The sequence below is a fragment of the Phasianus colchicus genome, chromosome 14 (genome assembly GCF_987193195.1).
Source record: "Phasianus colchicus chromosome 14, bPhaCol1.hap1.1, whole genome shotgun sequence".
Classification (NCBI taxonomy): Eukaryota; Metazoa; Chordata; class Aves; order Galliformes; family Phasianidae; genus Phasianus; species Phasianus colchicus.
In genome coordinates this window covers 5,797,009-5,915,668 of record NC_143449.1, presented here as the reverse complement: position 1 = coordinate 5,915,668, position 118,660 = coordinate 5,797,009, and the positions used below count along the sequence as shown (strand labels likewise).

Genomic DNA, 118,660 nt, shown 5'->3' with positions numbered 1-118,660 from the left:
CAACTGAAGTGTGTGCCAAATTAGATCAAGATGAGAGCTTTCAGAACCCTGCAGAGTCCCAGAGCCATACTGCTGTGGAAAAAGATGTGATGGTGGATGTTTAGATGAGCTGGATTCAAACCCCAGGTTTCCTTCAGTAACTTCTCAAATTCTAGAGTGTGTCTGGTGGCTGAAGGGCACCCCTTTGAGCAGAGAGAGGTCATCTATTTGAACATCTGAGCATAACATGAAAGCATCTGATCTTGTTCTATCAAACAGAGAAAAGCAAACAAACAAACCAGCTCTTCCTGAAAACTGAATGCTGGCGGTCCTTTAGTGAGCCTGAGAGAACACAGACCTGATTGCTTTCCCATGAAGCTCTGACTTTTTCGTCATGTTTCGGATGTTTGTCTATTGCCTTTGCATTTAGATTCCAAGCCAAAATGTTCTTTCCATACCAGCCCACTTTAGGTGATAAGCAAGCAGAGTGAGGAGCTGAGACTGTCTCTGCATTTTCAGAGCACATCAGCGCAGAGTTATTTAGCACAGGAGATTGTCTGATTTTGATTCACTGAGAGAGCTCGTGAAGTCCACAAGCTCTGATTCCACCAGTGCGGTGCCCTGGCACATTTCTAATAGTCAGAACTATAATAAAACAACACGCATGCAGGCACAGTGACTAATTCAGGCTTTGTCATAGTGATATTCCGTTTCCTTATTCATCCAGGTGCCTTTCATTTGCTTCTAAATTCCTTTTCATTGTGATTTGGGAATGGATTAAACAACATTGGCATTAAAGGTGCTGGTGGAAATTACATACTTCTGCAGAAGCTGTGGAAAGGCTGGCTAGAAGATACAACTTAATACAGCCCTGCAGCCACAGAGGAACAAAAGATAGAATTCGATCTTTCAGCCTGAGGTGATCAAATACCCCCCACCATCTGGCCAGCTGCAAAGCCAACAAACTGCACAACGCAGGTGAAAACGCTATAGAGAATAGATTGCAATTTCTATAGTGTGTGCAAACATCCTATGAAGTTTTGGGATAAATGTGATCTGTATGATTTGGTGCCATTTCTTTTTGCTGTCTTTCTTTTAAACCAAAGTCAATCTGCAGGGTGGTGGATAAGGGGAGAAGCTGTTGCCTTGTGGCCTGAGCACTGCCACACAGGAATAGTATTCCTATAAAAAGAATGAGTGGATCTGAGGAGGATGGAGTTGACCCCCTTTGCGCAGGCTGATGAGGATGGCCCTTCTCCAGCAGGAGTCCTTCGGTATGGCAGCTCACCTTCTGTCCATTACCAATTAGTAAAGAGTGAATCTTTCTGAAAAATGCTGCAATTCTGCTTCTTGAAATTTGGTCATTTTATCAGAACAAAAACAGAAACGGGATCTGGTTCTGTAGCTGATGTTTCGTGCAGTTTCCCATACTGACCTGTGAACCTACTTAGTAAATCAGTGTTTGCAGCAACATGGGATTTATTTTTTTTACAGGGAGTGTGGTGCATACAGGGCTCAGTGCCTGTTAGTAGGAAAAAATGAGATGTCTATGAAGCAAGAACTTGAAATGTGGATATTTTGCTATTTTCAGAAAAGATACCTGTCCTCAAACCAGTATGACCTTAGTGGTAACTGTACTTCCTGACCAGTTTTTCTAAATTCACACAGTCTGGGCAGCTCAGAGAAGCATTAAAATGTCCATCTCTTCATTTCAATCAGATTTTGTTAGAAGAACTTGTCTTTATTTAGGTATTTGTGGTTTCCATTCTGATCGCTAGCTTGATGACTTCCTGTGTACCTTAAGGTAAAAGGGCATCCCTTACAGGAACTGCATGTATTGGGCACATACATGAGGAATTACGTGTGAACACAGCAGAGTGGGCTGACGTGTTTTATGCAGGCAGTTGCAATCTAGAGATCTGCAGTTCCCTGAAGAAACAAAACGTGCTGTTCTGCATGGCTTTCACGGCTCTCCAGGTTCAGCTGCGAGATATGCAGCCATTATCTTTTCCTCACAATCCATCCCTGAAAAAAGGGCTAGGAACAGGTACTTGAGTTCATTCTTTTTCTGCCAATATAGGGAAACTCTTACTAGTTTTCCTCCCAGTGAAGGTGTGTGCATCAGCTTTGCATGCAAACAGCAATTACTGGCAGGATAAAGGACTTTAGCGTAGTATTGATTTTAAGTCAGGGAATTTTCTCTGGCTGAGTACTTGTAGGATTTTCTGAATACAATAATATATAAGGAGTGGCATCAACTCCTGACATCTGATGCTGTCAGAATTCCATTTCAGCCCCTTTTCATTAAATGTGATCCCTCTAACAGGGTTTTTCTTCTACTAAGAAAGCAAAGACCTAGTTTGCAAAGAGCAGGAGGCAGCAAAAAAAGATAGGCTTGTGCTTTCTTGGAACCATATCATCTGCTTGTGATATTGAAGTAGTCTGACTTTTCTGTGTTCTGAACCATGAAAATAATACTCAAAATACTCCTGAAAAATAGTCTGTAAATATTTTCTTATGTTTGTTTGCTTTTAGGTCTTTTTAAAACACAGTTTTATGTTAGTCCTTCGGGATTCCTTATTTGGTTGAGCTTGTCAAAATGTCTCCTGCAGGTTTTCCAATTTTTGTCCCCATTTCTATTAGCACTTTTGGATGAGTGTCACCTGAACTTGGTGCCTTGTCAATTGGAAGGTTCTCTGACCTTTTAATAACCATTTTGAACTCTTGTCTGCACGGGAGATATGCTGAACAGGAGAGTCAGTTGATACCCACTTTGCATCTGCCTGCCACTTTTATTTAGGGAAGCAGGTATTGATACAGCCCCTGGGAAATTCAGGGAAAGGAAATACTTCTGATGAAGTTAACAGACAACTTGATGTCAGTACTGATGTATACAGATGTAGCTGAAAGAGAAGATGTGTGGATTAATTAATTAGAAAACAGTCGCTACTTGTGACTTCCCAAGGGGATCCCTATGTGCTCAGCATATAGAAATGTCAGTTCAGAGAAGCTATGTTTCCCTATTAGTAAACCAATACTTTTGGCACTAAATTTTTTTCACTGGAAAAATCTGTCTGAAGAGATCAGCAAGTTGAATGACATGATACAGCATCTCTCCTGAGATTGAACAGCGGGGACAGATAAGCAATTTATTCTCATCTCAGCACCTGCAGGCTGATGGGTTCCTGTCCAATTCCTGAAGCCACTGCTGTTAAAAAGCCAACTCTTGCCAACAATTATTATATAATGCCCTCTAAACTGTTTCATGTCTTTCTCTTTCCACGTGTCAACTCACATAGAAGCCTTCCTCTCCTACTGATGTTCTGCCTCAAGGTAAAGTACAACCTCATCTGGTTGTTTTTTTTTTAAGTGTTGATGAAGTATACCAGGTGGTGATTACTATTTTTAAGATCCATCCATGGTAACACGGAGAGTGGTTTTAAAATTCTCAGTAAATGCTGACATGAAAAACTCTTTGCCTGCATAGATCATTTCAGTTCTTGATCCGCCTGACACCTGGCATTCCACAATTGTTGGCTAGTGAGGATAGACCACAGAATTTTAATGCTGACATGGAAGGCCTGCTGATATGTTTTTATAAAAAAGAAAAATAAAAAAGTAAAAATTCCCCTTTGATTGTGTTTTGAGATATTTAGCTTAAGTTAGCTGACCTGTGTTGCCACGCTTGCCTAACACAGATGCATCAGGGAAAGCTAAAAAGCTGATAAATTATATGTAATCATTCAGCAATGCAGATTACCCATCAGGTTAGAATTTTTCAATTGCATTCCTCCTGTGAAGAAGAATCAGGTGGAGGTCTTCAGTCAAGTCTACCTTAGGCAGCTCCTTTAGACTTTGGCAGCTCTTCCAGCTGCTGTTTTTCTGCTGTGAAATCTCAGTGAAACTAATGAGCACCATAAAGGTAACAAGATGGGCTGGGTTAATCTTCATGTTCTTTTCACTATAAATGACTTTATGCATTTACGTGAGCTTTGTGATAATCTGAAATATGGCTGCTTGTTAGGTTCTCTTTTTGTTAACGTGTACAGAAGCTTATCCTTTGTGTTTTCCTTTGTCTCTCCTTTCCCATGAGAGTATTCAGCTTTTGTATTTTAGCCTTACCTGGAGCCATTTCCCACTGAGGTTTCCTTAGTCTTTTTGGTCTCCTTTGTTAAGGAAGAAGATGTGCTACAACACAAGCTTGATAAGAGCTATTACCACTTATAATACCTCAAGATGCACTAAAAGGTTTTAGAAAACAGGGCTTTCTTCAGGCTAGGGGAGGCACTAGGCAGTCACCTAGGAGAAGGGCTGTTTACCTGTACAACCTGTCTGAATCACATCACATTAAGAAGTATTTTGGGCTCTTGGTGCAAAGAACACTTCTGTATAGCCCCTGTGCAGATTTCTTGTTCGATTTTTCACTCAAAAAGGGGTTGGAGGGAAGCACATGAGAACAGTATACACTAGCAAAAATCTTTTTTTTCTTTTTTTTTTTTTTTGCTAGAGGCTGTTTTAAAATATATCGTCAAACTTCTGTATTTTTAAGAAGACCTAACAGATGTAAATATGGCTTGCAGTTTATGTAGGAGGTGGATCTGTCATCCACAGCCCAGGGCTTGCTACATCTGGTCTGGGTGCTTGCCAGCTCTCCAGCTAGTGAGTACCTGGTGCAGTAAAGCTCTGGATTCCCTTCAGACAAGCATGTTGTTAATGATGGGAACTGTGAGCAACTGGGAAAGTGTTCAGGAAATTTTTGTGCTCCTCTGCAGTGGGTTGGCATCCTTGCCTTTGCAAAATCTCTTTAGAAAGGCTGTACTAACAATACCTGTGAAAGGACAGAAATTAAGGCAACTTTTGGCCTTCAGAAGAACAGTGGGTTCAGGAGTTTGTGAGAAATTGCAGATCAGACATTTACTTTTTTTTTTTTTCCTTGTTGCACTTGAACTGGGTTTACTCGGCATGGCTCCCTTTGACATCAGATGAGTTATTCCTGGTTGATGGCGAAGTAGACAAGCAAAGAATTTGATTTTCATTACGTATGTAATGCTGGACAGGTGGGCAGTCACTTGGTAGAACAGTTATTTATAACTGAGATTTGACATTCATGTCAGGTTGGTTATGTTTGTATTTTACAAAGCTAATAGACAACTACAGAGCATGCTGTCCTATGGCAGCTCCACATATTATTGAGCAGATGAACAATGGGAGCTTTTATCACTGAATTAAGTTCAGAACAGTAATTGAGATTTTCAAGCCACACAGGAGGTTTACCTTTCATTCATTTTGATGGAACATGTGTATTTAAATCCCATGGAGTTGCTCAGCCTCATTTCTGCAGCCTGTGTGCTCCCACAGCTCCCATTGACTTGAAAGAAAGATCATCTGTGCATGAATATTGGGTTGACTCTGGGTTAGTCTCAAAGAAACTGGGAAACTATACCACAGAGCACAGAAAATATTTTAAATTACAGTAAATAATAGATGATTTTTATGATGGATGGCCATCTAGTAGCCGTAGACAAAAGAAAGCTTAGTGTATTATTTTTTTTAACAAAATGAAACTTGCTTCTGCTTTTTTCTCCCTCTACCCTGCTCTGCTTCTCCCACCCCCCCCTCCCATTTTACAGTGACCAGAAACACATAACATCTTGCTTGTATTGTCCTAAACTGGTCATTTATTCCGAGTCTTCAACAGGATTCAATGCTGCTCATGTATTTTAATGAGATTTTACAGTACCTTTATTCAGGAAATAAATAGATGTTAATTATTGTCTCAGGAACTATGTTTTGATGTATAATGTCTACTGATTATAGGTGTTGGAAACACTGTCTGAAAAGAATTTTGCACTATTTGGCCTCAACACTCTCATATGTTAAAGAACTAGTTGTAAAATTCATATCTGAATACAAACATCAACTATATTAAAACCTCCAGCTAGACCAGCTGAAGCATGTGTCTAATTAAGCACCAAAGTGAGTTTTCATGTATCTGTAGCCGAGCTGTTTCTTAAAAAGACTCACAGTCCAAATTTGTCTTTATTAAGGCCTTGTCCAAATGATAAATATATACTACCTGCTTGGTATCTGCCACTTGGAAATAAATCATGTTAGGATTGACTTGCTAACAGTTTTCTGCTCTCTGTGTGTTCTGCTGCCCACATCATGTAGGACATGCTGGAGTTCCTTGCAAAAGCACTCAAATAAGTTGAGCTGCGAGGAGAAAACTAACAACTGTGTGACAGAACACCACCCATTTATTTGCTAGCATGGATGTCATCGTGATTGTTGTTGTTTAAAAAGTTGTGAAAGTGCATAACTTACTATTATTTGCATGGGGTTTGCTGGCAATCCCATTTCAAGATTGTTCTGCATAGGCATGGAACTTGAACGTGGATCTGTATAGCTCAGCTTCCTGCCTTCCCCAGGTGTTAAAATTGCCTGCACATAGGAGTGCAGTTTTACAATCCTGTATGTGATGAACCATTGTGCTGTAAAACAGGCAACTGTGGAATCTGGATTGCTTTCTAATTTTTGGGTAGCTTAAACTAAAGTTCTTATGCTATGAATCTATTTGAGGCAGAGACTGCTTTTTTGAAGGAATGAAGTAAATTCTAAAATATTAATGCTTCCAAACATTAGGAGCAAACAGTATTGCTCGTAAACTCAGATTCATTTTTATTGCTGTGGTTCATCTCTCTCTATATGCAGAAAGGCAGACATGAAGATGCAGCTGCAGCACGTATAACTTGGTAAGGGAAGTGGGTAGTACAGCAGTGCCAGGGTGGCAGTGACACAAATCTGCCTTCAGTGGCACGTGTGGGATCTAAAGCTGCCTCGGCAGGGCTCAGGGTCCCTTCCAGCTAACAGCCATGTGTATTTTCATCTTCTGTCAATGGACAAAGGCAGACTATTGCAATGTTAGTAAAAACAGAGTCCAAGTGCTTTGAAGCTGAAGAAATCTCCTTGCCAAGGACTTACAGCCACAGCTCTTACTAGCATTGGCACAAGAGAGCCTTCAGTATGTGCTTAAAATTAACATGTGCTGAAGTGCTTTCAGAACTGGGGCGGTGCAAGTCATATGTTTAAACTTGGGTACTTGAGAAAGGTTTTGACTAACACTGGACCTAAAAAGGATTTTAGAGAAGTGATTCTGAAAGCAGATGGAATTCAAAAGAGACTGAGATAGCTTTGAAATTCTTGAAACTTGCAGTGCTAGTTAGAAGAAAAATATTCTTGCTCTAAATCATCGGTTTTAAAAAGCCCATTATGTTTTATAAAATTCCTTAGAGGTTTTCCATAATTGTATTTAAGTTGATGTCTATGGCAGCACTTGGTGGGCCTGTGCTACTCCCTACTTCCATGTTAGTACAGCCCTGCTTTACTGACACTGCATTTTGGAGAAGCAAGAATTACACTGAGATGCAGCAATTTTCTATTATATACAAACAGAATTTCAGAAATAATCTATTTAACCTGAAAAGCCCCAAGAGTTTGATCTTGGAGTAAATAAAAGAGAATGCTTTTGCATTCTCAGAATGTTCAGTACACAGAACTGAACTGAAAAAAAAAGCTCTCTTTTCGTAGGGCAGCTGTGTCGTTTAACTGTGTAATAACTGAAGATGAACATTTTGGTTCATGTAAGTGTGTAACATGCTTTGAGTGAGATGGAGCCATTGTGGAAGAGACCAGGTTGTACACGATGGCTTCCTTCTGAGTTAGTTGTGGCAGGTGACTTTTCAGGCACACTTTTACAAATGAGGAAAACCATCTAAGACATGTATGATAAAACCATTATAAGGCCTGTGTAATAAACTCTGGGATTTACTGGGATCTCTTTTACTTAAAAATACAAACCAATTCTAGCCAAAGCAGGCTGATTGATAGAACTGTTATTTTAAAACTGAGAAACCTTTGACCTTTAAATGCTTTGTTGAATTAACTGTTTATGAGCAAGGGTGTGACAGGTGAACAAGAAGACTGAGATAATTTTCTGTATGTAACATGGTACCTATATCTTCTCTGCTAGGATATTGACTACTGCATATTAGTTTCTTCTTGTTGGAAGCAGGTTTCCACCCAGTGCTGCCAGTGAAAACATACCTATTTGACTAGAAAGAGAATTAGAAGAATTTACTTTATACTTTCTCTCTCTCTCTGTTTTTTTTTTCCTCCTTAACTACATGTTTGCTTAAGGGGGATGTCAATATTGAAATGTTTTTTCCAGATAGTGGTTGAATCTTGAGAGTTATAACAAATGAACAGAGATGGGCAATTGTCTACAGATGCTTATGGGAAAGCATGTGTGTTTCTTTGTAATTTTGCCAAGAACTGGTTCCTGTAATAGATTCATCCCTTAAAGACAGCAGTGAAATCAATAATAATGATTGCTACGATGGATTGTGGATGTGTATCTTTTCCTAACTTTTCCCCACATTCAGTTTTCTTTTGCTTATTTGCTCGTATCAGAGGCTTCCCTGCAGCCTCCACAGCCACTGGGGGAGACTGGCAGTTCTCAGCTTGCCAGGGCTTTATGTCAGTTTGTCCCTCCTGTCTTAATTGCTGCTCAGGAGCTGTGTGCCATCTCTATAGCTGTCTGCTTGGCGCTGCTGTTCTCTGCAAGGCTGTTTACACCAAGCAGCGGATGTTTCTGGAAGCTGTTCTGCCAAGTGGCTCTTTTACCTAAGAATCCGATAGCTTTTTCCTGACTAATTATCTTCTAACTACTCCTAATGATACAGAAGGTGCTGAGGAGAAAGGAGGAGTGGAAATGTTGGTTTGAAAAGGCTGCCCACACCACGCAAGGGGCTCTGCTCTGTGTGCTGCCACACCACAGGGCGAGAGGCCTGGGCACCGCAACATGGCTGCTGTGAGGGCAAGGCGCTCAGTGTCCCTGCTGTGCTGACTGGCAGGACTGGCGGCTAAGGGAGGAGAATTCTTTTACAAACTCGCTTCCCAAGAGAGAAGAAGCTGTCACTTTTGCATGCTGCAAAAGCATTGCTGATAGCTGTGTTACTGGTGTGTAAAACTAAGAGGGAGCTGAATGCTGAAAGGTCACAGATACCCTGCAGAGCTCAGCATCCCAGGGCAAGGGTGCTGGGGCATGGATGAGGCTGTTGCTTTTCAGGGCCTCGCATCCTGACCTGGCTGTGGCACACGAGGCAGCATGGCTCTGAAGGAGAAAGGCCTTCCGGCTACTTCTCTGGCATCTCAGAACCTTGTGGTGAACCGAGGTGCAGTTCCATGGGCTTACTTTCCACTGCCAGGCTTTTCCAAACCTGATCACTTTTTAGCTGAAACAGTAAACTAAATAAACAGTGTATGACATAGAAGAGGAGGTGGGACGTGCATGCAGGGATAGATGGAAAAAAAACAGCGGCTGTTCCTTCTGGCTGCAGCAGCCTTAGCTTGAGAGATCACAGCCCAGAAACCTCAAAGCAGCATCTGTTGGCTTGGGGCTGCTCTGCTCACTCCTTGGCCAATCCCAACATACTCTTATATTGAGGCAATTTTCTGGCTTCTTTGTTCTGCCTGAATTGATGATAATAAGGTATCAGCATACATATTGTGCCATACAGCAATGCTTGGGTAATTTCCGTATGGACTTAATTAATTAAGCTAAGTGCAAAAGTGTAAATTCTGTATTTGTAAAAGTAAAGTGCTGGATTCCATTTTCAGAAGGATTTTATTCTTTGGAAACTGTTAATATATTTCTACTGCTATCACACTTTAAATGAACTCATGAGTTAAGAACAGTGACAGAGAATAAATTATCATACAGCTGGTAGGAGAAAGATAAATAAAAGGATATACATAAAAATTAATGGATTCTGTCCCTGTATGTGCGGAAGAACCAGTCCTTGATGATGAAAGGCTATTAACTAGCTTAGTGTAATTAACTGTTTTGCTTCAGGAAGAGGGGTTTGCAGTTCTTTGTTTAAAGCAAAGTGTCACAAGCATGTGCAGAGTGCAATAACCACTCTTCTGCATTGAGAAAATGCTTTAGGAAATGTATAGAGGAAGGTAGGGAGATTTGGAACAGGATGGTCACACAGGAAAAAATGGAGTCAGCTGAGAGACTCTGCCAGTGAAACAGTGCATTTGAAACTGAATTTGAGACTCTGAGCATCACCTTACTACAGTCTCCAGGCCAAAGGGAAGGTCCCCCAACTTGTCCCATTCTAGGACCAGTCATTAAGTGCCCATTATAAGGAGTACATTTCATTCTGAGTTGTAGGCAGAAGAAATGACAAGGGCAGCTCACAATTCTTAGCTGTGTAATTCATGGTATATATTGAGTTTGGGAAATGTACCTACTGAAGTTAAGGAAGGAATGTTAGAAGGTCTGAGTTGACACCATGATATGTCATGCAACTCCTTTCCTTTCTCCCTGCTGGATACAAGTGAGGCCTGTGGGAGGGACAGATGTGATGGAAGGTGCTGTGGCAGCAGTACACCATGCAGTCACCTTGACCAGACAGAGTCCCTTTTTGCTTTTTTGGGAGTGCAAATCAGCTGACAGAGGTGAAGGCATGGCCCATCTTGGTTTGGTGTCTTGACGTATTGACACCTAGTGAAAGCAAGCTTTGCAGTTTGAGAAAATAGCTGCTTTTACTGATGAATCAGCAAAATTTTTTTTCACTTGAGAAAATGAAGCATATGGCATGATAGCGCTTGCTGTCATGCCTGCTTCTTATCTGTGACAGAGAAACTGTCTAACGTACAGCCTGTATGAAGTGGTTGTGACACGGATAGCGTTTCAGAGGGGTGTATGGTCCTGAAAACTCCTTGAGCAAACTAAGCAAACAGAAGAACGGAGGAGAAAGATTGCAACTCAGCCCACTCAACAGTGGGGCAGCTCTTCCCAGCAGCTTTGCAGGTTTATTCAGTTTCCTGTGAAACTCTTCCTAAACAGCGGGGCAGTTCTGTAAAGTCCTGAGCCCCTTCTCTCAGAGCAGGACAAGCACTTCTTCCTTCTGCTCCTTCCTCACCTTGCTATGCCCCTTTCTGCTCTGAACCAAGTGCAGCACAGCACCAGGAACTGCTGTGCTGCTGTGGGTGAAGTGCTGCAGCAAGTGGGCAAAGGAACCTGGTACCGCTTTGAGTTTCCTCTGCTGACTGACTTAAGGGATATAGCTGTGCCCTGGCCAGCTCCAATTATTTGCACTTCATTTCTTTTTACAAACCTGCATCGCCACAGAAATTATCTGGGCTGCTTAGAGGTGTCTGGGTGAGGTGGCTGGAGGAAAGAGTGGGGCCAAATCTGCTTCACCTGGGTAATGGAGGAATAAAACCATGATGTTAAAATTAGGGTGCAATGCAGATGTATCAAAGACTCAGATTGCAGAAAAAGGGATAATAGGAAATCTGAATAGTCCTGTAAGAAAGACATGAAATTAGTCATTTTGTCATTCTCTCCCCAAAAAGGAATGTAACCACATATCTTTATGTAGTTTTTTGTTTCTTTAAATATAAAAGATGTGCATGCCCCTATCATTTCATTAGTGAAGTTTAATAAATGGATATCTTAAAGTATTTCCAGATTCTATACTGAAAGTCGCTGCAGAAATGAGAAGTATTTCTCTATTATTCAGTGTCATTCTTGGGTGTGGGCTGGCAGGCTGGTGTTGTGCTGAGATTTTTCTACCAAATAAAGCTGTGATAGTCTTTTTCCTTTTATTACCTATTCTGCACTGGAAATTACTCTGTATGGAAAGGACGGACTCGAGATTTAATGGATTGATAGAAATTTAAATGTGGTTTGAATGTTATTTCATATACCCAAACAGTTTTCTTGTGGCCAATTTCTAGGTTAAAATGTTTCCCTGAATGCGTTTCTTGAATCACTTGAATTTCTTTTTATTTTTTGTCTCGAATTCCTTAAAGCCAAATGATTTATTTCACTGATGTTTACTTCTGTGATGTCCCAACACTCTCAAAAAAAGATTGTGCAGAAGGGTACAAAATCCGTACGTAGAGAAGTGCTGGAGTTTGCCTGTGAGGTGATGCTGTTGTCCATGAACATGAATAACCCTTTTTTCTTTTCTGTAGAGGTCTGTTCTTTCTTCTCCCATCTAAGGTAGAACTGTCTGTCTGTCCTTTAAATGCACACTGAAGTGTCACTTCACATCTTTCAAATCTTTGTCCAGTGGTAGGGTAATGTGTTGTTCACTGAAAGGATAAGAAGGCTTGGCAAGCTTCAGATCATCAGAATGGTAACGTTCATCGCTTTCTGAATCTAATTTGAGTTTCCTTCTAGTTCAGTTTCCAGGGAAGAGGACATGAGGGACTGAATATGTAGAGATTGAGTTGTTGAGAGGCTTTATTACAGAGGAATAGTAAGAGAGAGCTGTCTTCTGAAAGAGCTGAAAAATTTTCCATCACTTTCTCTTGTTTGTTATTAGAAAATCAGCTAACAACAAAACAGCCTTGGAACTCAAGAAAAATGGCTAAAATAATCTGTGGATTTTATGTTTTCTGTTGCCCTTTGGAGAACCATGGAGTTGTTCATCAGTTTTCTTTTATACTAGCAAGTTAGTATGCCTACTACACTTAATATGCTTGATTTTTTTTTTCCTAATACATAGATCAAACAGCTTTTTTCATTTTCACCCTGAAAATTTGTTATGATCAATCTTATTGACCTTCTTACACTTTGACAAAAACTTTAATTAAGTCTCCTACACAAAATCTCATGTAAAAGGAGAAAAGTTCAATACCACAGGTATTTTTGTTTATAGCACACTGGGCCAAGGACACCCAAGTGTTGCCAAGTCCTTACTGATCATTTCTGAAACACTTGTTCAAAGAGCCTATCTACTGCAGATTTTGGATTTTTTTTTTTTTCCTGGGGCCTTGCAAAGAATGAAGGTTTCCATTTTCTGTTTATGTTCAGACATCTTCTGACAACGGTAGTCATGGAACTCTCTGCTTCTTACTAAAGATGTAACAGAGTTGAGAAAGCCAGCGGGATTCTGCTCATGATGCTTTCTAGAGGTAATGGGCTGAATCTTTCATACATTGGCAAAGGTTTATTAGCTTCAGTGTTTACCCTATGCCTCATTTAGGGATATATTTTAAAAACTTACAAGCAAACTCTTAAAAAAATACAAAAAAAAACAAAAAACTTACTAGTCATTGCATTTGAAAAGCAGTTTCATCTGGCATCCATGCAGTACAGGTGTAAAGCCCATAATGATGAGTGTATTACTGCAGAATAATTTCCATCCAATAAACTTAGGCCACACACAGGGATGTTTGTTCACTAATTCTACTACTTCCAGAGGAAAATGCAAAACTTGACTCATCCCTAGTTGTTCCTTAAAGTATGTGGGGGCTTGTGAGCAAAGTACTGTCTATAAATTAAGCAGTAATACTAATTCATGTGGAGCGTGGCAGTTGGGCTGTGATTGAGGGATGCTGTCTGACATGCTCTCAGCACATCCACCTTTGGTCCTTGCTGATCAGATTAGGAGCAGCATTTAAAATGGTCACGTAACAGAGTTGCCACAAAGGTTTATCATAATGATTAGGGAGCACATAATTAAAGCCACTCCCAAAGTCAAAAAGCATTCTCAGCAGACTTCAAAACTCCTAAAATGCTTGTTTATTCAATAATTATGGAGCATAATTATGGTAATGAGGTTAGCTCAGATTTACATATTAGCAATGCATTTTAATGATCTGATTATGCAAAAGTGAGATACAATAGATTAAATTTTATATGGAAAATTTGTTGCCAGACTGGAATCATAGGAAAAGAAAAAAACTACAAACAAAACAACAAATAGATTTATAAGAGCTTGGGGAATTACCATGTAATAAATCCTATGGTTGTAATGAAATAACTAGAGCAGAAACAAATTCAAATCATTCTATGAACAGAAATCCCCAGCTGCAGAACTGCTGCTGAGTGACATTAAAAAATATAGTTTTTTCTTCAAATCATATATATGTATATTTTTAAATCATCAAATGGGCTACAGAGTCCTTAGAGACAATTTTGGGAAGAACAGTCACTGCTTTTGTTTCTGAAGAGTGAAGTTAGCAAGTCTAGATGAAGGAAATGACCCTCCTGTTTTCTCCCCCAGCTCTCATCTTTTCTTTCATCTGTCTCTTCTTTTCTTCCTTTCATCTGGTTTTTGCTTCTCTTGCTTTCATTCAGTGGTGTTCTCTCAAAAAGCCCTGCTATGTTTTCTACCAATAACATCAGTATTTCTATGGTTGCAGTAATTGTATTTTCTTTATGTATGGCTTTTTTTTTTTTTTCTTTTTCTTTTTCTTTTTTTCTTTTTGGGCTCTGTAAAGCTTTCAAATTTTATTTTGAAGGAACAATTCAGTTCCTCTAATCTTTGCTTTGGTAATACAGTATTGTATTTGACTCATTAAATATCCTCCTTTTGTTGTTTTAAGAGGTTAGTGATTTATTTTGTGCAGCATTGCAGCAAATTGGATGATCCTTACGTCAGGGAAATCAAAGCAAGGCTGCAAGTGATGCACTAACTTGCAAAGGGGGAAGGGGTAACATGCTGAAATATTCTGTTTGTATTTGATGGGCTTGATCTTTAGTGGTTTTTTTTTGTTGTTGTTGCTTTAAAAAAAGTAATTACAAGATCAGGAGGAATAGCGCAAATAATAGTGAAATGAAAATGTGAGAATTAAACAAACTTGAGGATGCTGAGACTGAGATAGTGATGTTGTCTCCACATGACAGCGATGCATGGTGCTTTTGTTGGCAGGATTCAGTCTGTGCACCAGTTTAGCTCTGCTGGAAATCCCCTCTGCTCCAGCTCGTTGCTCTGGGTTCAAGGACTGCCTAACCACAGGGGCTCCTGCAGTGAATGGGAACTGCTCAGCAGGCAGGGACACAGAGATATGCGTAAGAAGTAACAACTTTGGAAACAGTAATGCCGCTTTGCTATCATCCTGGGAAGCTCAGCTCTGCCCAGAGTTTGTAGCAGCAGCCATTAGAAACTCCCCTTTGCTTTGGAAGTGCCATTCTGGAGCATCACTTCCAAAAAAAATTTGCTCTGAAGTTGAGTCCCAAGTTTGAAAAGTAGAATCCATACGTAAAGTAAATTCTTGTACCTTACTTAAGAAGAAGAGCATCCTTACGCTTTCTGGGGTGCCTGCAGTTGTACTGGTCTGGCTCCTGAGGTGAGGAGGATGAACTGGAAAACACACTGGAAGCAGGAGAAGAGGAATTTTGCTGTGGTTCAGGTAAATCTTGTTTTTAAGCATCCATATTGTCAGTTCTTATTCTTTTCAGCAGTAAATGGGTACTGCTGAAGTGGTTTTTACTGGTACTGTAATGCCACACAATACTACGTACTAAATGTGGAATGCCACACAATCCTATGTACATAATGTGGAATGCCACACAATACTATGTACATAATCTAAACATCTGTTTTTATGCACATCTTCAAAATTTCATGAAAAAGCAGATTCCCCTGAGGTTGTACTTCCAAGCTGGTCCTTAGCTGAGCCATTATGATGTTATTTTTTAGATTTTTTTTTTTTTAAGTTGCATTGATAACATTATTTGTTCTTCTAGACATCAGCTTTTGAAAATCTATTATTTGAAGTCTATAGGCTAGAAAACATAGGTTGTCATTTTAAAAGTAAGATTTTTGTGTTCTCTTTTGCATGTTTATGTTTTCCTGCAGCGGAGGTCATTTCAACCTTGTTTATCAGTGCTCTAGGGAAGGATTTGTCCAGATCCTGTGATCTCTTTTTCTCAGAGAGGGAAACATACAGGAGTTCTGGTGCAAAGCTAATTGTGCTGCTTGCTGAGACTTTTTGCCCTGGATTTAGGGTTTGCTTGCTGTTTGCCATGTGCCATGGAAGAAGACTGAATTGTGCTGCTTACACTGTTCTCTGCTTGTGCTGGACAAAGGTTCGTTTCAAACACAAAGCATGAGGCATTGATTGGCATATTGTTGTATGGGTCTCTATTAAATGAGGAAGTCTCTGTTTTAACTCTTTGTAGTGGAACTTGTAAGAACTAAACTAGCTCTGTTCCAAAGGCCCCTTCTCTTCCATGGATTATAATATTTTATTCATGTGACAATAGTCCCAGAAGGTTCCATATGAACATCCCTTCCTTTCCTCAGTATTATTAATTTTAAAGAATTTACTAGTTTTGGATTTAGCATTGGATAGTGCCCTTGTTAGAACTCCATGAGAAGTATTATTTACGTTAAAGGTTTCTGTTTCCTACTGAAATCAGTAGGAGATGAGTCACAAAAGTGCAAAGATGGCAAAAAGCCAGTGTTTGTGAAGATTGAGCTCTTTATCTTCCTTCTCCAGAGCTCCTTGCAGGAACAGCTCCAGCAGCTGTCCTGGAAGCGGCTTCATTGTCACACATTCAATACAACCTTCCCTTTTAACAGAAGACATGCGTTCTTTTATCTCTCTAATTAAAGCTTAGACTTCAAAACATCGTGCATTGTCTGTGGCTCCAGCCATCTTCTAAAAGAAGAAGAATAACCCTTTCTTTTTTGGGGGGGAAAAAAATCTCAGTGCCATCTATACTTCATGGATTTTGAAGTCAGCGCATGAACATTGTGAATTGCATAAATCCAGTGGATGTTTCATGCTTCAGCACAAAAACTTGTCACCCAGGACATTATTGCCTGAGGCTTGGAACAGAGAGGCTGCAAGTTCCTGCCAGATGCACTGCAGACATACTGATGTATCTCTGCAATGTATTTTTACTGTCCAAATACTAGCTTGATAAGTTCATGTAAAAGTCAAGCAATAAAAATATCTCCACACCAGGCTAAGGGTATTCATATCATTTCTCTTCAAAGTCAAATACAAATGATTGTGCTCATTTAAAAACCTCCCTGCTGTGGTGCCCCAGCCTATTTCTCTTATCTTATGATTCTAACCATGCTCATTGTCCTGCACTTGCTATTTTGAGGATGCTAGAGGTGGAGAGCATTCTGCTTTTTCATCTGTGTCCTGCTCCTGGATATGCTGTATGACATTTTTTTTCTAAGCCAACTCGGCTAACAGCTTTTATTTTAAGGCATGTTTGCTGAGCTATTCAGCTTTCAGATACTTCTTCCTGAGAAGGCTTTGGTTAGTGGGAAGATGGTGAGACTTCAGGCCATGCAAAAGTAATTGAACTTTAAGATCTTTCATCTGTCCATGAACTGAGTTTGTGTGAGTCCAACATATTAGCTCTGCTACCTTTGAGCTGCCTTTGAGTGAGGCTGGTTGATGCCAGCTGGTTAGCTGTAATTGGTAGTGAAACATTTTTGTAATCTTTTTGGTATGAAAGATGTTAGACAAGCAATAAATTACTCCATGTTTGGCTTTATGAAACACATGAAAAATGTAGTGAAAATAGAATGACTCTATAAATCCAGATCCTCCAAATCCAAAACGTGATTTTTTGCAAGGTGACTGTTAAGATGACTGTGTCTCTCAGCATTTTTATTAGGGGGAATAGTCTCACAGTAAGTCAAATACATGACAAATGTATACATTCACATTTGTGTGTGTATATATATGTACACTAATATATTACTTCTCTGTACTTCCAAAAAAACCTGTTACCTTTTTCTCCTCTCGGAGATTTTAGGTGCAGCTCCAAGAGTGTGCCAGAGAAGGGGTGAATTTCTCCAGGTGACAATGGGCTGGTAGGGCCAATTCCTGCAGAAGCAGGAAGCAAATAGCCTGGCTGCTTCTGAGCCTGACTGCTGTGCCCTAGGGAAGCAGTGCCTGCCCTGACAGACTCCCAGGTGGGCATTGGCCCTGCATGAGCTGCTGCAGTGGTGCTGCTCTCAGCCTCCTCAATGGGTTCTCCTGTCAGCCCAAACTGATTGTATTTCTTCCACTCTGCATAATCAACCCTGAGTTACTCAAAATAATAATAAATCTGATCTGCGATGATGGCTTCCTTACAGCTTAGGGGGCTGCAGTGAATGGGAACAGTTCTTGAATGCGTTTTTGTGATAACTTTGCTTTTAGTTTCACACTTTGCAAGCTATAAACTTGGCACCAAGTGCATGGTGAAGCTTTAGTGACTTCAGCTTCTTATTGCCATCACTGATGAGGACTGGTTCCAGTAGGATGTCCTTACCAGGTAGAAGAGAGACTGGAAATTTCCTCGCTGAGAATGAGCAAAATTGCAAATTGATGATCTGTTGCCCTTCTTGTCCTGAGATCTCAGACAGCTGATATTTCACATGGATCAATAGTAGGATATAACACTGCATCTGAGTATCTCAGGTTTCTGCAGCGGATAGCTGAGGTGCAGGAGAGAAACAAGATACTGAAAGTCTCACGTCAGTCTCGCACTTGGTTTGTGAAGAGAATCTGGGTCCTCCTGTGCCTCATTTCTATTGTAGCATTTAAGCCATTCTGCAGTCAAATTCTGCTTTTGTCTCACTTGCTGCAGGAAAGATACAGAGTGGTAAACAACTGCTGGGAATAAACGAGCTTGTCATGCTAAGTGTAATCCTAGAGGGGTGCTGTGCTACCTCTTTTTTCTTTATAAAAAACAGCTGGCCCACAGTAGCTGTAGGATCTAATGCTATGATGAAAGCAGAATTCAGGTCCACCAGTCCAAACAGAGCATCTCAAGCTGCTTTGTTGTCTGCTGTCAGTTGAGAGCACCTGAGGCTCTGTTGCAATCAGCGTGCAAGTGAACTCGTTCGTTAATAGCTTTTACTATGTAGGTTGCTCCAAAAGTAATGCCTCCTATTTATTTCCATGGAAATTACAACAGGTACAAAGAATACAATAAAAAGCTATTTGATAGAGCAAATTTTCGGCTACAAAACACTATTTTTAAACATAGTCACCATGTAGGGGAACTGTTAGGTCATGGCTTGAACTGGTGATTGAGCACATGTTGAAGGGGTGTGACTGGCCCAGGGAGAATAGGCGAACTGTTTGCACCTGGCTTGCTTCTTGAATACCATTGCTGTAATAGTGAGTAATTGGAGCAACAGTAGTTGTAGTGCATCTTGAAGCAAACAGTCATTAATTGGTCTTAAAATTCACATACTTCTATGTAGAGAGATTTTAACATATTATTAAACAGAACTAATTTTAACGTGTTCTCTGCATAAGCCAACATAATTTGTTGTATGCTAATATTCAGTTTGCAAGATTCCAGGTTTTCATAGGTATTCATGGCTGATGATGTTTTATTATCTTAGTGCTTTGTCTATAATTACTACAGCTGTCTGTAAAACAGGTAAATTCATCTTATTTCATAGATGAAGAACCAAGACGCATCCAAAATGCTGATTCTGAAGTTCTGCTTAGCTGTCACTCAGCCTCAAAGACGGTCATGTCTCATCATTGACTCATGTCTTTGTTTTAATTTTGTTTTCCACCTTTAAGAGTTCTACCTCAGTCCAGAGAGATTCTGTCTTCATGGAACTGAGACAGGGAGATTCCTGCTTCTTTATTAGTTAACTAAGGATTCATAAGGTAGGCATCCTTCTGTTTGTGACTTCTGATGGACTTTTGACATATGCCCAACACACACTAAGTGAAGATTTTCTCTTTCAAAATTCATGCATGACTTGTCTTGCTCCTTGTCTATTGCATAGGCAGTATGGGGGGAAAAAATGGCATTCAGACTCTTGTACCAAGACCTGATGGCGTGAGGTTCCAAAACTTGCTTTTAGCTACAAATGCATTTCTGTTTCTGCTTGTAGGGAACTGCTTGGAGTCAAAAGAGAGTTTTTGAAATTGTAATGTACTTCTTAGGAGAAATGTTCAGTCGCAGATACATATGTGCACCTTTGATTTGTTATAGGCATTCAACTGCTGAGATTGGCAGGGGAAAAATTGTTTATTGATTAATTGAGATGGTTGGAAACGTGAGTGGTGAGGTGACTTTATGGGTTATGGACATATGTGCAATTCATAGTGTACTTCTGAACTTTTAGCACACTGTTAAGATCTTTACCTGAAAGGTTTATACTTGCTGTTGGTTACCAATATGACACTTTACATCATGTTGTTTATTCTCTGTTGCAGTAAGATCTATAATGGCATGAAACTATTTCCTGACTCAGTTTTTTTTTTTTTTAAGTTCTTCCTGTGTGTATGTAAGCTTTTTTTTTTTTTTTAAGCCTTACTCCTTTGGGGCTGGAATTGTTTCCTCCATTTGTGTGTGTGCATATACATATTTATTTATTTATTTATTTTGTGTGTGTGTGTTTTTTCCCTGATCTGAAAATGCAGAAGCAGCAGCGAAGGAGATTTGCTGCAAAAGCTGTGCAAATATTAAAATAAATCAGGCAGCTTCCTTAGCAAATACACTCTTGGTATTATGCATCCCTTTTAACATTTCACACACAAACTTTTTTTTTTTTTTTTCCCCCCTAAAACTCCTTTCTGTGACATTCTAGAAGGTTTTTCAGAGAACAAGCCTACTGCTGTTGAAATGTGGTCGGTACTTATTTGAGAACACACTCTTAAGAAAGGGCATATCCAGGCATTGCAATGTGTTTGAGATAAGAATGAAGCTCCACGTCTTTGGCAAACAGAACCCAAGCTTAGTTTGAATAAATGCCATGTGCTGCTTCTTTAAGGAACCACTAATTATACACCATTAGAAAATAGGGATGGGATGGGTAATCAGCTGCTGCTCCATCTTCTGCAGCGTGTGTTGTGTTTGCAGCTCTTGGAATCACTCTTCCAGCTATTTTCAGTACTTTACATTAATGGGATTATTTACTCTTCCAGTTTATTTACTTGAAAAAAATAGTTCTGACTTGTATTTTATTTCATGAAGTTCCTGAGAAAAGAGTTTATTTTACAGCGATTTAAATAGTTGCAATTAAATAGGGGCTTATATTTGGCTGCATTTTCACTATCCATAGGGACTGGAGTGCCTCTTCTCCAGGGCAGAGCTTGGCTTGAGAGTCGTGAGCAGAGCCATAAAGGGAAATGGGCTCAATGAACAGTTTTTCCTTTTTTACCTTCACAGATAGAATTAGACCTGCAAAGCTAAATCCCCCTGTGGAATTAAGCAGTTTGGGAGACAAAGACCTGAGAGAATGGCACAGTACCCTTGGTTACAGACTATTTAACAGCAGGGACAGTTTATTTTCTAGTTTGTAAAAGATGTCTGTTTTTCTTACTTTATGTCCTCCTCTTATAAATACTTATTTTCTTCTCAGTACTTAGTGATCTGGTCTCAGGAGCAGCATGATGTGAAGAATAAAGTGCAGGTGCACAGGACTGAGACAACAGGCTGCTGGCTGCTGCCTAGACCTGTGCAGGTCACAAAGAAGTCTTCTGCTTCCCAGTCACTAAGTTAGAGAGAATTGTTTTCCATCTTTCTCTTTTGGAATTTACAGACAGAAAAGATTTTGTTCACGTGGTGTCTTTCACAGTTAACGTTTCGCTTCTGTCATTGATTACGTGGCCCTGTCTTTATGAATGACAAACATGTTTTTGGAAGAGGTATTTCACTGAGCATGCAAGTATCACAACAAAATTGCTGCAGCTTTCTCAGTACTTCTTCATTTGTCATCCAAGCTTCACGTAGTTGATGACTGTGAACAAAACTAGGTATTTCTGCTGTTTTGCTCTTCATTACTGATTATTAATACATTCATACATACATATAATCTATTATGGAGAATTCATGCTTTTTACAGAAATCCTGGTGACCAGTGGTTGCCAACAGAGGTGTTCTGTGGTTTCTATAGCTTTTGAATTGGTTCATGAATATTAGACCAGGGAGTAGGGTTGCTGATCTTTATGGGTCCTTTTCAACTTGGGATATTTTGGGGATTTGCTGAATATTTGTGAAGTTTGGAACATGTAAGGGTGGGAGAGATGGGAGGGTTGCAGCATTACCCCAAATAAGTGAGTTTATTCATCGTCAGCACCCATGTTGTCAGAACTTGAATAAATGTCAGCAGGTGCCTGTAGGGGAGCTGTTAGGGCTTGAACTGGTGATTGAGCACCTGGTGAAGGGCTGTGGCTGCCCAGGGAGCATAGACAAATTGTTTGCACCTGTGCTTCCCAGTGACCAGAAGGGGGGGACCGAGGGTGCAACCAGTCTGGGCTCATGTAAGGGCCAGCCATGGACGGGAGAGCGGCTGTTGGAGCTAGGCTGCTCCGTGAGGAGGAGCGCTGTTTAGCCAGAGATTTCCTTCACCAGCTGGGTGAGTTTAGCTCTTCTTTCTGTATATTACTATTGGCCTATTTGCAAAAACTTTGCCTGGTGTCACCAAGAGAAGCAATTTTTCTTCTTTGTGAGCAGAACAGAGCCTTAACATGTTTATTGACTTGCATCGTTTTTAGCATGTTGAGCTTTTTGTTGTGCACATTGTTCTTCTCAGATGTGACTCTGAGTATGAGTATCTTATTGGAAATATGGAAGGGAGTTAGAGAAAGGGTCCAGCTGGTAGCTATTCATTGTAAATGCAATAGAGAATTGCACTGACAGTTAACATCTCACTTTTTGACTCTATCTGTAGCCCCGTTCAACAAGAGAGTGAATTTAGCTGTGCAGCTCTCCTTTCCCCTGCCGCAGGTTGGTGGAAGGGTTGCTGATACAGTACCAAGCCTTACTGCTCCCTTTGCCCCTCTCTCCCTGCTCCTGCCTCACGCTCTCGATTCTCAGACAGTGTGGAAGACACTGATAATGGACTCACCAATTTGTCTGCCTGATGTGATTTTCATACAGCGCTCCCCCTGCAGCTTGTCTGACCACTCTGAGAATTAGCTGACCTGAGCAGGAAGTAAAGGGCAGCTAATTCCCTCTTTCTGACTTGTTAGAGAGCACAATTACACCAGCTATCTATGCCCATTTTGAGGGGCAGAGTGGCAAACAGTAGTGCATAGATTGTTATGCAGGAGTATAAGGTGGCAGAAGGCCAGGCAAGCTTGCCACAATTAATCTCTTTAGGGAAGATGCCATCCTGAATGTTCATGTACTCTCCTCCATTTGCTGATTCATGGCTGGAATAACTATCAGCCTTTTTTTGCCTTTTTTTTTTTTTCTGGCTGGAGGTAATAATGAGAGAGAAACTGGCATTACTGAGGAAGGAAATGGAGCCAGATTGAATCAACAATATAAGACTCAAACCCTAATGTTTGCAAGGGAAAGTATTTGGCTCTGATTTCCAGTTATTCTTTGTCCTACTTGGAATGTGTAAATAAAGATTATCACTGATTTATTTTTGGTGATTCCATCCCTGCGTGTTATTATCTAAAGCTGTGTGCTTGAGATGAGCAATTGGGTATCTGTTACGTGCTGGAGTGGGGCACCACAAAAAATCTGTGCTGTCCTGCTCCCTCCTTCTGATTCTGCACCTCTGGTGACACAGCAGTGGCAGAGTGTGAGGAAGCTGTTTCTGAAATTGTTAAACATGATGCTGCCTGAAGGTACTTCACATCTGCTCAGGTGCCCACTTGACTTTATGAGCATGTAATGAACTATTATTTAACCAAAGAAAAAGAAGTCTCATTTGATTTATGTTCTTAAGGATTCAGAAGAGTGTTCAGCACTATTATTACTAGTACAGTGCCATTCAGTTCTGAGGGAGTTGGGTAAAACCATCTGCATTGGTTTCAGTCAATGTAGTAGATTAAAGTGATAAATCCAGCAAGGCCTGCCTAGCAAAGCTAGCACTGAAGTAACATATTCTTTTCTCTCCCTTAAGAATTGTTTCCATTGATGGATAATCTCTGCAGAACAGGAAGCTCTTAAATCTTCAGACAGTGGATAATAGATGCAAATTTGTGACCGTCATGTGAAGTGAACTAATAAGCTTGGCTGATCAGGGAACACGACAAGTGTGACACTTTATCAGGCAGTAAAAGCTGATTAGTTTGTGCATGTTTAGCTGTCCATATGCCTCGTTATTGGAAAGGCTTTAGATAGTAGTAATAATTGAAATGGATGTTGCTTCATTTCCTTCGACGTAGAAAAGGGAAGAAAGAAAAAGAGAAAGTGAATGCGAAGCATTGATTTTTTTTTTTTTACCCTTGGAGTGAAACAGATTGAGGAGACTAATCCTAGAGGAGTCACACTGACTGGATCTTTGGTTGCAACTGTACATTGAGTGACAACAGCCATTTCAGCATGTTGTGCTTTGTGGTGGATCTGTGAGAAAAAGCTGGAGGTGGTGGCCCTATTGCAGAAGTCCCCACGTGGGTTGGCTGTGGTAGGTGAATGGGTCAAGTGAGTATGATGGCAGTGTCAGCCCTCAGGAGGGGAAAAAAGCATAGTATCACTGATATTATTTGCAGATACAGAGCCAGAAATAAGTTATTTAATAGCAAACACCTCTACCAGTTCATGCTGCTTGTCATTAAGCCTGGAGTCTTTTCTATGCCATGAAGCATCACTCAGGTACAATCAAGGCTGTGCTGTCCTTGTCCATCATGGGCTGACTGAAGTTGTTGCTACTTGTATGTTTGTCATCCAGTTTTTTTGTCTGTGGTGCTATGCTTAAGTATAAGGCAGTGAATAAAATGATCTCAAGCCACTGAGCAATGAGTATGATCTCACAGGGTTTTAGCCATAAAAAAGACTCACAAAGTTCTAAAAGTCTGTGTTAGGCAATGGAGAAGGAAGTGTAGATGTGGCAGGACTGGGGCACCCAGAGGGACAGGGAATAGCTCTGGAGAATGTCCTAGCATCAGCTATGACTATGAGGAGAATGAAAAGCAGCTCTGTTTATATAGCAATTTGGGTTAGGAAATCTCAGGGGAAGCTCAGTCAGAGGTCACAGATGTCTGCCTGTGTTAATTTCATTATTATTATTACTTTTTTTAGGCTTTTACAGATCAGTATGAGCCTTGCAAGTGGTATAGGCTAAAGATAAACGCGAACCATAAACCTTCATGTAGGTTTCAGCCAAGAGCCTTTGTTGGAGGATGTGACTCTCCTTGAACTGATCCAATAATGCCAGTGTGAGAAGCAGAAAAATAGGGGCTTGGTGTGATTAAGGCAGCAACTCTTACATTTAATTTTTGGACAATTTTTAATTTTGTTCCCTCTTCTGACTGTCCTGAGGTATGGACTACTGAATTCAACTGTGTTGTTCAATGGAAAACAGCCTAGTTCAGAGGTAGAAGCTTGTTTTGTTGCGTGGGCTTGCAGGAACCTACAGAAAGGTGCAGGAATAATCTGGATTCCAAAGTGAGTATCTCTACTTGTTGAATGGAGCAGAAAGCCATTTCAACCTTGGTGATTTTGCCATCCGTGTGAAAGTTTTCTTACTGCACAGGTAGGATCCTGGTCAGCTCTGTGAAAATTCATTCAGTACTTGTTCGGGCCGTGTACCAAATTAAAGTGATGATGCTTTAAAACCTGTTCTATAATCATGGAGTATTCTTAGAAATGCTGCTTTTTCTGAAATCAGCTTTGGCTGATTCTGCATATTCTTCCTCTGAGCCCCGGTGACACTAAAGTCAATAATGCATTCACCCCGAAGTGCGTTTCTGCACCTGCCACCTATGTGCAATTTAGGCATCTTTCACTTGTAATAATAGATATGATTTTAATGTGAGAACAGCCTTTCTTCTTCTCAGGCAGGCTGAGAAATGTTGCATCGCAGATGAGGCTGGCTCATCAGTGTTACACAGTACAAGTTCACCACTGCCCCAAGGCCCTGTAGTGAATGGAGACAAATTGGTTATCCAGCACTGCTTTTTCTTTTGTTCAAAACAGTGCATTATCCAAGGAGCTGCGCTGAGGACCTGGGGCTATGCCCTGATCACCCATTTTGTCCCCTGTATGTGTTCTTGATTCTGTTGGATCTTCCTCCTGCAGCTTTGACTGTGGCTGCCGTAGTGCAGAAATGCTTGCCAGCATCTTAGATGGAGTAATGAATTCATGGACCTGTTGTGTTTCTCAGAAAACATTTATTTTTTAAATCCAGTGTTTGAAATGTCATGAGTTCACAGCTCTGGCTAGTTCATGTTCCCTTTTTATCCAACAGAAAGGGAGGAGTGGCAGCTCTTAGTATTGAAGTGCATCTTTAGTCGTTCTGTCTCTCATTGCGAGTCTCCACTGCTTCTCAGTAATTCTCAGAAATACTGTCAGCAAGGACATCAGAAAGCCACTTAGTTTGCTTGAGGGGCTCTGTTTTTCTGGATTTGATTACTAGTTCAATATGTACTTCACTAAATCAGATCACTTGATTGTACAGATATCGGATGAAAAAAAAACCTTGTATACTTCAGCAGCGAAGACGCAATTGGACTAGAATTTCAAATGTGTTCAGCACTTATCTAAGGACGTGTTCTTTCTGTTTGTCAATATTAGTACACTTTTTCTATCAAAGTTTTATTCCTTTGGAAAGTAGCGTTCTGGTGATTTCCTTTTTAACTCATTAATGTTAAGATCTTTTGTTGAAACAAATGAAACTTTTAGTTTGGCTTTTTGACAGAAATACTGAGATCCTAAAGAGGAATTTATCAGATTGTTAAAAATGTTTAGGGGAGATTTAAGAGTTCTGCTGCTTAAGGCTAGTATGGGTCTCTTTGTTTTTTTCCTTACGTTATTTACTCAATAGTTCTTGCTGAGACCTTTGTTGATTTGAAGTGGTCACATCACGTATTTGAGGAAGATGGGTGGATGTAAAGATGTGGTGGCAATATTCTCAGGGCAAGTACTGAAATATGGAAAGAAAACTCTCTAACTGGAGTTAGAGATGTGGTCTCAGAAGGCGGCATTCCTTTATTCCTCACCATATGTACTGGGTGACTTGATTAATCAAGCATGTGCTCTCAGAGTTTGAGTTCTACATTTAAATGGTTACGACATACATATGCAATACATTGGCATACATATTCATTCTTTTCCAAGAACTCATTAATATATGGTAATGTTCTTCTGGGCATGTGCGGTAGTGGCCTATAGTGGTCTCAGATCGCTTAATTCCTCCACGTTTTTCCATTATCAGCTTCATCGTGGTGACTTTAGCTGTTTTTCCCCAATCTGGCAAATTTCCATCGCTTGTTATAGCATAACATGCAACTTTCTATCTTAATGCACTATAACCCAAAACAGTATATGTGAAATTTGAGGAAAAAATCCTTGTGCCTGGTAGATGCAAAGATGAAAGTAGTCTGTTGTGACTCCAGTGCTCCTGTGAAGCAGGATAGTTGAGAAGAACAAGGCTGTTCACACACCAAGTGAAACTAAACTGGGAAGTTTTAGGACCTGCACTCATCAGTTCTTTTTGCTAAACTAATACGTTGGTCCTTTAATTTACTGATCCCGATTGTTAAACCAGCCTATATCAGTACACAGACCAGTGTTACGTAGGGTGACCCAAAAGTACTGATAGTATCTCACTCGTTATTTACCAAAGGCCACCACATTTCCTTTGGAAGTCTATTTTATTTGTGCTGCTAATCTCTAAGTCATTGATATTCCGCTTGACAGAATATTGAAATACGCTATTATAATTAAACAGTTTAAAACACATCTGATCAAATAGAATTTCAGGAAAAAAATGATAAATATGTGAAACAATTGCAGGGGTCTGAACAACAAGAAAGTATTATGTATGCATGGGTCTGGTGCCAGCTCATATGTAGGATGGTACTGGGCCTCTGGGAAATACTCTGAGCCATACACTTCACAGTCCTTCTTTAATTGCTTGTTTGGTTTTTACTTTTGTTTAGCTGCAGATTTTCTGCGCACCTGTTGTTGCCATCACTCAGTTTGTTGGGTTTTGTATACCTCCAATTCAGGTATGCAAATCTGAACCTTTATGCACATAACCTCTTTCTGTTGCACAGGTACTCAGGTTTTCAAAAATCCTTTAATTGTTTAAAGTATGGATTTCTTTGCAACTTTACCTTGAAATTAGCAGGTAGATTTTCCTCTTATGTTTTGCACAAAAGCTGTTTCCTTGTTTCTGGGCGTAACCTCAGTTTTACATTGCAAACTGTGTTATCACAGCTTTTTGTCTTACATCAGACCTGAGGTATCTGTGTCACCCTGCAGAGAAGGAATTAGTGCCTTCTGCATTACTGCCCCATTTGTGAATCTAGTGATGTGAGCTCGAATTCTTCTCCGGGGGGTATGGGTAAGGCTTACATGGGAGGGCTGGCCTAGGACTAAAGAGACAAATGCTTCTGCAGGCAGAACAGGAGAAATGGTGCATGGTAAACATGATATTTTCTGGCATCATTTTCCTTAAGGCTTCTTCTGGAGGTTCATTTTGGCTTCCTGTTCCTAATGCTGATGGAATAACAATACAAAACTGCACACCCTGCTGAGAGAGTGTTTCCCAGTATGTTTATTTGTTCATGAAGTTTTTGGCACAATGCAGGGTTCTCTGAAGAGGAAAGCAAAACGAGAAGTTGCATTTGGAGTAAGAAAAAACGCTGGTAGGTGTGAATGCGTGAAGTTAATTATGGAAAAGAACTGGTTGGAGTGTGATATATGCTAAAAAGCAAGGACTGAAAATAGAAAGGACTTAAATTTAGAAAGGAGTCATAAAATGAACTATTTATAAAGAACCAAGGTGGCTCAAAGTAGCAGTAACTTAGGACACAGTTTTCTTCCCTAGATGATTGAGGTAAATTTGACTCATGCATGAAAGGCGACTGGAAATGCTTTGAATGAAATGAAAATGGCAGCTTGAATGAATAACACTAGAGATTTTCTGATCTTGTTCATAGTGGTTTATTTTGCTGCATTGTGTTGAAGATCTTTGGGGTAATTAAAAGAATAAAAATGAAGAATGAATAATCAATTGGGTGTGAACGTTGCACTGATTTTGGACGTGGTTCACCTAAACTCCCTAGGGGTGGGTTTGAAAGGGTAAGTTGGGAGAGCTTTTAATTCTGCCTTATGTTTTAGTTTTCTCTGAAAAATGAAATAATGCTTTGGGTTATTGCATCTCAATCCTCCTTACAAACTGCTGCTCAGCTCTCCAAGGATCTAAAACATACAGTGGGTGTGGAAGTCTCTGGCCGTGGTGCATTTGGGGGGGAATCCTTCTGAAGTCCCCTGACAATGCTTCACCCCCAAGAAAGTACATGAGTGAGGTGCTAACCTAAAGCTGTTGTTAAAAATGGATATTTTTGTTGCTAAAAGTTCCTTCAGTTTAGGGCAGTACTGGGGACCGGAGGATTTTAGTCAGTCTCCCTATAGAGTCTCCAAAATCCATTAGCTGCAGAAAATGTCATGATTTTGGAGGTTTCAACTACAAGTGTAAAAATGTCCTTTGACAAAATAAAGTGAGTCCCATGGCCCATAAGGGCTTACAGACTGCAATGAGTGCCAAGTGATAGCTTTCATGTGTATACTTCTCATTTGAACCTGATTTTCCAAAATGTCCCTTGTTTCAGCTGAAAAATTTCTTTAGTCTCTAAATTGTCCTTGACTCAATAGTGACATTTTTGAATCAGATAAAATTCAAATCTAGAGGAGGACACTTAGAGTTTTCTAAATATTTAACCTCCCCTTTCAGATTTCATGTTCTCAGTTTAGGCCATTTGTCGCTGATCATTTATTTTATCCTCATTTCTGTATCATAAAGTTCAAGGCATGCACGGGGAAAAAAGGGAGTCCCAGAATGGCACTGAATGGTGCGTTTATTACATACCATCACTGCAGTTGTTTAAGTCATTGTATTTTAGGGAGCAATGATCAGGCACTTTTATCACCCTCTTTCCTTATACAGAAATGTACCCTGCAGGGATGCTGTCTGTCATGTGCTATTGGATTGTGCATAAAGATTCCCTCTGACCGCCTTACCCAGGGAGATGCACTGCTTGCCCTTGGGTCTCTCAGTGGGGATAAGATGCAGTGAAAAGGCTGGCACTTCTCTGCCCACCTTGGGTTAGTGGAGGGTGCTTGAGCCAATTGTCACAAAAGGATGAAGCTGAGCCAGGACATCTTTGTGATTTGGGAATGGGCTCCCTCCTCTGGTCCCAGGGTTCCAGATTCAGTATGGATGTGAGGTGTGTTTTCTGAATAGTAATGGATGAAGAAGGGAAGTCTGTAAGGGACTGGTGCAGACCACCTTGAGAGGTTATTTCGGGGATGCTGAATAATGTCGTGTTACTTCAAACTAGCCGGTGTTTTAGAGCAGCAGCATATCATAGCAGAGCATATCATAGCAGACAATAGCCCCCTGGCTGCAGGCCATGGGGTAAGCGTTGGGAAAACTGCTCACACTTAAAATCTCCCTGGCATTGAAAGGTGTGGAAGCGAGCAGTGTAGCAACAGCAAGAAGTCATCTTGCAGATCACTCAAGAATAGGGCCATTTGCCACTCACAAAAGGAGCAAACAGCACAGTGAGGTGGGTGGAAGCAGAGGCTGCAGCAGCTGCCTGGGGATCCTGGGCATGTGTGGGGCAATGGCACAGGGATGGTGATGTGGTGCCACACTCCTGCCTTGTGCCACTGTTGCTGCAGGCTGATGTTGTCCCGGGTAGGTCGGTAAGATGGGATCTGAGGGGAGAAAAAGAAAGAATAGAGAATGTCAGCACTTGGCACCCTGATTATTGCTGTAGGGTACGTAGGGAAGTCAAAATCTGTAAAGAACAGGAAAATGCTCTGCAGGGTTACTGGCTAGCCTCTGTCTCAGTCTGAGAGCTGGAGAGGAAAGTTTGCTGCTGTCCTCTGAGAATCTTATATGCGTAACAAGAATGAGTGCTGCAAATGTGTCCCGCTCTTCTCCTGGGGGGAAGGCGAGCCCTGTGAGCATTGCAGTTGCTTGCTCAAGGTCAATGTGAAGTAAAACTGAAATCTCAGTTCCTTAATTGTTGTTGCATCTCTGGGAATTTGCTATATGCACTAAGAGCTTGCTTTTATGAGTCGGTCATGATAATGGAATAGATGCTCAATGTGAAGAAAATAATTAACATCTAAAGCAAATGATGTCACTCTGATTTATACATGAGAATCTGACTGCAAAAATGTGCTTAAAAAAAAAAAATCCCTAACCTTTTATCAAATGACACAGTGTGATTTATAATTAGATAATAGCCGTTGTCTCCTGGGGGTACTGACAACCTGAGATGATTTTCACCAGATTATTGTGGAATCAATATTAGCTGAATAATTAAAATTCAATACCACTATGTCTCTATCAATAACGCTGTAGGAATGATGTATGACAGATTTAATTGAATCTGTCAGGCAGCGTGGCTACATGCATAGATCACGGGGATATTTCTAGTGTTTTGTGTTTCATTTTGTGCTTATACTTACCTTGTGCCTTTAACGTTCATGGTTACTTCTAAGCAGTAAGGCTGTGTGCTCAGGGGGCACTGGGAAACTGCAAACAGTGACCCTGAGTTTATGCTGAACTTTTACTCTAAATGTTAAGAGTCGTAATGCAGACTTGTAATTAATTGAGAGTACCTGTTAAAATACAAAAGGGTGACACAGTGGAGGAAACAATTTTTTTTTTCTTTCTTTTTCATAGTGGCTGGTTTGTTAACTCCTTTATTACTCACCCAGCAGTAGCCAGGCAGATTGTATCTCATTCAGCTACTCTCAGCTACTGAGGTTGGCACACTGCTCAGTGTGACACTGGTTAACATTTATGTAAAGAATCAGTTATCTCCCCCTATGAAAAAGTAAGTTCAGGTGTACCTAAGTATGAATAATTCTCCCACTGATTGTCATCAGTTACAGTATTAGATTTTGTTGTTGGTCTTGCTAATATTTATGCAGTTAATTTCTGTTCATCTGTTCTACCTGGTTTCATGCATCTGGATGAGATTTGCCACTTGCTCCCTCCCACCAGCAGTGATGTGGGCTCACACTCTGAGCCCTGGGCTGATGCAGTTACCCATGCCAAGCTCCTGTGCTTCTGCTTTCCATCCTCAAGCTCCCATTTCCCTCTCTTTATAAAATGTTTTCTTTTTTTTTTAAGATTTGCTTTCTTCATTGAGACCATTGTACTTACAGTAAATCTTTCTCCTGCCAACTTGAGAACTGGAGATTTAGGTTATAAATTAAAGCTGATGTTTTCATTAGGCACTAAATGTTGAGACTTCAGGGAAAGCCTCTGCCTGAAGCATTCAAGAGCTGAAGCCTCTCAGAGGTGACAGCCAATGGTTCTGAGGCTGCCCTCAAGACGGTGGGCTGAAGATGTGAGTCAGGTTATGACTCTACAGCTATCGCAGACAAGATTTTACTTTCCCAAAATATTAATCTGGAATCAAAAACTGCCAAGAAAGATGGAGGAGGAAAACTGTGATAATTCAATTTATTGATGAACCTCCTGATGTTGTACATATGACAATGGCATTATGTCCTGGGCTGGAGACTTAGCTTCAGCATGTGTGTTCTTTTGCCATATTCTTCTTTTGCTACTTTTTTTTTCCTGCACAACTTCTTTGTTTTTGAGTTCTCTTCCAAAAGTAGTCAGCATTCATTTTCCCCTGAGCTTTCATCCTTACAAATGTATTACTTTTATCTTTGCTGATATGTTTTTTTTTTTTCTTGCAAATACTCCACACCAAATAGCATAATCTCATCTGTCTATATAACATATGGCTTTACACAGAACACTTTTCCTTGACATAAACGCTGGGTTGTCTGCTAAGGATCTGCTTGATCACTGTGTCCAGGTCTAATCCGTTATCACCATATAATTTCTTAAGATGATCAAGCCCCAGTTTTAAAGGGAAGGGAAAAAAAGTATTCACACCCTTACTGCCTCTTTCTCTGATCATTCAGAACTTTTTCATAACTTCAACTTTTTTTCACTCATCCATTCATTAGTATGCGTGGTTTCGCTTCTGTTCTGATGGCTGTCGCAGTGTTATACTGATGAGGAAGTTTTGAACTCTTACATAAACAAGTGAAACAAATTATTTAATTTTGCTTTTACAATCAGCCTTTTCTGTTAACGCTTCTTTCCTTGTTAAACATAGGCACCCCAAAGTGCAGACAAGTCTCTTCAAAGACTTTGACTTCCAGTCTCAGAGCTGGAAATAGCATTTCTGATTTTTGTTGTGGTGATGTTTTATGGTCAGGTCTTTTTGCCTTTTTACTTGTTTCCAGTTGATGAGTGTGTTGCTTCGGGTGATGTCAGTCAAAATGGGACCCTTTTTGTTCTAATGAAGCAATTAGGAAGTAAATGAGAGAATAGTGAGGCCAGGTTAGATCAGAAAGCGGAAAGAGTAATTTTGAATACATGTAAGGCCATTTATAAGAAGCAAATGGATGCTAGTTATTCTGTAACCTGGAGGAAGAACAAGTTTTAGAATGCAGCAGCAAATATGGGGTGAGAGAGAAAATGTTAATATATGTGACACAATGATATGAAATGTGCAATTTTAAGAGGAGAAGCACCTCAAGTGACATTCACTGGCAGAAGGAAAAAAATGAACCTGAAAGCAACATTCTAATCATGGTACAGCTATTTGACCTGGGGTCGGTACCTGCTATAGGATCACTGTGGGAAGCAAAAGGTTCTGCAGAGCTCTGAGATGAAAGGAATCACCAGCGGGAGTGGAGCTTTATAAAATATATATATTTTTTTCAAATTATTATTATTACATGAGCAATCGCACAGAAAATGTTATTAATTTGGTTTATTGGAGTTGTATGCTATCTATCAGAAGGGAGAACTTGAATAACATTATTTTCTCTCTGGGTTGGAGTTCCTTAAGGTTTCAGTGGCTCACAGGCTTTGCTGTAAAATAACTAAAACGAGACTTGTTGGAAATTAGGAAAAAAAGAATAATCAAGGTTATCTCAAAATAACATTCAGAGATAAAAAATCAGGAGGAATCAGTATGACATCTGCAGCTGTATCCCAAAGCGTTTCATATCTGCGGCTTCAGTTCTTATCTGAAAGCTATTCTCAGGCACGCTGAGATTAGTGCTCAGTTAAAGGTTCCCTGTTTTGTTAGCTTTGCTCGGGGTCAGACATTTCACATCTAAATATTTAAATAAAACAAATGGAGGCAGGGAAGTTGAGACGTGTATCAGAATGATCTCTGCTGGCATTCACAGGTTCTTCACCTATCCTTGGGGCAATGCTGGATCTATCAAAGCTGTTGCCTGGTGCAGCAGTTTCTGTGCATGCTGCATCAGTGAACTCATCTGATACAGCCAAAAGATTTGTCATTCATGTATCTGATCACACGTTTTTCTGGGTCACCTCATCTGGCAGCTGGCCTTCAGAGGGCATCTCTTGCATGATTATACATGTTTTTTTCATGGAAGTTTATGTATCTATCTTTATGCAGAATGTAGATTAACAATGGCTAATGAGATTGCACTTAAGTTGCACATCTCATTTTCAGCTAAAAACAAGTTATGTGGCCAACTCATCTTTTTTATTGCCTACCAGAACTCATTCCTGTGTGACACAGGCCTACCAATAGCCATGCTGTCCTTTGTCACGAATAGCTATGTTGGTCCCATCCTTGTTTTTAAAACAAACGAACCAAAAACCTCAGCAGAGCAGCCTGGGGCATAATCAGGACTGATTTCTACTGGCTTTGTGATTTCAGTAAGGTCACTTAGCTCAGTGCACTGGTAAACACGCAGTATTTGCACTACTATAGTGGGAACAACAACAAAAACAGTCACCTGTTCTTTCTTTTTGGGTGAGGGTTAACCAACATAAAGAATATTCAAGTGCCCACTTCTGAGGTTTCTATCAGTTAAATAAATCTGAAGCTTAATGTACTGCGTTAAGTCACTAGACACTTGGCATTGTGTGAAATGTAAGTGAAAATATTGCTGTGACACGTGCAAACAAAGCTGCTATCACGAAGCATGTTGGATGCCAAAGTTCACTCTTAAGTTTTCTAAAAATCAAAAAGGAGTAAAGCAACTTGGGGCCAATAAGTTATCTGAGATGGTAACTGACTCAAAAACCTGAGGTCAAGCATCAGCCTTGAAGGCATTCATATATGGACTTCTCACAACTGCTTTTGTTTATGGCAATTCTTGAAATATAAAATATGGCAACAGTAGCATGTTCCTTTTGGACATGTAGGGATAAAGCTGATAATCAGAATTAAATAGGAATGGAAGGATTAAAAAGATGGAAAAATGGTTGATTTGTATTTCCAGCGCTTATAAATGCAGATTTTGATGGACCATATGGTCTCTTGTGTCTTTGATACTGCACTTAGTGTTTCTGCCATGCTGATATCCCTAATCTTTATTTTAATTGTTTTTAAATGTTCTTGTTTATAGAAGAGAGGAAATAGTCAGTACACACAGGACTGGAAAAGCCTGTCTGCCATGCAGAACGCTCTGTGTGCAGATGGGAGCTTTATGGTGGGAGCCTGGCTAGCCCATAGGGTGGCCTGTGTGCCAGAACTTCTTGTGTAGACAGTGCTGAACCCCTTTCCTTTTACCACACATGCAGTTGATACTTTCTATAATGAAATTCAGTACATCTTAATTTTCTTCTTCCTCACATCATATCTTGGGCTGTGTGCTGCAGTATGAACTAGATTTCCAATTTGGTGACTAATTTACTCTTTGTAGTATTATTACTGGAGACTGACATTTAAATGCAGTCTCGATTCATAACAGGTACAATATAGGAGGGGAATGATCTAAAAAATCTGCTATGAGTCCTTGAGGATGCAAGGTTGAGTACTGCTTGCAAAAGTCAATAGGGTTGTTGTATGCAGGCTTTGTGTGTGTGAGCACAGGAGGCTGAAACAAATCAATTTCCATTGACTTGTCTAGCAAAGGAGCCATTATTTAGAGCTGAATAGCCATTGCTCCTGTAATATAATGTGAAAACTTATTGTAGTTCTACTGAGAAGTATGTTATGATGAAATTATTTGTTTAAAAGCAAAGTGAAGATGCCTTCTGAATATAAACTTTAGAGGTATTGATAAAAACTGGTTGATGAATAAATTGCATTTATTTTTTTTAAGCTGTTCAAAAACAGTATCAGTCTGTTATTGACAACAGAGTTTATTGGTAAAAACAATTTGCTACTTTTATTTGAATAACTGTCAGCAATTACTGTCCTAGGGAAATGCAGCGCTTCAAGGAAATGCAGCGCTGAAGTGTGGAGCAGCAGCTCCTCCACCTTTAAAAGGCAGCTGGACTCATAAATCCAGTTCAGCAGCCCATCCCTTGTAAGAGTGCTTGCCCTGGGCTCTGCACTTTCCATTAGCTCAGTATGTTACCAGTAAATCGTTGAAAATTCCCTGTAGTACTAACATTTAAGGCCCGAATTGCTAAAGTTTTTATGCTTCCTTTTGTGCATGGTTTACATTAACAGGAGAAGATGTTGGAGTTCTGAGAAAGATTTATGCAGTAAAGTGGGCTGATGACATTTTTCTGTATTCTCCTTGCCTCTTCGTGCATTTTTTCCCAACCTGTGATGCAGCTCAGGGTATAAACAGTAACTCAAGAGAGTTTCAGGGAATTACTATAAAAGGAATAACTAGCAGCAAACCAGCAAAATCACAGCAGATCATACTAACAGAAAAAAAGGATTTTAACAAAAAGTTAAATGAAAAGTGTAAAAATTAGCCCTTGCAATAGGAAAACTTGGCCGAAAGGAATAATCTTCATTTCAAGAAGCATAATGTAAATATGATGTAAATGAGCAGTGGCCTGCCCATGCGCTACGTTTCTGGTCATTATTCATCTTTTGGTGGCGGTGGGGGGGAAAAGCCCTAAAACAAAAAAAAACCACCAAAACATTATTTTTGCAGTGAAGTTATGCATCTAAATGGAGTCTGCTGTTAGATGGCTCAGAACATGCCCAGCTTCAGCAGAGCGAGATTTCCCCATAGTGTCAGTATAAAAATGCCATTCCATCCATTTTCATTTGTGTCCAGAATGAATGAGCAGCAAAGGGAGTTGTGTTGGATCTTGGATTTACATAGAACTGCTTCACTTTTGAGTGATAGAAAATGTATTCAAGTTGGAAACCAAAATCCCCAGTTTCAACTACCTTAGGTCAAAGGAGCTGTCCTGAATTAAGCCAGATAAGAATCTAGAACATAAAATGAGCATAGTATTTTAATTCCTGTCACTATCTATCAAAGCAGCAGAGGAGAGGGATAAGGGATGTCACTGATGATGGGCCAGCATTCAGCCATGTGAAATGTATTTTCTAAATCAAGTGCTTTGTCTTCTGATTTTGGGGTTCGTTCTTTGAGAGGGGCTGAAAGTTGGACAAAGTGAAGGCCAGGTGATGTACCTGTGGCTGGGTTTTGTTGTGTGCCGTGTAATGTGCTGCAGCTGAGTGCCTAAGGGGGGAGGGAAGCAAGAGCAGCAAGGGCTGGATATTCTGAAGGCTGCTCTGAACATCATCTGGCAAGAGCTGTGTGCAGTTGTAGTTCATGGCCCTTTCTTCCTCACTCACTTAGCATGGGAGTACAGTCTGGATGTCCTGGTTCTGGCAATGTCCTAGACTAAAGCAAAATTAAATGGTTACAGTGCTTTCTGATCTATCAGCATGGAATCCCAAAGAAGATGAGAAGTGCTGAGTTTTGAAGAGGAAATGTCTATACTTTTTTGGATCTATACTCTATATGGTTACAGCATAACTCTGTTGTTGGCACCTCCCAGCTTCACACCATCACAGCAAAGAGCTGATCGAGCTGACTGCCCACTCCTGTACTTGATTAACATATTCTTTTGACATTCTGTGTATGCAGCATGTGTTTTAAATTTTAATAAAACACAGACCTTATGCTGCTTGTTTGTCAGCATTCTCCTTAAGAATTCTCTATACAGAAGAAAAATTGAGTGAAGCTTATTGCAAGTCAAACAATGCCATTTGTAAGCCTCTGCTTTCAGATGTTAATTATTGTTTGTACACCAGAGCCTCTGTAGCAGCCTCAAAAGTTACGAGGAAAATGAGTGAGCTTCACGGTGGTGGGAGACTGCAGAACCATGTGCTGTAAGGAACATTGGTGCAAAGGGCTGTAGATATTCTGTCTCTCGGGTTGTCATTAGTGCACTGAATCCATGCTTGAAAGATCTGTGCTGGGTCTGATTTTGTTCTGATTTAAGGGTTCAGGCTTCTGAGAGAAGCTCTGCAGGATGAGGCAGCTGCACTGAGGAGAGGGCAGGATGGGCACGTGGCTGAGGACTGAATAGGAGCAATGATGGGGCAGAATTGATTCTTCCTGTTGCAGCTGGCTAATGCTCTGGTCTAACCAAAGGCACAAAGTCCCCTTTTAAAGAACTAAAGAGTTTGGATTTATAGCAGCTCTCTAGGCCAGTTAACGTAGGGCTTCAACCTCTCTTGTTGCTTTATGCACACAAATCTGATTGTGATGGAGTATTTACTTATGTAATACATAAATACCATTCCTCAGTTCACACATAAAAAGGAGCACAAGAACTGCCCAGGTGAAATTTACTGCAGTTGTGCAAGTCAGACCTGAAAATGATTTAGGGATTAGATATTCCAGCACAGTGCACACTTTAATGTAGAGAATCTACAGAACAGGGAGGACAGGAAGTTTACTGCGTGCTTTAAATTAATAAGGACACAATTTTGACTGTGCCAGTGTCAAATAATAATACGTTAGGTAATGTTCAGTGTTCTCACTGATTCAGAGTTTGAAAGCACTGCTTTGGCAGGCTGCTCACAGCTGTGGACTTGGACTTGGCTCACATTCTTCTGAGCTGTGATGTACTGTCTGACCAGGGCACAGTTCCGCTTGGCAAGGAAGGTGTTCCCTCCATCCCCATCTTTGCTATTTTACTCTCTCTCTTGTTTGGTGCAAGTGCAGGATGCAGCCCAAGGCTTATCCTGGGTTTTGTGGCTCACGTCTCCCGTATTTCTTTGCTCATACCTTGTAACAGGGTAACATGAGACAGAAGAATGCACATAAAAACCTGAGTAACAGAACTGGACAATCCTGTTTTTACTTAAGTCAGAGGTGAGCATGACAGCTTAACCAGAGTCCCAATGAACTGAAGAGACACGTGATATTACTGCTCCTTGCGATGTCTTCCATATACTAGCTTATGAACTTTTTCCATAGTCAAGTCAGATTTTTGTTTTAATGTGTCAGATGTCAACCTAAGTATGAGGGAAGGAAATAAAATGGTTATTGGCATACTTAAGGATGCCAGTAAGTTCCTGGGGTGCAGTGGGAATTCAGTGGCCATTGGGGAGCTAATAAATGGCTCTCCATGATCGCAGTCAATGGAAGCACATAGATGCTGTCCTGACGTTAGGATGAAATTCATATGCATCTGTGCAGCTTAAGGGAAACGTTAACAAAAAGTGGTTTATGCTGGTTTGTAGTGTTGCCATGTTACCTGCCACGTAGATTCACTGAAATTACTGTCTTGGTGGTAGTAAGCAGACAGGAGTACAAAGTACACAACAGCAAAGGAGACCACACAGCCATGGCCCAGAGGAGGCATAAAAGCTTTTTTTCCTTGGTCATGTAATCAGGTCTGTGTCAGTTGATCACTGAAGCTGTATCACAGTGAGACTTTCTTTGGTTATTTAATACAAAACCCAGGACACCACAGTGTGTGCAGAACCCATTAAAAGAAGCATTTGGAAAAATGAGTGTGGTACTGTACAGCCTTTGAAATTGCTTTCCATAAGTTATCTCTTACTAATCAAATAGAATCTGGAAGGGAAGAGAAGAAACCAAGTGGGATGTGACAGGTACTTAGCTTAAAAAGAAAATAGGCATATCTGTGTTATTGTTTTCTGCTACAGCAATAATCAGAAAAATACCTTTGCAAGTGATTTTCTGCACTCTGCATTCAAGTGGGAATCTGTAATTACCACTTTTATGACATTACGCTCTGCCCCCCACCTCTAAAACATCCAAAGTAGTTCACCTCAGGCGCCGCTGCCTCCTCGTCTCTTAGTTCCCGGCTCTTGCACTGCAAAGTGTGTTTGTGGGTTGGGATGACACACAGCTTTATGCTGTGCCGTGAGATGTGTGTAAGGCTGCGCTGTGGCTCTGCACCAGAAATATCCAGGGTTATGTGCAAAGGTGTTGGCAGCTTTTGTGACAGTTTCTGGGGGTGCAGAAGCAGCATTCAGCCAGCATGCCCAGCACTCTTCTGCAGTTGTCGTTATAGGAAGGAATGTCCTGGCAGTGGAAGGCATTGCCCAGCCTCCAGGTGCACAAGATAGAGTAGGCAAGCAAGTGGCTGTGTCTGTGGGAAGGCATGCAGATACTGGGTTTGACTTGCCCAGAGAGGATCATGTAGCCTTTCTGGCTTAGCAGTCAGAACAGAAATCCAGTTAGGGATCACATGGCCAGTGCTTCTCTGCCTGGAAGCTGTTGTATCTTAAGCTCGGGCAGAGTGATGCTGGAAGCACCCTGGTATGACTGCGATGAAAAGCTCTTCAACGGAAAGCAGCCTTAGACTCCTATACTATATATACACATATCTATCTCTCTCTATATAGATATATATGCCATATATATGTGTCTAAACAAAACTTTATGGATGACATATTGGCAAAACACTGCCAGAATACATTTTTATGTGGGTATAAAAATATGCTCAGTGGGTGTAAATTTTATATGCGTTTCAAAGTCTAAACTTGACAAACTGATGGGTTTGCAGGGCATATCTATATTCTTTTTTTCTTTTTTAAGGTGATAAAACATTCAAGAGGTGTAGGCTCAGATAAAAATAAATGTGATCACATAATGTATTTGATTTAATTTATGAAGCACTACCTGTCCTCCTCCCTTAACAGGCTACTCAAGACATGTTAAAATGCTCTAATGCTGTGAGTGTGTGAGCTTATCGCCTGGGAATGTTAATGCATTCGTTAACATTAAGTGCTGTCCTTGGTTATAAGTGTAGATGGCACTTTTGCACCACTGTTTACCTATGCTTGCTGTTATTCACTGTTCTTTTGCTTCTTTCTCAGCTTTGATGCTGTCCCGTTAGGGTTTCTTTCCCTTGACAGTTCCTATTAGCAGCTTCTATTGTACAACTGTGGTGGGATTGTAAGGAAAAAGCCTTTTCATGTCCATTCTGTGATCTTTCTCTTCCTTTCTGCATTGCAGTTTGCTTTCTTTCTTGATTCTGCAAGAAACATGTTAGAGTACTACAATATCTTCATTACCATCTGCTGATCTTTCTGCACATTTCCACTCTGCTTTTCTGACAGAGGCAAAGCCTGTCTCCTGACTTTGTATGTTGCACTGTCCTAGGGCATGTTCTGCACAAGTTCCTGAAGAAAAACTCTGTTGACCCTTTATCTCTTGGTCTTCTTAAGTTTGTAAACTTTCTAGTTTTAGATATCAAAAAATGCACAAAATCTGCATTCACCTTTCATTGGCCCTGGGAGCAGCTATATTGGCAGGGTAGGACCACCCTAATGTCTTCCATTACACATCAGTTCTGCTGCAGGAGTAGAGCTGGGGTTTTTTTTGTTGTTATTTTTTCTTGCCACCAGATGAAGCACTGCTACTGGGTTAGATAACAGTCAGTTAGCAAAACTTCCCTGAATCCCAGTTAGGTCTTGTGACCTATGTCAGCATCTCTGGGATGGACTATGCAATGCCCAGATTGTTGCTGCCAAGTGCTTGCTGCTAGCTGTAAATGCCTCTTTTCTTATCTGTCACTGAAAGGAGGAAACTACTGATGGAACATGTATTTCACCACCTGAGCTGCAGATATAGTATGAAGTGGGCACCTGATTTTTGTAGCATTTCATGGTGATTAATGTTGTCTTTCTTACACAGTTGTCCGCTGAGTTCGTGCTGCTTCATTGCTCTAAGCCTTCTGCACCATCAAAGTTGGTGATCAGGTTGCCTGTAATAGCGTATCTGTGCCAGGAAATAATTCTGGTTGTTTTGATGGGAGCTGACTGATGGATGAGCAAACTTCAGGCTGGTAGCTGCACACCTGCAGCCTGGCATGGCTTTACTTTGACCTGGGGAGACGGAAATGTTGAGCTGTGCATCCAGTGGTTGAGGAGAGGGAGGCTGGCAAATTCACTTGTGTTTGCAGAAAGCACCCAGAGTATGCAGCCTGCGTGGCTGCAAGACAGCCTGACTGCTGTAAAGGCTGGCAGTGAGAAATGGAGAACAGTGTGAATACATCGCTTATACCCTCCAGCTAGTACATATCTTGAGACAGATGTTTGATGGAAAGCATTTGCTGGAGAGAAGCTGAAATAAACAAACATTATTCATTGAAAAGACAATGATGAGAATTATGAAGCTGGTGGTGGGAGTGAGGGTCAGTAAAAGTTAATTTGGAAAATGTATCTTTGCCAAAATGAAACAATTAGTGTATCTAGAGAAAGCATGGCTCTGCTGGAACCTGGAAATATTCTTGGCAGACTCATGGTCATATTCTGCATGATTCTATTTATGAGCCAAATGTGGAGCCTTGATTTTTGCCTAGTGTGATGTTCAATTCTTCGACACTTTAAGTAAACTTGCTTCTAAGCAAGATTTACATTTTAATTTAAAAAGTGATTGGGTAAATTTTAATTTTGCATAGTATGTATTGCGCAGTTTCGTTTTTTACATCTAAGGTGTGACTTTTTTAAAAACATATTTGTACCATGATCCTGTTCTCAACCTATCGATATCAGCCTGAACTGCAGAACTGATGTAAGGCTTTTAGATCGGGTGTTGTGCATTTCTCTTCAAGACATATTGGTAGATTTTGTTTATAAATTACTTTGCACTTGGGTAACCTGAACACTGCAAACTCGATATAGTTTTGGGAGAGGGAGGTGAATTCTGCTTCTTGTACAAATGAAACCATGTGTTAAGTACTAATTCTTTGTTATTGATTACTCAATACTCTTTGCCAGTGATTTCTGTGAAATAGGAAGACATATCACTTCATTTTCAGTTCCCAGGTTACAGTTACAGTTGATAGTCAAAGCAAAATAGAAACTACTGCAACAAAACAGAGTTGGAAACAGAACACCTTTTATATAGGAGTTAAAAAGGGGATTTTCCAGTATTAGCTCATGAAATATACCAGTATTTAGTAAAAGGATGAGTTTTTTGCTGATCTGGAGTACCAAGATTTGGTATAAGAATGTAATGTTGTAATCATACTGGTTTCTGAAATGAAATGAAATACCTAATGCTTTGCTCTATGCCAACATGATCTCTCAAGAAACTCTTGCAGTTGGTGCCTGTTATTTTCTCTGCAGTGTTTTAACCGCCTTACTGGAATACTTGACTTAGTTTTGCAATATCATTTGCAGTTGTGCTACATATATTAACTTCTTGTTATTTTTTCATTAGTTTCTGTGTGTTTTATGGACAGTGAACTGATGCAGATAATGCCTTGGATGTGAAAATCTTAGAACAATAGCAAAGATTATTATGGATGCAAAGACATTGAGATGAGATTCCGCCTTTTCCTTCGTGTTTGGCCAAGGTTCACTTTTTTTTTTTTTAGAGAAATGAAGAAGAAAACGTAGAAATGATTAGGATAAAATATCAAGGTTAATAAATTTCTGTTTTGTCTGTTTCTATAATAGATAACAAGTGTTGCAAGCCTTAGAATAACCCTGCTTATATGCATCTGCTGAGAGGAGCAGGGGATGTTTGAATACTGGAGTATTTAATGAGAAACTTACTCTGCAGATGCTAGAATGAGGTAGAGCCCCATTAGCATGCTGGATTTGGAGAGCTGGGACGGAGGCATGGAGAATATGGATGACATGACCAATCTGTTCCTTAGATATATGATATACTGCAGGCTGTTAAAAAAGGAGGAGGAGACAGGTTCCAGGAGTGGAGGAAATGCGTACTGCTTTCAAGACTTTACAATAAGTTATTTTTGGCTTCAGGCTGCAGAAAGCGAATTTTCCTGTAAAGTACAACTTTGAGTTTGGCTGGGAAGACTGATCAAATGACACGGACACACCTTTAAAGTGGGACATGGAAATTATCAGTCAGAAGGGCAAGAATGTTTTCCCTCCTTTTGACCCTGTGCTGCAGAAGAAAGGCCCCAGTAACGTGCAGAGGTGGCTTGTCTGCCTTACCTCCAAGAGAGAGGTATTTCAAAAGACTGCTTGCTTGGGCTTAAAGTGCATTTTTCTTTGTGCATTGAGTTCAAAGCAAGCCTAAAATTGCAAGCAGAACTGAAAGCCATTGTGGTTTCACCTCATTTTTACACGGAGCCCATTGAGGTTTGAGTGATTTAATCCTAAAGCTGTAAATCTGGGTAGGTTCACACAGAACTTAGTAGAAGGTTATTTGAAAGAATTGCAAACTCCAAAAGATGTCAAAGAACTTTGGCTAAGCTCGTTACTTGCAAGTAACGGAACAGGAGGTCAGGGAACTTTTCTGGGAATTTCAGAATTGCTGGGAAGTTTTTTCATAGCTCTGTTTCTATTAATAGCAGTGAGCAACTGCATCACAGGTTCACACGCTCGGTCAGAATACCTGTGCTGAATGTGGAGTAGGGGGCATTCGTGAATCTCGTTATCTACAAGAGCCCTTCATTTCAAAGAGGAGAATAAAAACAAGGCAAAATTGCTAAGCCTGAGTTGTTCTTTCAGTGGTGGTTTGAAACTAAAAATCAGAGAAGAGAAGGAAGGGAATGGAGCGAGTGTTTTATGCAAAGGCGTGGAGCAAGGGCTGTTTGGGAATCAGCACACCAGGCTTCTGTCACTACTTCACTGCATTTCCTTCAGCTCTTTAGCTGCTGCCACTGCCCATACAGTGGCAGCAGCTCATTTCCCAGTGTGTATCTGTGTGTTCTGTGAGATGCTCTTAACTGGCTGTGCTGCAGTGCTTGTGCTTAGCTTGCATGTTAAGTGAAGCTTTCTCTTGTGTGCCACGGTAGACTTGACAATTGTGTTAGCTGCTAGTAAAAAATAAAATAAAATAAAAAAGAAATTACTGGATAATAACATTCTTCATAAGGGTCAACCTCTAGCAAGCTTCCTTTCTCTCTTGCTGACTTCTTTTCAGTCTTCAGATCAGTAGCACACTCTGAACTGCTGTTGGGTTCCAGACCTCGCTGACCCACGTATCCCACCTCTATGAGCATCACAGCCCAGGTGACTGTGGGCAGGGGTGTTCTCTCCCTTACTGATTTATACGTCTGTAGTGTATTTTAGAGGTGGAATGGATCATCCCTTACTGATTAGGTGCATGGAGGTCCTAGGTCTGCATATGGAAGTGCTTGTGTTTGCACAGATAACTTTGGTCAATGGCAGAATTTTCTTTCCTCCTTGTCTTCAAAATATTTTCTCTTTAGAACAACAGTGTTAAATGCAGGTTTAATATTCTGTCTTAAGATGGAAGTCATTTACACAGCTTACTCAATTTTAACAAGCATTTTTACGTCTTATTTCAGTAACACCATTGTGGTTTTAAGTCATCCATGTAAAATACTTCTAGAACAGGAATGTCTGGTGGAAAAACCATGAGGAAATAGGTATGGAGCTGAGATGTCAGAACTGCTTATGGTTTCCAAAAGTCTTGGTCAAGCTTGTCCCTGAGTATAGAGGAGGAACTGAAGCACGAAGTATACATTTCTTGGGAAAATTATTTGCTTTAATGACTAAAATAGTTTTTTTCTGAAACTGTCATATATTTTGGGTCATTATCTTTTAATCAAGCTTGTATGCTACTCCTCAGGAAAATACCATCTGTAAAATGGAGCTGCAGAAATATCTTGGATGTTGTACTGAGTTCTGTCAACCCTTTAAAAGGAAAAAGTACAGCTGAGATTTTGCTCTTGGTCCCACTGGCATCGATCTCAGATGACAGTACTGGTCAATGCACTTACATCAGCTCAATGCTGGTGGCAGTGATGTAAACATCTGGCTTAATATCCGAGACTTTCTTTCTCAAAAGCCAAGTAGATTGTTACCATGTCTGTGGTAACTCTGCTGAATCCTACTAACCAGATAAATCTTCCACTACCTCTGAAAATCTATGGGACATTGTTACAGTAATGACAGGAGCCTTTCCTTTACGCTCATAATCAGTATTGATTATAATATGAGATGAAGAGTCCTCTGGTAGAATAACATTACTGTCTGATTTAATAAGATAATTGCTATCTTTATTCATAAGTATTGTTTTATTGCTTTCTGTTAGTGTGGCACTTGTGGGATTCATAATTTATTTCAATTACACCAGTCATCAGAGAAGCTAGTGAAATGTGATATTAGCAATTCTGCTTTTACTGTACCAGCATAGATTTTCTGGAAATGGACAGAGATTCATGTTCTTCAGGACAAGAGCTGTCTTCTCCCTTTTAAATGCACCAGGTGTGTGTGCTGCTCAGGTCTAAATAGTAAGGGAGAATTAATCTCTCTCACTTAGGGCACGTTCTGGGAATGTGAGATAAAAGGAAGATGAGAGGGATAAAAGGGGAAGAAAGAAATGGGGAACTGAAAGAGTAGGCAGGAGAGAAGGGGATGAGAAAGGTGAGATGAGTCAGAGTTGAAGACAGCTAAGGAAGGGTAAAGGTGTGAAGTGCTACAAAAGCATTACTGTATGCACCAAAAACACAGCTAGACAAAAGGGCTGGTAGGCAGTAATGAAAGGATGAGAAGTAAATGCTCCTTTCTTCCAATTTGTACATTTGTGGGCTCACTGAAAAGTTCCCATAATTTTCACTCCTTAAGAAATGCAACACTCCCCAGCTTTATGCAGCTGCACTTCACGCCTTCGTGTTGCAGCCCATAGTCCCTGAGTCATACCCTCCCTCTCGCTAGCCCTCAGGTGAAGCTCGATTAGTAATGGATGTGCTCATGCCTTTCAGGTTTTATTTTGGGTTCCTCTGGTTTCTGTGTTGTTGCTGGGACACAGAGATAGCTCCTTCCATGAGCTTGCAGCAGGGTCTAAGTGGCAGCTAGGCAGCTTGGCAGGAAGAGGTCAGCTAAGGAGCACCCAGAGTTCACAGGAGACCTCGTTAGGGGCTGCTCTTGAAAGAAGAGTGGAAGGAAATCAGGCAGAAAAGAGGGATTTTGTTAGAAGTGACATTTCTAACAGGTGCTTAGGGGGTGTTGCAGAGAACCAGCCTTGCAGCGCTGCTCTCTCCTCCCTCTCTTTGTCCGAAGAGCAAAGCCTCTCAGACTCTGTCTGGGTTTTAGTGAGGTATCTGATGAGTCTCCTCCTTCCATTTTTAGGCCCATTTGGCTCAGTAAGTTTTCTTCCCTCAGTGTGCAGTTTTTCAGTGGAAATCAGAGCAGTAATAGTTGTTTGCATAATTTCAGGAATAGGTTAATATGTTTCTGTCCATGCTTTAAAGTCATTTATTTTACAGTCTTGGAAGTCTGCAAAGGACCAACCAACTTTACAGAGCTCCTCAGAATGCCAGTGGGGCAGAACTTGCAGAAACTTTTCTTGAAGCTATAGCAGATTAGACTGATAAAAAAAAAAACATGTTTCTCAGGTGGAATGTGATGCACTTTTGGCATTATACAGCTTTCAAGCAGCCTAATGTAATGCCCCCTGTCTTTTATTATTTATACAAGAGATTTGTGTTTTTGCCATGCTGGAAAAGACCACTCTGTTACTCTGAAGTTCAGGCGGGTCAGGAGAGAATATGGGAAACTGAACTTTTCAACCTGGTGGCCCCTGCTGGCATGGCAGGCAGCGGTCTGACAGGAACACAAGTTCAGCAGTACAGAGTAATAATGAAAAATGTAGCACTGCAACTTTTCGCTGTCAATAACAAAGCTCATCTTTTTGTGCCAGCAAGACATTGCATGCAGCACACATTTCAAATTCAGTTAATCTCAAAATAATTCAAAAATCAAAGAGCTTATTCAACCATCAAGACATACCAGATTGACTCGCTGTGTATTCATGGAGGGGATAGCAGAGAAAAAAAGAATTCAATATCAGAATCAGTAAAAGCAGCGCTAGTTTTTTGTTCAGTCTAAATTGTTTTTAGACCACACGAGCACGCTATGAATACTAAAAGAGGTACCAAAGGAATATTTTATGATAGCATTGTTTGCATTACTCGTCTAGGAATAAAATTCACAGAGGTTGCAGTGGTACATATGTGCACATGCTCTTTCTGCCTCTCTTTGAGAACTCACATATCTTGAACATTATTCCAGGGCTGTGAATGCATCTGCTGTCATTAAATGTTACATCACAGCACACCTAGTATTCCAATCTGGTGGCAAAGAGCATGTGCACATACAGCTGATGGGCAAACAGATTCTGCTATGGTAGTAGTATAGTACTGCCTGACCAAGTCTTGGTGTTTTCTGTTTTGAACCTTATATGAAGAATAATGCAGTTATCATTAAGAATGGAGTTGCTGCCACCAAATTCATATGTATTTATGAGAGGTCATCTGCCAGAGTTCAGCACTCACTATAGCAGGTGAAGGTCCTGTTTCTCACTAAGCAGAAAATATACGTTTAGTCGTAAGCAAATGAGGATGCAGGACTGCTCTGTTGGCTGGATTAGTGACACTGATATTGCTCAGTGCCATGCTGCAGGGGTCAGCACTTGGCTCTCCATGTGGCTTGAGTCCCTGGGACTAGGACTAAGCACTGTGAGAACTGAATGGGGAAGAAGTGGAGGAGCCTGTCCTTGCAGCTGAGTGGAGCCCACGGGATACCCCTGGTCGTGCCACTTGCCTGGTGCCCACATTAGGCTGAGCTGCTGTAGGATATTTGAATCAAAGGTTCCACCATACTCTTCCTCTAAGCAAGAGTAGATTATCTGGGAATAAACTGCTCTAAATTTATGTAATTCCTCCTTTATGTGTTCAATACATCTTAGAAGTTTTCCGGATGCTGAGCACTGAACTGCTGCAGACACACAGCCTTGTTTTGCCATGCTCCTGAATGAAGTGTGAAGGACGTTATTCTTGAAATCTGCAGACAGATGGGTAAACTGATTTTTTTCACCTGTTAGTTGTTGAGTCTTTGTTTGTCTTTGCACAGCAGAGCATAACACAATACAAGTCAATTACAGGTCCCTCTTTTAATTGTCATTCAGACAATAATGATGAACATTGTAATAGTTGTGAAACTCTTACCTTGATTCAGCATGGAAGCGTGTTGGTGCCAAGCTAAAAGTCACGATGAGACACGAGATGCTTTTGATTTCCATGGAGACTTCTTCAGGGTGATGCTGCCAGAACTGGGGTCACACAAAAAGCATTTAAACAGATAACAGCAAATAACGGAGGAAAAAAATCTGAAAAACCTTCATGTGATTTTTGTGTAACCCGGGAAGATGGTTCTTTTTCCTTCATGTATCTCATGCAGTAACTCACTACTAGGTGGTGGGGTTGCTGTGAGATGAAGGCAGGCTTAGGTCTATTGTCTTGGTTTGTGCAACTGTGAGTAAGCTATTGAATTGAATTTGAGCCCACTCAGTCTGGGGAGAAAAAAGTTTGAAAATGCCACTTAATTGTACGTGTTAAAAGGAATAGTATTTTAAGAACAGATGGGTGGATCATATGGGGGGGATCAAGTTCTCTTTCCTATCTGTGGCGGTGTCAAAACATCAATTTACAGAGACAAGATATTTTTTCTCTCGCAGTGTCCAGCAGTCAGGTATTCTCACTGGTCTGCAGATATTTGGAAACTGCTAAGGGAGTGTAAATTTCCTTGCACGTCTCCGTGCTTATTAGCTGTTTCTACCACTCATGAGATCTTCAGATCCTGTCTGAATTGTGGTCAGCAATGGCAGGTCATGGCAGAGGGGGTGTGAACGTAGGGCTCTGAGCGAGTTTGCTGTGTACAGGTGTTCCATAGACCAGACCTTGGTACATTTTGGCAAGATTTAGTGAGTATCCCTACTTGAAGGACTTCATCTTGCTTCAATATAGTTAAAACCACTCAAGATTTCACCAGATTTGTGATGTCTTCTCAGCTGCTGCTGCTCTCACTCTGTCAGTCTGTGGAGATTGATACAATGGGTCACACCTACAAGGAAGAACAAAAGATAAAGGGAAATTACAAGAGCATATTTGATGTTGAATTTCTGGTTTAATTGCTCCCTGTTACCGTGAGTACTGGTATATATGTTCTTTATGTTTGCATCCATTATTTACCTTCCTTTGGCAGCGTGCCACTCTTCCATCTGCTTTCAAGTGACTGATGTGGGGAAATAACGAGAGGTGGCATCTTGACAGGAATAGCGTGAGCTCCTGATGTATGCTCAAACTTTTAAACACACATTTTTTTTCCAGCAACATAGAGAGGACCACTCACAATGTGTATATCTTTCCTTGCTCATGAAGAAGCCCCATAGACCTGTTCAGTCTGTCTGTTTCCTGCTCTACACAAGTGTGTGTGACACAGAGGAGATTAACCAAGCAAGGACTGGTGTCTCCACTGGTCCCTTTTTTTTCTCTTCAACGCATAAAGGTGTTCCTTGGCAAAGCCATCCAATGCTTGCTCACACAGTAACAAGAGCTCCAGGAAGTATTGACAGGTCCCTGCTCCCTGACTACTAATAAAATAAAAGCCACTAAAACTCTTAATGGCCCTTTGTGCACTATGTGAGCATTGATTAGGGAGGATTACAGTTGTAGCTATTGACAAACTGAATCAAATTTAAAAGCTGCTGCTGACTATTCTAACTCTTTGGTGGTGAGTGAAGGGGACAGGGACTGGTGCTTATCTTGCTTTCCAAAAGGAACGTGGAGGAGTAACCCCAATGAATTCAGACAAAGCATTAGTGAAGCAGAAAACAGCTCAAGTTCATCCTGTAGTGATCAACTCTGCAAAGTTGCATTTTTCTTTTCTCCTTTAAGTTCAAAGTTATAGATTTTTTTTTTTTTTTCCTGTTTGATACTACCAAGTAAAATTGCTTGCAATCAAACCTTTTAGCTGTCTAGCTGGCACCATTTATTTTTAATGTTAAAGACATAGGCAATTTACAACAAATAGTAATGGAAATGTATTATAAATGTTAGAGGTTTTGAGTAGGCAATATGTTATAAAACTTTATGTACCCATTTTACACATGCACGGCTCTCTTCCTTTGTAATGAAAAGGCCTAGTTAACATTATTTCCTGATATCTTCATTCTCATTAGTGCTATTTTTCACCTCCCTGCACACACTAGTTCATCAGCTGTCATGTTAGAAATACATATATTTTTTATGTAACATGAGGAGACAACCTTAAGTTCTGTAAAGCTTTCTTATTTCTAAAGACTACTGACTGTCTTGCAGAATGGCACTTTGGTGTGCCAGCTTCCAAAAGTGCTGAGGAATGGATGATCCCTAGCAAAGCCTTCAGACTTTAGCCAGGCTTCTTAATTTGTGCAGTCCAAAAAGAACAGCATCTCCAACTTTATTTGTAAAATTTTAAAAAGAATATATTAAGTGGTCTAGATTTTAAGGTTGAGTCTGTTTTGGTTTTGAACTTATGGCTATTGCTCTTTCTAAAACATTAGGTCAAATATACGAGTACTTTGTTTTATATAGCTTTGTGCCAAATTGCTAGTTATTGTAAGGTCCAAGATAGGTCTTACAATAGCTGTGGGAATCCAGTCTGTCACATCTACTGCAGGGAACAGAGCATGTTTCTTCTGAAAAGAGGGCTTGGATGAGATTTAGTTGCTTTAGGTTCTACTAAAAGTTTAAAGTTTGTTACAGAATCCATCATCTACTCCTTGCTGTTGGGTGTGATGGAAATCCCCTCCCTTCTGTAATGATCTGTATTTGAAGTGCATGTGATGGTCTTTATTGGCTTCACAGAAAGAGCAAAGGGATCCACTAATGTTGCTATTCAAATTTATTGTCCTTAGGTGGCTGTGAATGTAAGTCTGTGACTAGAATTACATACAAATCTGTGGAACATAGATTTGATATTCTGCTTATTCTGTTTTGATACCTTGGTTTCTGTCTCCATACAGAATACCTCCTGTTACATGTGTCATGCAGGCCCAGGTGACTGATGGTGGGCAGCTGCAGCACGTGTCCCAGCAGTGCATCAGCTGTGAGAGCCCTAGTCTGAAATGAACAGGAGCAGAATATGAAAATTAGGGTGTAGAAAAACTGATAATGGTGGGTTGCTCAAAGCAGATTTTTTTTCCAAAATCTTTCTTTCTGAGGTTTTCCTCTGCTCGTTCCCCAGTCAGTATCAGCAGGAGTTGGTTGTTGGACTGTAAAGAGGTACTTAGAACCTTTTCTTCTTCATGTACAACTGGGGTGCTTAAACTGTCACTCACATCTGTCTTATAAAGGAAACTAAACGTGCTCACTTGAGCAGAAATCTACAGTGAGAAAAGCAAAGCTATGCTCAGTAATCTCAAATTGGAACGTGAGTTCTTGAATGCTAGAAACACGAACGTTCTGCTTACATGAGCAGATGTACATTTTTATGATACATCTGAGTGGATTAGCAGCTGTGGTGGACTGATTTTCAGGGAGACTTGGATGCATAGGATTCACACCAGCACTTTTAAAATGCCATCTTGGTGGTCTTCACAAAAAGTTGTGACATTTTTTATATACACCTACCCCGACTTTGCATCTGTTGATCTTTTTGAAAAGAATGATGATTGACATACTGGTAGCATTGAAAAAAAAATTAAAAAGAATTAAAAAGCTAAAACCTTTTAAAACGAGGATGACATTTCCTTTATATTTCAAACAGCTTATTTTTGGGGTAGCACCCATTGATTCCATTTGCACTGCTGGGAGGAAATTAAAAAGAAAAAAACTATCCACAAAACAAAGCAAAAGTGAAAGACAGATTAATTTATACAGAGAGGGGTGAGGGCTGTGTTTGTGTTTATGAAAATGAGTAATTGGAATGAATATCTGTGAATCCTTTCCCGTTTGGAAATCATTCTAACACATATAAGTCTCTTCTGGGTAAAATTTTCTCATTAAAACACAGTGTGTAATTGATAACTTAGTTGATCAAATCTACTATTTCATTTACCAATTCACCATTAACAAATGCTTTGCTTTCCAAATTGATCCATCAAATGAGTCGGGAAAAGAATACTCCACGTGTTCTTTGGTTGTGAGCAGTTTTTCATAAACCACGTCCACTGAAAGTAAGCAGCTTATCTCAAGTGAATGCACAGATCCCACAATATTTTGTTGCTATTCCTGAACTAAATCTGGTTCTGGGGTCACATTTCCTTTTGCCAGTATTTTTCCTGGCATTTTTTGGCACCTGTCTGAACTTTCAAGGGTATTGAGGCCAAGGAAGAGAAGTTCACAATGTCTTCTGAATCTTTTAGCAACTTGGCAGTTAAGCACAAAATGGCTCCAACGTGACAGACAGTTAAATGATAAAATACCTTTCTAGTAGCTACTAGAGATGGGAAATATTATGTGAAAGGGGCAGGAAGTGTTTCAAAGGGCAGTTGATAATAAAGGGTCTGCAAGTGTTACTTGTAAGTGATTTATTGATCTGTTCAGTGTAGCATGCGAGACTGTACTGATTTATATGGAGCATATACAAGAGCCTTGTCATTACAAACTGCAAACCAATCTTGAAAATTAGTTACTGTCCAATAGCTTTTGGAAGGATATACCTGTCCTGTTGCCACCAGCCCAGAGCACCATGATTAGTTGCAGATGAAAGCTGATGCGAGTGGATCAAAGCTCGGTATACTAGGTTAAGCTTTTTAAACATGGATTTATGAACCATCCGAGTTCATTTTGTGTACTCTTGGGAAAGAAAAATTGAAGCACTCCAAGGATCTTCTGTTTAAATATCTGGAACTTTCCAGCTCTTCCCTAATGGGATTTCCCTTTTCTCTGCTTTTGCTAGTCTTTCCAACCTCCTTCCTTTATTTTAGCATCTACTCTTGGGATGCCAGTGCACTGTAAGCTATAAATCTGAAGTGTCTTCACCAGTCTGCAGGTATGGCTATTGGATAGTCTGTATGTCAAGATGCAAAGCCTGCTTTTTGGTTTGGGATGTTCAGTATTCAGCCCCTACTGATAACCAAGATGAATGTTGATATAATTTTTCTAATTATAAATCTTCATTTTATGGTATGGCATAGAAATATTAGCCTCCCTGGGCAATTAGCACTTGTAAAGGATAGGAAATAGAGGCTACTGAAGAACTGATTTTTGTAAGGCATGAAGATCTTCAACTCTAGAGGAAAGTCTGTTGCCCTGGAAATGGTTGCTAGGGCAAAGAAGTGGCTTTTGGAACAGATTTCTGATCTTTAAAAGCAAAACTCTGATGATATGAAGTGAAATCTTGTGGCTTATGTGTTTCTTAAAGGATGCCCAGGACCTCTGCCATTTCATATTTCTTCAGTATGAAAGCTTTTACTTGTCAATATCTGATGCTTCGAAAATCCTTTGAGCTCTAGCACTCACCAGGGAATGACAAGAGCCTGGGTTGGTAAATACATGGCACTCACTGATGTATGCATGTGATCTGTGCAACCAGTGTGGAGCTGGAGCCCAGCTTCCATGTGATGCCTTCAGTGAGCAGCAGCACAGCCAAGAGCAGAGGAGAAGGCAGTGGTCTTGTTTGGTTTTCATTGCTACAGTGCCCAGAAGCACTTGGTTAGAAGAAGCCTTGGGTGAGAAAGGATTGAAATGTCCTGTGTGCCATGCTAACAATGAATTGTTTTTGTGGGATGAGACAGAACTGGTTACAAAAGGCAGGAACACAAAGAAACAGTGTGAAGGCAGTAGATGGCATGCTATGTCCCAGCACAGAGCTGCCCAAGGTTGGTTGTTCTCTACCAGCAGCAGGGAAATTCTCATGGAGAGAGTTGAGGGAGAAGAAGAGGTGACTTTGTAGATGCTTGAAGTGCATTGCTCCTGACAGAAAGGATGAAGCTGCTGTTGTGTTTTTGTAGTGAGTGGATGCTGAAGGCTGAAGTCACCAGCTGAAGTGATGCCGACAGCCTGTTTCACAGTGTGGAATGAGAGATGGCAAGGCAGGGACAGGCCAGGAAGGGCTGAGGAAGTGAAGATGTCTTTTGTTTGATGCAACGTAGAAGAAGGAGCCAAAAGAGAACAGACGGGGGGGGTTATGTGGTTTAAGTGACAGGCTTGGGAAGTCAGCTTTTCAGACCCATTGCAAATGGATGTGAGCAGGGCAAGAATTGCATTTGTCAAGCTTAGGAAAAAGATGTTTTAATAGAGGTAAAAAGTGTCGGGAGCCTGAAGAGAGCTTTTCCTGGGTGATTCAATAAGAAAATCCAGAAATGAATTCATTATGTAGAGAAAGATCATCTGCAGGATTGGCACACACATGCTGGATTTAGTGACTAGAAAGGTCTGAGCCAAAGGCTACCCCAGGGTATGGACTGCAGCAAGTGGCACGGCACTGAACAGTGACCAAGGAAAGGAGGGAGAAGATTTGAGGATAATTGCTATACTAAGCTTAAAATAATGATGAGGTATCTCTGAAGGGAGCTTAATTTAGCCAGGATGGGTTGGAGCAGAGAGGTGTTTTGGGGAGTTGCTAGGATAAAAATGTAAACTGAATGTTTGCAGATCAATTCCAGACAGCTAAAGTTGTTTGTTCCTCTCTCATAGCAGGAGAAAACACCCGGGATTCACCAGGGGAAAACTTGGCACAGACCACATCACTTGTGACTGGTCACTGAGCGTGGGGTGGTTTGGTGGGGCTCATGTAATACAGAGAGAGGTGGCTGTGGATAAACCTGTGCTTTTGCAGTCACACAGTGTAGTTAGTTGGGCTGTTGCTCTCTTAGTGAATATAGATGCTGCCTGCAGAAGCAATTCAAAGTGCTGTTTTATCCTCAGGAAGAGGAGCAGGAAGAATACACTGCAGCAGTGTATTTTTCTCACCGTATCAATTTTTCATCTGCCTGTTGAATATAATTGCTGAGTCCAATGCATATGTTATTTCTTCTTGGGCTTTGTATCTTTAATTTTAATTTCTGTCATAGACTGGGAATCTGAGCCTTCCTTTGGTTTTCAGCATATTAACGAGAGGCGGGAGGTTAGAGGAAACAGGAATAGTTTGAGTCTGGTGCCTCCTATTTAGTATTCTGTGTGTTCTGTGTGCTTCCTTGGCTGAAACTTTAACAACGTGTGTTTGTTGGTTTTTTTTTTTTTTTTAATAAAGTCTGAATTCTGAAAATGTATGTTATATACTCACTAGGTACAACACATGCTAATCTTCAGTGGTGCTGGTGTCTGTGCTGAAAAATTGCTATTACCTTCACTGGAATGGTGTTCCTGGACTGGATGAGACTGGGACAATCCAGGCTGGTGAAAAACAAATGCAAATAGCGAGTGCCCTCATGTCACTGCATTTCAGACATCTCTAACTTTCCTCTGCATTGTCTTCTCTGCTGTAGCTGTTCGCATAGCATTTAATTATGCAATTTTAAGGACTTTTACTCCATGCTAGGCTGAATTAAATTGCCATGGCACCCACACTGTCTGCTTGCTCTACCTCTTTATGAGACAGTTTTCCCTTAGGGAAAACTTCTTCGTTGCAGTAAACATCTTCTGAAACATCCTTGCTGCTGAGTCTTAAATCTGAGTGGTAACAAAAACCATTACCTTAATGCACAGAAAACCATAGCAGCAGATTTTTTTAGAAAGAAACCTTCAGTGTTGAAGTTGCCAGCACTTTTATTGTGCCTGAGCAGTCTCTGTGTAAAGCTGACCACCTCCAAAGTACTGGACACTTGTGTTGATGTTTGTATCATTCATGGACTATGCAGCCAGTCGTGTTGCTCTAGTATTGCTAACAGTCAGATTTAAAACCTGGGGAAAATGAAGCCAAATTAGAGGAAAAATAAGTGACTGATCTGTTTGGGATTTATAATGATACGCTGAACAGTAATATTTCTCAATTTAATTGAGTTTGATAGACTTCTCCTTATATGCTCCTTTTGAAAAAACAAATGCTGTCTCTCAGTGCATTACTGCAATTAATGAGAATCAGGTATTGCTGTGTATGGAAATGTCCACTAATCAAGATTTTTCTGGCCAGCTTCTCTTTGCTAACAGGCAAAGAGTTCTCAGGGTTCTTCTGAAGCTTTTTCATGTACTTCCATTTTCTCTGCATGAATTCAGAAAACGGATCGGAGAAGTTCTTAATGTAAAGTATAATTTATGATGAATTTTTGGCACCGCCAAGGTTTATCACAGAAAAATTTAAATATGGGAGCTTCATTTCCTTCTCGTCGTGTCTGCTGCTGGAGTTTAACTGCGGGACTTCTTTCTGAAAATGCTAATTGGATTTTCAACAGGATGTTCATGAGACAAGGGTGGTGCTAAACAGTGAGGCTGGGTTATTATTATTATCTTTTTTTTTTTTTTCCACTTTTAGTAGACCTGCTTAATGAAATGTATAAAAAGTCTTCTATTGTTCTGTCAGAATAGAAATAATGTGCTTACTCTGTTTCCTGCTGTGATCAACCAATCTGGTAATTTAAATCTAAATGTGCCATAATCTTGAACACCAGGAGGATTAGAAAAAATCATAAGGAGAACACCCACATTTACATTTAATAGATGGCCTTTTGTGCTCGTTTGCAATTTAGTGCTGTCCTTCCTTGTTGAAAACAAAAACAAATTTCCTGAAAACAATATCAAAACAGCGAAAGTGCATCAATTAAGCCACAAGATGCAACAGGGCATATTTTAATGGAACATTAGTCCTGGGGTGTATTGTGAAGTACTAAAGTAAAGGACTGATTACTTAAAGTACCACAAAATATATTAATGATTCATTAAAACATGCTACGTAAACAAATGGCCATGTTATAACTGAGTGGCCTGATTGTACAATGGTTTTTGGTGGTGTGTTAAAGTAGGAAACCTGCAAACAGGAAGTTAAGAATTGAGCCCAGCCATTTAAATGGACGAGTAAATATATTTTAAGAACACAAAATACGTAATATGTACTTAGATTAGCACTGTTTTCATCAACAATTTTCCTAGTAATATTCCTCCACCACTGAGGGAAACAAAAGTTTGTTGCTTGAATTTTCAAGAGCAGTAATTTGGTTAAATGCTTGCTCTATGTGCGCAGGTATTTTCAAACACTCCCTTGGTTGTTTTCTCTAACCAGAAAACTACATGCTCTTTTCAACTTGAATAAAAGACCAAATTGAGAAGTCTCTTGGGCACATTCTTAGCTGTCAATAGGAGTGAGAGACATTGCTAATGCAACTGGGAGGACATCTGGTTGAAATCCAACATTTAGTTGCAGTGAGATTTGGGTCAGACTTGAAATAGTTGAGCACAAATCAAATGCGTTACAATGCTTTTTTTTTTTTTTTTAATTTATGCTTTACAATTAGATTGCTTATTTGGCTTTTTGCTAGTATTGAGTGCCTCCTCAGTTGAGGTTCTTCCTATCAGAAACATTAACTGAACCCTCTACAAACTGAGGAGAAGTCTGGAAAAAGCAGTTGATCAGAAGGCATTTCTTCCTTTTCAGTTTACATCAAGTACAAGAGCAGTAGTCTGAAACGCAGATACCCTGCAGTTTTAGGAGAATCTAGATTTAATATTTTCAAGGGGCGTTTTTTATTTATCTTTAATAGACGTAATTCAAAGTGGATAAAAATAAATCCTAGGTTGGGAGATGGAAAGCAACAGTTCTGTCCCCAGTTGGTGAATTAATTCACATGCGAGTGTCTAAGACTAAACATAGCTCTGGCATGTGTACTTTAGTGGCTGGTGATTTCCAATTATTTCTTCTCATGGAAGGACTTGTAATAAACTTTTTCATTTTATTTGGCTGCATCAATTCACAGAAAATGGATTGCAGTGAAATTTAAGATTGCAGCAATCTCCTGCGTAACGCCATCCCTTACTCACTGGGAATCAACAGCAATAATGGGCATTATACCCATGTCTCCCAAGAAGCCATTTGCGCTCCGTAGTTGGTCCATCATTTGTATGGATCAAGACAATAAAAAAGAGAAAATAAAAAAACACATTGAAAACAATGTGGGCCGCATGTAATTTCTTCTTGATGGCTTTTAATGTATTACTGATCTTAGCATATGGCAAATAGTGCAGGTTCTTTCTTTTTAGTAGCGCTGCCTCTGTGAAGGCATTTTTACCCTGTCTTTAAATGGTGTGTGTTCTTAAGCCTCCACCTACTAAATATCTGTAATAGAGAGGTATAAAGAGCTATTTAGTGTGTGGTACTTACTGTGCTTGCTTCAGCTACTCTAGAGCACAAAGAGATTTGTGAAACCGTTGCTTGTAAAAACAAACTAAATAAAACCTTTATTTTAAAAACAAGGGACACCATCGTGAGTAATTGCTGGTGCTGGTGCCTGGAATACAGAAATGCCCTACTGGTACATGTTGGTGCTGATAAGTGAGATGACCTTTTATTTGGTCACCATTAAAATGAAAGATCCTGGGGGAAAAGGAGCTGTGTATATTCAGTCCCAGTTTCCTTTTGGAAAACCAGAAATTACCCAGTAAAGTTTTATTAAAGTGTAACTCCCTCCTCACCTGTTATTTGCTTTTTGTATAGATGGGTTTCATTTTTTTTTTCCTTTTATTTTTCCTATTGGGGATGGAAAGTATTCATTAAAATGTTCATTCTGTTTCTCTATACAGTTCTTCCATTTCCTCCCAGCGCTTCTGTTCCCCTGAAAATGTGCATTTGCAGCCTTCCTCCTAAGCACTTTGCTTCTTCAGAGCAATCTACCACTCATTTCTGTCTTCTGCACTTCTGCTGCTCCTTTCCCTTCTACAGTGCTCATACTTTTCGTCTTTCCCTTCTCATTGAATTCACTAGCAAAATTCCCAGACTCCTCTCAGAGCTGGGCTGACCTGGTGCTGCTGTCTGGCCCATAACTCTCCACTCTTTAAAGGTCTTGGAGCTCTGCTGCATACTTCCTTGCTCTGAGTGGCCTCTTTTTGACCCTGTAATGCGTTAAAGGTTGCATATAACATAACATGAAATCTCACCTGAAAAGCAAACCAAGTCATTATAGTCTAACCTTGCTGCTCTACAGGGTCAGCAAGAGGCAGCTGTTACTGTTGGTGTGTGAGGTGATGGAGGAGTGCTCGTGCTCTCAGTTCTCTATAAAGTAGTGGAAGAACGAACACTTTGGGCAACAGCCATGTTTCCCTTCTAATGCAGAGAAATACATGTTTACAGGAGAGAAGTGCAGCAGCACAATAGGCGTTACCCAGCTTTTAAAAATGTCTTCTCTGATGCAGCTTCTAAACACCAGGAGACTTCTGGATCAATGCATGGGGCTCCAAGGGCGGAAAGCTGCTTCAATGACTTGGGCTCCAGCAGCCAGGTGCTCTGCTGCCATGGCTGCTCCTGATCCCTCCTCTGTAGGCTTATGTGGCTGAAGTTTTGTAACCAACTTGGCTCTAGATGCTTTCAATATCTAAAGGGGGGGGGGTGTAAGAATGAAAAAGACAGATTTTAGCAGGGCCTTTTGTGATAAGATGAGTGGAAGTAGTTTCAGACTAAAAGAGGGGAGATTTAGACTTAAGGAAGCTGCTGCTTTGGCTCTTCATAAAGGGCCAAAATGCTTGGACTGTGCACTTTTCTCAACCACACTAAGAAGTGTGAGCTCACTCTCATTCTTTTTCATCTTTCTCTGCCCTCAGGAAGAACAACCCTCTGCACCTCTGGGTGCAGCACGCTGTGAGCAGATATCCAGCATCTGGAGAATTAATCCAGGCTGATTTCCACTTCTGGCATGCATAAACATTGTTTTTAAAAACTGCTTTTAGGCAAGCCCTTCAGCTTGGAAGGTACTCATATGATTCAGTATCTTCCGAGGAGGGGTGATGCTAGGTATACAGGAGATGGTGGTCTGATTATCATCTTGTAGCTGTATGGTAAGAAGTTGTTCTGGGAAACGTTGGCAGTTTTAATAGTTTTTTCCTGCTCCTCTAGTTTCCAGAGCCACATAAGCCTCTGAGGCTTTTTGAATCTCCAACAGCTGCTGGTGTTATAAGTACTTTTTAATCATGTATTTTGGAAAGGCTATAATGGCCCAGTGATTTCCTAGATTTGTAGGCCAGAAGGCATCACCGTGATCATCCACTCTGACCTCCCCCAGAGGTGGTGGAATCACTGGGTGAAATTCTACTAAATGGATTAAACAGTAAATGTGAAATTAAAATGATAATAGAACTTGATATTTTTACTTGGTACTGGTCCAGGGCTTAAGGTAGTGAGGTAGTACAGTGTAAAAACACCAGATTTCCATGTTCTCTTCTTATACTGTGTTGCAGAAAGAAACCTTCTCTCTTACCATTTAGCAAACACTGGCTTTTGTCTTTTCTTCTGAAGACTCGTGCTTTGATATGGAAATGTAATCCTTTTAGAGGACACTAGGATATCCAACACTTTGTTAACAACCATGGGAAATGGTCCCTGTCACAGCTCTGCCCATAGCCTGAGATTTCAGATGAACGTTGCACCTCACTTACCAAAGATGATGTGCAAGGAGATGTACCGTTTCCTCAGGATCCAGGAGCAGATCTGATACCAACACTGTATCTGATATATTAACTGCTGCTGACACCAGCATAAAACTGAATGCACCCCAGAATCCCTCACTTCTGTGTCCTGTGGGTCACCCGACCTGAGAGCAGCCCCAAAAGTGCCTTGTCAAGTACTGTAGTACAGATCTCCTTTTTGAGCTCCCCCTTTCTCTTAACCTGCTCTTTCCCCTGGAAGGGCTCGGATATCATCACTCTTTTTTTTTTTTCTAGCAGTGCAGTAGCTTATGCTGGTGAAGAAAATGGCAACAATCTAGTATCACGATAGTCACACTAAAGAGGTGAAAGTAACTCTCAGGCTGACATAGTTTAAATTCCAGTAAAGGGTATGTCAATACCAACACAACTTAGAGTATTTGCTTTTTCTGCAATTGATTGTGCATTTCCTGTCCCTCCTGACTTTGCAGAGATAAATTACAGTCAGTGGTGCAACCTGTTCCTTTTTGCCCGCCAGAGAGGCTGTTGCTCTTGTTCTTGAAGGTGGGGAAGCCTTCAGAGCACAGGAAATTTCTGTGGTGCGTAAAAGCACCCAGTGTCATTTGTTTCTCAAATAAAGGCTGGTTTGTTCGTAATTGAGGAGTAAAGTTAAAGCAAAATATTCCTTAGTTGTTTTAACTTAACCTGCTCTATTGAAAACCAGACTTGCCAAGTAAGAAAGAAATGTTTTGTGTTTCCAGACTTGCAAACTGGATGCCTGTAACGTACGTATGAAGGGAGCAAATGTTTTGAGAACAGATAGCCAGCCAGAGCAGAGCCGTGCCAGGAGGATAAAGAAGAGTTTGGTTTTGCCCTGGCTAGCGGAGCAATGGGTGACCTGGCATAGCAGGTGTTCATGCTGCACTGGCTTTCCTCCAGGTGCTCACTTCCAAAATACCCATCATCTGACACAGTGTGTTTCCTTCAGCAATGCCAGGATTGTGTATTTATCTACCCAAAGATGCCAAGCAAGCTGGAATTGTAAGAGGTGCTTGAAGAGGGTAATGAATTAACATGCTGGAAGAGTAAGCAAGATTAGAACTAAGTGCCTTCTGGGGCTGTGCAAAAAAATAGTCAAAGGCTAATTGCAAAGGAGTGGGTGAGGCAAGTCTGTAAATTAAAAGGGGTGAGAATGGAAAATGGAGGGGCCAGGCGCTAGCATGGTCAGGTAAAACAAGAAAGGGAGGGAAGAGAGGTAAAAAAAACCCAACAAAATGCAGTATTTTAGTAGATAGAAAATTCACAGGAACGTGGTGATTAAATAGCGGGTACAGTGAAGAGTTTCTCGTAAAAAAGAATATAAAAGCAGATAAAATGGCATATAGGATAAACCAGTGAAGAATAAAAGATTAGACTGAGTAGACAAGAGAGATCAAAAAGGCAGAGGAATTTGAAACACAATATCTAAAGTTGAGAATTAATATCTGCTGTAATATTTAGGGAAGAATAGAAGAGAAAACTTAAAATGGAATACCTTTGAACAAGTGGAAAAAAAAGGTAGGGAGGAAAAATTAGTACCTTGCTGTGCAGAAACTAAAAATATTTTGTATTTTGAAGGGCCCAAGGTATCCGAAAAGCAGGAGGGATGTCAAAACTCCTTTCATAGTCCTTACACAGCTTCAAAGAGCTTTATGAATATTACTGTTCCTAAATGTAAGGCGCGTAGCAAATGAGAAAAGATGTCTTTCCCCCAGCAGTTTGGGGGAAGCCAAGTTTTCCAGCCTTGAGCAGAAGTCACTACTTCTGTCATTTGTTGTAATATCAATTTTAGAAGCAATCTGTAAATGTCAATGTATCAAGGCACAAAAAAAATAGGATTTCTGCGTATAGATACACATATTGCATTGTGCAGTGCATTTTATCCTGTTACGTGTTAGTAGTTAGTACCCTGTTTCTGTTAGTAGTTAGTTCAGCAGCATTGCATCGCCTTGAAAAAGACAATGAAAGCCAAGAAACAGAAGGACTAAAGAAACTGATTCTATTAGTTTCAGTGTAGACGCTTATCTAGAAAGCTTTGACGTTTGGAATGCTCTGGAAGATAAAGAAGGTTTGGTATTTTAAGCTTTCAAAACCAAACCAATTCTTTCATACAAAGGCCGTGGTTTCCTTCAGTTCTTCATTGCGTTTGAGAACTGGATCCTGGATGTCCTAGTATCCCAAATCTGAAGAAGGCATAAAATAAATGAAGTCAAGCATTTGTCTGCAGTTCAAACATGAAGTCCAGCCACATCTTTGTCTATTGAATCTCAGCCTCTACTTAGGTGTTGTTTTTTTTTTTTTTTGGTTTTTTTTTATTACTACTTTCTGGAATTATGAGTTAACATCATCATGCTCTTCTTGACTTTTTGCTATCATGAAAAGGCATTGGGGAGTAAATGAAGTACGTGATGAGAACTGGAGCGGCAGAAATATGTCTTCTGCATCTGCAACAGCTGAAATAGAGACATGCCCAAGGCTTGTTGGGTTCTTGCTTCTGTCTTCTGACAGCTTTGGTTCGTATCCCTAAGGCCAGCATGTGATCCTGTCCATTGAGAGAGAGACTGGATTATTTTCCAGTTTGATTCTTTTGAGGAAGTGTGGAATTGCTCTTGAGGGCTAAATCAAAACACAGATAGTCTAGAATTAGTAGAATGGCAGCTCTAAATTTTCACCTCTAAATTTCTAATGCTCTCACCTTCTTTTCTCTCTGTTTTATTCTTCTCCCTCCTCTTCCTTCCCTGTCCTCCAGAATCTGAAATGTTGATGAACACAGTATAAATACAATTTCTCTTCTGACTTTGGGTTTGAGGTAGTAAAGGGATTAAGCTGAAAAGCTTAATAGTGGACGTTATGCAAGCATGCAGGAAGTGTTGTTGACTGAGCAAGTATCAAAGCCTATTGATTAGCTGCTACATAAACTGTAATAAAACTGTCATTATTAATTATGATGGAAAACTATACATGTCTCCAGGTAGCAAGTTACCTTTTTTCTTAATTTGCTGCTGAGGCCTAGTAGATAATTTGTAAATCATCTTCGCATTTTTAGAGAAAATAATCTGAGTTTGCTGCATGATTTCAGACCGAAGGGAACATCTTATTGTCTTCCCAATTTTTACTGCAAGAAATCGTTACTAAAATTTGTGAGCTGTTTTCCACATAGAAATCACTGATTTTATAACCTCTATAATACAGGAGAGTAGTAATCTGTTTTTCAATGTCGGGTCAAGTTGCTCTCATCTAATCTTGTGTGTTCCTTTCTTATGATTTCTATGCTAGAAATTGTAAAAGGAAACGCTATTATCAAAGATATGTTTATTGAGGGAAGATTAGTTACTTGGCATTATTGACAGTGCAGGGATGTTATCTGTTATAAAATACTGGATCAAGTGTTCTGTTTTACATACACATTATTATTTTTGTATTTTACAATATTGAACCTTTAACGGTGATTCTCTGTGAGGAGAAATATAGGTTTCCTGTTAAAATAAACTTATAGGCTTAGGCTACTTTTCTGTATTTTGCATAATTTATGTAAAACACTGGTATGTGAATAAAATAAGGTCTGGCTCAAAATGAAGTACTGGGTGAGGGGAAAAAAGATTACTTCTACTCATAAAAGAGATAAATTCCTGTATTCCTCCTTAAGGTACGTATGGGCCTTTTTGTTCATGTATCACATAGACAAGAGATCTTCCAAATTAATTCTCTTGTCCTCTGTGTCCTCAAACAATGCTAAAAGAGCTACTGCTTGGGAAGGAGAATCAATTGTGTTTTAAACTTCTTACTCTTCTACTTACTTCACTCATCCCTTCCACTGTCCCCTCTCAAAAGGTGCAATGCTGAAATAAGTAATTATCTGTAAGGAACAATGCTGATTAATTTATGTGAGAGTACCAGGGAATGAAGGAGCTGCAAGGACATGTTCCTCAATAAGGATCTGATGCAAAAGCACAGTTATCAGTGTATTGTCTTCAGGCTTATGGCACAGTATTCTTCTTCTTCTTCTTCTTCTTTTTTGCATTTGAGATATGTCCTCAGCTGAAGTCGGTATGCACAAGTGACTTGCAGTGAGGGTAGTTATGTCAGCTTGGTCCTCTGCCTGTTCCACTGGCAGGCACTGCAGATCCAGCTGCTGCTCCTTCCTGTTGGACCAGTGGTTTAGGCTGGACTTCCCTTTTTGAGGGATTTGGAATTTGAGCCCTTTGGAAACAGGAATTCTATGCTGAGTTACTGCATTGGGATGCCATGGATGCCCTCACTGTTGCTTTACAACACCTTAATGTAAAAGCAGGGGTTATTTTAAGCTGCATTCCTCTTACCTTTCTAGTTTTGCTTCTAAGTGTTGCCTCTGGGTTGATGGGGAGAAGGGAGTGTACAACACAACTGTGGAGGGAGGCAACTGCAGGGGTTTTCCTTTATGCTCAGAGCTTAAATTCCGGCTCAGAGGCTGGATGAATGGAATCATAGAAGTCATTAAGTTGGGAGATAGCCACTGAGATCCTCTAGTCCAACCACGAGCCCAACTCTACACGTCTGATAACTCATGTCACTCAATGTTACATTGGCCTTTTTCTTGAACACTTCCCTGGGCAGCCTGTTCCTAGTTTTGTTTTAAGAGAAACTGTATAGGTATTTAGAAGTCAGGTTTATTGCTGCTCCTGTTCCCTAGAATTGTTCATTCCTAAAGGCCTGTTCCTGCGCCTCAGACATAAAGATGTACAGATATAAGCAGTGATATAATAATTAATTTTTTTTTTCTGCCTTGTGAATTTTGCAGAGGAAAAGGAGGGGAAATTGATGATGCTTTCTCTGTTCGTGCTGATACAAAAGCTATACTAATAGAGCATTAAATAATCAATTATTTTCAGCATCTTTTTTTAGAAAATGAGAAGATTCAAGAAAATGTATGAGTACAAGTCTTAAATTTCCTTTCTTTCCTGAAGTTTACATGTAGATAATTTACCTGTCCTGTATTCACAGTGCAGTCTAATAAGCTGCACTTGCTTCAGCCACCTGCCAGTAATTTCCTTGTAGGCTGTCCTCCCCACATTCCTGTAAGGAGAAGAATGGTGACTTCTTGTCTTTCTCTTTTCATCTCTTTCTTGCTGTACCTACAGCTCCACATGTGTTTTGTTGCATTTTTAATTTAGATCATTCCAGCTGCTTTAGAAATGTGCATCCTTCCAAAGTGCATACTTTAACTTATTTTAATGAAATACTTTGGGAAATAACAAAAACAAAGTAGAGGATGAAGGGTGGCTTATTGCAAGGTGCCTGAATGAGAATGACAGAGCCATAGAGACGATGGTATAAGTGAAACAAAAGGAGAATGAATGCAAACTGTAATTTTTGCATTGTATTTTGGAGAAGAAACTGTTTATCTTATTATTTTCTCAGATATTAGTGCTGGAATGGAAAATCACAATACTATTACAGCTCCCTGTGCTTTTCACATCTGTAGCAGGGGGATGTGCTATGCTGAAGGCACCTTCTTCTGACTCAGTCTTAAAGGAGAAGAAAGCACTCAGCTTTTTGTTCTTATCTGAGGTGGATTCCAAGCCTCTAATTTCATATCTGCTTTATATTCCTTTCATCATTTTTCCTTTGGCATCCTCCTCTCAAGGTATAACATCCAAGTCTTTACCATCCCCATTCCATGAGAGCTCTGCTCTGCTTCTGGAACTTCTGATGGTGCTTAAAAACCTTTGGTGGGCAACTGCAGGGTGTGAAGGAATGCTCTTACTGCAGAGATCATCTGATGTTTTGTTGTGATGGAGGTTCTGTGTTTAACAGCACACAGTGAGTTTTTAGGGCACTGCAGTAAGATCTGTTTTTTAGGACTGCTTTTGTGGGCAAAAGGTTTGAATAATTATCCTTTAATAGAAGTAGTTTCATGAGAGAAAATGGAGTTTGTCTGTATTTGAGATATTTGTGCAGTACCAATAGGGTATATGCAGATATATTCATTAAAGTTATTTGTTAAAAAGTGTGATTCTCAATTCCAAGGTCAAGAATTGGAGAACTGGGAAAATGTGAATTTATAGGGTTTTTTTTTTTCTTTCCAATCTTAATTCTATGTGTGCTGGATTTGTTCCAACACTTATCTTCCTACACTGAGCTCTTATCTTGCTCAAAGTATTTCCAAAGCAGTTCAGATTGTGTGATCCAAGCAAATGTATCATGATCCTGAAAGGGCAGAATAAAAGTCCACCATTTCCTAAGGTATCAATGCTTCTTTCATAGTAACATTTATTTGAGACAGTTAAGAATGACACTCCCAGAATATAATGTATTTTTATTTGTTTAAGTTTATAAACAAAATATCACCTTTCTGAATGAAATCTTATTCAGGTTCTGTCATGTCACTGATAATTGTTATTAATGGGATATGTGTTACTCTTCCTAGTAGACCTGCCAGGCCAAAGAATAAAAATCTAAGGGGGTAGAATTAATAATTCCACTGCAATGCATCATACAGATAAGCCAGTAATTGAAAGGTCAGATGGGCATACATAGATAAATGGTTAACTGGTGGTGCTATAATGAAAGCAGGGACCTTTTACATATGTTTATGAATAATGTTTCTCATAAAGACACTAGATTGATTGTCTGCAAAGACATCATCTGAACCAGAAACGATCAACAATCATGGTAATGAAATATTAAAGATAGATCTGCAAATCTGTATTAAAAGTAAATTTCAAGACCTTATAACTTGCTACGTAGTAGTTTCTCATTCCTGCAATTAGATAAATGCAAAATTCTGGTGAAAGAACATCCTATCTCCTTCTGTTAACATATTTACCAATATCTATATAACCGATGTGCCTTTTCTGTAAGCTAAATGAATCAAAAGAAAGCTTCAAATCACCAACAAAGGGGGAGCTGAAAAATACATAGCGTGAGTTTCTCTGAGAGAATCACTATATAATTATATTTTTGTGTTATAAGAGCCACAGGAATTAGATTTGGTGGTTTCCTAGCAACTAAGGGTCTCGAGGTTTTCAAGCTGGAGATCAAACTTCTATCACCTGCTTAGAAGGAGACAGATGTGTATTAATAAAAACAGTTTCTGAAATAATTTCAATATAAGCCACTGAAGTACTTTATAGCAGGCTAAAAATAATAATATCTGGCTTTCTAGATCAATATCAACCCTAATCACAGGCTGGCAATAACTAATGTCTTTCTCATGTTATTCAAGATATTTATCAAACTCTGTTAAATGTGTCCTTTGAGACTTTTTGGGAGAAAAATACGATCAGCCACTGGGAGGAAGGAGGTCGGGAGTTCAGAAAGAACCCCTTCCATTTTTGGCTACAGGTATGCATCTGATCATGCACTGAAACACTGGTTTTGTGCAGTCCTTTCTCATATCAGTCCTTTTCTATGCTATGTCATTCAGACTCCAATTTGCTAAAATCCCTCTCAGCATTCAGACATGCAGTTTGTGTGTGACACCTTCCAAATCCATGTGTCCCACCGTCTAAATGCAGAGTGCTTTCTTCAGGACGATGGGATGCTCTGCAGGCATCACTCCTGCAGTCTGAACTGTATGCTCTCAAGTCACAGTGCTCAGTGCTGGGCTGGTGCTTCCAGCTGGGGCTCGCAGTGAACCCTGCTCTGCAGGCACTGACCACCAGGCTTTGCTCTCCAGAATGTGCTCCCCTTCATGCAGGTGGTGGCACTGGCTTACCAGCACTCTGCTGCAAAGTTGGCAAACAAGTGCTGCAGAACTCTTCTTCAGGTGAGTCTGCTGATGAAGGCAGATGCTTACACTTGTCACTTTATTCCTGCATTTTAACATAGAAACTGCAGTCTTCTCAAATGAAGATTGGCGAACAATGGGAAGGCAGAAAAAAAATTGCAGGAAATAATGAGAAAATAATGCCAAATGGCTGGAAATTGTACATGTTACAAGTGGAAAAAATAGTGAAAAATTCAAGCGTGTGGTTTGGCCATAAGCCAGCGTTTCTGAATCATAGAATCACCAAGATTGGCAAAGACCTCCAAGGTTGTCCAGTCCAACTGTCCAGTTACAGCCAATATTTCCCCACCAAACAGTGTCCCTCAGTACAATACCTAAGCGTTTCTTGAACACAAGAAAATCCATTCATGAGGAGAATAATTATTATTTAAGACGCATTGTCCTACTTACTTTCCCTAAGCATTTGCCCAGCTTTTAGGAAGTATTGAAAGAGCCTGGTCATTTTGCATTTAAAAAATAATACTATATAAAAGTAAATAATTAGTGATAGTGTATTTTAGGATCAATACCAAATCATGTTAGTGGTTAGTTTAAGCTAGTTCCTTGCAATTCAGAAAACCTTTTCTATTTATTTATTATGGACAAGTAGTATCAATGGCATTTCTTGTAGAAAAGGATTTTATCAACACAATATGGCAAAATCTCTCTCTTAAATTCCTGTGATACCAATGATAGGGAATGAGTATTGAGAGAGGCTGTTTTCATTAGTAAATGTGGATGCTTTGTAGCAAGGGTATGGCTAGCTTTCATTCATCTGCCTCTGCCCATACATAAATACAGCTGAGATTTTTCTTGACTTCTAGTCTAGCTCAGAAACCATCATTTTGCCCAGACAATGAAGATTCTGCCATGCAGAAGCTGCAATTATGTTGCCTTGAAACTTTTAACAAGCTGGGTGCCAGGAACTTGGCCTAAGGATGCAGCACTCCCTACACAGTAATGTGAACTATTAAGCAAATGGCACAGAGTAATGTTCTTTTGCTGAGCAAAAATGCTCTCATTTAGGTAAAATTTCAGCCTGCTGTTGCTTGTTACAAGCCAGAATGGCAAAGAGAAATAAAATGCAAAAGCAATATGAGTTTGAATCAAATTATGATAAGAGTCAGATGGTGCCATTACCCAGATATCCCTATAGGCAAGCATTAGTAAAACTCACCATAATGGTATGCTGAAATATAATTCTCTTGTGGGAAGGACACTCGGATTCTAAAATTGACATTTAACTCTTTCACAGTCTTCAAACAAGACCCTTAAGCAGAGAGCAGAGACCCTAAAAGGAGAGCATTGTGTGCAGTGCTGGGTTGGAGCTGTGGGCTGAATGGGCCACATTTCCATAGTGAATTTGTTGCATTGGAATGGATGGCATTCTCCTCCAAGGAGAAATCTTGATCAGGCTAGTGACCAAAAGAGACACAGATGACAGAAAAAAGCCCTACTAAAAGAAATAGGTGAGCCACGTGTGCCATTGATTTCTTACTGTTGCAAACAACCCCATTAAATGCAATCAGATTTCTTTTGTGAGTGTCTTGAAAAAGTGAAGAGTTTGCAGTCTGAACCATAAACACAAGTGCTTTGTACAGCAGGAATGTGGAGAGTTAAATGAGTGTGACTAATTCAAGTGCTCTAAAGTTTTCTCTGGGCTTGAATTTGGTTGTTTTTGTTTTCAGCTGCTGGAAAGAGTTTAGGCATGCATGCATTCTACATCCGCATCTTTTCCTTAGAGCAGGAATATTAGGGTGGATTTGATGAATTTTCAGAATGGATGAAACTCTATAGGTTTCTGTGAAGCAAAATACATCCCAGTGCAGTCCAATAGGCATTTCAGTTTCACTCTGCAAGCAGCATTATGTCTTGAAGAAGCAGCGAGACCCAAAGTGCTGGTCACTGGGCTAATACTCAAGAGGTTTGACTACTTAGTGCAGAGCTGCTCCATCAGCCATCAGCTGCTTTTGAACCTCCTGTATTTGCCATCTGTCTTCTCTAAATACAACCTAAACTCCCTGGGGCGAGTGCTGTTTATTCTCCTGTTTGTACAGTGCCTTGCACAGTGACACTTTGCTCCCCACTGCATTGCGAATATTAAAAAAAATATATTGGAAAGAAGCCTAAGTTGGATGTAATAAAAGCACTGGCTTTGCACAAGTCACAGACTACCAGGGATAACTGCTGCTTAAGCTTTTTGTCCTTCTCTTCATATTAGATTTTACTGTTTTGCGTTTTTGCATCGCTTCTGCTTAAGAAATGCTTTTTCCTCAGTTTTAAAATTTATGATTACTCATGGCTTGCTAGCAAGTTGTCTGGGAGCTCCTGCAACTCCTGACGTTGTTTATTGAACTATCTTGAAAGGATTTATAGAGACGAGGAGTATTTTCTACAGAAAATGGTGAGCACCATAAAACAGGCCGGACGAGTGCCTGCCTACAGCAAACATCCACGACAGCTTCTGCTGTTCTGCTGCTGCCTGGTGAGAAGTGGTGGAAGCGTTTGTTGCTGCTCAGATCTCAGCAGAGACTGGAGCACTTTATTTCTCCAACATGCTCTTGTCTCCAGCCTGGGCTGTTTTACAGACTGGCTGAAAAGAACATGCTTGGAGTATGTCCACTTGGGATTATGCTGTTAGTTTTACATTTATTTGCTTGTCCTTGTGTTTCTAAAAGGCCAAATGGCATTTCCTGATTCTGCTGCGTGAGTGGCTGCTTCACGTGGTACTGGAGCTAACTGGGCTGTTGAGTTGATGTGGTTGTTAATAATGCCTGAGGATTTTTAATAACCAGAATGGAAAGTGTCACCACTGGCCCTGACCCTGCAAATTCTTCTCAACTCAGGCTCTGTGGGTCGTCCTCCTTCCCAATGTGACTTGGTTGGTGAATTTCCTGCACCTCTGGGCTATGGCAATGTGATGTTGACCATAATTCTGATATACCAGGAAGGGCTTATTGTGAGGGAGGGGAACCAGGAGAATACATACTTGAAGGTTTTAAAAAGTTTAGATTTCTTTCTCCTGGTTCCTCTCTAGAAGTAGCCATCACCCTGCCTCACCGCACACCCTTCACACCTGCTATTCCTTGAGTTTAATGCCTCTCTTTTTGTTTGAAGCACCCCATTAAGTGTGCCAGACTCCTCATGCCTTTGCCAGAGGAGAGAGAGGACTGGCATTGATCTGCAGCATCTGCTATGGTAACAGGACTTGGAGGCTTTGCCTGTTTCCCATGCTCCAAAGAAGTGCTTTGGAAATGCTTCTTTTCAAGTGACCCTACTAGAACACGAGTATTGCTTTTAAGAATTTTTTGGTGGAAGCTGGAAATAGGCAGTGCAGTTACATTCCCATGAACAGCATGCGGATATGGATACCCTGATGTACATGAATGACTTAGAGAATCCCGTATGTGGTGCTGAGGAGGCCTTGAAAGCAAAAAGTTAAACTCTAAGCTCCATGTGTTTCAATATTCTGCTTAAACTGTGTAACTGTTACAGCTGTGTCATTTGCACAAGCCTGTCTCAAGTGAATGTGTGGATAGTAGTTGTGGAAAAACGTGTATTTCAGGATGAAATCTGCAGAAAAGCACGTGACTGAGGCTTACTGTTCTGCAGGTAACAGGATATTTAAAGGAAGGAACTTAAGTAAAAGGCTTTTTTGTACTGGGGCACTTTAACTCGTCTTCACCTTGATGACACAGGCAAGCAGACCTCCATCTAACCAAGCCTGGGCATCCTCACACAACAGTAAGTCATGCTAACTGCAAAAATCTGCTTATGAAGAGGGCTGACAGCAACAGAGTGGTGGAGGCCTGCTTTGTGATATAGCCTGCATTAAAAAGGGATGGGCATCGCTCGTGTCAAGCTTAATGCCTCTTGGTTTTTTTTATGGAAAGATTATTCTGAAGCACAAAGAATCCAATTTCCTATTGTAATTTTTTTTTACTAGACTATCTATCAAATTAGGTTAAGTATTTGTACTACAATAACTCAGGATTGACTGGTGGAAATCTTATGATCCAGGAACGTGACCCAGCACAATATCATCCTAATTCCCTCGCTGAGGATTAATTCTGCTGTTTTCTTCCTCCATGACGGTGAATAGAGCATGTGGCAGGTACTGCAAGTAAACGCATCCTAATCTTCCCTAATCTTTGCAAACACTTTCAAGTGACCTTTTTGTTGAATGTCCTTTAACAGATTCTAGGATATTATCAAAAGTAGCCAAAGAAATTACTGACAAGGCGAGCAGGACTTTGTTTCTTCTCAAGATTTTCTGTGCAGCTCACATCTTTCCTATGGAAAGTTTTGCTCTCTTCACTGATTCAGCTTGTCTTGATTTTCTCAACATCAATCAACTTTAGTTTTTAACTAACACTGAGTTGAATGAGTGCTAAAGGAAGAGCTCCTGAGCGTGCATGGAGGCAGCCTGCCTGCTATCCTGTGCACTGGGGTGCGTCCGCATCAGTGTGACCTGCTGTAAACTTTTGTGGCAACGCCTCTCCCACCCACAGGCCCCATCAGGTAGGTGATGAGATGTTAGGGATGTCAGCAGAGAACTGCTCAGATCTCTGCTGGCAGACGTACCCAGCACCGCTTCTCCTGCCCACTTATTGCACTTTCTACAAAGCACAGCTTCCAGCATGGGCACTTTGTTAACCTCTTCACCTCTGTAAATGGACTTTATCTTTGCCTGACTAGACACAGGGTTTATTTTTGGCCAGGAAGGCCTTTTACTGGGCCGCCCCAGAAACCTTAAGCATGTTAAACATGCTGGGTCACTCCGGGGTGCCCACGAGGCCCTCACAGAGTCTGTGCGTGCAGCAGGAATACTTGTGTCAAGAAAACTTCATCAAGTTCTTAAACACCTGTGATTCTGCCTAATAAAGTCTCTGTAGCACATAGCTTTTATACTAAAGTTAATGATGCTTTAAGGCAGTGTGGTAGGTCTGGGCTTGGGCTGGAACAGCTGCCATCAATTTCCCCTTGTGCTGTCGGTTTGTGTGTTTGACAATCTATCCATTTGTTGCCTTGGTCTCATCCATCATTTTCTTGCAGTGCTTCCCAGCAGTTGTTGTCTCCCTACCAACCTCTAATTTCACCTCCTTAAATTCATCCCACAGGCTGTATTTATCCTGATTGGGAATTCATCACAATTACTCCTGCAATGGAGATCAAGTTTTGAAAAAAAAGAAGAAAAAAAAAAAAGAAGGGACAAAAAATAAATAGGTCCTTTCATGTGTTGTAGCTTACCTAAAACCCATGAGCACTGTTGGATATGAATGGAAACCCAGTGGAAATGGGGCCTTTCTGAGGCAGGTCCCACAACCAAGTCTTTCCCTAACACTTGGCTCAAATTCTGTTTAAGGCTTCTTACCCTGGGAGGCAGGGAGGGGCGGCTTGCTTTGCTTAAGGTTGTGGCCATGTTGTCTCTTGCTGGCTCCTGCTTAGCCTGATCTGTTTGTATGCATCAGGTGCTCATCTAACCTCTCAAACTTCTGTCACCATGACAGCTGAATTCTCTTGTCCTCGATGTTATGTAAGTTTCTTATTTCAATATACAGAGTTTGAAATGCTGTATGGAGGGGGCCAGGACTGGGTGAGCTGCCCCATCTCTGCCCTGCAGCTGTCCTGGTTTGACACACCAACATATGAGGAAATAACCTGGTATATTCTTTCTCTTTATCAGTTATGTGGCTCTCCCAAGGGAATGCAGACTTGGGCTGAGCAGTCGTGATAGTTGTCATGGTTTGACCATACTCTGCCTGCATTTACTGAAAGCATTTCTCAGTTAGCAAGTTGGGGTGCAGAAGGAAGAAGTGCCAGGATCTAAAAGGGAGGGCAGAAAAGGGTTTATCACCCTCTTAGCCCCTGGCAGGCCTGAAAGATCTGCTGAGTTTGGTGTGGCCAGTACACTCCTCCGTGCTGCAAGAGGCTCTGCCCCATGCTTCTATCTGGGGACTCTGCTCAGGGCTTCTTCAGCTGCCCCCAGCCCTTTCTGACCCTCTCTCATTCATGTTCCCTATAGATAGCAGCAAGCAATGTTGTTTCCTTCCCAGATGTTTCTACTTACCCATCCTCTGTTTCTGGAAAGCCTCTTATACAGTTATGGACAAAAACCACATCATTTGCTGGAAGGGCATTTGCTCATTTTGGAAAAGGAGCTGAAAATACAAAGGAGTGAGAAACTGCATCAGAGACTCATTACAGTAAATGCTGCATTCAGCTGTGTTGCCACATAATCACAACTCCACATTCTTTACACCGAAGCAGAAAAAGCAGTGACCTTGCTACCTCTACAATGGGGTAAAGAAGTGAAGCATGGGGAGTTAAGGGGGCTGAAGTTTCCATGAGGAGCCTGTGCCAGAAGCAAGGCTTCTCCTAGATCCTCCAGAGCTATTTCCTCTCTTACCAGAGGAACTTTTTTCCTCCTTGATTTTCATAAGCAGTTTTGAAGTGTGGTCTATGCTTTTGTTTTCTTGATGAGATGATTGCAGCATTCAGGAAGCCTGCAGTTCTGAGGCTTGTCTGGGCAAGCAGGATGAACTAGTGGTGATTTTTCAAAGGGTTTGCAATGCATTTTGTTAATTTCAAAAGTAGAAACTAGTTCCTATACGGTTAAAATACAAGGAAGAGTATGTTGCTTATCCAGTAATTATACACCAATTTTTATTATGTGAATATGTGAAGCACTTTTCTGAAAAGTCCCTGTTTTACAGCATCCGGTCTGAAGTCTGTCCTTTTTCCTAAGTAATCCCCTGAAACTTGCAAGGAGGTTTCCTTGACTTTGGCTTTTCTTTCTCTCTCTCTGTCTTTTTTTAGTTCACTTTGTGAGAGAAAGGAGGACACATCTTTCACATTTTTCTTGGTCACTTCAAATCCCATCAATACCTTTCTGCCAAGCAGAGGTTTCAGGTGGTCCAGAACAATTTTCTATTCATCTTCCTTTCCTGTCTGAGCAGTTATTGACCTTCTTTCAATCCTTCTCTTTGATGATATTTAACCTTGTCCCTTGCATGTTTCTTTGTCTGATTTCTGGCTTTTTAATAGGCACTTAGTTCTACAGTTTTTCAAGTGTGAGTTTGGCACTTCACTTCATTGGTATAGCTTTCATCTTTTTTTCTGATTGCAGACTGTAATAACTTCCCATTTTGATAGCAGAAATACTCTCTGATGTCACTGAGCCAAGCTTCTGTGTTTCACAGCTCTTACAGACAGTCCCCGTTCTTTATTTCTGGAAGCATTTTTCTTTCTCCTCAGGCCTCCTGCTTTCCCAGCGCTCTGCAAGGGGAAGGCTCTTTGTTGTTCCTTATGTCCTCAAGTGGAACAGAAGTGTTATGACATTACAATAAACCTTCAGTTAAGCTGTTTCCAGAAAAGGAAGGGTAACAAAAACCTGCTTTTATTAATCAGAATCCCTTATGATTCCTTTCTGTTTACATAGTTTCTTACTCATGACAATTGTTTGTGAGTGAAATAATACAATTGTTTGAGTAGGAGAAGACCTTCAAACGCCATCTAGTCCAACCCCCCTGCAATGATCAGGGACACCTATAGGTCCATCAGGTGCTCAGAGCTCGGTCCAGCATGACCTTGAATGTCTCCAGGGATGGGGCACCACCACATCTGTGAGCAACCTGTGCCAGTGCCTCACCACCCTCACTATAAAAAAAACTTTTTCCTTATATCCTGTCTAAATCTCTCCCCTTTTAGTTTGAAACCATTTCTCCTTGTCTTATCACAACAGTCCCTGCTCAAGAGTCTGTTCCCTGAGATTTTTCTTTCAGCTGAGTTACAGCCTTACACGTGCTAACCTTGTAACCCCCAGCAGGACTGAGAGCCTCAGCCAGCACTGCTGAGCACAGGAGGATGCTGCTGTGATCCTACCTCTCCTCACTGCCTTCCATAGACTTCCCATTTTATTTCATGTCATCTGTGTAACCCATTCCTATACCCTCAGCCTAATTTCCATCTCAGCACTGACTTCTAAATTTAAATTCCTCATTCTGAACTCTCACTTCTTGACGCTTATAATTCCAGAGCTTTCCATTAATGCTCAGGACTTCCAAGAGGGCTTCAGGCTAAGGCAGCAATGCTGCCATTTGGTTTCACTTAATCTGTAGATCAGGCTCCCTAATGAACGTGAGCACAATGGGCCTCCTCCAGAGCTAACTTGTTAGCTGCTTCCAAATCAGGAAGGCTTGCTTTCATGCAAAATGAGAATCACTCCTGCACACAGGGCAGAGTGTAGTGCTCTTTGTGTGCCACCAAGAGCCACCTGTCTTGACGTATCTTGCAGTCATCAGGGAAAATCTTGTCTATGCTGTGATGATGTGCTCCCGAGTTAAAAATTTCTTTGGCAGGTTGCGTTTAGCCGTCTCACCCATTTACCTGGCTGTGGATAATGGCAGATTGATGTTTTGTAAGAAGGAGTAAGCCCAAACAACTGGGACTGAATATTTTTCTACGCTGGTTTTCTTATCTTTTTCTTTCCACATGCTACAATAGGATAATTATAAAAGACGTTGCCAACCCTGAGATGCTCATTGAAGCACCCTCCCTGGGCTTTATTCTTCTTTTCTGAGAAACGCTTTGCAAGCAAGATGTGACGGACAGGCAGGTGAGCATGCAGTTTAACAGACGCTCCTTCCCACCCGTAGCAAAGTGCTTTCTCTCCTGTTGATGAGAGTGGGCTTTGTCCTGCAAAAACAGGTCACCTGCCCCATTGCTAAGTGCTCTTTTTAAAAATAGCATCTATATTGCAAGTTCTTTTGAATGGGCACTATAACATCACCTGAGATGCCTATACCTCAATTCATCAGGAGAGAACAGGGACTTTAATAATGCAGATCTTTTATGAAAACTTTATGAGGTTGTATATTAAGAGTAAAGACGTACGGTTCTCACTGAAACCATAATTCTCAGAAATCAACTCACAAAAGTGCTGTGTGGTCCCTTTGTATTGTGTTGGCTTCCAAGAATGTTGCCAGGTAGTTGGAATGGAGGGATCTCTTTGGGGAAACCCACCTGGTGAAGGAGTTTCTTCCAAGTTTCCGAAGTATGTGTCATGCTTACAAATGCTGTGAGATTAAAGTAAGATTGAAAAACTCTGGAGTTAACACAACAGCAGAGCAAAAATGCATTTTTAAAAGAAGCAGAACTGAAGATAATCTTGTTTTTTACAGCTGACTAAAGTTTAACTTTCCCTGTCATGTCTTTTACCAAACTTGTGCCTTTGCCAAAAGCTTGAACCCCTCTGACCTGCTTCTGAATAGCTCCCTCGGCTGTACTGGTGCAGGGCTCTGGCAGATGCTCCTTGAGCTCCTGGCTTTTGGCACTCAGGTAGCAGCCTGTTCTCAGGGACCTGTTGAAGTGGCAGTTTTAGAGCCAACTGAATTACGATGCCATGTGCCAGATGAGAACGTAACCTCCCTGGCTTAAGTTTTTAGACACGTAGATCTGTTTTGATTGGCTTCCAAAATGTTGTCAATGGGCATCAGTGTGGGAAGTGGCTGAAGCACAAAGCAAGTGGCTTGTTACAGTTTCTAATGATCTTCTCAAAGACTTTTTTTTTTTTTTTTTTAGTGTTTTAACAGTGTGTTTTGAAATATAAAATATTTTTTCATGCTTTAAGCCAACTCCTCTGTTTGTCCTGTGGCTAAAGGTCTGATTCACTGTGCAGGACACAGGGCCATGTGAGGGCCATGTGGTGCAGCACTGTGCTGACTCCATGCTGGCTATCAGGATACCACCATCATGTGAAAATCCATCCCCAAGTGATGGAGTTTCCCTTCCCAGTTGCAGCCTGCTCTTGTTCTGCCGTAGTGTTGAAGGTTTCCCAGCAGTCCCAGAGGAGCAATGATGCTGTGACCTAATTTACATTGCCAGCAGAGGTCTTTGCCTGGGGAGCACGTGTGCCAACAAATGCAGATGGTAAATCTATGACAGAAGTCTAAATATTATTCCAAATATATATAAATTCTACACTGTCTGTCTTTGGAGGAAGCTCTCTCAAATCTCTCAACAAGTGTAAATCTCCCAGCAAGTGTAACTAATTACTGTCATGCTGTCACTTCTTTGGAGACACTGAATTTCAAACGATGGGAACTGCAGAACATTCGAGAGATTTTTGAGATTTAAACATTTGGACTTTTTGGCTGGTAATGGATCTGAGATTTGAAGTTGAGTGACTTAGGGAGGGTGACAACCTGCGTGGGGACGTCGGCGGCAGCACAAACACAGTGCTAACATATCCCTGCGGGAGCAGCCAGAGCCGGGCTTTTGCAGGGGAATTGTAGGGCATTCCTCCAACTTAGGTAAGAAACACAGTTCAGGGATAGTTATCCCATGAGGATGGTAAGACACCAGTAGCACTTGCGGGCTCAGACAGCTGTCATATTAGTTATTTGTTAGGCACAGCAGTATAATCCCATTAAATGCAATTGGAATAGCATAGGTCAAACTAACAAGGAGGGGAAAAAAAAAAAAAAAAAGAGAGCTTGCTCTTAGGAATTCAGTTATAATTAATTCCAAATCACTGCTGAAGTTTTCTCTAAGAAGAATTTGGTCCAAAACCATTAAAAAAAAATCCACAGAAGTGCTAATGATGCAGGTAATTTTTTTTTTTTTTTCCCCCCAGAAAATCAATACAAGAGTTTGCTTGAAATGTTTGATTTTCATAGAAGGCACCTACAGAGCTGTTTGTCTCAGCAAATAGCACCATGCATGCTGGGAGCACAGGAAACATAGCCTCTCTCTCGTCACCTTTCTTTTTACGAATTAATAAATAGGACCATTTAGTACTTTCCATTTTGTTCCATCAACATTTTAAATTCAGCAGATTGAATTTCACAGCGGGTCTGGTGTAAGCCTTTAATCTTAATAGCGATCCCTTGATCTACCATGGTCCGTCCAGCTTGGAGGTTGTTAGAGGTCCCTTCTGGGAGCTTTCCAGCTGTTTCTGTTTAGTTCATATGTATCTGTTTACATGACTTTTTAACCCCATTTGATACCAGAAAAATATGATGCGGTTTAACTGCAACTATTGTTGATCATTTTCCAGAGAACTAAGTAGAGCAGAGGAAAAGCAACATATGGCACCGTTTTCTTTATTGAATGTTTATTATGTACCGTTGTGACCTCATCAGTGCCTTTGACTGTACTGCTGCGGGTTAAAGTAAAACACTTGTGTGTTTTTCCCCTTAAGCTTTCAGACAAAAGCAAATGTGACCTGAAGGTAAATCATGTGCATTGCACACCACACACAAAAGAGCATAATTTTTGGCTGGGAAAATGAAATAGACTTTTTAGTATTGTGTTTCTAATTGATTTTTTGTTTGTTTCTATCAAGTTGGTCTCAGCTCTCTGTGTCGCTGCCGTGCTTGTGATGGGAGGCCACGTTTTTATCGTGGCAAAAAAATACCCTCACAACTGAATTCAGCTAATGGCCTCTGAATTTAATATTGCTATTTATGTCTGTAACACCATAACAGGATTGTTTCTAAGGTAATTATTATTGGAATTGTTCTGTTATTCCAGCATGGAGTAGAATAGTGTACAATAGAAGAATGGGAATACAGTTAAAACTTGCAAAATTCATTTGACTTCAGTAATACGGTAATGAAATTTTACCCCTTTAAATAAACAGACAAACATCCCCTCCCAGAGGATGCACACAGATGCACGGACAAATATTTCTATGTTCCCTTTTGGCAGGGAATGAAACAAAACCTCATTGAAGCCGAAGGGCAGACAGGATGCCTACATCTGGAATTAGCTCTTCAGTGCAGTGATGAGCACAGTGCAGCACCTGCCTTGGGTTTCAGTGGGGTGAAACGAGTGTGAAGGCCTTAGTGAATAGATTACCTATTTGGATAGGTATGTGGATATCTTTTTAGCGTGTTTAAAGTAGGTAATTGTGAGAATATGTGCAAAATGTGCTGTACAAGCTCTGCTGTTTGAGTAGACAGTCGTTTACTGGGGGAAAAAGGTTGAAGGCTGCTTTTTATTTCTCTCTCTCTCTCATGCAGAAATTTTTTAATGCTGGTATTCTATGTTGTTCCCTCTGTTGTTATGGCAGCCTGTGATTCTGAGGTATGTAATGCTTCCTACCATGGCAAACAGCCTTCAGTTTCGGTATTAAAATTGTACTGTCAGACTCCTGCACAACTATGTCAATACCACTCTCCAGTGAAAAAACAAACATTGACATTGAGGCTGCAGGGCCTTATGGAAACAGGAGAAAAAGAGGTTGCAGAGGAAACTGTCTCAGAGTTTATGCCTTTGACTCAACAAATTTGAAGGCTGCAATGCAAGAACGCTCATCTCCCTGAGAAAGGGAAGATGAAAGCGGGTGTGTGGGTGTCCGCGGGGAGTGGTTCGCGTGAGGTGGATGGATGGCTCTGACAGAAGGCCGATGAAAAACCATAGATTATAATCATTTGCACCAAACTGACTAAGGAAATGGAAAGAAATTTCAAGGAGGAGGTTGCAGAGGATACAAGGCAGATACTCCTCTCAGTTATGGCTGAGTGGTTTTGTTGTCTCCCCGGTCCATCAGTGCCACACCACCGAGCTGCCGGTGGTACTTTGTCCCATGAAGATTAATGACCTGGGAAGAACAGAAGAATTAGTTGGGTTTGATTTTTCAGACTGCCTGATTCAACTTGTTCCTGTGCAGAATTTTGAAAGCAGTAGACCAGCACTTCCAAACATAATATCATGGGCATTTGAGGTAATTAATGACAGTATGTATGAAATTTTAAAAATGCTCTGATATGATAAACACATTAATTTCTGTGCTATTGATTTGCAAAAGCACTATGTAGCCAAAAGGTCAGGGGCCTGCTATGTGATCACATCCTGAATCGTTCCAGGAAAAGCTTGCTGGTAGTGAAGCAATGTTAACTTTAGTGGCTTGATAAAAACAAAATAGGGAACTTGGCTGCTCGTGTTCAGTGGCCTGAGTTGGGGTGGCTTGGGCTGCTCCTGGCCTTTGGCTTCCAGCTTCCTTACCTGCAGCTATAATGCAATTTCTAATTGAATTATTAGAAATCAACTATGTTTCACGTAGACAAAGTGTTACATACCTGATTCTTACACTAATTTGTATACATTAATGTATAAGTGATGGCATATAATTTTTTTTTTTCTGACATATGCTGAATATAAAAAAAAAAAACAAAAAACTTTTGCTAATATAAAATGGAGGGGGAAAACAGTGAAGAATATCTATGAAATCTGCATTGAGAAAGAGTTTCGTAATTCTTTGATATCTGTCTTGATATTCTGTGGGCTGCTGGCCTTTCTTACATTATTAAAGACACCTTGAATAATATTGCACAGTATCTCTGGCAGATGTTGATGGTAATATGCTCTGGAGAGTCTTCCAGTCTTCCATAGACAAAGATTGCTAGCAGCACTAGGACAGGGAAGCCTCCAAAGACTGAGTTTGAAACACGTCACAAGAATTATATATTCCATATATTCAGGTGTAAGCTCAGGGAGTAATTTAAATTTGAGGAGTGAAAAAATAATCTTGTAAAAAGAACCCCTGGGGAGGACAGAGGGTTATGGAAATAGTGCTAAGGAAAATGGAGACTGTGCTAATTACCTCAGTGATGCTACCCACACATTCAGTATCCACAGAAAAATTAACAGAGGTGAATAAATTGAAAATATTCTCTTCTTTTTTTCTTGTGATTGAAGTATAGTGTTACATATGACATAGTATAGAATAGTATAGATACCCAGCACACAAAAATTCAGATTCAAGTCCAAAGTAAAGATGAGGTTGTGATGTTTGGATTTAATGATATTCAAACCTTTAGAAGCTGTCTCAGTGCATATGATTTGAAGTTCATTTTCAATTTTTTAGCTACTTGAAATATAAGGAGAATTGGAATTCCTACAAGATCTCCCTGCTCTGTAGCTGTGGCTTCAATCCAGAACCTCCTTTTGGGGGGAGCAGGTTTGGAGGTGGAATATTACACGCCTTGTAGTCTTGGATCTGAGCTCAGGATTCTTTGTCCTAAAAGCTCTGTTCCCATCCTCATGCGGGCAGCACAGCGCTGCTGTCACACTGCTTCCAATCTGGCAGACGAGGCTGATGCCAAAACAAGTCTGTGGAAACACAGAAGGATAAACATGGTAAATAGCTCTATCTGATCTCTGCAAAGAGCTGCTTTAAAAGCCTGACTGCAGGTCTAGTAAATCGAGCGCATGGGTAGGCCTGAAAGGATCTGGGGAATAATAATCCCTTTAAAGATGCTGGAGAACATTGGGAGAGGCAATTTGTTTGGGCTTGAAAAAGCATCCAGAACTGCAACCGTGTAAGTCCAGCAATCAGGTATGAGTAGTGGAGGGATTAGAGCTGTGCTTCAGAGGCCTGAGAATAGATGGCTCTGCAGGTGAGCAGCTTAACAGGCTGTTAATTGGATAGTGGGTGAATGAACAGGAAACGTGCAGAATATGTCTCGGGGATTTTGCTGCTAAAGGAACAGTGTGAATGCTATCGACAAAATCTGTAATAAAAACTAGTTGGAGTTTATGGTTCCCTCTTGCAGATACGGTTGCCAATTTCTTATGCGATATATGTAACTTTATAGATGAAAATGTGAGTTGGGTGGATAAGCAGTGTGTTGGTATTCCACCCCAACTCACACAAACGGGCACCAAAAAACCCAATAATATATTTTTACCAATTTGAGTCACGGATACTCAATAATAGATTTGGTTAGCAGTGAGAGAGTGATGAATCTATTTTGTAGCATGCTTACAAAACATTTCAGACTGTTTGTTTGAGATTATTACGATGGCATGGTGCTGTGTTTGTTTGGAGAATGTAAAGCAGTACAGCATGAGAGCCTTCGTAATCCCTTCTTTTAACCCTGGCAGATCCTGCCAGAAGTGCTCCTTGTTGTCTGAGGCTATGGCACTGGCTAACTTAGCAGGTGCATTCACCATATGCCAGAGCCCTGCAACTGATCACAGACATATGTACAGAAATTAGCAATAAAGCAACACAAAGTCTGCAGTTCGATATCCTAACAGTGGCTGTGGTTGAGATTTAATCCTCTGCTGTGCTGGGCTTATTGTCGCTGCTGTGCCAGAGCATCTGAACGTGTGTTTGGCTTCAAGCTTCCATCAGTCCTGGAGAAGTCAGTGCAAAACCCAAACCTCAAATGCCCTGGATGGTAAACATGAGGCAATGAGTGAGAAGGGAAAAAAATACACTGACAATGGGGTTTGGGCTCTTTTTGCAATGCGTTCAGCCACCTTGTTTGTGCTAGGTGCTGCCCTGTTCTTCGCATTGTCCAGAGGCACAAAGGCAGTTGTCTCCATTGTGCTGAGAAAAAAAACATGGAGCAAAAAGATGAATTATTGCCCTACAGCACTTAAGTCTAAAAAGACCTTAAACTGGCAGCTCACCTCCCTTCCAATTCTGGTGGCTGAGCTGGCTGCAAGCACCGCACACAGGCCGTGCAGCTTTATCCTCCCCTATTATCTGAGGGACTTTTGAAATTTCCCCTCATGCCCTCTGCCCTGGCAGCTGAGAAGCACAGCTCTCTTTGCTCTCCTTCCTCCAATTCCATACCACGGCTCTCTGCTTTCTAAGCTGTGATGCCTCATTGCTGCTTTCACTCCATGCAGATGCAGGACAAGGATTCTCCTCGAGTCTCTTCATTTCTCTGTGTCAGTTATTTCTGCTCTGGGGATAACCAGATAACCAAAGCTTCCAGGGCTGAAGTTTTCCAGGGCAGGTGGGCAAAGCTGAGATGGGGCTCCTGTGGTGGCTGCAGCAAGGAGCCTTCTGCTGTGTAGGGTATTAACAGTGTGCTTGTGACTGTGGCTCTGCCTGCTAGGGTGATTGCAGGGATGCTGCTCATCTGCCTAAACTGCTCAGAGCTTTCTGCTTCTTGTTGTTGTTATTTGTTCATTTTCCAGAGTTTTCTGTAAAAATCCAATTGATTCTTATTTGCCATGCTTGTACCATTCCCAGAAATATGGGATTTCATCAGATGCAGGGTGTAAAGTTTCCATGTTTCATATAAGCAGAGAAGTGCAGAAAAGGGGAGCATGAGACCTTACAAGCTTTGTGACTAGTTCCCTGTCTGGTGACAACAGTGTGGACCATTTGTTTTGTTCCCACATTTAATCTCTTTCCATATGTTTTCTGAAATGTATGAGAGGAGAGAAAAAAAGGAGGAAAACCCAGTGAAGCCATTTCTACTGCTCCTTAGCAATGACTGTAAAACTCACTGAATTTCTGGGTATAGCTACTGTTATATGCATGAGGGTAGAAATTTAAATTGAAGTTGATGATGAGAGACTCGACTTTGTTCCCTTATGGGTAGAAGACTTAATCTATGTGAGACAAGGAAAGTCTATCCACTTAAATTCAAGATATTCTGTGTTGAACCCATAATTCGTAACTGACAAAAACAAGAGTCTCTAAAGAAACCAACAAAGAAAGACCTTACTGCTAGAGTCCAATATTAGCTATATTAATCTGAATTTGAACCGGTGAAAATGACAAGTGGAAAGAGATAGTGGGAATGAAAACCACATTTCTCACTGTTCTAGTGAGCAGATATTTTGGAGGACTTGCCACTCAAAGTGGAGAGACTCAATGAAAGAGCTTCAGCAGGCTATGAATGCTTCTGGCACAGAGAATGATGTTTCCTGAAGGTGGCTCTTAGTTACCTGATAATATTTCACACTAGAGAACATTGTTAGAAGCTTGCACAATTATAGATGCTAAAACTGCTTTGGTGAGATCATTGTCCTCGTAATTAAACATGTATCATAGCAATCAATGAGCGATGATAATGTGTAAAGCCAATAGAAGGACTGCTATTAGAGCTTTTAGTTTGCTGTTTGTATGTGTATGTATGTGGGGGAGTGTGTTGTGGGACTTCCCATTATGGAGAATGATGTCTTATTATTTAAGCTTTTTTACTAGATCGTTCCAATTTGACGTTAATTGCACTTGGCATAAAGGATAAAAACAGTATTATGCTGTTAGATGACTGATCAGATCTAAGACAGATTTGTATTTCTTTTTTTAGTTTAATGGGAGCCTAAATGTTATGCTTCTCACTTTCCAAATTTCATATTCCTTCATGGTCTCTGATGACGCAAAACTTTGTTTCTACCTTCTGTTCCATACAGTGTATTTTCTTTTCTGTTTCAAGCCTGTCTCAGGAATGTTTGATTAGTAAAAGCTTTGGATGCAGACAGCAAGTCTTGAGTCTACCAAATTTGTGAAGCAACACTCCTTTGAAAAGGCTTTTTGGAGCACTTGTAGCATTTCAGTTAGGGTGCTCAATTCAACATCACTGAAGTCAATGAAATGTGCCCTAGAATTTGGATGGGTGTAGGAGTGACTTCAGCATCTTTGCTCCCAGGGCACAAATTTGGAACATCTTTTGGGGCAACCAGTGAACCTCATGGACCTTCTCTCTAAAAAGAGCCCCAGTGCGTTGCAGCCCGGTACTGCTGATTTGACATTGCCAGGAGAAATCCATATTTGAAACTCAGCTTTGTGCAGTTTCACCGTATCTTTAGGTGGGTGTGTATATATATACATATATATATATGTGTGTGTATGTATGTATAAAAAGATAGAAATTAGTGCATCAATTCATTCACTTACATGTTATGATTCAGATGTAAAAGATGTAAAATTTAGTATTGTTGACTCAGTAAGGTCTTCCTAGTAAATGAAATTGTATCTGAGCTGTGAACACTGTTAATCTGACAACGTGTGTGATATTCCAGCCCTGGATTGAAAAAGACTGAGTTATATTATTTCTTATCTCTGTAAGGTAAGAACTACTTAGTATTTATCTGATAGTTAAAGTCTACAATAAAAAAAAATGCCTAAGTGGAACAGAACATGGAAGCCTCTGTGGACGCAGTATTTTGTGAGCGTGATGAGAAGGCTACAGCTTTCAATAACTTATCATTTGAAATATTTCTTATGTTTTAGTGATCTTGTAAATCGGAGAATGGGAACATGGTTTTGTAAAATGGCCATCAGTCAGATATAGAATGTGAAAGCTCCTCCCCTTATGTAGTTTGAGAACTAGTGCATGTGAAACATCAGAATATAGCTCCTCTGTCTAATAACATTGATTTTTAGTGAGCGATGAAAACAGTACATCAATCAACTCTTGTGTCAAGAACAACAAGAAATCTTGCAAGGGCAGATTTTCCTCCCTTGGGAGATAAGATGTTCTACAGGCTGAGTTTTGAGCATTGTTCACAGTTAAGAGCTTCTTTTCAGGGCATTAGGAGAATTTTCTTGGATGAGAAGTTCTTAGTAACAAGAAAGCAGAAATACTTAACTTGCTTGCTTCTGTTCAGAATATTTGTATCTTCTCATTTCGTTTGTGATTACAGCTTCTCCTTAAATGAACGTGTTTATTTTTTTTTTATGTCGTATAACTCTTTTCTTACAATTTTTTATTTCTATAGAATGTTCAGACCACTTCTGTCCCCCCCCTCCCCTCCCCCCCCCCCCCAGAAATAACATTTTCAAAAAACAGTACCAGAAAGTTTGGTTTTAAAAATGTTGAAAAGTTTAACACTTTTGCCTATTTCTCTATTATTGTCCAAATATTTAAGCAGTTTTAATCACAACTTTTCCATAGCGGCAGTGCTTCTATTGGAGATTCATCCCAGATGTGATCTGCAACTGAAGAGGGGACTGCATATGCAGTGTTTCCCAAGAGCTTACGCCTGAAGCAATAGAAGAAATTCTGCTGGAGCAGTAACAGGTATTTGAAGGGATGTTGTAGGTATTGTTAGCTAAAATGCTCAAGATCAAGTATTGAAATAAATATACTTTCTTCAGAAGAATGAAAAGCAATGGAGCAGTCAAGGTGAAAGTTACACTATAACAATAAAATGAAAAGTGGGATCATAGGGCATAGTAGAATAAATGAATTTCATAATGGGTTTACAAAAGTATGCTAACAATGTATACAGGCTGTTATCTGCTATTTACACATCATCGTATCAGACTTCAATGTCAGTAAAACAGTGGGTTTTGTGAACAAAGGAAACTGAAGGCAACCATCTCTGGGACTTGCAGGTATTAATTCCCAGGCAAGGCCACCACCATTTCTGTGAGTCCATGCCAAACACTGAGCTATATGAAATGGCAGCACTTTTTGGATATGTGCCTCTTCCATGCATTTATTAACCAGAAATTGCCTGTCCGGAAAACAACAAAAGCAATATGAACAATAAGACAGGGACAAAATAAATTAAGGACAGAGCAGGTCAACTCCTTAAATTGTATCACACACATTTCCTCCTGATGAGTTGATGAAAATCCAAAGAGTGGGAGGAGCTGTGGGAGAACAGAAGAAGAACAGAGAGAGAAACTTCCTGGGATTTAACAGAAACAAGCAGAAAAACAAAACCAAGCCAAAAAGGTGTGGGAGATGTGTGTGATAAGGAAAGAAGCACAGTAGAAAAAAAATTAGAAAAGCCACAGACTTTTCTTGGATGTTGGACAATGCCTAAAGCCTAGATTATGTCACTGCCTTATAATGAGCAGGTAAATTTGGGCTGGTTAAAATGTTTATTGATGACAGTTCTGAAAGGCTGAATGGAAAGATGGCATGTAAAAAGCAAAATACTGCAAGTCTTAGTGCTGCAATATAAACTAATTAGATTGTATTGGCACGAAGTAAATGAAATTCTGTCATAAAAATATGAGATAGTGTGCTGTGAAAGCAGGAATGCATGAGCCACCCTATGGGGATAGATGAATCAGACCAGACAACTTTTTTGTGCTAATTCTTAGCATCAACACTTAAACAATGAAGAATAACAACACAAAGGCACCCTAGGTCCTGGGCTGCCCTTGCCATTAGGCTGTCCAGGCCACGCAGGGAGGGTGTGAGCACTGCTGCTGCAAGGCAGAGGCTGGATCAGAGCTAGGATTTGTCCTGTGGAGCTGAGGAGATGTCTTAACATGTGAGAAGAGAAGGCAAAACTTAATACTAACATTCAGTATAGACAGCTATATAAGCCTGTAACAGAATCGTAGCCAGCCTTGCTGCTGTGTAGACGTGCCAGTTTGTGTCTGCATAGCTTGCTTCTGCACTCTTATTGGGATGGAGAGATGTTAAAGTGAGAAATACAAAAATAAGATATATGGTGAGTACTAGAGGAGGCTGACTGCTGCTAACACTGCCTGAGGGAGATTTCCACAGGGCCTGCCAGGGAGAGGTCTGCTCAGGTTTTCAAACTGAAGTGTTGCCTGCAATAAGGTACGAAGTATGTAGTGCAAATGAAGCAGCAGGACCCCATTCCTGGGGATGAATCTGGGTGCATTTGTACTTTCATTTTGTAATGACTGCTGCTTCTATGTGGGGTCTTGGTTGTCTTCAGCCTTAAAGTGCTGCTTTGCTGCATAACACGTGGCTCTAGGAGCAGCTGCCTGCTGTCAGGTGAGATCACGCCACGCCAGGCCATGAGGAATCCTGGGGTGGCAAGTTCACATCTTTCTGCCCACTTCAGGTCCCACTGCTTCTGGGCATCCTGTCTGGCCCAAGCCCTCATAGCTCATGAACAATAGGCAGCCCTGTGGAAAGGCCTAAGTGTTGTCAAACGTTCATTTCAGTATTCAGCATTCAGTCTCATTGGGCATTTTAGTGTTACATCTTTCTCTTCTAAAATGAGACAAAAGAAGGCTATAATGTCTCAAGGACTCTGGAAGGCAATTTAGAGAATCCACTGTGTGGCATGCTAAAGCCATTGGTGTTTTCTTTTGTTTAATTTTAATTATTACTTTTAAAGAGATTTCTTTATGCCGTCATCAGCTTGACTCCTCCAGAAATGCCCGGGCTTCCTGCTCTGCAATTCATTTTTAGCAGCTGTCTTGAGAGGGAGATCTTGGAGTGCCCATAAACCATTCTCTAATCACTGTAGTCTTATCAGGTTCTAGTCTGTACATCTCATCCCAAACCTTACAGTTGTGGAATCATTAAGTTTGGAAATGACCTTTAAGATCATCTAGTCCAACTGTCAAACCTTCATGACACAGGAGATGGAGATGACCTCAGAGTTATCATCAGAGTTTGATTTTTTTCCTGATCTGCAGGCAGCAATTACTCATTACTGTTTTCCAGCCGTAGCACCGCAGTCCTTACAGGCATCCATACTCAGGCAGTGTGCAGAAAAATACTCTTCCAGTTGCCACAGATGAAGCAAGCAGATGGTTTCAGACGGTGAGTGAAACTGCAAGTCAGGAAAGCGTGTAGAGCAAAACTCTTGCATGGTGGGCACTGGTGGAGTAATTTGTTCATCGGAGGCAGACAGCTGAGAGTGTGGTAGCAGTAACATACTGCAGTCTGGATGCAGAGATCTGCAGAGTGTCTGTTAGGTCAGCGTGTCTTCCTGCCACAGGGATTGGGATGATAGGTGGTAGGAGGTGTTTCGGAGTCTGGTGATCCTCAGTGAATAGTGAGCATAGCAGCAGCAGTGGGCTCTGGCCATGGCTTGATTTGCAGCCTGAGAGAGCATTCTATCATAGCTACGCAGCCTGATGGTTCTGACTCACTTTTGTCAGCTGTGGTATGGGGTATGAAAGGGAGAAGCAAAAGGTATAGAAAAGCCCAGTGGAAATAGCAAATCATTAGAAAGGCATAGGAGAGACAGTTTAGGGTTAGATTTCTTGTTTAGGTCCAGGCTGTTATGTCAGTGGGCTGAAAAGGGAAGGAAGAAGGGGAATAGTTCTTTCCTCCCCTTAGACTGCGGACTGAAAGCAATTTGCCCTTAACAGTCCACCAGCATTCAGCAGTGGAAATACCAGTTTGTACAGAACTGTGTTAATACCCTGCAATGTTAAATTTACAGAATGCATCTTTCTAGAGAGAAATGTTTTTTATATATGCAGTTCTGTTCTAGCTTCTGGCTAGCGGAGTCTATTTAGCAAGCATGATAACAAATGCAGAGATCACTTCTCCTGAACTGTGGGCAGAGTAACTATACACTCACTCTCTGAGTGCTAACTAATTTGTATTAATGTTGCATTCAGCCCTGAAGTCAGTAAACTAGGAGTTCAACCCCTTAAATTTATGCACAACTAGGAAGAGAGAAGTAGAGAATGGTCTTCAATATGAAAAGAAAATAAAGAGATTGCCATGGTAAGAAAATGCTGCGGGAGCTGGAATGACTGTGTCATTGAAGCTAGCATTGATCTCACCCTTTTTATTTTTTTATTTTTTCTAAAGCACTAACTGAAAGTGAGTTGCAAAAGAAAATCAATTCTGAGAATCATTAGGGTTGGAAGGAACCTCTCCTGGGTCGCACAGTCCATCACTCCTATGATTGTTCCTAAACCAGCTCTAACAACTGGGTATCTACTCACATCTTTTATGATGGCTCTACATTTTTCTTCTACTGGTTGCAACCATAATGTTAAAACAAACATTCTTTAAAAAAGAAGCATTGCAATGCAAGCCCTTGGGTACATTTTAGCTGACAGATAATCTTCAAGGCTCATTTACTTTTAAAAAGTTACAGTCTCCAAGCATCAATGTGTATTTACCTTTGCAGGTGTCAGGAAAATTAGAAATATTTCTGCCCCTTTTCTTTGCTGTGAGCAAACCTCTCTCAGGCTGTTCTACTGATGTTTGTTAAATGAATGGAAAAATGTCCAGTGTTCTTGAAAGTGTTGGATTATGAGGCAGTGTTTGTAGTTCTTTTCAAGGACGGGGAAACCTTGCTTTGAGACAGAACTGCAGGCTAAACAACAAATATACACTGGACACAGAGGGGACAGTTCCAGGAAGGTGTCACTAGTCAGGTTTTGTGGGAGATCCAGTTTAAATCTCGTAGCAGCTGCAGGTTAATTGCTGTAGCATATTGTCACTGTTCTCTTACGCTGCTTGGTGCCTCCTCCTGTGTGTCTCCAGCTTCCTCCCTCACCTGTTTTGTTTTCAGAAAGCAAGAGACATAAAAACGTCTCTCTAGTGCAAAATGTGAAGGTGCTTTATTTGAAAGCTTGGACGAGGAAAGTCCATCTGTCTAGTCTTTGTCTTTCTTCTGTTATGGGCTGCCCTTCTAATACCAGGAAGATATAATATAGTAGTAGGATAATGCTACAGTAGTGTAACTAATATTCTTCCTTTCCAGTGTAAAACCTCTACTGAACATGGAGGAGATGACTGTGTCTGCACAAGAGGTAGGACTTCTGGCTGAGTGATATTGCACCCAGAAATGTGCCTTTGTGGCAAAAACACGAGTCTTTCCATTCTACTTTATTTATTAAACAAGAGTCTGTGTAATTCAGAATGATGTTATGATGGCTGCGTTTCAAAGTGAATTCAGTCAAGAAGGATTTCATTTAGAGAAATATTGCATTCTAGCCAGGAAATTTCGAATTGGTATTTTGTAATCCAGTGAGGCTGCCTCCAAGAATCCTTCCAGAGTTATTATGGGTGAGTCAGTACTTGTGGACACATGGTCCACAAACCTGTGGGTTTCCTGAATGGCAAATAAGAAACACATAGGTTGCTCTGAAAGTAATACCTCTTACTTATTTCTATAGAAACTACACCAGCTGCGAAGAGCACAATAACACTATCAGAAAAAGCAAATTCTCATCTACAAAATTCTGCTCTTCAATAGAGTCACCACAATTTAGCTACCCGTTTTCACTAGTGATGAACAAGGTCCTGCGTGCCATGCTTCTGAACATCTACACCACTGGAGGAGACCCACTGTTTCATGGCTGCTGTGATGGTGTAATTGCTAGGAAAGTGTTGTCCAGCAGCCTGAACAGATAGAAGTCAGAAGGTGCCCTGCCTGGACTACAGAGTGGCTGTGGTAGGACACTCCAGCCAAGACTGGCAATGTGTTCCATGGCATTCAAACTGGTAAGGGACCTGACGTTACCTTATTGCAAGGAAGAGGTTGTCTTCTTCTCTGTCTTGATGCTGGAAATGCATGAGTTGATGATTTGTCTGGGTTCCAGGAAGTCCAGAAGGATCACCCCCAACAATGTGCATCACTTTACCACCTGAGGGCTGTGTCTTGGACTTTTTAGTTGATGGGAGAATTCACGTGTTGCCACTCCAAGAACTGCTGTCTTTACTGTGGTTTGTAGCACTAACACCATGTCTTGTCACCAGTAATGATATGATCCAGAAAACTGTTGCCTTCAGCCTTGTATTGGTTCAATAGGTCCTGCCAAACTTGCAGACAGTGTTCTTTCTGTTTGTGCATGAGCATTCATGGGCCTCACTTGTGATATTTCAGCACTGCCACAGTAGTTTCCAACACACTGAAGATAATGTTCAGCTCTGTACATAGTTGGTCATAATCTGATAATTCGTGTGGATGATCGAGATGCTGTTCATTTCATGGTGTGACAGATGTGCATGGCTGTCCAGAACATGACTTGTCTTTAATGTTTCTGTCACTACTGCTGACACGCACCTGCTTCACTGTGCTCACACCCACAGACCCACTGTGCTGGTCTCCAGAAATGTTCAGCAAGCACGGATGAATGTTGATGGGTGCCATTTTTTCCACATGGTGCAATTCAGTTCCACCCCTTTGCTTCGTCTGCGCTCCTGTGTCAGATGCCATTCCACCAGACAGCAACAAAATGCGATGGGAAGGTTCAGCCTCTGCTGCCATCCCACCAACATCCACCTCTGATGTAGTGGACCAACATCATAAAATACAAAATGTTACTTTCAGAACAGCTTTTGCATTAAGTTTTCTATTAACAGTATGTTTGAGTATTCCTGTCCGCTGGTGCAGGAATTAAACCTTTACACATAGTCTCAGTTTGGGGATACAAGTCAGAGAAATGGGCTGATGGACACTCCTTTCCCAATCTTGGATGTTACCTTTTTAGAGCAGTGGAAGAGTGAACCCAGAGAAGAGCTTTTTGGGAGCTGGCATGCAGCACTGCACGCTAGGCTGTGGATTTGTCCCTTTGCTTCTCACTATCTAGTCTCAGAGATAAAAGATGAAATAATTCAGTAATAACCTAATGCTTTGCACTAATCTGATATCTCACACTTTTATGATTTAGAAAAGAGGCAGTTAAATTATAATATCAAGAAAGCTGCAGCATAAAGCTTTACTTCGATTGCATAATTTTGCAGCAGCAATTACCTCAGCTACAAATTTAATTTAAAAACTCTTTGAAAGCACAGTCTGTGTTATCACAAAATATACTTGAAATCACTGAAGGATGATTTCATTCCAAGTCTGGAGATAGTATTTAATAGCCAGGAGAGAAACCTGTGCGCAGCCACACCTTACTTATTAATAAGTTCTGCTGTAGCAATTACAAATCCTGACTTCCACAAATTCATTTACACTTGGCAAAATATGAATTATAAACAATGTTTGCCAACTTAATGCAGTTGCATTCTTTCACCTAGCTGGAAAATAGATGGGAACTATTGAAAATGATCCTAATCATGATGCTATTAAGAAAGATGCAGAGAAAATACTCTGATAAACATCGCAGTGTCTGCCTACCATTATCTTATATTTTCCTTCATGATTCATGGTATCTTAGCAACCATATAGGCCTGATAGCTCTAATGTCTCTAAAAATGATGCACTTGGAAATCTATCACTTAAGGTCTGGTGCTCAAGTAACAACAGTCTTTTCTTTGATGGCAGGTTTCAAGCCAAATAAATACACAAGAATTAGAGCAGCTTTCTTTGGCTGGATCTTCATTTTTTCATGGTTATTCAAACTGGGCAAGGAAAGGATTTTGTAATCCAGGCTTAATCTGTATAGATTTTGGATGTGCATATATATATTAATTAACTATATGGATTCAAAAGAATGTCAGAAGAGCGCTGGGTTATTGATTGATAGAGAGTTGTCTTTGTGCATTTACCAGCGGGGGTGAAAATGTGAGTCTCCTGTCAGGACAAGGAAAAAGTTATGGATTTATCATGTGTGTGAGAATCTGGGCATCCCCCTGTTTGCTGTAGAGCTATTAACTGCTTGATTGCTGCTGACCAGACCTGAGGCACTGATTGAAGCTGTTGAATTTTAAGAGGTAATCTATTGACTGTATGAATACCCTTGATATTAAGAACGGGCTTCCCAGCTTGTGCCATATGTACTACAGGCAGTTCACTTCAGATGCTTTTAGATGTGTTCTGGGCTGTGACCTTCCCCTCAGAGGAGAGGAGGACTGGCTGCTGGGATGGGAGTGCTGCTGAGCCGAGCCAAGCCTGAATTGCCATGTTTGGGAGAGGATAGAGCTGGAGATATGCACTTGTGTATAGGTTACCAGCACTGTGCCACAGGGAACTCCATCACCTCTCGTAAAGGCATCAGCACTTGGGGAAATTATGTCCGAAACCCCCAAACCTGAGAAACATCTGCATTTCTGAATTGTTTCCTCTTTGCACTATGAATGTTATCCCGATAAAAACTGTTGAATCAGATGTTCTGCAATACTTCAGAACAGAGGATTGAATGTCAATGATGTTTGCTAACTGCCGCAGGCATAATTCTATCAGATGTTGAGCAGACCACATTTACATTTAAAAATACAAGTAATCAATGTATGTTAATGTATGCCCTTCATGCATTTGGTGCCAAAGCATTTTAGCAGCCATTTTCAATGGTCATGCTTTTGCGGGAAAAAACCTTTCAGAAACGTATCAGCAACATTGACTTTTGGTTTAGCTTGTTTCTCTGAGGTGGGTATCAGTAAGCACACACAAAAAAAGGCACAAGTGGCACATGTGAGCACAGCATGCAGGCCAGCACACAGCCATGCAGATACTCCCAACAAGCGTATACCTGCTCTTGTTGTTAAGCCTTAGGAGTGCTTACGCTTTGCAAATATGATTAGCAAAATATTCACAACCGTAATTCCAAAACAAAGTGACACCTGCTGTGATCCTGTTAGTGAAATTTGACATGAGTCTGTGTTATTTTCAGGTACGTTGGCAGATGATGACATTACTGCAGGAGAAGGTAAGTTGTGAATCCATGAGAACTCATAGCAGCTGTTTGCATTATAACCTCAGCGTCAGTGTGAAGTAAATGAAGAGCACTAAAATGATTACCTTAGGAAAGATATGTCATATATATCTTGTTTAACCCCGAGTGGGTTGGGGTTACAGCACCTGAGGATGGTGTGTAGGTCACTCTCACCCATTCTTGCCAGAACTTATTTTGCAGCATCTCCGTGATTCCGTGAGAATTATGAAACTCAGTGTGCTGTCAATGTGCCGTATGAAAAAAATTGCTGCAGGCTTTGCCTGAGCTCACTGCTGTCCCTGTGTATCTCAGTTGTTTCTCTCTCTCTTAGAGCTTGCTGCCATGTTCATAATGGACAGTGCTCTGTTCTTCCTTGGCTAGAAACACACGGTCCCTTTTGGTGAAGAAACTGTGAGTTTGAACCTCGAGTCAAAACCTGCTTTGTTACAAACCATGGGAAGTACAGTCTGTGAGTTTTGATCCCTGTTAACCTGGTGTTTGCTGCCCACCTCTCTGTGTCGTGATCCGTATGGAGCAGCACTGGGTGACCATGCACTGATCTGGACTTTCACATGTTGAGAAATTTCCTGAAGGCAGATTATTTTACAAAATATTTGAAAAAGTTTTCCCTGATTTTGATCAGAGCCAGTCTTAAAGCCCTGAAAAAGGAGGCAAGGCTTGGCAAAGCATCTAAGACTACATATGGTTTACAAAATGCCTCAGAAGTGCTTGGAATGGGCTTCTATCAGACTTTGACTTTAGCCCTTCCTGACTGTGCTGACAGAGCTTCTACCATTTTTTTGAGGCCCCTTTTTATTTTATTCTCAAAAATTCTGCTGACAAGGCCACCTTTGTTGAGCTATTATGTACTGACATCCAAAGAACATTTTGAATTGTACATGAAGGAAGGCTAATTCTGCTCATGGTTCCTGGAATATTTTGGCTATGGTGTGATTTTGATGCAAAGTTGGAAACTGTGCTACAAGGTGCCTTTTTAAAAAACAAAACAAAACCCAGGCATACTGTCAGAAATTCATCAGCAGTTCCTCCCGAGTAATGTACTTTTCCAAAGACAAGTGAAAAAATGTCAAAACCAAATAAAGAATAGCTGTGTTACAGGAGCTATTCGAGATCCAATTTAGCCTTTCTTATAAGTTTCCCTTCCAGTAAGCTGCTCTTCTCATGTTTTCTTCCAGTAAATGAGATGTGCATAACTCAATCGTATTACAGAATTGATCCCTTTCAAAAACATGCCAACAAACAAACAAGCAGAAACTTTTGAATGGTAAAAGAGTTAAAAATAAGGGGTGCTAATTTCGTAACCCTTCGGCTCACATTCCTGGCTTGTCCAGCTCTCCCTCCATTCACAGGAGGATCTGCAGAGTTACACTGATAAGAATTCAGGTCACAGGAGATTTCTAGTAATGGTCTAGATTAAATCCATCCATACATTCATCTTTCTGTACGCTGGATGCGAGTGTTGGATATAAAAGCTGCAGATCCCCAATTTTTCATTTCTGAATAAACCATTTGGAAGGATTTTCCTCTTTCTTCCACTGGCGTATACTGGGAGTAACTTCTTTCAAGCAAATAATATTATGCTGGCAGTTACAGCGGCGAGAGGAGCAATAGGGCAGAGACAGAGTTTTGTGATGTGTTATATTTTAAAATGACACATTTGTCTGGTATGGGGCGGCTGAAATGCAGATTCAAGACTGAATAGAAATATTTCTGCATTAAATTCAGTATTTCTGCAACAAATCTTCTGTTGGTATAAGCAGATGAAGCACTCCTGATTTCAACAGCCCCCTGAGGCGCTGACCCACGGTATTTATTTCTAATCCGTTCTGGGCTTTGTGACCTTGCTTGGTTCATTTGCCTGTTACGTGCAAATACTCCTTGCAGATTCTACAGCAGGGGTGAGGCCAAGCTCTGGCAGGTCAGAAAGTGTGCTGTGAGCAAGTGTGCTTTACTGAAAGGGAAAGGAAAAATACGGCTTTTGTACAGTATGGTCCATTGCCACTTCCAATGGGGTTAATAGGGCAACTACAGGCAAATGGCATGGCGGGGGAGGAATTACAGATTTGGTTGTGTCTCATAAAGTGCTTTAGGATTCTGTTATTTTTTGGTTGTATCGAAAGGCTGCTCTGAAAGTAATGCTTCCTGTTTATTTCCATGGAAATTGCTACAAAGAGCACTACAGCACCAGTTGACAGAGCAAGTTCTCAGCTACAAAGTGCTCTTTTTCAACACAGTCGCCACTGTGAGCTGTGCATTTTCACCAGTGATAAACAAGTGCCTACGTGCTGCACTCATACAAATCTACATGCCAGTGGAGGTGTACCACTGTTGCTGTTGCAGCTGTTGAAATGCACCACCCACTGCTTCACTGCTCTCACACTCACTATTTGGTCTCCAGAAATATTCAGCCAGCACTGATGAGTGGTGGGGGGCTGGCAATGGAGCGAGGCCAGCTCCTCGGGAGGTTTGAAATGTTGTGGGCATTGTGACCTGATAACCTTCCTCTTCAGAAACCCTCTGCCACTGTGATCCTTTAGAACTGAGAAATAAGACTGAGGAGTTTTCCAGTTAGTTCTTTTAAAGGAGACTGATGTGTAGCGGTGCCTAAAAGTTGGCTGCCCAGTTCGTGAATGGTTTCTGCTGCTGGCAGGCTGCTGGAGCTATTTCAGAACAGCACTTTTCTGACTCCATCAGGAGGTGCAAGCTCAGAGCCACTCACGTAAGCTTTGCCTTAGGGGTATCAGCAGTAGTGGAGTCTCTAATGAAAAAGAATAACTGAAACAACAACAAGAGAAATGAGGAAAATGAAGATTTTCAGACAACATGTCTTTTATCTGTGCCTCTGCTGGGTGAGGTGAGTGCTTCTGTTCTGTGTTATAGCTGAACTCACAGCTATATGCAGAGGGGGTGCTGGGAGGCTGTTCTAATTAAAACTGGTTCTTACTTATGAAATTCAGGATGCTGGGAGGAAGCTGTCTGGGATGATTAAAACACTATCTGAATGTTGACACAGATCCATTTCTGAGCCTTTCTTTAGTTGTGATATTGTCTGTGGTTTTTGTAGCTGTTGTTTGTTTGCTGGGTTTCTTTTTTCTCCAGTATTGGAAACTACAATGTCTGAATATTTTCTCTTCAGTGGACGATCAGGCTGACCGCTGCAGGTGCTACAATAAGGTACCTGGCTGTTGCCAACAGAGTTTTCTTTTTCTTTCTTCTCCCAGGAAGAAGCCCATATCCTCCTTGAACCCTCTGCCTGGTTGTGTGCGATTCTGCAGCAATTCGTTTCTTCATGAATAGTAAGAAGAAACATAAGAGAAGTGCTAGAGTTGGACTGGCTTTTTCTGTCTCACCTGCATGGCTTGAAGCACTTCTCACCCTTCTCATCCCCATAGCAGCAGGCAGAGTGGCAGTCCCATATCCCATCCTGCTGGCTGCTCGTAACACCCTTCCTGACCTCTGCTTTCCTCTTCCTTGTTTCTTTACCTGTTGACATTGTGAGATGTAAGGCATGCTTCTTCAGGAGTGCAGCTTGGATGCTCGCTGAGTGTGTTTCCCATCTTCCTCCCGCCCATCACATCTCAGTTATTTCTGCAGCCAGCCTTATTTTTCCTTTTCCCTGCGTCCTGCTACTTGTCTCAGCAGTATCTCAGGTAGAATTTCAGGTGTTCAGGCAGGTTAACGTCAGATGAAAATCTTGAAGGACAAATAGTAGGTGCAGCACCAAACCTGCTATTTATGTCAGTATAGACTGGAGCTGGAGTTCAGCAATAAAATTCATCTTAAGCATCGTTTGTAAGTATTTCCTTCAAGACTAAGTCCTGGGTTTAAATGGCAAATAATTGGTTAGCACGTGAGATTTTATTTGCCGTGATGAATCACTTTGGGAAAATTTCATCTGTCTCTGAAGCCAGAGGGCACATTCACATTTATCAGCAGATCAGTAAATATTTGCGTGAGATGCACAAATTGGCTATAAGCTCCAAGTTTTTGGAAATGGCAGATCTTTACCAATAGGTGTGAAGCTTCCTGGTTCCATGCAGCTTGTGCACCTCTGTCTCATTAAAGTTTCACCTCAGAATGTGAAAACTTCTGTGTTTAATTAAACTTTTCATGAGTTCTACTCTGTGTGTTAAGTGCAGCATTTTGCTGCAAACCTGTCCCTTGCAGCAGTCTGCTTTCTGACAGTAAATCTGGCTCGGAAGTTCCAGCTCTGTACCCTTCATTCTGCCCCTCTCTGCAGATGGTAACCCCAATCCTTTTGCCATTTTTTGGTTTTGCAGAACTACTGAAATGATCTGGACTAAAAAAATCCAACATGACCCAACCCTCAAAACACCCTTAAGTCTTCTTTCTTTCTTTATTATTTTTTATGTAGTTTGCTGATGTGCAACTCCCAAATCACTGCGATGATGCCGACTTCGTTCAAATTTGAAATGAATTAATTAATAATTTGCCAAAAATGAGGTGAGACTTCACTTTTTCTGGCTCCTCCTTCCCTTCTCTCCTCCCAGGAAAAGATTGTGTGAACAGCTAACTCGTGTTCAGCTTTGATGTCGTATTGTTTGGGAAACCTCCTGAAGCTTCAGAGGCACTCTTCAGCAGAGCAGCACAGCCAGCCAGCACGATGGGGAGGAGCGCTTGGATTTCTGTGGAACAAATGTGTTTTGTTATGCCAAGGGATGGCATTCAAGCAGATAAATAATACGCATACTGCACGCAAAGATGTGGAAGTGGAAACGTACAAAACTAGTGCTGGAGTCAGTGCTCCCTGCGAGGAAGCCTGCAAAACGCTGCAGTCCGCTTTGCTGAGTGCACCACTGCCAGCCAGGAGCTGATGGCACAGCTGAGATCAAGAAGTGTTTTAATCTCTTAATAAATTTCACAGCTAGATGGCTTTTTCATTTGTACATTGTAGACGGAGTAGTTTATGCATCCCTTGCTTTACTGTTGACTTATTCAGGAATTCCTGAAGAATGGCAAATACTTTGCAGTAGTTTTATTTTGGATGGAATCTGAATGAAATTCCTTGAGAAACTCAGAAGTTTCTGGAAATGCCAGATTTTCTTGTGGCTTGGAAGGCTTTCTGTCACTTTGTGCTACCTTGGTGCAACCAGTATACATGAGTTCTAGTATGTGCACAATGCTGAGATGAAACTCTTTCCAAACCCTTTCTGAGGCTGTCTGGTCAAGGGAGGTTCAGGTTGGTTACTGAGAAAAATGTCTTCTCAGAAAGAGTGGTGATGCACTGGCACAGACTGCCAGTGGTGGGTGGTGGACGTGTTCAAGAAACATGGACGTGTGGCACTGAGGAACGTGGTTCACTGGGCATGTGGGGATGAGTGGATGGTTGGACTAGGTGATATGAGAGGTGATATTTTCCAGCTCTAATGATTCTATCATTCTGTGGTCCTCTTTATTCAAACTTGTCCCTCATCTGAGCAGTGGGGACAACTGGGAATATTCCACAGCAGCTTCCACTGGACATAGAGTGTGTTTCTGCCCCACAAGGAGGAAGAGATTAGATTCAGTGAGAGCAAAAAGCACAAACTGCCAACTGCCATGAGAGAAACACTAAAAAAAACTCTAATTTAATCCATCTCCTCATGTTGGTGAGCCTCGTCCCAGAAAGCTTCCTTCTGCTTGCCTGCGTGGAATAAAACACTTGGAGACAGCAATTACCGGGAGATGATAAATTAGATTGTGCCTGCCACTTGGGAGAGAATGTTTCCCAACTAACGAGCCTCTGCTTTGGGGACGTTTGCAAAGCTGTGTGCTCCAGTGGGTCTGACACATGCCTGGTTATGGTCGCACGCGGCTCGGCGCTGCGGTGCGTTCCAGACAGCTGAGCACGGAACTCTGTCGCTTTTGGGAGAGGCTGGCTAATTAATTCTTAATTTATTAGGATTTTGTGATCAGTGACAACGCTTAATTGGCTTAAATGTGACCTTAGTTTTAATGGTACTTGTGACTGCCGCGACCTCAATGTCTTCTGCGTCTCATGGGCTGCGGGGCCACCAAGGCAGGGAGCTTACCTTCCTATGCACAGGCAGAGTGGCTGTAGTGGCTTTGGAAAACAGGAGACAACATTTATTTGTCACTCTTATTTACAGAATTTCTCCCCTTTTATTCTCACTGGATATATGTATTTTTAAAAAGATGCAATTTAAAGCATGCAGCATTTAATTTCCCATCAACTAGGTCCTCAATCTATTGTATTTTTTAGTGCTGTTACTATGTAAATGGTTACCAGGTGAATAACTACTCTCATAAATAGTCACAGCAAGAAATTACTTTAGCTTCCTATGCTAATAGACAGTGGATCTTATTGGTAAGGCTTATTAATTGGTTTGGTATCTATTTAGTTAAAATTGGTGTGGCAATGAGTGGAAAAATAAATCCTCGTTAGGACAGTGGGTTCCTTATTGCATGCCCTTGTATTTATCATATTCAGAGAACTTTAGAAAGAGTGGGTAAAGCTCCAAACGCTGCTGACAATTTCTCAGGTGTTACACAGATGTTTTATAGGGGGAGAACAAGAACCAGCATTAGAGTTAGGCTTCAGATGTGCATGTAACCAGCTCCATGTCCTGTATGTAAATAGCATGGTTTGATCAGCTTTGCCAAAACAGCCTATTTGCTTCTGCAGAATGCTTCCAGAGCTGGCTGCTCATGTCCCAGGGTGGCACACTGAGCCCGTGTGTGCTGTGCATTGCTGTGGGTGTTGGTGGGAGCTGGGAGTGCTGTAGTGTGTGGGTACTCCAAGCAATGTTTTGTTTGCCAGAAAAAGAACTGTTGTGTCTGTCTGAGAGCACCTCCCCACTCTTCAAGTTAAGATGCTTCTTGTGTCCAGAGTTATCTGCATCTCTGATAAATCAGTTCTGACATGTTTTTCCATACTTTTTCTTCTTCTTTCTTTTTTTTTTTTCCTCTCCTTTAAAAAAATAATAGAAGTGCTAAATGTGCAGTTATGCTGCAGCGTCAGCCAAAAGCATAATTAATGCTGCAGACATAATATGATTTTAAAAGATTATCTCTGGTACTGACAAAATATCAGCAAGTCAGTCTGTACTGAGGTACAAAATCCATACCCTCAACGTATCTGGGGTCTTTGGGTTATGTTAGCGCACATCTTTTTGTACCTGTTCTTACTGGTGTGGTTTCGTTGTTGTTGGATTGTGGGGTTTTTTGTTTTTTGTTTTTCTTTTTTGATATAAAAATAATATTTTACTTTTGTTTCTGTATTTTCCACCTCTTGCTGCTCAGCTCCCACTGGTTCCTGTGGAAGCTGTACAGAGACACTCACAGGGTTGACTTTGGTTGGAGAACAAATCTCTCAGAATCTTGCCTTGCCTCTCATCACCCAAGTTTCAGTCCGGGAAGGCTTTGGGTAGACCTGTGGAGAATGTGTCATGGGTTTAGTTAGTCTGATGCTCTGGAGAGGACAGTTAGCAGGAGATTGCAGTCTGTGTCCTGTGAGATGATGATAGAGCTTGAGCATGCATGAAAAATCCAGCTCCTTTGGGTTTCTAACTGTTGTTTCATAGAGAGAGGCAATGTTCTGGGTGGCAGTGGACAGAAAGTAAAGTTAAAAAAAAAAAAAAGCATCTGGTCTGATGAAAACATCTCTTAACCTTGATCAAATGGGATCATTTGATACGTGCACTGCTGAACCCAGAATCTTTTGTACCAGCAAGAGGGGCCACCAAGGGCAGAATATAACAGACCTGTAACAAAGGGAGTGCTCCTTCGTGTCAGCGCTGCTCAAAGGTAGCACAGTTTCTGTGCAGAAAGGTTTACAGGCTCACTAAGACCTTTGCTAACTCTTCATTCGTATGTGAAGACACAACTCTGAACATGTGAAATTGTTGAGCTTCCAGCAGTAAGAAAGATACAGACAATTTATTGCATTCCACGCTTGATTCCTGATTGGAACGAAGTGGTGGGATCCTAATGGATATGAAGCCCTCAGTCTCTTTCACTGCACAATTCTCCTCATGCTGGAGTTTGAAAGAAATGTTGTTTGTCAGCTTTTGAATCTGTGGTTTGCAGCTGTAGCAAAACATTTGGATAGAAAACCTATTTTCTAAAATCTACTTAGGGTAAAATGGCCTTTTTTATTGTTTACTTCCTGCATTTGAAAGAAGTTTTGTTAAAGCCCAGCTTCTGCACCTGCGTTCCTCCAGAAAACTGTCTCTTCAAATTCTCCAGACTGATTTGTCATTTTCTTACGTGCCAGAACCGGTTGTATCTCTTATTGCATTACACTGCTGACATCGGGTAATGCCTCATGACAGATGCGGCCGCACATCGCTGCACTGAGGAGCAAGAGGAGGAGCGGAGGCCCAGCTCTGGGGCAGGGCTGATATCTGCTGCACACGAGTTGTACTTACAGAACTTTAAGTCCAGTGGGCAGTCGTGTTCGTTATCTTTTTCTTTCTATTTTTTTTTTTTTTTTTTTTTTTTGATACAAGCGTGAAGGAAGATCAAAGCCTGGGGAAGGCTGAGTGATAGGCATCTTTCTGCTTGCTTTTCTCTCTGTGCACATATCTACCTCATCTCTCAGCTTCCCGCTGGCGAGGGCTGAACAGAAGGTCTCCTTGAAATCCACGTTGTGTGTTGACCAGCTGCAGTCTTCAGAATTCAGTCCGAGTTCCTCTCGGCCCTTGCTGGCCCGATTTAATCAAAGCAAAGGGCACCTGCTCGTATTGCCAGATGAAAGATTTAGACAGAAAACTTGTTCTGGACAAAAGGGTTTCCGTGTCAGCCAAAATTCTCTCACTTTTGTTTTTTGGGTGTTGTGCTTTAGATAAAAAGGGTGAAGTAATGCTTCTGCCTTGTGAAGCCCCTGCAAAATGGAAAGGATACAGTGTCATCTAGGGATTTCATAGCAGTTAAGGTGTTCTAGGACCTGCAGAAATAAACATGGCCTGATGGAAAAAAATCCTTTACAAAAACATTGGCTTTCATTTAAATACCTCACATTGTGGAAAATTTACAATATCGCTCCCTCTGTAATTTAGTGGATTAATTCCCTCTTAGCTAACAGTTCTTTAGTTCTACTTTGGCAATAACAAATTTCAGTCTTCACCCCACGATCCTCATATCTGTAAAAGCACGTAGCAAAAATCCCCTTGTTGGACATGATGACTGAACTTCTGATTTACATGGTCTGTAGTACCATTAGCATTGCTTTTTCTCCTGTCTTCTACAACAGGAGTCAAACAAGATGCAGAAGGCGTGTGCCCTCCCAGGTGTGTGTACCTGTGTGTGGCACAGCACTGCTCAGGGTGCATTTCCATCCTTTCCAGCCATTGTGCATTTCATCTTCTCCTCTCTTACTGTTGTGCATGCTGTCCGTTCCATGACACATTCAGTAACTGTGATAGCCTGACATTCTGGAGCTGACTTAGCTTTTGCCATTTCATACCCTCCTTCAATATGCAGTACCCCAGAAGGATAATTGTTCTTATGTTTCCATTTCTTAAATAGTGTTTTCCTATTTTATTTCCCTCCTATTGCTGTGGTGGTTTTCCTTTCTGGCTCTTAGCTTAAAAAAATGCTCTATAATTGCTTTGATTTTATAGCACATAAAGGATACTGACGTACTCAGAAAAAGAATAAAGCAAAGCAACCCAAACCTAAACACCTCCCTGGCTCTCTCCAGCCGTGCACACCTATTTACCTTCAAAGGGAGTTTCTTACAAGCCTGCAGGAGCTGCAGGGAGACACAGAGCTCAGCTGGGCATGGCCAACAGAGGCTCAGGCAGACGTAGAGGGACCGCTCAAGCTGAGCAACATGTCATAACTGGCTTTTATTATGTTCTCACAGTTCTCTTATAGCTGAAATTTTTTTCTCAGATTTGATGAGAGCTGAGATAGCTTTCTGTTTTTCTGAAGAGCTTCAACTTTGTATCAGAGAGAAAGAAAAAGAGAATTGAGAACAAGATGCTTGTTCGTTCCCTTTTGCCTGACGGATATGTCTGAGCTAGATCTGCAGTAGCATTATAAGCAGACGTTTGCCTGGACTTTCTTCCCCTCATCCCTCAGATGCAGTTCTTTTGCAGTTCATTTTCCTGAGTTGTTAAGTGACGCTGTCACTGTGTGTGAGAGAAGAATGCTTTTGCCAACTGTTCTGTAATGAACTGGGGGGAATGCTGCTTGTCACGTGGGTGGTCAGTCTCACACTTTCTCTCCTGTGCTCTTCTGCGTGCTCTAACCTCTACAAAATATAAATCAATACGCTGAGTTCAGGAACGCCAACTCAGTAAATGCATTAATGTCAAAGCAAATGGCAGTCTTACCAGCCCTGCTGATACAAGTGATTATTCTATTTATGCTTAAATATACCGTACTGCTTCCAGAGAACCTGTTGTGGCTTACCCCTCACTTCTCCAAAAAGAATTAAAAAAAATCTGTGACTGTCAGCAGACAGCTTTTCCTCAGCCTTCCAAACCAAGCACGTGGCAACTTCTGTGCTATAGTAATCACGAGGGAGGCTTCTTCAAGGTAAAAGCTGGAGCCTTATGATGGAGCACAAAAAGGTGCCAGCACAGTGTTGAGTACTTGAGAGTGCACGTGCGTAGCACAGCGAGCTGGTACTCTGTAGTTCTCAAACTACAAAGTTTTTTAATAATAGCATTGTTTTTATATTACAGTACTGCTGGGGTATACGTTAATCTACATTTGCCAATGAGCTGGCTAGCTGCATTGCAGCATTGTGATGAGGGAAAAAAGTAAGAGCTATTGTTCCCAATGTTGGAAACTACTGTGGCTTAGCCACCATCTTGTGATGAATTTTCTAGGAAAGCTCTGGTTTTAGTTATGTCAAACAAGAGGGGTCTCTCTTAAAACATCTGAAAGAACGTCAGTTGTCACGATTTTTAAATAAGCCCACTTTTATTTATGCATGTAGCAATAGTTACAAATCAATGGGCTGCAAACATGGATCCTCCATCTTCTGCACAGGATGGAATAACACCTTTCCCACCCTTTCACATGAAGGCAACAGGTAAAATATTGGCTCCATTACAGCTGGAAGGGCAGAAACTGGCATCCTATTTCCTGAAGACAGCAAAGCAAATGGATTTTAGGAAAACAAAACCCTCCAGCAACCTTCTGCCCCTTTCTGCAGATGTGGCTGGATGAGCAGAGTGCATCAGTATGTTATTTGTGGGTACAGAGAAGTGCTCTGTAGACATGGGCTGTGATGAAGACTGAGAAGCTGCTGATGTTTGTGTATTTATGCTTAATGAGAATCCTGTTCTTTACGTAATCCTCTTTGGCCATTGATGGGGGGTGGCAACTGGGCCACTCGGAATTCTGTGGATAAAAAGCACTCTGTGCTTTTATCTGAGCTCCAGTGGATGGGTTTGCTGTGGGATCTATTTAAGTTTGTTTTGGCTTATGTGCTTCACTGTTTAGACTGTTGAACTATTTAACAACGTACCTTGCAGGAATACTTTCAAATGTTCGCTGTGTACAGCTGTGCTTGGAAGAAAGTTTAATTTAAATTTCTCAGTCTAATCATAAAAGTTGGCAGTAGGGCTTTAGGGCTGGGGGTCGTTATTCTGAAAGCTGAGTGGTTCACAAGGTTATGTGCAAAGCAGGGCTAACAAGGTGCTGAGAAATAATAGTCTCATATGGGAGAGGCTTCAGTCTGTAGAGAGTACGGCGCTGAGAATTAACGCAGTTTAGATGCACTTGAAAATCATCTCTGTTTTTTCCTTTTTGTAGTCAGTGTTCTTCCTGACCTTGAAAATACCTTATGGGTGGTTTGCAAATAACAATCTAAACATCACTGTAATCAGAAAAAATACACATTGGTGTTCTATTTGTCATTATATTCTACCTATCTTTTCCATTATTTGAAGTCTTATATGGTTTCAGTGATAGGCATATAGGCTGCCATCAGCACAGCAGATTTTTTAAAGAGATTAGATGAGAGAATTGGGCTGCTTTTTATAGAGCATTTTGCTTTACTTTTCTGTCTCTTCTTTCTTTCCTTTTTTTTTTTTTTTTTTTTAAGGTATCTTTTTATCAAGTGTGAATACTAACAATGTTGATATGGGGTGACAGTCTGACCAAACAACCATAGCAACAGTAACTGTTTTCCTTGTGATAACAGCGAAGCTAAAGGTTATGCGTATTGCTGCATCTCTCAATCTATTTGCTCCACGGCACAGTGCCAGACAAAAGTAAGAATATAGAAAGCTGTAACCAAAATATGCGGTTGTTTAGATGAGGCATGAGCTACAGACCGTGGGTTAAAGTATAAATGTAGACAATATTTCCCCTCTAATGGATCATTTTTGAAAAGAAATATTACGAATTCTATGCTAATGATATTTTGCTGCGCAAATATTTAATTTGAAAACTTGTTAAGTAATCATCTTCCTTTAGGAAAGGGAAAAATAGAAGCCTAGAGGCTGCTTTAAGGAAATCATCTGTTTTTTTTTTTCTTTTCAGGAATAACGTTGGGCTTGCACAGTTGACCTAGACAATATTTAGTATTGACCTCAAGTTTTCAGCATGCGTCCCCAGAGCTCAGACTGCTTGAAGGACACAAGCAAACAGAAGTCTCAGCACTGTGGGAGCTTCTTATTTTTCCCAACTTAGAACTGATTTAAGCAGATGTGTGACATATTGTTTGGTTTTTTCTGTTGTATCTGAGAGCAATTTTAGAGTTGGCTATAACACAACTTTAATAGTAGTGCCTCACACCTGATAATTGGTGGTATTTCCATATTTTCTAATTTTATTTTTATTTTTATTTTTTAATCAGGGTAATTTCAGCCTAGAGAGTCACACTGCACTGTGTTTCTCCAGCACTGAATCAAACTCAGTGTTTGGTGTTGGAATAAGTTTCCTGCTGGAAAATGTCGTATTTCAGAGTGACTTAGTCCTTGTTTTGGAAGGCTTTTCTTCCTTAAAATTACCTTTTGGTGTAAGGAGAAAAACGACATCAGGTGGCTCCTGAGCAGAATTAGTCAAGGAAGAGGAGAGCACAACATAGCTCTGCCCATGATGTACTGATCATGGGAATGGCCGACTGGCACATATTATCATGGTAACAAGTCTCGATTTTTTCCTAGAAATCCATTTGCTAGACAAAATTCAGAGCAGTGATCGTGAAAATTTGGAATGTGGCTGTGAGGCTGATTTTCCATTTCTAATGAATGCTGTCAGACTCGGAGTCTTAAGCTTTTTATTATTTCCCATAAGAAAAGCAAAATACATGGAACCCTTAAGGGATCTTCTTGCTTTAATTTAGCGCTGTTATTTTATTTAATAGCACAACACATGTCAAAATTGAAAGAGTTGTGCTGCTTTTTTTTTTATGTATTTGCCTTATAATGAAAGATTCTCTTTGCAGTTTAAAGGGCTTGTATTACTTTTCTTCTGCTTGAAGCTGCTAGTAAGATCTACTTCCCAATCATGGGTTCATGCCAAATAAGCATGTGTCCCTCTTGCTGGAAATGTTTGGTATATGTCACATTATGTTGCAGGTTGGGGCTTGGTTTTTATCTGATCTTTCTTGTGTCAGGTGAGGGAAGTAGGAGTCCCTCAGTTAATGAGTTTATTTCTATTTGTTTTTAAATCCAGTCTAAACCAATTATTTTATCAGGGAGGATAAAATCCCACTCATGGTCGCACCTTTTATCCTCTTGTGAATGTGATGGTGTTTAGCAAGCATGATTGAGGTCAGTGTCATCTTCTGTGCTCTTCTATGTATTTGGGTCCAGAGTTCATCTAGGTATCAGTATTCAAGTGATGGAAAGTGACTGCAACGCATTCCTGCAGGTAGACCATGGGCTGTGTGTTCTGGGGGAAAAATTCATGGTGTAATATTAGTTCTTGCAGTACCAGAAACCAAATTTTGATTTGTAGAAATACAATGATCATAACTGAGGTTGGATCAGTGTGCTGACTTCCCGTGATCTAAAATAGCACATTGTTTCTGCCAGGAAGAAACTTGGGGTTTCTCAAAATCCATCTCTGTCTTTTTTTTTTTTTTTCAAGTGAACTTTGAATAACAAAGAGCCACCTCCAGCATTTCATAACTCTTTGTAATTACAGTAGTGATTATGAGAATGATAGATATCTAATTAAAATCTGTGAAATCTGCAGTCAGCAAGAAATGAGAATTAGCTCCCCAAATTGCAATTTTCTCCTGAGTTTAAGCACATTTCAAGGCTGCTTCCTGACAGTGTGGCATTTTTCTCTTGTCTGTCACAGTGACTCACCTCAATAGGTCATGACTAATTTTAACGGGGACCAAAAGAGCATGGGAGAATTTTGGTTTGAGATGAGAGAAAGGGAAGAAGAATTTTCATTAGATGTTTTTACTTTAATGATACTGGTGTTAAGCAACTTTCACTGGTTTCAACTGATTTCAAGCTGTGCAATAGCAAACAAATGAAGGTTACTAAATTTTGGCGAACTCTTGTCAAGACAGTCATGAAAACTGTGTAGGATGGAATCGATGCATCCCTAACCAGCACTGGTTAGGGCTTGAGTTTCCTTGTCCTTGTTTGCTTCCTCTCCCTGTTTACCTACACTGTGCCAGCGCTGTACATGTGTTCACTCAGCAGCTAATTACATCAGGTTCCCCATGACAGTGACTAACAATTTTGATGCCTACTACAGACGGCTTTGTGCCAACAGAGATGCCCAGGAGCCTAATACTCAAATCTGTTCTCTCTTCTGCAGCAAGACTGGACAGAGCAGCATATTGCTTCCAGCTCTACGTAAGTACCCACAAAATGCTGATTGCATTCTGTTGGAGACAATGTAAAGTCCAAGTGCCCAGAAAGGCAGAACAACGGGTAAGCTTCACATCCACTCCTGTAGCTGTGCTGGGCAGCGTGGCTGGGGGCAGAGCTGTAGGCTGGGGAGAAGCTGAAGAAAGGCTGAAATCATGGTTCTGTCCTGCTCTGGATAGATTATTCCTAGCAATCACTTGTATCATTTCCTGAAATGGTGTGCTTTTTAGTTCTTGGCATAAAGCCTCTTCTGTTAAGATTATTTTGGGTTTGGGATTAAGGGAAGAGCCTGTTTGAAGGAAAAATAGAACGAAAAACCTCAGTCAGGCAGTAAGCTAATCAGAAGAAACAATATAACGGTCAATATCCAGCTCTGGCAGACATCTGATCCTGGTGCTTCAGAGGTTATTACACAGCATTCTCAGGAGCTTTTCTCTTCCACCCGGAGCCGCCGCGTGCCTCCAATCCTGCTGAGAGCCAGAGGGCTGCTGGGTGCCTGAGCTGTGCCTCCCACAGGTGCTGTGCCCTGCTGGTTCTGCTGTGTGTCACGAAATACATCCCTATGCTTTTATATTTCTGCTTTAACTACAGTCTGCTCTTACAATGATGTAAAAGGAAGAGTCTCCCTTAACCTTAATTGCTGTGCTAGAGCCCATCTAACTTTTATTCATTAAGGGCAGGTTATCTGGCTTTTAGTAGCCTTTCTTAAATGGAAATTTCACTGCCGACATAACCTGTTTTATTTCCTTTTTTTTCAATTATTCTCTTACTTGTCTTTGAAACTCGCTAAGTGGCTATTATGTATGGGCAGAATGAGACAGAACAAAGGGATATTTGTTATGTATGAACGTTGGAGTCAATTGGCGAGCCTTTGAGCAATCGTTTGGACCCCTGTTTACAGTCCAAATGTATTTGCTTTTTGAAAATGTGTTTGTTTTTTTACCTCCTATAATGAAACTGCTGTCTTCCCAGGAAACATTTTACTTATCATTTCTGGCATCCGCTTTCATGTCTTCCCATTATCTGAAAGCCATTTTACACCGTGTTAGCGACATCACATTTTAGCCTGTTATTTCACTTAAAGTGTAAAAGATACTCCTTTAATGTGCTACCCCCCTCCCTTTTTTTTTTTTTTTTTTTTCCCTCCATAATTTTTTTATTTCTTATGGAAAGAAAAAGAATGAGCACAAGTTTAAGCTTTCCAGCTATTGTATGAAGAACACAGTGCAGTTGTTTGATTGTTCATAGGGAGAGAATAGCACTTGGGGCTTGAAGCCCTATACTTATTCACCACCTAATCATAGCAATAAATGGAACTCTGCAAGTGGGAGTGAAACATGGGTTATTTCATAGATAGCAGCCTAAGCAGGGAGGACAATTACTGATACTGTATGTGAAAGCTTGGATACACAGAAAAGTGCAGATGACTTCTGGCATTATTTTGTTTGGGAAAATGTTAGTACTTCTCTTCGGATAAGCACACAGAAATAAGACTTCTTGCTGTATACTTCAAGTGTTAAAAATGAGGCTGGCAGCAGTACAAGGACTTGCTGTGGTTTCTGAGCCTTCTCCTGCCCAGGATGTCTTTCTGAAGCTGTCTAAGATTTAGCCGTGTTTGTTGGAATTAGCTGTACTGATGGCAATTTAAACATCAACTTCTAATGTAACTTCTATTAGAATAAGTTCCATTTTCTAACTTGTACTTCAGAAAACATCTCACAGAACACCTCAATAGGAATTTGTTTTCTTCCTTTTTTTTTTGTTTAATTTCCAACTTTATCTGAGAACTCAAACGCAATCGTGTTTTCTTTTTGAAGTTCTGACCTAAGTATGAACGTCTTGTCTTGAATTTGTGTCTGCTGATTTAGAGGCATTTTAAACTTCAGATTTCCAAGTATCAGATTTTATTGTAACCATGGCTACTGGCTAAAATGAGGGTAACATGAATGCCATTGCCATGATTCCTGCGTTATACCATGTTCATGTTTTCAAGGTATTGTTATTTACACTTACTTCAATGAAGACATTCCTGATTTGTACATTTATGTGAAATCCATGTTAGGGCTCTCTCTGTGCATGTCTTTAAAACAATTTCCCACTCCAGCAATACCAACATTCTCCAGTTTTACTCAATCATTTTGAACAACAGCATGATTTTAACACAGGAAATTATACTCACTTAAACTGTTCTACTCCCTTATTTTAAAATATCTTCAAATTATAATGAGGGCTAGGAAGTGCACTACATCAGAGGGACCCATCCAGGGCATAACTGTGTTATAGTAATAAAAAGTCTATAGTAATCAGTGAACAGGTTATTGATTTTGAGTCTGTTATGCTACTTTTTCCCAGCCTCACATTTAGATCAGAATAGCAATAAGTACATGACCAGTGGTGAGGACATAAAAAGAAGCAGGGAAATTTTAGTCCTGTATACCCTTTCTCAGATCTATTCACACCTGGGAAGGTCACTAACTGCCCAAAGTTGTTTATTTCATGCATGTAACCTCTGCAATTGTTGTCTGGGAACATACTCATGAGGAACAGGACTTAAAAAAAAAAAAGCAGTTTGTATACATGCAAACACAGTTCTTTTTGTAGCACTGAGCAGGAGAATTTTGTAGATCTGTTTGATTCTTTATTTCATTTTAAGGGTTATATATCTGTCAAGTATGTGTGGAGAGTGGAATGTGGAAAGGGAAAGGTGCTCTCCTAAGGAAGGTACGTACTGAAATTTCCCTCATAGGGAAGATTCCTCCATTATTTTGAAATTACCACTAATCTTGTAGGTTCCAGACCTGGTATCTGTTTTATTTCCTTCCCTGGTTTGCTTTATGTGTGCAGCAAAGGAGTGCTGTTGATCCCTGATGACTGCTGGAGGAAGGGGAGATGGAGAAGGATGTGCTGGGTTGGGATGGGCGGTACAGGAGTTGGGGACTTTAATCTGGGGAGTGAAATCAGGTATGTTTTGCTGTGCACAGTGCCATCCTTGCAATCCATGGTCTCTGAAGAGAGCACTGGAAATTGATCTGGGTTGGAGTTCATTACTTACTTTGTTCCCAGGATGTATTTTTTTTACTTATTTCCAGTTAGCAGCCTGCTGTATTTCCAAATTTTTATGCCTCCTTCTCAGGAAGAATGAGGCTTTCAGTGTCAGATCATGGTGCTGCAGGATGTCCCCAGCCTTGCTTGTCTGCTCATCTCTACAGGCTTTCTATAATGGCTCTGTTTACACCAGGTTTAGGCTCTGATCCTCACGGGGCACCTCCCAAATAGTGTGCAGTGGGGTTATTTTTATGGGGGATATACAGAAACTCAAGTCCAGTCAAATTTTGAAGGGCAGTCAGTTCAGGAGCTGATATTGTCTTGGGCTTTATCAAGGCTTCCCATAAGCAAGGGGCCCTAGGTCAGCAGCTGTTCAAAGTCTAACTCTGCAAGGCAAAGAAGATGCATTTTGTGGCAGATTTGACAATTGGAAAGGTTTGATTCTTCCACTCATATAGCCCTTATTATAAGCAATATGAGAAAGTTTCTCCTAACAAGTCAGATATGGCCCAGCTATGGAAGAGTTAAAAATTTGTGGAGCTCAGCATCAATTTCTGGAAGCTTTTAACAGAGACTTGACATTTCTAATTAGGAAATTTTACATACAGGCAAGCGAATTTACCCCCAGCTGGGAAAACATGGCTTAGCAAGAGTTTTACATCCGCCCTCATTGATCTACAGATTATCTCACATTTGAGACTGTGGAGCCACTGGGATTTGCAAAGATGAGAAACAAATGTGGGAAAGTGCATGTAATTTCTTTCACTTCAGGGTTAGATAGCAAAAAACTGAGAAGTCAGAAATGGAGAGGTAAGATTATTTTCTTTCTTTTTCATGCATTATCATTACAGAGGTCAAAAAAAACCCCAACAAAAATCCAACAAAAAAAACCTCACAGAGAAGCCAATAACTTGTTGGCACTGGCAAGCAGCTGTCATCTTGGTCGAACTCTGAAAGCAGTGTTTTGGAAATTAGGCTTAAGACAGTGAAGAACTATAGATTTTTATTTTATTTATTTTTTTTTTTTCCAAGCTGTTGTAACTGTTAACAGTTGAGGAGCAAAATGTCTGCATGTGAGCTCACTTACACAGACAGGTATTGTGTGCCTGGTGCTTCAGAGTCTGGCTCTTAAAAGAATCCCTTAGACTTGGTCTGTTGTTAGCTATATGTATTTTACATTTTTGAGCCCATTTTGTCTCTAGGTAGGAATAACTACAGAAGAGCAAAATGTCAATGAACTGGACGTTATCCTAGTTGAAAATGCTGTATTAATGTAAGGTTTTAGTACATTTGTGCTGTGCAAATCAGACTCGAAAAGTCAGGTGTAGCAGAGCTGGCTAAGTAGAGCTTTTACTGATTTCTTTTGATATGAAAGTGCTGTACAGCTCATTTTGCTTCTGTGTTCAGATGGATTCTATTGTGTAGGCAAACAACTCAGTATATGCTGCTAAGACTGTGGTTTAATTGAATAAAAATGAAATAGGGTTTTTTTTTTTTCTGTGTATATTTTCATTCACTTGAAAATTCTAATTCTAGATAGATAATTCCTTCTAATGAAGGAGAAGTTATTTCTGTGTTGGCAGAAAAACAGATAAGCAAACACACCATGAATTACAGTCTATGAGGTATTATAAAAATGTGCACATGGCTTACTGTAGTTAAGTTACCAGCATTCATCTTCAAGAGGGTATGTGCATCACTGTGATGTGACAAGGGATGTAAAAGTAGATGATCAAAACAAGCACAGAAGTATCAACTATGCACAGCTAGAAGGTGACACAATAAATTGGGTTTAAAGGTGTTCCAACTGATCCATAACAAGGCTGTGGATTTTAATGACTTTGCTATTAACAAGAGGTGATGGAAGTTTCAACTTCATTGAATGCTATTCTCTTTTAGTGTGGGGCATAGTGTCCTGGAAGTAGGAATCTCAGGTGTTGAACCGAGCCTGCTCCTGATCTTGGCAAAAGGGTTGGGGATGATCAAAGAAAATACAGGTGCAGTGTAGGCTTCTTTTAGAACTGTGAGCTTGTCCGGACAGCACTGTGAGAAGTTATAGCTTTAGACTATTTCAGTCCTAGAAATAGGTGTAAAACAAAATTCCAGATATTAGATGTGCTACTGGAATATGACTGGATAGCAGGACCAGCACAAAGATGCAGCTCATCATGTGATATACTCTACCACCTACGTGGTTTACAAGCGCTTTGTAGAAGTAGGCTATATATTTGGTAGTATATATTTCAAAGTATTTATTATATAGCTGCTGCTGATATCTGAGTGTCATTGTGTGCTCAGTGCTTACAGTTTCTTTAAAGAATAAGCCACAAAGACAGAAAAAAATCTGCAAGTTTCCATTTCCTTTTATCTCCACTTTAGTCATGGTGTAAACATGGGAATCTATAAATTCCTTTGGTTAAGAAAACATGAAGAATTTAACCCATTGTTCTAGGTATGATAGATTTAATTTGAAAGAGATCTATTTCAAAATGTAGAAAGTTAGAAAAAAGATTCTCTCTAAAAGACATTTTACTTTGTTTGCCTGCTTTTGTGGTTTTTCTATGTAAGTGACTCCTTGTACTCCTTTTAAATTTATTTCTGTCTTTATTTTTATAACCGTGGAGTTACAACTAGGTGAGAAAGCCCTGCAATCTGCCTTTTACTTCCAGTATTAAGTATTCATTTCTTCACAATATATAACTAGGCACTTTGGTCACTTACTTCCATAATGGCTTTGACTGAGAGTCATTGGTGCAGAGTTCACCTATTTCAGAGTAATAAAATTAATATATTTTATGACAAATACTATCACAGTATAACAGACTGACCTTTTTTCTCTTGGTCATATTTAAGAATAATTCTTTTTCCATGAACTGAGCAGTGTGTCTGTTTATGTATACATATATATATATATATATATATACACACTCCACTGGTCTTAGTAAGCAGAGTTTGGAAGCTTTTTGCTATGAACGATCTTTGAGGTGAGCGATTCCATAACTTATGATTTGATGAGATTTAAATTCTGATAGTGCTCTGAAAGGCCCCATTCTTAGTGAAGACATAAAAAGGTCACTTTTCCTTTGTCATTTTTGCATGTTGTTGCTGACTAGTGTTAATAATTTAATTAAAAGGTCAGATCACTCATCCTCTTCTTACACCTGGTGTCACTGTCATTATTTTCTTTGCAAATTAGCTGATTTAGTATTATTTGATTATAATGGGTTTTTATAATAATCCTCAGAAGAAGTGGAAATTCTCTTTGAAGGCATGCAAGCTTTGAAGGTTCGAATAAATTGAAAATAGCCAGAAATGTTAGAGGTATTTCTCCATTAAATATCATTAAAGCCATGGGAAGTTTTTAATGAGAGCATCCGAGTGCTTGCCTATCGTGCCTTTTGCTACTGTTTGGCAGGACTGCTGGGAAGCAGGAGTGCTATTAATGACAAAAGGCAGCAAAAAGCACACTTATTTCATTAAAGTATGGGGATTTGCAGGGCTGGAACGTGGAGGGCAGGTGTGGGGATTGCTCTGGCACAGCACCTCAGGAGGCTCCCGTTGAGGTCTGCAGAGATTTTGCAGTTTCCCTTCTCTCCAAAGTGGCCATCTGCTGTAAATAAAAGCAAGGTGTGGAGCTCACAGAGGCGTTCTGTGGAGAGTTCTCTCCTCGCTGTTTACTCTCCAAGCAGCCTTATTCTCACAACCACCGTGTTCCACCTGGTTTAAATCTTTAATGGAAAACATCTTCCACTCGTTCGTACCTTCAAAAAGCAGAGACGGAGCTTCAGAGAAAAGGCACATCCTTGATCTGTCTTTATAACACTGTGGTGTTTCTCAAGCTGTTCTCAGACTGCAAATTGAAGGTTTAAGCCGAGACACTGATTTCTATCAGGCAGCCTGCAGAATGTGCACAAGTTCTCGGAAAACTTTCATACATCAAATTATGACACTGTTTTTAATGAGTGATGAAAGTTAGTAGAAAAGCATCATCAAGAGGAGGAACAAGCTGTGATCTGGGTTGCTTGAGTACTGGGTTGTGCTGAGCTCTGCAAGAATCCCCACATGTAATGCCACATGGGTTTAGCTGGAAGAGGCAATGTGATTAAGGGCAGGGCTGTGATTAGCAGGACTTGGACAGGGTGAGTTTGATTGCAGGGCGTTCTGGGAGAAGTGCCTCTCTCAAAGCTAAGCCACAGCCTGTTGTATTGGGGAGCTTGGGATTCACGGGCTGGGAATCATGAAGAAACAACTTCAGTTGGCAAAAATTAAAAAGTAGGAAATGAAGAGCTTGGTTACAAAGAACCTGGGGTGGTAGATTTGTTTTTTGTTCGATAGCAGTTTCTAATTTTAATAATATGAACTGGGTCCAGCCTATCTCTCAGGCATTTTATGAGCATATCTCACTGCAGAGCAGCTGAGATATCACAAGCTGAACTGGAGATGAACCAGTTATTAGTCAGGCATCCCTAAATGGATGCCAACCAGCAACAGGGAAGGTCAGGGGCTGACGTGCTGTTTACTGAGCATGCAGTTAATTATTCATTTCATGAAATTCAGGAATACCATATCCTCTATGCAGTGCAAAAAATCTCTGGGTCCTGAAGTTAGAGTTCAGTAGGTACTTAATAACTGCAAAATTATATCGTATTAGGTGCTCCTGTGTTTTAATTTAGCATAATTTTACATGTGGCCTGTGTTGTAAACTGTAATTTATTTTTAGTTTACTACAGGAAGAATGCTAAATACCTTTATTGCCTTTAGAAACAATCCTGGAAGGAGAATGAGACTCAGGCCCCATATTTTTGCTTTTTTAAAAAAACCTCATTTTCATATCTGGAGGAGCGATGTGATGCCTGTGGCTCATGATGTCCTT

General features: G+C 40.6%; 1 long non-coding RNA gene across 3 annotated transcripts; it reads left to right on the top strand.

Annotated features, from left to right (window-relative positions):
• Positions 1-19,340: 19,340 nt before the first annotated feature.
• On the top strand, positions 19,341-100,034 carry LOC116234906 (uncharacterized). 3 transcript variants are annotated; one of them, XR_016470960.1, is made up of 5 exons: positions 19,341-19,434; positions 87,618-87,743; positions 92,119-92,167; positions 95,918-95,953; positions 96,291-100,034. It is a non-coding gene; the product is annotated as an uncharacterized LOC116234906 (long non-coding RNA). The 3 variants fall into 3 exon arrangements; XR_016470959.1 differs by lacking the exon at positions 19,341-19,434 and adding an exon at positions 21,768-22,133; XR_016470961.1 differs by lacking the exon at positions 19,341-19,434 and adding an exon at positions 86,262-86,529.
• The last annotated feature ends 18,626 nt before the right edge of the window (positions 100,035-118,660 follow it).